Source organism: Hypanus sabinus, chromosome 1 (genome assembly GCF_030144855.1).
Source record: "Hypanus sabinus isolate sHypSab1 chromosome 1, sHypSab1.hap1, whole genome shotgun sequence".
NCBI lineage: Eukaryota > Metazoa > Chordata > Chondrichthyes > Myliobatiformes > Dasyatidae > Hypanus > Hypanus sabinus.
In genome coordinates, this window is record NC_082706.1 from 94091735 (window position 1) to 94235913 (window position 144179).

The 144179-nt window shown below is 40.4% G+C and overlaps 1 protein-coding gene across 1 annotated transcript; it reads right to left on the minus strand.

Moving 5' to 3' along the window:
* Positions 1-26998: 26998 nt before the first annotated feature.
* On the minus strand, positions 26999-85043 carry slc35b3 (solute carrier family 35 member B3). The gene is made up of 9 exons (XM_059972432.1): positions 84160-85043; positions 83882-84003; positions 62934-63088; positions 59794-59901; positions 52717-52814; positions 41801-41893; positions 35144-35255; positions 30092-30161; positions 26999-27520 (listed from the first exon to the last, which is right to left on the minus strand). The coding sequence occupies exons 1-9, from the start codon at positions 84346-84348 to the stop codon at positions 27373-27375; spliced, it is 1095 nt and encodes a 364-aa protein (XP_059828415.1). The 5' UTR covers positions 84349-85043; the 3' UTR covers positions 26999-27372.
* Between the last annotated feature and the right edge of the window lie 59136 nt (positions 85044-144179).

Sequence of the window (144179 nt, forward strand, 5' to 3'; positions counted from 1 at the left end):
GATTCAGCAATTTCGAATCAGAAAAATGTGGAAAATGGTTAGCTTAAGGGTATTAATTAGCTTAATTCTTTGGAACAATGTGTGGTCTAGGATTTAGAGCAGTGCCTCTACTTTCTTAGAAATTTGCTGAGATTTGGCATGTCATCTAAAACCTTGACTACCTTTTATAGATTCACAATTGAGAGTACGCTGACTGGTAGCATCACAGAATGGAGATGGAAAAGCCTACAAAAAGTGCTGGATACAACCCTGTCCATTACAGGAAAAGCCCTACCCACCCATATGCACATCTACAGGGAGCACTGCCACGGGCAAACCGCATAAATCGTCGAGGACCCCCACCACCTCGGCCAGGCTTTCTTCTTGCTGCTGCCATCAGGAAGGAGACGAAGGAGCCCCAGGTCCCACACCACCAGATTTTGTCCTTTGGCCATCAGGCTCTCGAACCAGTGTGGATACGTAACTTCACTCAATAATAACCTGATTCAACAACCTATGAACTCACTTTCAAGGACTCTAAATTCATGTTCTCAATGTTATTTATTTATCCATAGTATTAATTAATTAATTTATTTATTATTGTTTTTTGCTTGTTTTGTATTTGCACAGTTTGTCTTCTTTTGCACATTGAATTGTTTGTCAGGTTTCGTTTATGGGTAAATTTTCATTGATTCTGTTGTACTTCTGTGTTTACCTTTGAATGCCTGTAATTAAATAAACCTCAGAGTAGTATATGGTGACGTATATGTACTTTGATAATAAATTTACTTGGATTTTTGAAGATTACCCCCTTCATGTTCTTACCTAACAACATGTCATGAACTCAAAATGATTGCTTAAGGGTGTCCTTTCTGAAATTTGTTTAGCTGTATTTGTGGACGTAACACTAAGCCACTCTTACAGCAGCACAATCAACTAAAATTTGATACTTGAATGCTTGAAGAATTATTAATATCTTTAGCCAAACATAAATCTATCAATTACAGTTTGGGAACTTTGATTAATCCTAAGCCACAATATCTTTCTTCTGCCTGCATAAAGTTGAAGTTTTACCCTTGATTTTACACTCCTGCAATCAAAAGAAATCCTGTTTTTGTCTGTTTTATTCCTCAGTCATGTTAAGTCTTTAAATTCCATTTTTTAAAATATTATTTATTGTAAGAATACAATAATGTCACCATCTGTCATTAAAGACCCACATCATCCAGGACATGCCCTCTTCTCGTTACTACCATCAGGAAGGATATACAAGAGTCTCAAGACCCACACTCAGTGATTCCAAAACAGCTTCTTCCCCTCCCATGATCAAATTTATGATTAGTCCTTGAATTCATGACAATAACCTCATTATTCCTCTTTTTGCACAATTAGGTTTTGTCATTTACAGTAACTTTATGTCTTACACTGTCCTGTTGCCATAAAGCAACATAGTTTGTGTCATCTAAATTAGTGATACTAAATTTGATTCTGATTCTGAACCACATTGGCTTGAAACTTTGATAGCTTTCTGATCACTGTTTAATCACATTGATGTGTGTTACAGAAAGCAATGGAGCAGCCTGCATTAAAACTTTGGATGGCACCTATGCATGCAGAACTGGTTATATTATTCACAGTACAATGTACGTTTAATGTCACTGCCAGCACATTGGACCGTAAAGGTTCGAGAAAGAAAGAGCGCATGCAATGGGCCGAAAATCAGATTTGATGAGAGGTAAAGGGCCTGACCATATAGATCTTAAAGGGTTATAAAGGCCACCTTACCTACATCTTTGTTTGGCAGTCTGATACAGAGATGAGTCTAATCTGATGGAGCGATGATCCTCACTATCTGGATGATATCTTCCATTTTTTTAGGCAATCGGTCCATAAGCATTTAGCCTGATCTTTGAACATATGCCTCTGCCTTGACCATCTCCAACAGGGCACTGGAGAAACAGATCTCTCGCCTCTCTGGGATCCAGCTTGATTCAGTAGAAAACTGCCTGTCTAAGAGCTCCAGCCAGGAACAAAGAGTCTGCCGGCTCACTGGAAGTTCTCCATTAGCTCATGCCTTCCAAACAGAGGTTGCTATTTGCAGTTATACGATAGTCACTGTGCCATCCACAAAATGCCTTACAGAATTTGCAGTGATTACACAAATTTTTGGGTAGCATGGGACAACATGCACAGTATCCCATTAACCAATTCTTCAATAATGAAGCCAGTGACTTTGATCTAACAAAGGTTCTGCAGTTAAACCACACACTGTTTTATTTTAAAGTAATTTAAACTCATGCACCAAATCTTAATTTCTCCTACAGATATCCACCTTAAACCGTGAAAGGCACACTATGAAGCCCTTGTACCTTATTCTGTGCCAGCACTGGACTTTTTCTGTAACAGTAACACTTTATTCTTCATTCTGCTCTTGCCTTTCCCTTTGTACTGCTGTTTTGAAATGATTGTTATAGATGATGTGCAAAATAAAGTTTTTCACTATATCTCAGAACATGTGATAATAATAAACCAATTACTAATTATACATTTCAATTTACTTACATCTACTGCCTTACTATTATACTATATCTGAGATAAACAAACAGATCTAACTTTCAGATTCTGTTGTCGAAGCATTCCAATATTCTTCGGATTTGTGGTCCCCTGGAAAATTTCAACCTTGCAGTATCTTGACCTTCAAATGGTTAAAATCATACTTGATTGAGGTAATTTGTTGTTTCCCCACATTGCCTGCCCACCCACCATTAGCCCTGCTAGCAATATGCTAATGTGTCACATTAAACAACTTTGGCTCCCTGATGGAGATTTCCTGCTATTGACCAGACTTTGATCTGATGTGAATGAGCACCTCCGCAACAGCAGCAGCAAGCGGTTTGCTGATTAAGGTACCTCACAATGGTCGCTGACAACCTTGAAGCCGTGCAGTTTTACAAGGGCATCGAATTGACACGGAGCAGCTTGTTAAACCAAAAAAAAACCCATGCACGGCACTATCAGTTACCAGTCAGTCTGCAAATTCATGAAACAGGCTGTGCAAGGCAGAGGATGTGAAATATTCCCAGCAAAGCAAAAGGCAGTCAGAGCAGCCCAGTAACATATGGTGAAATAAAATTTGTTCGTTCTTTAAGTACTTGAATGTTAAACCAGAATTTACACAAGTCTAAATTTAACATGAGACACTTCATTTTCTTGCAAATGCATTTATTCAGGGCATAGCATCACTAAGGCTAATGGCCTATATAAGGCCATTCAGACCATCATATCCATGCCAGCCAGGCATTAGTTACCCAAAGTCATCCCATTTGCCAGTTCTTGCTTACTAAATGCTTATCTAGGTACTGCTTAAATGTAATGAGTGTTTCTGCATCTACCAACCTTTCTTTTAGAATTACAGATTTTATACAGCAGGGAAACGGTTTATTTGGCCCACTGTGTCTTACTGACCGTCTGTTTACTCAAACCCTATTTTATTCTTCCCATCTCCATGCGCTTCTCCCAGTTTCTAACTCTCAGCCACATGGTGACGAATTAGCCTACCTACCAGCACGCCTTAGGGAGGTGAGGAGGAACCCATATAGTTCTGTTGCAGGGAGAACATGCAAACTCCACAGGGACAGCCCCGGAAGTCAGCACCAAACTCTGGTCATTGGCAACTCTATAAACCACAGCACTGTGCCACCAGTGGCTTCCAGACCATTGTCACTCTCTGAGTGAAAAAAAAAGACTTAGGCTTTCTTGCAAGCCTTGTATGGATGATGAGTAACCTAGCTGAAGACCTCAGACAATCTGCTGGAAGAATTCAGCATCTGTAGGGGAAGAAAATCGTCAGCGTTTTGGGTCAAAGACTTCAATCTGAAATGTCAGCTGTTCCATCCTTCCCACAGTTGCTGCTTGACCTGCTGAGTTCCTCCAGCAGAACTGCTGCTCTAGATTCCAGCATCTGCAGTCTCTTGTGTCTCTAGCTAAAAACCTCTCTGCCCAGAGAAATATTCACCTCATTTGGGATTCCTAATATCCAATAAAACTCAGTGAGCCCTCTCTCAATGTCCTTTGTGCCAAAGGCAACAACCTCATTTATTCTAAAGTTGTTGCTTTAAAAAAAATCCCTGAAATATTTTACCGGGCTACTTCCTAATTCAATAGGAAATCATGTTCCTGTACTAATTTACTTGACAGGGAAGTTCTGAACGAGCTCTAATTTATTATTCAGGTACCTTGCTGTAGCAGATATGACAGCAATGAGAGCAACATCACAAGGAAAGTAGAACATGTGCCCTAACATTTCAAGCATTTTTTATGGTATAAAACCAATATTAATCCAGTCCCGCTCCTCCACCTCATCAATTTGATGTTTCCCATACCTCTCACCCTTACATTGTAAAGTCCATTTATTAGGTTCTCATATTTAAAGAACACGAGCACAGTGACTAATCCTAAATCACAAAAATAATTTGTATGGATTTATGTGCGCTTTGAGACCAGTAAGACCCCCATTCTGGATGTCCATCCAGACTTACCCTTAAGAGAAAGGTGGTGAATTGCCATTCCAAACTGCGAAAGCTCCCCCACAATGCTGTTGGGAAGGGGCTTGCAGAGTTTTGACTTACTTCTATTGAAGGATTGGTGACAGCTTATCAAGTTAAGAAGGTGCACATCTTTGGGGGAGGGAGGAAGTGGTGGTCTTCAGCTGTGCCCGGAGCCCTTACAATTCTTTGTTTCAGAGGAGTGCATTCAGGAGGTGTTGTTGGAATACTCTACTACCATCTGGATTGTCAGAATCTGTTTTCCAGATTAGACATGTCAGGTACCATTTAAGGCAAGAAGGGGTAAGTTTAAAGGAGATATGCCAGACAAGTATTTTACACGGAGAATGGTAGGTGCCTGGAATGGGCAGAGGTGGCGATGGAAACAGATGCAATAGTGGCATTTAAAAGGCTTTTACATAGGCAGATGGATATGTAGGGAATGTAAGGTTATGAATCATGTGTAGACAGAAGAGGATCAGTTTAATCTGGCATCATGGTCAGCATGAATGTGGTGGGCTGAAGAGCCTGTTCCTGCACTCTTGACAGCATATTTGTTCATTCCCTCACTCAAAGATGAAGAAGACATGCTTTCATTTCAGTTCGGAGGTCACTGATGAAGCCAATGAAGGACCTGCAGTCTCTTCCACAGATAGAGCAGAAGGTGGCTCACTTGGTGAACAGCTTAGTTGTCTCTGAGGTGCTGAATTTCCTTTTCTCAAGAGTTCTTGTGCGTTCCTGATTCATGAAAGCTCCTTCTCAGCGAGCATGGGCCAGAGGTTCTCAGGTTTTGTGGGAATGTTACACTTCTTCATTGTTGCATGCTTAAATCATGTCCTCTATTGACTGAATCATCTCTTCCACATCAGAGTTTGGACGAAAGGTGTCTGTTGTAAACATTGTAGAGCTCCCATGACTGAAAGCAAGGTGTTTGGATGCTTGATAGGTCATTGGGGCATCCCAATAATTAGGACTCAGCCATGCTTGGAGACTGCAGGTGATAGAATCTGGAACAACAACCAAAATGCCGGAGGAACTCAGCAGGTTAGGCAGCATCTGTGGATGCAAATGGACAGTCGATGTTTTGAGTTAAGACCCTACACCAGGACAGAAAGATAAAGAGGAGATAGCAGATATAAAGAGGCTAGGGAAAAGAGTGGAGCAAAAGCTGGCAGGTGATCAGTAGAGAAGGGGTGATAAGCAGATAGACTCACAAAGTGATAGAGCATTGATACAGGCCTTTCGGCTCAACAAGTTCATGCCAACCAGATGGTCCATATCCCCCTAAGTCTTACCTCACCATCAACCTATCTATTACTTCTTAAATTCTAATATTGTACCTGGCTCAACCATTTCTTCTGGCAGCTTACTTCATATACTCACCACTCTTTATGTGGATAAGTTGTTCCTCGGGCGCCTTTTAAATATTCCCTCTCTTGCCCTAAATCTATGCTCCCTACCCTGGGAAAAAGATTGTTGCCATTTTATCTATGCCTTTTATAACTTTATATATTTCTACTTCTATTGCGCCATTGAAGTGATACTGCATCAGATGCCATCACAAATTCCCACCTCTGTACCTCCTTAAGGGTGATGAATCGATAGTTTTTTTTCTAGAAATATTGAAAGGCCATCCACCTGAGGTATTGAGGAAGTAGCTTACCCCGCCTTGTACTCTTAACAGTCAAACAGATGGGTTTACAAAAACAGAGTCCAAGACACTTTGGCCATTATAGCAGTGAATTCTAAATTTGCAAGTTAACACTGTTTTCCAGTATTGTAGATTTGGTGGTGTTTAATGGTGTGGTATGACTGTCTGTTTAACGGTGCATTACAATTTGTGCATTTAACTATGTGTTACGAGATTATGTGTTTAGTAATGGTATGAGCTACTTGGTGTCATTGTCAAATTTCTGATATGTTATAACATAGCACCTTTCCTGGAGTGGTGTAGCATTACGTGTTCCCTGGTATATTGTAACATTTCCTGTTTGCTGTGTGGTATAAAATTGTATGCATCCTGGTGTAGTATAATGTTCTGTGTTTTCTGGTGTGGTACAAATTTGAATGTTTCCCGGTTTTCTTCCTTTCTTCCTGATCCTGCTGTGCTATAACTTTCTGTGTTTACTGGTGCAATTTAACACTGTGTTTCTGGTGTATTATATAATTGCTTGTGTCCTGGTGCAGAAAACCATTGCACCTTTCCTGGTGTGGTATAGCAGTACATGTTTCCTGGTGCCTTCTTCCCCTCCATCATCATATTTCCCAGTGGTCCACGAACCCACAAACGCTACTCTCTCTGTTCATTTTTTGCATTATCTATTTTTTGTAGCACATAGCACTGTGCACTGTGAGGTGAGGGCCTCCGTCGGTCAGATTTGACCATGGATATTGTGTCCCAGTTGTCTCAATACACAAGCCTGGGCAGTGCAATGTGGAGAACAAGCTGTTGCCGGGTAGCAAGCTCCCCCTCTCCACGCAACTGATGAACGCAAAGGAAGGGCACAGACCGATGCAGTTTGGTACCAGCAGCATCGCAGGGGTTGCCAGTCAACATTGAACTCAATGTAGGACTGCCTTAGGAACTCCTTCTCTGGATTTTTCCCTCGGGGTTTACTCCCGAAGCCTTCCCCATGAGTGGGTACAGCCGCAAGGCAGCGGAGGTCTGAGATCTGCGTTCTCCTTCTCCTAGATGAGCTACCAACCACAGCTGACAAGCCCCACCTGCCTGAAGCGACTGGTTTTAAGGCGCCAATATCCCGCCTTTGCCCATTCTCCGGTCAGTAGAAACGGTTCTGCTGGACTTAGTAGCCAAACCAACCATGAAGACCAGGAGCTGGACTTGGTTGTCAGAGGCTGTACTATACTGCTGCCAAAAAATAACGCATCTGATGGCATATGACAGTGGTAACAAACTTGATTCTGATTCTGAAGCAGCTCCGTTATGTCTGTTTCCACCACCAGCTCTGGCAGCAACGTTCCAGGCACTGACCACTCCATTTAAATTTGCCCTACGCATTCTCCTCTCTCTTTAAAGCTATGTCCTCCATCATTTGACATTTCCACTCTGTGAAAAATACACCAACCGTCCACCCCACCTATTACTCTAATAATTTTATAAAGATTTTTCATTTCCTCTACCCTCCTATTTCTATACTTGTTGGCATGCGACACTGGGAGAAACCCTGAGATTACCACACTTGAGGTCTTGCTTTGTAAAGTCCATGCTGCCTGCTGACAGGAATTTGTCATTGCAGCCCTCTCTGCTGGAAAATGTTTTCATGCCCGTTTGGTTGTGTACAGTTGGGCAGTAGCATCAGGCTGCAGAAGTGATTAAAAGAGGCACAGTGATAATTAAAGCTGCTGATGCATCTCCAGCTCAGCATTTTCTTTTCATTAGTCATACACTTTAGAATTTCACTACAGATGTTTTTCATTCGTGAACCTACATACGTTCGTCTTGGCGCATAGATTTGGGATAAAGCAGCTGGTTGATGGAGGCTGTCTGTGTTGCATGGCCAATCAAAAGAGAAATCAAATATTCAAATATAAATAGACTGCGACCCAGAGTTTAACTCCCTGGGCACCATAACAACAATGTTGCATCAACGCTAAAATGGATCAAATCATGAGTTTTACAAGAGTGGCTGGAAGAAGAAAAAGTTGCCAGTTCTGAACTTCCTGACATTTAAACTGAGTAAATATTTGCAGTTTACTACTGATTTACCAGCTAGATCAGCCTATTGTTTTGTTCTGCATTGTTCTATTAATTAATAAGTTCTTATTTTTTAAATTTCTTTCCAGCTGGGCTTCATAAAATCACCCTACTTACACACTTCCTGTTTCAATACTGACACATTACTCTTCAATAAAAGAATAATGTTTGTCAGTAAAGGGTTTTTCTATGATTAAAGCTGTTTCTGAGATACTGGCTCCAACTCTGTTTTGAACAGGAAAACACAGAAAAATAGCAATTTCCTACATTGTGACATTTTGTTACCGTTATAGAAAAGGTGTGGTATGTGTATGTGGCTTATTCGTCGTCCCACATCCGGTCTGGGAGCTCAAGAAGCAGCACCTGACCAACTCTAGAGTGCAAATCAGAATGACGAGAAACATAGCTTTCAGTTAAAGACATTTCAAAACACCATCCACAATGCAGTATTCAGTGGAGCACAGTCAGCTATTGATCTTATGTTACGAACGTTGGAGGAAATGAAAAGTTCTGATTTGAATTCAAGTAGTAGATTATGAAGTCAGAATGTGGCAACAGATTGTGAATTCTGTTCAAGCACATTGTAGATTTCTTCCACTTCAAAATATGACAAATAAACAGATGCAGGGTATGTTTGATCGATGCCTTTTCCTTTATGACATACACGCAAAGAGAAGTCAGTACACTTAATGATGTGGCCTGATAATAATCATAACACATTGCCACTGTGGAAAATCTAGCCCTGTGCTATACACTATTATCATATCTGATTATAATGACGTCTGGTTTAATGGAATAAATGCTGCATTGTCAGACATGCCACTTTTGCCTCTAACTTCATCATGCCCAAATTCCACGATTAAGTGTAAAATGTAGGCTGACTATCACTCTGCATTTCTGCCGGTCAGAGAAAGCCAGGGTGTAAAGTGTGAGAAAGCCAGGGTGTAAAGTGTGAGAAAGCCAGGGTGTAAAGTGTGAGAAAGCCAGGGTGTAAAGTGTGAGAAAGCCAGGGTGTAAAGTGTGAGAAAGCCAGGGTAAATGCTTCTGGCTCTGGTCCTTTCACTTTGCCGCTGTGGATTTTGCTGTTGTGTTTTCCTTATGGTAACAGAAGTGTTTCCTTAGTTGCAGATTAGGACCACTGAAATTATGAAGTTAATAATATTATTGCAAACCTTCCTTTCCTTCCATTACATCCTCGGAATCTGATCCAGAGGGAACTTCTGGAATAACCTTTTCTCCCACAAGGACCCATAAATCTAATATCATTTGTGTTAATCTAATTATCTTTTTAAGATGTTCACATGCAACTACCAAATGTCATGCTTTTCTGTCATCCTGTTTATTTTCAATAGGTAGCAACAGCACCAAAACAGCACAATAACCAAATTAATGCAAATAGGTCAACCAGTGCAGTAGGAAAATCAGGAGATGAAATCTAAGTTTTATGTGTCACTAGTCACTACGTTCATTCCTTTATAATGGCTGTGAACAGTTCACACAGTTCAAACTTCAAACAGTTCACATTGCTCATATGGGCTATACAGGTTAAGCAATTTATCTGACTCGGGAGACCTCCCATTCCTCTGAAAGTGGCTAGTGCTTCCTAGGAGATGGTTTCTCTTGGGAAATATTAAGTGCCTCAAATGATTTTAGACCACAAAAAGTATAACAAACTTTCTGTGAAAATCAGAGAGTCACAGAGCCGTGTAATTATACAGCCTTTGGAATACCTGGTCTGTACTGACCGGAATGTCCATCCAAACTAGTTCCATTTGCCAACATTGGTCTTACGTCCTTTGAAACATTTCCTATCCGTGTGCCCTTCCAAGTGTCTTTTAAACATCGTTAGAAATCAGAGCCTGAGTGCTGAAGATGCATCTACTAAATACTGACTTGAAGGGGGTGAGTAATTAGGCAATCAATTATTTTGCGTTTAATAATTGTAATGAATTTAGACCAATTTGTAGAACTTTGATACTAAAGAGTCTCCTCTGTTGATCAGTGTCAAAAAAAACCAAAGTAAATCCACTGTGATTCAACGCTGTCAAACAATAAAACACAAAAACTTTGGGAGGGGGTGAATACTTTTTATAGGCACTGTACCATTGCAGAAAGATAAAAAATAATCAAAAGCATTATTTCAGTACGGAGAAGTTTGTTTTTACTGTGTCCCTGTCAATATTTATTACTCTGTCCACATCTCTATATGAGAGTGCTGCAACAATATCACATTGATGTTTATGGAAGCTAACTGTGTACTGATCAGTAGCTGTTTACCATAGCATAACAGGAACTACTTTAAAAAAATCCAAGACTACTTTGATATAGAAAACTATTTTTTAGGCTAAGTGGCTACTGTGTATTAATAGTAGCCTCCATACTATTATGAGTTAATCTGTTCTGGAAGACATTGTTGAGACTGCAGCACAAATGGACAATTTGTGGCTTCTGCAGAAGGAAAGCGTGGGGAGCTGGGATGCTATTTGGTATAACTATGAACCATGTAAAGGCAGGGGGATATGGCTGCAAGGAGGAAACAAAATCCCAGTTATAGCTTCGCACAGGCAAAAAAAGTTTAATGATGTCTGCTGGTTACCAAAGATAAGAACTTTATATGAGGGGGGGATTGAAAAGTTTGTGGCCTAAGGTAGAAGGAGTCAATTTTAGAAAACTTAGCACATTTACTTTTCAATATAGTCCTCTGCTACAATTACACACTTCGTCCAGCGGTCATGGAGCAGACGGATCTTGGACCTCCAGTGTCCACAGCAGGGGTGATTGATAAGTTCGTGGCCTAAGGTAGAAGGAGATGAGTTATACAGCTCTCGTTACATGCACATACAGTTCAACTCTTTGAGTGATAATGCAGAAAGTTTGAAGTTAATAACTTATCACCGTCTACCTTAGGCCACGAACTTATCAATTACCCCTGCTGTGGATACCTTCTGGAGGTCCAAGATCCGTATGCTCCATGACCGCTGGACTAAGTGTGTAAATGTAGGAAGGGACTATGTTGAAAAATAAATGTGCTAGGTTTTCTAAAATTGACTCCTTCTACCTTAGGCCACAAACTTATCAATCACCCCTCGTATTAAGACATTATATCAATATTATATTTATTGATAAATACAAACAAATGAAGACAAATATTCTTTTTCTACATCAAGTGATACATTGCTCCTCGACTCATATGATGCCCTGGTTAAGTTTTTACTGTTAACGCTGTAGGGTATTTCATTTCATAGCTTTCTATAGAAGTAGTGTGTCCTGCTGATAGTGTTTGGGCTTCAGTTAAAGTTAAGGGGCTATGATGTTCAACTTAGGAATGTTGTATCAGCCAATCAGGATGGTAGAGTGGGAGAAGGTTCTAAAGAAAGCTGGGCGGAGAGGATTTGTGACTGACTCTGGTGGGGTTTCCTGTCTTTTTGGTGGGAGATGGAGTGAGGAAAAGATCGGGAGATAAAGCTATAAGATTTGATCTAACGGGAAGGCGCAATTCAAAGGAGTCCAAGATGACAAGTTCTACCGGTGATCGGTGACGAGGAGTTGGCACCATGAGTAAGGAACATATCCAGCTTTTGGAAGATATGAGCTCCAACATGTGCCTGTTTAGACTGTTTTAGTTTTAATGGGCTCTTTTTTTTTCTTTCCCCTTGGCTACATATTTTTTTTTCTTTTAATAACCGCTTGATTAAGCTGAATTTAGTAAAAACACCTTCTTTATGATTGTATGTAGTGTATAATCTGTTATTTCTTACAGATGGATAATTGCACGTGGGCAATTACACAGTGTGCACTCAGCTCGAGGAATGGGTGGTTGGAATGTCCCGCACTTTCCGGTTTGGTGGGACCCAAGTCATAGACGTATGGAGTTCAAGAAAGGAGGCTTTCTCACCGCTGAGTTCAGTGGCTGTTAGCAGTGTGGCTAATGAGCCAGGTTTGTGTAGAAGTCCAGTAAAGAGGGAGGGGTTTCATTGTGGGGGCTCATTTGGGGTTGATTTGCTGAATGCTGTATGATTGCTGTAAGAATTGATTAAGTGGTTCTGTGTTTAAACTAGTGTCGGGGAATGTGATTAAGATTCTTGATTATGGATGCCATAGGGATTAAGCTTTGATGCAATTCAAAGTGATTACCTACAACTAATGCTTGTGTTCTGAGCGGGGTGGATATCCGCAACACAGATGAATCGTTGATTATAATTTTAAGTTCATTTCCAGTATTAGGGAAAGTTACACTCATTGAATGGTGGTTTGACCAAACTGTGGGCAAAGATGTCGTTTTAGTTCAGACTAGCAGGGATGTGACTGAGGTTATAAAGCCTGGTACGATTGGGGCACTTGGAAAGGTGAATCTATGGGCTGTCCATACTTTTAGAGAAGGGAGGAATGTAGCCAAGGGTAAAGAATTTGAAGGCAAGTTTCTTGAAACTGAGGGCGTAGACTTTAAAGACAAGTTGCTCTCATTTCTGCAAAGTGAGGGGAAGGAGTTATCTGGTGTGAAAGGCCCAGTAAAGGATGGAGGGCGTTTCACTTAGAAAAAATATCACATGGAGGATTCATTTATAATGTTCCATATGCTTTTATCAGTTACTTCTTCAAGCCTTGAACATTCATATTCTGATCCAGCTTGCATCTGCCAATTAATAGTCTGTATTCTTCTTAATGGAGAAGGCACCACTTAGCTACATGAAGAGAACAGAACAAAAAAAGACTTTTGAGGGCATGTAGAACATGAACTAGTACAGCACAAGAACAGGCCCTTCAGTCCACAATGTTGTGCTGAACCAAATGAATTAGTAATGAAATGGCAAACTGAACTAATCCCTTCTGCCGACACAACGCCCATTTCCTTCTGTTTCCCTCACATTCATGTGCCTATCTAAATGTCTCTGAAAAGTCTCGAGTTTCTGCCTCTACATCACCCCAGACATCCACCACTATCTGTGTAAAAACTTGCTCTCACATCCCTTTGAAATTACCCCCCTCACTTTAAATGCATGCCCTTTGGTATTATTCATTTCAATCACCAGAAAAATATACTGTCCGTCTACTCTAGCTCTGCCTCTCATAATCTTATAAACCTCTATCAGATCTCCCCTCAGCATCCAGCATTCCAAAGAAAACAACCTGTTTGTCCAACCTCTCATTACAGCACATGCCCTCTGATCTAGGCAACAATCTGCTAAACCTCTTCTGCACCCTCTCCAAACTGTATGCAATACTCCAGAGGCTCACTGCCTCGACTAATAAAGGCAAGTATGCCATATTCCTTCTTATCCACCCTATCAACCTGTGTAGCCACTTTCAGGGAGCTAAAGATCCCTCTGCTCATCAACACTGTTAAAGATCTTGCCTTTAACAGTGTACTGTCTCTTTACATTTGACTTACAACACTTCACATTTGGACGGGTTAAACTCCATTTTCCAGTTCTCTGCCCATATCTGCAATTAATCTACATGCCATTGTATTCTTTGCCAGTCTTCCATGCTATTCACAACACCACCAATCTTCATATCATCTGCAAGCTTACAAACCCACCCATCCCCATTTTCTTCTTGACCATGAAAAATATTAGAGTAGGACAAGTGGCAAGATTTTGTAAAGAGAGTTCAGGGAGTTAGGTGCCAAGTTAAAGGACAGAACCTCTAGGGTTGTGATGTCCAGACTGTTACCTGTGTTGTGGTAGTGAGGCCAGAACAAGGCAGATTATATAGTTTAACATGTGTCTAAAGAGTTGTTTAGGAGGGAGGGTATAAGGTTTTTGAATCATTGGGCTCTCATCCAGGAAAGGTGGGACCTGTACAGAAGAGATGGTTTGCACCTGAACTGGAAGGGAACTAATATCCTAGCAGGAAAGTTTGGTAATGCTGCACGGTGGGGTTTAAACTGGAGTTGCGGCAGTGGGGGGGGGGGGTGAACTGGAGGGGGGATAGAATGCAGAATGCCAGAACAGTTAGTGGAGAGGTTGTGGAGACAACTGTTGGTAAGACTGCAGAAAAAGTCAGGAATCAAAAGGTTGAGCATAGTGTGACTAGTGTCCTGAGCTGCATATATTTTGATGCAAGAAATATTGTAGGAAATGTGAATGAGCTCAGTGTATGAATCAACATCTGGAATTATGATAGTGTGGCCATTGGTGAGACTTGGTTGCAGGAGGGGCAGGACTGGCAGCTCAATATTTTGGGGTTCCGTTGTTTTAGATGTCCCAGAGGGGAAGGTATTAAAGGAAGAGTGGTGTCATCACTAGCCAGGAAAAATGTCACGGCAATGCTCATCATGACACACTGGAGAACTTGTCTAATTATGTGTGGAACTGAGTAATAAGGAAGGTATGGCCATGTTAATGGGGTTACATTACACACCACCCAACAGTCTATTGGATTTGGAGGAACAAATTTGTAGAGAGATCACAGACTGTTGCAAGAAACACAAGGTTGTTTTAACTTTCCACATATTGACTGGAACTCCCATACTGTCAAAGGACTAGATGGGATAGAGTTTGTCAAATGTGTTCAGGAAAGTTTCCTTAATCAGTACACAGAAGTGTACTGGGGAAACCTTGCATCTTGTGACTCACAATGTTGTTAGCTTAAATAAGTATGAAAAATGATAGGTTTGGTCAGTGGGTTGAGATTCTAAATTGGAGAAATATGGAAATCTGTGGTCCTGGTACAGATAGATGGGAATAGGCAGTTTACATGGTTTGGCGCAAACTAGGTGGGCCAAAGGGCTTTGTTATTGTGTTGTACTTCTCTGTGATGATTATTCATATATCCCTGTGGAGCACCACTAATCACAGACCTCCAATGAGAGTAAGTCCCATTCAACCACTATCCACTGACTTCTATGAGCAAGCAAGTTCTGAATCCAAATGACCAATTCATTATGGATCCTATGCATCTTAATATTCTGTAAGACCTTCATATGAGGTAACTTATCAAACACTTTACTAAAATCCATGTAGACAACATTCACAGCTCTACCTTCGTCAATTGCCCTCGTCACCTCGTCAAAAGACTCAATCAAGTTATTAACACAATAATTGCCCAGCATAAAGTCATGCTTGCACTCTCTAATTAGGCCATAGTTTTCCAAATGCGAATTAATTCTATCCCTAAGACTTCTCTCCAGTAAGTTCCCTACCACTGAGGTGAGACTTTTGTTCCCCAATGTCTCGTTAGCTATCGGGGGTCTATAGTACAATCCCATCAGAGTCATGGCACCCTTCTTATTTTTGAATTCTGCCCATGTAGACGCAGTGGACGAGCTCTCCATTATGTTCCCTCTGAATGCAGCTGTGATATTGTCCCTGATTAATAGGGTAACTCATCTATCTCTTTTACCTTCCTCCCTATCTTTTCCAACACATCAAAATGCTGGAACGTTAGCATCCATTCCTGTACCTCTCTCAACCAAGTCTCCATAATGACTACAACATTATAGTCAAGTATTGATCCATGCTCTAAGTTCATCACCTTTACCCTTCTAGCATTAAAATGCTCACATTTCAAGCTATCCGTCCTATTGTATCTGTTACTTTGCTTCTGCCAGTTTTTACTGGCCGTGACATTTACCTTCTTCTCCATCTCTCCACTTTCTAACTTGGTGCTCTGATTCTCATCCTCCTATCAGACTCATTTAAACCTCCAGGCCAGGATATTGGCTCCCTTCCAGTTTGAGTGCAACTCGCCTCTCATGTACAGGTTTCCCCTATCCCAGAAGGGGTTCCAATGATCCAAGGTCCTGAAACACTGTCCCCTGCACAAGTTCCTCTGCCTTGACAGGTCCCAATTTATGGAAATTTACCTTTTAAATTAGTTAATGACTCTTTTATTTATTTAGGGATTAAAATCACAAAAAACCATAAAGAATTATTTAGGTTTAATTTTTTACCCTTAATTGATCAGATTAAAGGTTTGTTTACTAAGTGGTCACCATTATCTATATCTCTGATAGGTAGGATTAATGCTATTAAGATGGTTATTTTACCTAAGTTTTTATATATTTTTCAAGTGGTACCAATTTTTATTCCGAAATCTTTTTTTACTAATGTTGATTCAAAAATTTCCTCATATATATGGCAGAATAAAAATCCCAGGTTAGGTAAAATATATTTACAGAAGACAAAGAAGGAAGGTGGGTTAGCATTACCTAATTTCAGATTTTATTATTGGGCAGTTAATATTAGATATTTGTTATGTTGGTTGAAAGATTGGGATGGATCTTTTAGCCCTCATTGGGTGAGTTTGGAAATTAAATCGGTACCAGGTTATGCTCTGGGTTCTATTTTAGGGACTTCTCTCCCTTTTGCTCTTTCTAAATTGCCGAAATGAATTGACAACCCGATAGTTAAACATACTTTACGTATATGGTTCCAATTTTGGAAATTTTTCGGGTTGACTCAATTCGTTTTAAATAGTCCTATTGTATCTAATTGTTTTTTCCACCCTTCCATTATAGATCAAGCTTATTCGGCTTGGAAAACTAAGGGATTACTAGGATTTTCTGATTTATTTTTGGGGGCAATTGTTTTATGTCTTTTGAGCAATTATCTAATAAATATAATTTGCCTAGATTTCATTTTTTTATATATTTACTGGTTAGGCATTTTTTAAGTACTGTACTTCCTACATTTCCAAATTTTGTGTCTTCAGATATTTTGGAGAGTTTGTTTGAATTAAACCCTTTTCAAAAAGGGCTTATATCAAAACTTTATAATATAATTATGAAGATACGTTCAGAGCCCCTTTATAAGACAAAAATGATTGGGAAAGAGAGCTTAATCTTATTATTCCTATTGAGAATTGGGATAGAATTCTTCAATTAGTTAATCCATCTTCTATATGTGCCAAACATTCATTAATACAATTTAAGGTTGTACATAGGGCCCATATGTCCAAGGATAAATTAGCTCATTTCTATTCTTATATAAATCCTACTTGTGATAGATGTCAATTTGAAACTGTGTCTTTAACTCATATGTTTTGGTCATGTCCGCTTTTGAAAAAATATTGGAAAGATATTTTTGATATTATCTCTGCGGTATTGAACATCGATTTACAACCCCATCCTATTACCACAATTTTTGGTTTACCAATGATGGACTTACTGCATTTATCTTCTTCCGCCTGTCGAATGATTGCATTTCTCACTCTGATGGCTAGAAGATCTATTTTGCTGAATTGGAAGGAAATTAATCCTCCCATTAATCATTGGTTTTCTCAAACTATGTTATGTTTAAATTTAGAAAAAATTAGAAGTGGTGTATTTGATACTTCTATTAAATTTGAAAAGATATGGAGACCATTTATTCAATATTTTCATATGACGTAATATGACCCTGTTCCAGGCTTATTTGATTTTCCAGCTTTAATCTTATTTATGTTGAGAGGATCGCTTGGAGTTGATGACACTGATGATTATATATTCTTGTGAGATATTATAGACAGCCCTTTTTTTTCTTTTTCTAGTTTTTCTTTCTTTTTTTTCTTTTTTTGTTTTTTTTCCCTTCTTTATTAGCTATTAGATTAGTAGTTTAGTTATCTTTGCATAATATATTTTTTCTTTTTTCTGTGTTTTTTTTGTAGTATATATTATGAAATACCTAGATTTACCTTGTTCATACATATACTGTATGGTTCATGTTTTGGGAAAACTCATTTATATTGTAATCATTGCTTATGTATTCTTTCATGTGCAATGGGAATTTGTATGTTTGTAATCCCTTTATTAATATATCAATTGTATTTTGTTCATATTATTAATGATAATAAAAAGATTGAAAAAAAAAGTTCCTCTGCCTCTTATTCACCTGCACTATAGTCATATTCCTGCCCTGACCAGCATGAGGCACTGGGAGTAATCCAGAGATTATTACCTTGGAAGTCCTGTAAGCCTCTTCCCTAACTCCCTATACTTACTGTGCAGGACCTCTTTCCCTTTCTACCTAAGCCATTGGTGCCAATGTGCACCATGACCTCTGGCTACTCACCTTTGCACTGGAGAATATTCTGCAGATGCTCTGAGGCATCCTTAACCCAAGCAGCCAGGAGGCAATATACAATTCTGGTGTCTCTCTTGCAGCCACAGAATTTTCTGTATGAACACCTGACTATTGACTCCCATTGCCATCACTCTACCTGACACTGCCCTTCCCTGCTGAGCCTCAGAACTGGTTCAGGTGCCACTGACGGGGCTACTGCTGCTGTGCCCTGATAGGTCATCCCTCCAGCAGTATCAAAAGGGGTATGCTTGTAGCTGAGGAGAATGCACTAAATGCTTACTCCCCTTACTTCTCTTGGTGGTCACTCATCTACTATTTGAAGCCTGCACTCTGGCTGTGACCGCCTCAGTAAAAGTTCCATCTTTGAGGTTTCCAGCTCCTGATAGTCAGGAGTACGTCCAGTTCCAGATCCAGTTCCTTGACACTGTCAGTCAGGAGCTGAAGTTCAACTCACTTCCTGCAGTCCCAGAGCTTACTGGAGGAGCATTTCAACTACCATCCTGTTTACACTTGTTATACCTTTGGCTCTATCTTCTTAAGCTTAAGTTCTACAATCAACTAAATGATTCCAAAAGACTCAGCACCCTTAGCCTCCGCCTGTTCATGCCAAACCTGTTCAGCCAAAGCCTCCCACTCTAACTCTAACCCACTACAACAATTGCTGTTCCTACAATGATCTTACCTCACTTCTTTTTATTGGCTGTTGCTAAGTTACCATTCACCCATCAATCTCTTGCTCCATAGACAAGTCCTGACAGTCTCCAGTTGCTTATAAAACCTGGAGCATAAAGTCCTCAAGGAGCTGTCTCCAACCCATTCTGCAACCTGAAGGAGATGAAATGTTTATAACTGATCACGGTTGAGGATGGATATGTGTAAGTCTCTTCATCTTAAGTAAATTCACGAGATTCTGCAAAATTGCTAAGAATAGTCCAGTAGACTTGTTGATGCCTTCACCATGGATAATGCTCCTCATAAGTTATCTAGCAGCTCATAAAGACAAAATGTTTTACAAGTACAATAATTTAACAGCACTGTTTTACTTCAGTTTACAGTTCTGGATGTAGCTTTCAGTGAAGCAAGAACTTGTGATAATCTATGATGCAGTTCTCAGTCAACAATGGAGCACCCACTGCTGAGAATTAGAGAACAGTATTGAGAAACTCCTGTAGTTGGCAGTCCTATTTTTCAAATGAGACTTCAAAACAAAGCCCTATTTGCTTTCTTAGATGAATATAAAGGATCCTCGGAGTTTTTTGCTTTCAAGTGGTCATCCCTCAGCATCACTTGAATAGATGATCTGACCATTGCTTATTTGTGGGTGTTCGTGTAACCTCTGGAAAGTTCTTCTTTTAGGCTCTAACAACCTGGCAGGAACTTAGCTTATCTTCACGGATGATCTGTGCTTTCGTATTTGCTCAGATATCAGTGAAAATAAAATACGGTCTAGCTAAGTTGCTGGAGCCTAATAGAGGAACATTACAGAGGTTACATGTGTTTGCCAGTGATTTTCCTGTGGTTGAGGGGCTTCAACCTAGGTCGGCACTGCCTGTATTGACGGAAATAGGATTTAGTGGACCATGTCAATTATGCTGATCGACTGAACTTAATGGACAACTTAGCGTCACCATAGAGTCAGCTTTGGACTGATGAAAACCAGTGGCTGGAGATGGTTGAAAAGGCCTTTCAGTCCACACACCTTGAGAGGATGCTTCTGTTTGGAGATTGAGCTGATGTGCCTTATGCAGCACAGTTTTGACCCCGAATGATATCAACTTAGCTTTCAGCTATTTTACACCTGGTTCAAACTTAAAACAATTCTGATCTTAAATCAGATAAAATGGTAAAAAGGGAACAGAGTTTAATCCTGGTTTTGATACTCCACACCTTTCTGGGTGCAATAGGAATGAATGGGGTGTTGTAGATTAATGTGAGGTTAAAGTTTCTTCCAATCTTTCATTATATTATGGTGGCCATACAGAAACTCATGCTGTTGTGTACTAATATTCAGGTATCGATGTGAGCAAATCATAGCATAATGCAGTCAAGATTTCTTGACCCTTCGTAGGTGTTGCCTGACTCCTTGAGTTTCTCCAACCAAATGATTTTTTTTTTACACACAAGGTTCCAGCATCTGCAGTCTGTTGTATCTCCATAATGTAACCTAACTTTGCTGGTTTTAAACGGATTTCATCTGGACATTTAATTGACCGCTGTTGCTAAACCACAGCACAAAGGTGTTTGCTTGTTGGTTGAAATGCAGAGTATAGCTTCAAAGCTAAGCCTCATGGCATCAGGTAACAGGCAGAAACTTAAAGTGCTCAAAGCATCTCTCCTACTTTTTCCATCTACTTCACCAAGGAAGTGCACTTTCTTGATGGTACTGTTCCAATAATCAGAATAGAAGCTGAGTAGGAAGATAGATTTGCTTAGGAAACTCTTATTAACCATAAGAGGTTCGCTAATGTTTATTGTACAGCTTTGCAGACCTGGTGTTGTTTTTACAGGTTGTATAAGCATCCCATTCTGTTGTACAGTTAAAACTTTATAATCATGTAGTGGAGAAATAGGCTCTTTGGCCCATCTGGTCCATGCCAGCCATCAAGAAACTGGCGGAACTAAATCTCATTTTGAAGCATTCAGCCGTTGTCTTCTGTGTTATTGCATTCCCAGTGCCCATCTGAATATTTCTTAAATATCCGGAGGGTGCTTGCCTCCACTACTCTCACAGGCAGTCCACACTAGATATCAAACACCCTTCGGTTGTAAAAGATCTTCTTCAAGTCTTCTCTAAAGCTCTTATGCCTCTCTGCCTTGGATAAATTAAAACCAATCCAAAATATATCTTAAGGTACTCAGTAAAATTTCTGCTTATTGAAGGCAAAGCACATCAGAGACATGTGGGATTCTTTTCACCCTCAAGCATATGGTCTCTGTTATTGGTTGTAACCCTTCAGGCTCAGACTGAAGGGGTTAAGAGAAGGGATCCTGGTGTGGCACTCATTGCTCTGAATGCTCTCTGGCACAATTTTTCATTGTAGAAGTCTGTGTCAGATTTGGAATATCACTGCATCAATGATGCTTGTTTACATCAGAAGCAATACATAATACTTTCTGATGCCATATTGTCCCTTAAATCCACCCTTCCAGGCTTCTGTATTTCTAGTCAAATTAATAGGCAACTGCCACTGATGCGTTAAATTGCTTCTTGTTTTGTAGAAAAGACACAACTGCTAAAGTTATTACTGTAATTATGTTCTCAGAATCATTGGAAAAACCTTCCTACTTTAATTTTTCATATTCAAAATAAATCTAACATATTTTGTCCATAAAATATTGCATGCATTATTTGTAATATTAATTTAGTGTATGACTTTACACCAGGCAGAATTACCTACACAAATTAGACCCTGAGGACTTCTTATAACTACATTGAAAAGAAAGTATTTAACATTTGGAATTTGTCCACAACTGATAATTTATTGGAACTCATCTGTAACAAGCCCTGGCACTGATTTATAAGTTGATTTGAAAAATAAATAAAAGTGATAGAAACCTACATTTGGTTTTAATGATAGACTGTTGCAGCGTGAAAAGTAAGAATATGAAACATTGCGAGGAAATTAGATATTATGCCCTGAAGACAACTACAGCTACTAGGCCATTAATTATTATATATTTATTATTAAAAATTTCTCTTCATGAGTGACTGCAGGATGTTCATGCAACTCAAGCTGTTGAATTCTGACATGAATGAAGTGGATAGAGCTCATTTGCTTCTTCATGCTGACAGAGCGAATGTCCAACAAAGGTTCATCACCTATTCTGGTGGAATATTCAATGCCAGCATAATGATATAGAACAGGTGACTACAGCATTAAGTAATTTGATGTTCATTATCTTTAAGGGATAGTAGTTCAGATTTTTCTACAGTTTTAGGCAAAAACTGGAGGAATTAAACTCATCCACTTTACGTGCATTTAAAGTTGTAAACACCATTGTGCTTAATGGCTTTAGAATGAAATCTGCTGAACTTTGATATGGTAATCACCCTCATGAATTTTCCTATTACACTTAATTTGGCAGTGTGACGAGTCATGGAGGACAGCTTATCCACACTCCAATATGTAAACTCAGTACTTGCTGATGGGACCTGCAAATTCTAAATGTTTAAAAAATGGCTCTCATAAAATGAACTTTGCAGGTTCCATTTCAAGTCCAAGGACAGAGAGAAAAAAAAACCTTTGCCTGAAATAACCAAATAATGAATGGGCTGCCAGTACTCCCTGCTGTGGCAATTTTGAAAGGGCGGCATATTATATACCACCCTATTTGTGGTTGTGATGAGCTTCAGACATCCACCATTATTTATTGCAAGGAACTAGTAAAAAAACATAGGTCACTGATCTAACTGATGCAGTTGACATTAATAAAGGAGAGGGTGGCCTTTGTACAACAACCCTAGTAAACATTCAAGGTAAAGATTTTTTTTAAAATTACACCAAATATATCTAAGCTGAGGTTTTTCTTTGTTTGAAAAACTAATCTCAGACAGATTCAATTTTTGGATGATACAGCTTAGCAGGAAATAGAAAAATGAGCCAGGGGCCAGTGAAAGGACCAAAAAATACCAAAACATTTTGAAAATAGAATTTTAAAATGTATTTTGTAATTGAATACACCAGTGGTTTTCAATGCTACACCAATGCAAAGTGTAGAACATGGAAAAAGAAACAGGGAAAAGGAACGTGTCACTAATTTCTTTCAAATAAATCTTTGCCCTTGACCAGAAACTTATCCGATCCAATTTTATTGCAGTTTGATGTGCCACTATTTCAAAATATTTTGCAGTCTTTATTACATGAAGCTTGGTAACCAAGGGCTCAACTGTATTTCAATAGGTAAGGCATCTTAAAGTCAAAGCTTTATGAAAATTTCTGTAACTGCTGAGATGTGGAATCTAAGCAGTGGGTTAAAAAGGGTGGTTGAAGCATATTCAAATTTATAAAATATAGCTGAAAAAGGAAAAAAAATGCATATGTTATGAAACTGGGCATCAATGTGCACTGCAAAAGCTATAGTGGGATATAAACAGGATAGTGGAATGGGCAGAGGTATGGCAGATGAAGTTAAATTTGGAGGAATGCTAAGTGATGCATTTTTCTGCATAGAATGAAAACAGACTGCAGAATATTGTCTAAAGGTGTGCAGGAACAGAGAAAGTATATATGCACTAGTTATTAGAAGTAGCAGGGAAGGTGATGAAATGGTAAATAAAATATACACAGTTCTCTGCTTTACTTATAGATATAGAATAAAAAAACAATTCAAATATAACAAGAAAGTCATGCTGATCTTTTATCAGAGACTCAACTAGAGCATTGTGTACAATTATGTTTGCCAGATTACTGAAAAGATATGAAGCAATAATATCCAGAAAAAGCATTGAAAGGTTCCTGAAATGAGTCACTGCAGTTCCAAGGTTAGACAGGGCGGGGGGGGGGGGTGTGGGGTGCATAGCCAGGTGTTTGAGAAATTGATGCTTATGCCATCAGATTGGAGACTACCCAGATGAAATATAACATTTTGCTCCTCCAACCTGATTGTGGCCTCATTGTGACAGTAGATGGACTGGCATGTCAGAATGGGAATCGGAAGTGGATTTAAAATGAATGGGCACTGGGAGATTGTGCTTTTTCTGGTGGACAAAGCGTCAGCACTTGGCAAAAGGGTTGGTTGGTAGAACCAGAGGAAATCTTTGGTAAGGAGCTGGTATGGATATGATGGCCAACCATCTTCCTTCCGTACCTGAACTTATTTTATAAAACTGCCAGGGCATAGAATGAAACTATGAAAGCAAGTTATTAGATTTTACTAAGAGTTTGTACAGATACAATTGGCTGAACAATTCTCTACAATCCACCTGTAAAATTCTTCAACTTTTGCTTTGATTAGATGAATATTATGCTCATAAAATACTCCAGTTTATATTACAGCCAAGCATGAAACAGAGCGGCCGGGTGTTTAATACTGTTACCTCACAGCTCACCAAACCTGAATCTGGTCGTGACCTTGAGGGCTGTCTGTGTGGAGTTCGCACCTTCTCCCTGTGATGGAGTGATATTTTCTAACATCTTGGTTAATAGATTACTGTACATTACCTCTGGTAGAATGTATGGCAGGAGAAATGGTGGGTACTGGGAAGTGGCAGGGGAAATGGGATTGGTGTTGTTGGGTGTTTGATGGCCACTGTAAATACCGTGAGCTAAACGGTCTGATTCTGACTAGTCTGACTGTATGGAAAAAAGAAGTCAAAATCTAGCCTAGGTTGATGAGAAATCACTTCATACTGAGCAACTAGGCTATTTATCATTTACCTTTGTAAAAAAAAAACTGTTTTCATCTCCAGAAATGGAATTTACTGTATATCTAGGTTAACTGGAGCAAACAGGGTGTTTTAATAAGATGAATTGGTAGGACATGTCTCACCAGCAGATTTTGGTGGTAGGTAAGAAAACTAGAAATAAAAGCATGACTTCAGTGCTCTTGCAGCCTCTCTAAAGTTGGAGTTGAGGTACCCTAAACATGGAGTGTGAAAAGAGTTTTTAACCCACACCATAGATAAGAAACAAAGATTATTCAAATTCCTTAGCATCAACATCCCATCATATTATGGAATACCAATGTTACCTCCTTGCAACTACCATGAGCAGGAGGTACAGAAGCTTTAAAGTCCCACACCCCCAGGTCCAAGAGCAGCTACCTCCCTTCAACCACTTAGTTCTTAAATTAACTGGCACAACCCTAATCACTACAGTTCAGCAACATAATGGCTCTTTACAGTAAAATGACCTTTTTGTTGTATTTAAAGAGCAAACACGAGGAAATCTGCAGATGCTGGAAATTCAAACAACACACACAAAATGCTGGTGGAACATAGCAGGCCAGGCAGCACCTATAAGAAGAAGCACTGTTGACATTGCGGGCGGAGACCCGTCCTCCTGACCTGTACTGGTGCCTATGATCATAAAGTTTACTTTTTATAAAGGCATTTAACATTGTTCCATCACACATCACACCAATGCAGAAAACTGAACCAGCCTGTGGAACAGAAACGGGGATGTTGAAAGGACATCAGCCTCATTCCAATTCATATTGATTCTGACTGAAATAAAGTGTAAGATTATGGTACTATATTCACATTACTAATAAGCAAATTATTTTTATACTGTTTGAAATTATTTCAGGGTTATTTGTTTTGCTTAATCGTGTTCTTTTTTTTCTTTCAAGGATGTGATTGACTCCAGTAGAATGTCCCAGTGATCACATGCAACCTAAAAATTGTGACCATCTTTTAGGTGAGCAGTAGGAATGGGAAGTGCAAATAACCTTTCACGCGCTATTCAGAGTACAGACTCCTTTGCAAAATTGATCAGTGCATCATATGGGTAAAAAGATAGCATAAATTTATACATGTAGCTTTCTTATAAGGAACAAACACTTTCAAATTATGAAACTTAAAATAGTGCTATAAATATCACTTGAATAGGAATAAATATCAAATAGGTTTATTCATTTTCCCCCAAGTCTTGGTCAAAGAGCCAAAATATTTTTGAAAAGCTGGAAATACAGGTATTGATTTAAATTACTTTGTGTGCAATAAGACATATTTTGGAGTGAATCCAGTGAACTTTCAAACTATCACAGCCAAGGAAAACAAAATGTCTTTACGTCAGTTGTGCAACAATGCCCACACAAATATCTGAATTTATCATTCCCTTGGAATGCATTTTAAAATTTAAAAGTAGATTATTAATGGAAATTATTGGCAAATTACCAGCTAGTGAGAATGCAGGATCGTAACAGAAATAATCCATTGTGTTCATTCACACCCTCATTTAAAATACAGCAATATCCACATAGATAAAATTTGTGTATATTGACAAGTACAATGTTGTCATATTTATGGTTGAAGATCCAATATTTTAAACGGTGATTATCTTGTAAAGTATTAAAAAATATCTGCCATATAAATAGCGATGACTAAATGGATGTCAATTCATCCTACAAATTTAAATAAATCCAAGGAAAATACACTGATTGCAGAAATTAGAAACTTAGTATGATGCTTTACACTATTTCTTTTTGTAATAAAAGGCCTCCAAACTCTGAAATGGTGAAATACAAATTAAAAAATAAACATAAAGGATTAAAAATAACTTGTGCAAAAACAGAATGATATAATGGTCGTAACACAAATTTGGTTTTGGTGTGGGATAGACTAGGGACCAGTGCAATGTCTTTGGACTTTCCTGGTCTTTGACTTCTGCTCTCAATAAAAAGGTAACCAGTTGTCTCAGCTGAGGCACTGTGAAGAACAAAAATGTTTTGGCAATATATGGCAATTATGACAGTCATTTTTATGAACTAATATAAATAAAATACAATAAAGAATTCTTGGTCTAGTTAGAGTCACTATTGAATGAAAGTTTCATGGCATACCTTATTGTAACTATATAATTTAAAGTACATTTTCAAACTGCATGCCCACACTTGCTGTGGATTGATTTAGGAACCCAGAACAAACAAGTTGCATCAAATATATTTGAAGGGCATATATTTTTTTGATAAATAACAATTTTAAATACTACCACACTACAATTATTTCAATTAAATTCTGCACACATATATAATTAAAAACACTAATTTTGTCATAACTGATACATTTGTGATTTCCATTGAATAAAAAGAAAAAGCAGAACACAAATTTGATTTATTTACAAAACTTAAAAAGCACAGACCACTGCTCAGAATTCAAACAAAGACAAAGCACAGAGGGACCAAGTGAAAGTACTGTAATTCAAAAGTCTGGAATTTTATATGCATTATTAGTAAACAATCATTGTGATAGTTATGGAAAACATAGTCCAAGCTTTACATTGTTCCCTTTTACCACATTTGTAAAGTTCATATTTTTCCAGCTTTGATTGATCATGTTTTTCTTATCGTACAACTGGTCATCAGTGGCATTAACAGTAGGCATACAAGTGCACTTATGCAGAATGTCCTGTCAAGGCCAACCAGTGATGGCAATGTCCAATCAAATCAGAAGTGAAAACCAATGTGGACTCTACACCCTCTCTGAAGTAGGTCTCATTTGCCTTTTCCAGATTTTATTCCGAATGTCAGTCAGTGAAGGCAGCCTAATTATGTCCTTGTTTTTGCTGTAAATATTCAGGAAGATACCAATGAGGACCAGAAGACCTGACCAGATATAGCTTGAAGAGAAAAAAATATAATTAATATAGCACTTGCAGTGATCTACAAGTTCAAGCTTTAGTATGCCATATCAATGTTAATAGCACCAGTTTACCTGACAGTAATATTTCTTTATTATCACACTTAAAATTACATCAAAAATGGACTCAGTTAAATATAAATCAGATATCCAAGTAACTGCGATAACTTTTTTGGCTACTGCCAATGCAATTTTTATAAATTTTTTCTGATACTTATTCAATTTAAGTTTCTGTATTGTCCCTTCAATGTCTCCTAATAAAAATAATACTGGACTATGTGGGAGTTGTACTCCAGTAATTTTGTATTCCACTTGAAAAAATCACATACAATCTAAGAAATGAATATATTTTTGAAAATTTGGCTCTCATACCTACAAAAGATAGGATTAAATACATAGGTCCTTTGAAGATAAAATTATAAAGTAATTGGGGAAAGTAAAAATAAATATTAAAATTATTTTGAACTCCGTGGAGCATGTGGGGATCCTCCGATGTCCAGGCAATCTTTCTCTTTTTTTTCTTTCTTTAGATAAGGTTTGGGGGGGGGAGGGTTAATATTATTTTTCTCACTATTTATCATCACATTTATTCTTTGTAATTTTCTAAAATTTAATAAATAAATATTAAAAAATGGACTCAGTTCTATCATTCAGAGCAGCCTTTCAACTTACTGTTTTCAACTACAATAGCAATAAAAAAAAGAAAATATAAATAAATAAGATAGCTTCAGCCCACTGTGAGTCTGTTCAAAATGAATGGGAGTGCGATTGGAGAAAGAAAACAATGTAAAAATAGCAGAAGTAGTATATATTAAGAATAGGAAAAATGTATTCAGTGGTCAAATGTCAATGAGAACGTGACAACTGCTTGCAGTCTACCCCTCTCTGATGATCCAATTAAAACCTGAAGTTGCTGCACAAATGCAGCACTGCTTGTGTTTGTTTTGCTGTCTTTAGAATTATATAGCTGCATAAAAATGATGACAAAATTAATATAGACTAAAGAAAAACACTTTAGTGATAGTTGTATAATATGCCAATTAAAGGAATTCAGAAGTTATTGTGGACTAAATTTACAAATAGAGCACTGCACTTTAACAAGGGACAAAGTACAAATTCTGAAAGGAAGTTTGGCTGCTGTACAAGTTGCTGGTCATTGGACGACGTTTCTTTGATTCCATGCATCAATAATTCCAAATTATCAGAACAAGTTTAGCGTTTTAGAAAGACAAAATGTTGGCAGAACTCAGCAGGCCAAACAGCATCTATGGGAGGAGGTAGTGATGATATTTCGGGCTGAAACCCTTCATCAGGAGTGAAGTAACATGGGATGGTCAAGGGCCTCCCCACTGACCTCCCTCCGGGCACTCATCCCTGCAAATGGAAGAAGTGCTACACCTGCCCCCACACTTCTTCCCTCACCACCATCCCAGGCCCCCAACAGTCCTTTCAGGTGAGGCACCACTTCATCTGCAAGTCTACTGGAGTGATATACTGTATCCGGTGCTCCCGATGTGGCCATTTATACACTGGGGAGACCCGCCACAGACTGGGAGACTGTTTCGCCGGACACCGGCGCTCGGTCCTCCAGCAGTGGCGGGATCTCCCTGTGGCCACACACTTCAATTCCACAGACCACTCCCACTCCGATATGTCAGTCTATGGCCTCCTCTACCGTCAAGATGAGGCCGCGCGCAGGTCGATGGAGCAATACCTCATCTCCCATCTAGGTAGCCTCCTACCTGCCGGCACGAACATCCAACTCACAGACCTCGGTTGATACCCCTGCCCCCCACCTTTACCCCCATCCCTATCTATTATTTTAGTCTGGTTCTCTTTCTCTCTCTTTCTCCCCCCTCACTATAATCTCTCCCCCCAGCCCTACCTTTCTTTCTCTTTTATTTCCCATAATTCTCCAGCTTCCCCCTAGCCCATTTCCCTCCAGCCTATCACTTCCTAGCTCTCTACTTCATCCCTCCCCCCACTTCTTATCCCCCCTCGACCATCCCATGTTACTTCACTCCTGATGAAGGGTTTTGGCCCGAAACGTCGTTATTACCTCCTCCCATAGGTGCTGTCTGGCCTGCTGAGTTCTGCCAGCATTTTGTGTTTTTTATTTATTTCCAGCATCTGCAGATTCACTCGTGTTAGCATTTTAGAAAACACATTTTACAAAACAACCCAGACAAATATAATGAAGAATGTAAATATCACAAGAAAATTTTGAATTTGGAAATTAGCTGCAAATGATGCAACATTTTCATCCTTAAGGCAAACCTGTATAAAGCCTCTGGTGCAGTGCAAGATGTTTTGAAATAGTTTTGAGGGAGAATAAATGCTTCCCTAGAGAGAATGAACTTGCTGAGAGATTTGGGAAAACTGAATAGGCAGAGTTATCTATGAAAACAACTGAACACAATCAGTGCTAGCCATTCCAGTTCCTGCTCTACTGTACATATTTGGCGTTCATGAGCAGTGTGGGGAGAACCTCAGCTTTGATACTGGACTGCATTATATACACATCAGTTTCATACATGAAAGATTTACTTACTGCAAAGTAAAAGGCTTTGAAAAGAAGAGAAATGAAAGACCAATGGTCATTGCTTTTCTTCCCGTGGTTACTACAAAGAAACAAACATAGAGGTCAACTCCATTATGGACATGAAACTTCTTAACCCAATGTTCTGAATGCTTCTCTGACAAGCAAACAGTTAATTAGCAATCTGACACATTTGTGACTCTACAATTAATAACTCTATACATTTTACCAGCAAAGGATTTCTTTTTCTAAAGAAAAACGTGAATATAATTTACAACACCAGATACATAGTAATGGTGCAAACTATTTCAAACTCTCCTTAGCAAAGATTAGTATTAGATTGTAGGAATAAAGAAGCAGAAACATTTAATCAAGAAAACTGGCTTCATGCTCTCTTAAAGGAATTATAAAACATTTACTAATGTATAGTCAATACTGCAAAATTGGAAATATAGCAGCCAATATGCCGTTAACCACAAAGAAGAACATGATTGGCACAGTTACACCATTCTTATGTTATTTATTGAGAGACAAAGACCAGCCCTGACTTACTCTTCTTCAAAAGAGTGCCATGGGACCTTTCATTTCCACTGAGTCAGCAGGATCCGAGTTAACTGTTGCAGGTGAAAGATGACACTTCCAACCCTGCAACCCCCTGCTCAATATTGCATTTGAATGTCAGCTAGATTTTTCAGATCAAGTTTCAGGCGTGGGATCAGCAATCCAGAAACAAAAACACTACCCACTGAATTAGAGTCTGTGCCAACTTAGAGCAAGGGTAGTATTAATGGTTTCAAAACGAAGAGGAAGCAGGAATTGGACATTTGCCCTTTTATGCCTACTCCACCATCTTGGTCGATCTTCTACTTCAGCCAAGTCACTGTTCTGCACAGACCTGACACCCTTTAATATCTATAAGTCTATGATAACATCCTTGAATGTGCACAAGAGGCAGCGCCTAGGATGGAGAAGTTCAGAGATTCACTACTCTCCAGATGAAGAAAATTTTTTTCCCCATCTCTGTGATTATTTCACCTTGAGACTCCTTGTATCACAAACAGTGTCAGGGAAACATCAAATACCTCATCAACCTGAGATTTCTTTTATGAATTTTAATGAGATAATGATTCTACAAATTCTAAAGGAGTATAGACATGGTCTACTGAATCTCTCCTTACATGAACAATTCACACCCCAGATTATCAAAGACAAACCCTCGCTGACCTCCATTTATCACAAGTACCTGTCTCCTCATGTAGCAGAACCAGAGATATACACCTTTTTCTGGATGCAATCTCAGCAGGGCTCTAAATAATTAAAGCAGGATGTCTCTATCCTAAACTCAAAATTCTCTTTCAATAAAAGGCAAATATATCACTCACTTACTAATTTTAATCATTAACATTCAGTGATTTGGGTAGTTTTAGTGGAGGAGATACAGGCCCCTCTCTAAAGACCAACACCTCCCAACCTCTCACCATTTAAAAACAATTTATTTTCCCCAATTTTCTTTTTAACAAATGGCATTTCTTGGCATTTATTCTATCTGCTGTCACCTTGCCCATTCTCTCAGTTTGTTGATATCAATCTGGAAGTCTCTGCATGTATTTAATGCTGTCATCATCAGCAAACATTACATTACACTTGATGCCTTCATCCACCTCACTGACATAGACTGAGTGGGGTGGTGGGGGTGGTGCACTTCAATACAGGCATTCCCTTGGTCATAGTTCCCCACACTGAAAATCAAACATTTACCTCTATTCTACTTTCTTTCCATTAACTAAGTCTTAAAATCATGGAGTCATGTTATTAATAATCTCGTGTAGAATTTATTTTAAGTTTCTCAAAGTCAAAGTACACTATACCTACCAATAAAAATTTCAACAGATTTGTGAAAAACATGATCTTCCATTCATCAAAACACACCGAGTCTGCTCAGTGCTACTATTATTTTCTAATTATGTCCTTAATAATGAATGGCAGCATTAAGTGTACTGACTGATTCCCTGCTTTCTCTCCCCCTCCTTATTTTTAAATACATTTGTCACCTTTCCAAACAGTAGGAACCATTCAAGAGCCAATGTAATTATGAAAAGTGACAACGAGTTAATCGACCAGCTCCAAATTCACCACCTTCATAACCCAAATGTAGGTTATCAGGTCCAAGAGGTTTATTCCCTGTCAGTTTTATTATCATCTTCAATACTGATCTCCAATCCAACATTACTTTATATTATTTACATATGGCCTTGCGATGTCTTATTGTACAACAGGACTTGCAGACTTGGAAACAGGGTAATGTCTGCTCTAAAGTGGAGAAAAAGGTGAATTGTAAAAGCACGGTTGAATTTGGTGCTGTAGTAATTTATACACCAGAATTTTAATCTCTGTGAGTCGAGTTTACCAACACTAATGGGATTAGCTTTTTTATAATGTTCATTGTGAGAATTCTTATGAATAATAATGTATGAAACTTCAATGTAGAGTTTTGTATTTGGAAAAATGAACTAAAATATAAAACTGTTAAACACACTTAGATTGTGATGTGGCAAATAAGAAAGATATCAGTAATGAACAAACTGCAGTTATTTGAGAATAGGAATGATGCACGTTGAGGAGAATTAAACTTCTCTCTGTTGTGTACCTAACTAAAAGTCAAAATCATTTTTTTTGTCATATGCACAAGTACAAGAGGTACAATGAAAAAATTACTTGCAGCAGCATCACAGAAACATAGGACCAGATACACAATATTAGAAAAATGTAAATATTCATCAGCTATGTGTTTGAAAACCAACAAATCTGAGCAGATTGACCTTTATACAGGAGACGTGCTGATATATTCTGTTAAACAAGCATAGCAACATCGAACAAAAATATACCCCAGTTCATCTTTGACATGTTGAGATCTGTTAATACAATTCATATGATTCTTGCGTGTCCACATGATTTAGCAAAAATATAACTATAAACCAAAGAATAGGGTTGTATATGAAATGCACTGCCATATTTTAACACCTCTCCTTTCCCTTTCCAACCACTTGGGCCAACTGTAAAGCTAGCTGACACCAGACTTCCAGATATGAACAATAACAATTTCAAATCTGGATTAAGTGGTTATATGTGTCTGAGCACAAGACTACTGGAGAAAATGCTAATAGGATCTACTTCTCCAGGTGTAAACCACTTATTGTGATAGTTAAATGAGCCGCTTTCTACTATGGCCACATGAGAGAAACTTGAAGTTAACTTTCCTCAATACTTATTTTTCAGGTAGCTATACCTCTGAACAGTTTTACTTTCAGGCAGCATTAGTGTCTTTCTAAGATAGTGAATATGAGGAAGAACAGTCACTTGTGGATGGACATTTCTGTGGTCTTTCAATGGCCTAACTTTTGGTTTTGTCTGTACTTCTATCCCTAAGCAGTAATGAATAACCAGTACAGGTTTATTCCAAGCTACTTGTTAGCCATGAAAGAATATGAAAGACGTCAAGGAGAGTGGAAATAGGAAAACCAAATGTCTTTGTTCTGATCATGTGGTGAAAGGAATGAAAGTCAACATTTTGAGAAACTCAGCAGGCCAGACATCATTGATGGAAAAGAGTAAACAGTCAATGTTTTGGGTGGAGATCCTTCATCAGGACCTGATGAAAGGTCTCGACCTGAAAGGTCAACTATTTACTCTTTTCCATAAAGGATGTCTAGATTGATGAGTTCCTCCAGCAATTTGTGTGTGTTGCTTTGTAACTCCAGCACCTGCAGATTTTCTTATGTCTCTTGATTTTGTGAAACGGTTCTGTGCCGTTCACTTTGTGAACTGGTTTTGCTCAGGAATTGCAAGAACATGCCAATTAAAAAAAAACATAATGATACCCCTACCGATATCTGCTGAACAAAAGACAATTCCCAAATAAGAAGTTATTTGTGAAATGTTCTTTGGTAAAATAGAACATTCAGGTTTCTGAATAGAGCACTCTGGGTCTGTGATTTGAAATAACATTGCTCTAGCAACTGGCTGATATGGCTAAACTGGTTTGAACTAGCCTAAATCAGGGAGGACAAAGGAAGAGACATGAGGTACAGGCCATACTTAGGAGAAGAGCAATAAAGTGATGCTGCCTTGGACCAGAGCCAATGAAAGGCTGACACACACAATAGCCAGATGGGCTAGAGCCAACAAAGTCGAAATACAACAGTCTGAATCGATAAGGAAAGAGAATAAGAATGAGGGGCTCTGGATGCAAGGCAGTGAGAACTCTGGAGTCTATGTTTCAAAAGAAAGAATGCCATACCAGGAGCAGAAAACAAAGGATCAATCATTTAGCCAATAGAAGTCCCCTATTTCAGTGTTATGTGAGTATTGGTACAAAGGGAACAATAGAATTCATGGCTTAAATTGTTAGCCTGAGGTCAATATAATTTATGTTACTAATTGTTTAAAGACAATAAAGTGCAATTTTTGATTGAATTAATTAAGATTCATGTAGTGATTTGGCTAACCTAGGTCGGTTTGTTATAGGTCAACATCAATTTGTATTGAGAAGATATTGAGTATTGAACAGACAGTTAACGATGAACAAGTGTCAGTAAGTGTCAACACAGTAGAAGCCACACATTGTGGGCACATAATGTTTGGCATGATAGGGCCTGAGATGGGAAAGATTGGATTTTATTTTCTGCAAGTTAACAAAATAGATTCATGTTACAAAGAACAGATAAAATTATGAAATTTCCTAAGTATCATTTTCCATCTTAGTCCAAAATAAGCGTAAAGTAAAATTCTATAATTATACATATGACAAGCCAGCATTATATCACTGCCTTATTAGCTCATTGTTATACTCAGAGGTGGTTTGCCTGCTTTCTTGGTGTTTTTGATCTATTATGCCTTTATTTTCAGTTTGCTCTGCATAACTCAGAAAACAGTAAGTGCTGATATTTCAGGTTAGTTAGCTCTTGCTTGAGATTACTACAGGCTGACAGGCTTCAGTCTTAGCTTTAACCAATATACAATTTCAGTAAATCTTAACAGTGGCAACCAAACTGAAGTACATATTACCTGTTACAGCTACTAGTGCACCAAAGAGCTTTATCAAGGCTAGTACAAAGGAAATTCCAAAATATCCTGTCAATGAAAACACAAATGCATATCCATACGTCTGCAGTAGATGCTGCAAAACAAACATGGAAACCAGGTATTATTCCAATGATTCAGAACTCGATTAAGGATTTATTCTATAAAGTCAAACACTGCACATTAAAGTATATTTGAAGCTTGTTAGGCAATAGCTTTTGGAAGAGTAAAATTTCAAGCAAAGTAAATAAACCAATTAGTAGTTATTATTACCATTCACAACGAAATTAGAACAGCTAGCAGTCATATCCAAAAAAAAGATCCACACTAAGTACTCATACAGCTTTCAAAACATTAGCAGATCTGATAAATCAGTAAGTAGTGATAAGTGGTATCAAGTCTCTACCTTTGTACTTGCAAATCAAAGAAGGGAGTTTGAAGTTTAAGAAACCATAGAAGGGTTATTGAATTTAATAATCTCTCTCTCTCTCTCTCTCTCTCTCTCTCTCTCATATATCTATATACACACAATGTCAAAATTACTATTATTTCAGGTGACTGTAATTCCTAACCTCTAAAATATATATTTTCAGATTGTCTAGAGTATCTGAAATTGATTGTGAACATGTAGCAGTGGGCTCTGACTGGTTGTCTTGAGAAGGGGTATGCTTGGCAGGCTGGAGGGCAATCTCACCCTGCAATGCTGGCTCATATTCACTGCTTAAAAAAAACACTGATTCTTGTGGTCTAACATCTCTTTAACTAAAGAGGTTTCTAAGAGACAGAACTATATATACTCTGAAAGAGTAGGTCACTAAGAGGCAAGCAGGATCACTGTGAAATTGAAATAGCTAATCCACCTCCCAACATAACAATCTGCTAGAGGAAAGTAGCCAGTCTAATACCATTTGTGGCTGGAAAGGAATTGTGCACAATTCTCTTCTTGTCGCAGATTGTTTGTGGCTCCAGATTCCAGTACCTACAACCTCTTGTGTCTCCAACTCCTTGAGTAATCTGGACTAAAGTTCAAACAATGAAGGATCACCTCTTAAAGTAAAATCAAGCAACATAGGTGACAATAGGGCTTCACTTCCAAATAAGTTCAATGTTTGCTTTGACTGTCAAAACATGGAGGAACCATCACAAACTCCCACAGACCCCGATGTCCCTGTGATTTCAGTCTTTTGAGGCTGACTTGACAGCACCCTTCAGGAGTGTGAACTCATACAAAGCATCTAGCCCAGATGGGATAGCTGATCAAGTACTAAAGACTTGTGCTGATCAACAGGCTGGAGTGCTCACTGAGATCTTTAACCTCTCACCGGCAGTCTGAGATACCCACCTGCTTTAAACAGGCTTCAATTATACCAGTGGCTAAAACATGGTCACTTGCCTCAATGACTATCGTTCAGTAGCACTTAGATCCACAATGATGAAGTGTTTTGAGAGATTGGTGATGAAACATCAACTCCTGCCCGAAAAGGGATTTGGAACTGCTCCAATTTGCCTAGCGGCACAACAGGTCCACTGCAGATGCCAACTCATTGGCTCTTCACTCAACCCTGGAACATCCGGACAGCAAAGATGCATACAACAGGATGCCCTTTATGACTACGGCTCGGCATTCAATGCTATCATCCATTTAAGACTAATTAACAAGCTTCAAGACAATTTCCTCACTTGCAGACCCCAGACAGTTCGGATTCGCAACAACACGTCCTCCACAATCTCCTTCAGCACAGGTGCACCAGCTCCTGTGTTTAGTCTTCTGCTCTACTCACTTTACACTTATGACTGCGTGGCTAAGCACAGCTCCAATGCCATACTTAAATTTGCTGACGATGCCACTGTCATAGGTCAAATGAAAGATGATGACATATCAGCATATAGGAGAGAGATTGAAAATCTGGCTGAGTGGTGCCACAACAAAAACTTCTTACTCAATGTCAGTAAGACCAAGGAGCTGATTATTAAAGGTCTACGAGCCAGTCCTCATCAGGCAATCAGAGGTGGGGTGAGTCAGCAACTCTAAATTCTTGGTGTTATCATTTCAGAGACCTGTCTTGGGCCCAGCACGTAAGTGCAATTACGAAGAAAGCACAACAGCATCTCTACTTTCTTAGGATATTGTGAAGATTCAGCATAACATCTAAAACTCTGACAAACTTCTATAGATGTGTGGTGGAGAGTGTATTGACTGGCTGCATTGCAGCCTGGTATGGAAACACCAATGCTCTTGAATGGAGTATAATACAAAAAGCAGTGGATAGACCCCAATGCATCATGGGTAAACCCTCCCCACTGATAAGCAGACTTAAATGGAACATTGTCATAGGAAAGCAGCATCCATCATGAAGGACCCACATCACCAAGGAAGACATCTTCTCTTCTCACTGCTGCTATCATGAAGATGGTAAGAGGAGCCCGGGACTCTCACCACCAGGTTCAGGAAGTTATCACACCCTGAACCATCAGGCTCTTGAACCAGTGGGGATAACTTCACTTGACCATCACTGAGATGTTCCCACAGCTATGGATTTACTATCTCATGTTTTTAATATTTATTGCTTATTTATTATTATTTGTTCTTTCTTTTTGTATTAGTACAGTTTGTTGTCTTTTTCACACTGGTTGTAGGCCTAGTTGGTACAATCTTTCATTGTTTCTATTCTAGTTATTGGATTTCTTGAGTATGCTCACAAAAAATAAATCGCATATATGGTGACATATATGTACTTTGATAATAAATTTACTTTGAACTTTGGAGTGCGTTTCATCTTTTTTGCATCTACTGAAACTGGGTCTTGGGTCAACTTTGGGAGTAGTTTAAACGATAACATTTCAATTAACATCTGCAGTTTTGTAATTAACTTGTACTTCTCTCATGCTATTGCCGTTTAGCCATAGGGAAAATGACAACAGTGTGCCAATTGCTTAATGAACCTGTGGAATGCAGACTGATTGATGCTGAAGTCCCCTGAATCATTGTGGAGAAAGTCAACGTCAAATGACTTCAGGCTTAAAGTAATACAGAAAACTCATAGCATTCCTAGAGCTCGACTTGAAGTCACCTTAAAACACTCAGCACAATGTGCTGCTGCAAGAAATTTTTTCATTGCATTTATGCATTAAGTGTACTTGTCCATGTGATGGGGCATCAAAGATTCTGGGGAGGAAGCAGGAGACTGGAGTCAAGGGGTTAGCCATGATGGAGTTTTCTAATTCTGCTCCTATGTTTTATGGCTAAAATAGTCAATTTTGACTCATCCAGGTATCCAAACAAATTAATATTAGACATGTAAAATAAACTGAACACTGTCAGTGGTTAAGGATGTCAAGATAAAGATGTGTATGAAGCCTCTAAGGGTAATGTAACCAATTTTCTTTAAAATCCATAATCCCCTCTCTCTTCAAAGTAACCTAACAGGTGCCAGTGATGCAGAAGTGTAAGACCTGAACTAATCACTAGCTATTGTGCATAACAAGAAAAAATACAAAGGAATAAACAAACTTTTGTACAGCATTAAATAAAAAATTTTTTAAACTGGACCACTACAATCTCTGTCTATAGAATTCACTGCCTCAGTAAAGCAACCAAAGTCCACACCCACCCCATACGTTCTCTCTCCTCCCCACCCTTTGGGTAAAAGACGCAAAAGCCTGAAAGAACATACTGCTAGGCCCAAGGACAGCTTCTATCCCACTGTTATGAGACAAACGAGCTGTTCCTTAGTATCTTACAACATACCTTGCCATTGCAGTGGCACCTAATTGCCTGTCGACAGTGGACTTTCTCTGTAACTGTAACATTTCATTTTGTTATTGTTTACTCTTGAACTACCTCACTGCACTGATGTAATGAAACTCTCTTTTAGGTCATATGCAAAACAAAATATTTCACCATCCCTCAATACCTGTGACAATAATAAACCAATTTACCATGTTCATTAGATTGCATTAAAGTCCTGCGTATCAAAGTTTAAAGCCCTGTGCCAGGAGGCCACTGACATAACAGAAGCAGGATCTGAAAATGTGTCATGATGCTGGAATGGAACAGACCCAAAGTTTCAGTCTACATTTAAAGAAATATGGTTAAATCAAATTTGTGACCAAATGAACATATAACAGCATGGGTCCTTCAGCCCTTGATTTGTGGTAATTCTACAATCAATCTAATCCTTCCTTCCGACGTTCCCTCCTCATAAGACATGTCCTCTAATCCAGGCAACATCCTGGTAAATCTCCTCTGTGCCCTCTAATTCACATCCTTTCTCTAATGAGGCAACCACAAATGAACACAATACTTCAAGCAAGGTCTAGTCAGAGTTTTATAGATCTGCAACATTACCTCATGGCTGTTTAACTCCATTTCCATAACTAATGCAGACCAACACACCTTACACATCTTCTTAACCACCCTATCAACTGGCATGGCAAATTTGAGGGATATATGGACATGGATCCCAAAAATCACTCTGTTCCTCCACACTAAGAGCCCTGCCATTAATTGTGTATTCTGCCTTCAAGTTTAACTTTCCAAAGTGTATCACTTCACACTTGTCCAACTGAACCCCATCTCAGCCCAGCTCAGCATTCTGTCAGTGTTCTATCGTAACCCACTACAACCTTTCACAATGCCACCTTTGTACCATCTGCAAATGTAAAAACCCAGTAAGATTGAAAGAGTACTGATAAAATTTACGAGGATGTTGTTGAAATTTGAGGACCTGAGTTATCGGGTAAGGATGAATAGGTTAGGACTTTATTCCCTGGAACATAGAAGAACGAGGGGAGATTTGATACAGGTGTGCAAAATTATGAGGGGTATAGATAAGAGTAAATGCAAGCAGGCTTCTTCTACTGAAGTTTGCTGATACCAGAATTAGAGGTCATAGGTTAAGGATGAAAGGTGAAATATATAAGCAAAATCTGAGAGGGAACTTCTTCATTCACAAGAATGATGTGAGTATGGAACGATAGAACTGGTGGATGCGGATTTGATTGCAGCACTTAAGAGAAGTTTGTATAGGTACACAGATGGGAGGGGTATGGAGGACTATGGTCCAGGTGTCGGTCAATGGGACTTGCAGAATAACAGTTTGAAAGATATGCCGATGGGTCTGTTTCTGTGCAGTAGTGCTTCCACTTCCTCATCCAAGTCATTTCTAAAATCACAATGACAAGGTCTTAGACCGAACGATAAAAATAATTGTACTGGTATAAATGGAAAATTCTATAAGCAGCTTTGGAACTTCAGCTAGGACTGAATGTTATGTTTTAAACCAATGAGGAACAATAGCAGATTTTGGGCATTCAAAACAATTTCTTTAATACACAAATACAGCTTTAATCTTACTGAATAAGTATTTACTCATCCAATTATTTTCAAATATCTTTCCACAGTCTATTTGTAGCTGTTTAAAAGAGAGCTGTTTAAAGTAACATACTTAATACTCAATATATATTACCCCGTACATCAGAAAATAAGAAAATGGATCAACGTGTCTCCAAAATGCATCCACGTCATTAATGAGAAAATAAATTGTAATTCTGAACTATCAATAAACCATTATATAGAATGTTTTCCCCCAGTTTAAACATCTCAACTTTAAGAACTTACTGATTTGCTATTTAGTTTTATGTTCGCTGACTGCATTTGTAATATGGATTACAAAACACACAGTCTTTTCCTTTGGAACTGTGCGGGGTGAAATAAATATGGGTACATGCAGGTTCACAAACAAAAATAGGGAGTTTTCTGCAGAAAGCTCCATCATAGAGAATTGTGCAGCAAAGAGAAAAATGCTGGAGAGGTCAATGACGAATGAAACACTGCCTGACAGATACTGCACGAACCAGCATTTGTAATATTTTCTTTTTTGGTTGAGTGTGCTCACTGCTTGATCGGAGTTCAAATCTACCTCTCATTAAAATCCAACATTAAATGTTTCATTGCGTGAACAAGTGCTACTAACCTAAGCTTAAACACTGGTGTGGATTCAAAATACATTGTAGAAGAATTCCCTTCAATGAATCAGTATCACATTACCCACTGAGATAAGGAGGCAAGAACAGCTGTTATAATTCCCTGCCTGTACTACACCCGTTCATCTAACAGCAGCTTCATTTCCTGCTCTCATTACTTTCTTAAGGACAAGGACAATCAATGATCAGACGTAACTTTGATGCTTATGATCTAGAATCATTGATTTAATATCATTTTGGCAAAGTCTCCAGAATGTTACCTACCCACCACAGTAATGGTAAGTACATCAGAAGGACATTGAAAGGGAAAGCAATGTAGCTATTGGTGCACTCAAACATTTCACTTTGTTCTGCAAAGTTTTATAGTGGGTCAATTATCATTAGGAGTCTCTACAGACCAATGAAAGGTAAAAATCATAAAATGCACACATAATTAACCAAAGATTATCAGCCATAATCCTGTTCAACAATTATATTGAATACAAGCAAACTAAATATTTAGAAATACAAAGCATTTTAAATGAAACAAGGATGGAGCAGTTCTGCTCATTTAAATCATAAATGTTCAATTGGATGAACATAAACATTGCATTTTCTTTGAACGTCAATTTAAAGGTAAATATTAAGACATATTTACAAACAGTTAAACCTACTTACCCTAGAACAAAAGACAAAAGCAGGGCCCAGTCCACGGGTACAAACCAAACCCATTAATATATATAGAAAACCTATCGAATAGGAATATAAAACCTAGGAACAAGAGCAGACGTGTAGATTAATGATCTTGGACGTGCAGCTGTTCAAAATGAAAGCAGTTACTTATACTGTTATATAAAACAGAGAACAGTGCAAATGATAAATGTGAGGCAACAAAGGTGCCAAAAGGCAAACACCTGGAACTTTTTTTAAATATAAAGTTCGACCTGCATTGCGTTTTAATCAAAACTACAATAAAATATGGTAGTACCACATTAACCAAGGACTACCTAAGAAAAATAATGGTTGATTCTTTGTGTAAAAGTTTGACAAATAAAATAATTCTAATCAGTAGAACACATTTGCATATAGCTGGTGGGTCTCCTATTAAATGATATATGCCTAGATATTCTAGTGTGATGCAACAGTAGGGATCTAATAGCTGTTCCTGTCATTGACCCCTCCTGTGAAAACTTCATTTGCTTAAGAGGCCACAGGCAAATGTTATGTTTCCTGGAACAATTGTGAGGCTCAGTTCTGGGAGTCGGCCTCTAGTGGGCTCATGTTAGGACTTAGCTGATGGTGGGAAAAAAGTGGTGTAAAGCTGCATAATGGAAGCGGGCATTTTGGAAGGTGGCAGCTGAATGGTAACAGTGGGCTAGAGTTTGAGGAAAGATTAAGTGGAAAGTTCAGGGTCACAACCAAAACTCATTTGACATGTATTTTGGGGTTAGGAAAGAAAAAAAATACAATACAATTGGGAAGAACCTTACAGCCCACAGGTATCAATACTGAACTTAATTTCAAATAATTATCTACTTCAGTCTTGGATCTCATATTCCAACCTTCAGTCATCTCTTTCTTCAGATTTCATTTGCTCCCTCCAATTTATTTCTTTATCACCTTCTTTCAGTTATCATCATCACATTTAGTTCGTTCACTCCTGGTCTCCACCCAACATAGTCTTCTTTACCTTCCCTTTCTCTCCAAATTAAACTTCATTTCTTGTCTATTTCTCATGATGCAGGTCAGATTCGGATTCAGATATCACATGTATGTTGAAACATACAGTAAAATGTGTATTTCGCTTCAACGACCAACACAACCTAACAACATGATAGGGACCACCCGCACAATCACCACGCATTCCAGCGTTAACGTAGTACGCCCACAATTCCCTGCAGAGCAACCCAGAACACAAGCAACAACAAAATGAGCTCTGTTCCTTCCTCCCACCCAACGCACACGCACAGTCCTCCAACTCCAATACCAGCCATCTTTGGCCTCCAGCGGACTTGTGGATTCACGGGCACAAAACATCGAATTCCCCAACAGACTCGCAGAGACTTGCAGCCCCAGGTTTCCGCAGACTTTTTGATTTCTGATTAAACATTGGGCATCCATCTTCAGTACTGACCCCAGGACTTGCCAATGATGACAAATGAAAACCCTAGATGGGGACCCCGAATACTAGTCCACAAACTCTGGTTTCGCTGAGTCATGTACCAAGGGGGTTACCGGTATCAGGCAGCTTGCCTCCTGCCTGCACAGAATTCTGATCCTGGAACCTGCCAATAACACGTTGACCTGGGAGGGCCACTAGCCCTCATACTTGCTGGTTTGCAGGCCCGACATTCAACTACTGATGTCCCACGACTGTGTGGCTGGCCTTCGAATCTGGAGCAAAGGCATAGATTCTGGCCTGACCTCTAATTCCCTTACATCCTTTTTGGGATGTGGGCAGAAACTGGAGCGCCTCAAGGAAACCTACACAGACACAGGTAGAATGGAACAAGGTTGGGTTTCACTTGCTCTGCATCCAACATCATGATTCCTGGTAGATAATTATGCCATTTAATTATAATGAAAACTTCTGTTTTCCATTAATTGACTACCGCTCCCACCTCATCCCCTGAAAAAAAAGTTTAACTGAAAATGTGAACTCTGTTCTCAAAGCTGTTTACAATTCTACTCATCTAATATTGCTTCTTATATAAATAGCTCTGTAAGACAATATGTCCAAACAAAATGGACAATTTCATGGTGAACCTCTAATAGGGCAAGGCCTTATTACCAAAGACTCTCCCTAAAGTTTATTTTGCGTGATAACAACAACATGACGCATCTGTGCAAGCAAAATAAATTTCACTCACAAAATGCGTAAAAATATAATTACAATCATGTAAGTCATGCTTCCTGACGTAGCCAGGGCAGCCAAATGATCAGGACAATCTGAATGTGTTTGAGATGTTCAAAACTATAGAAGTTCAGAAATTGTAAAAATGCTAAAATAAAGCAAACTAAGACACTCAAACACTGATGGGTGGCTGGGTTGAGTTGTTTTCCGATCGTGGCAATTTACTTTCATTACCATGCGAGGAGTCATTGCGCGGCAAACTTCACGCATTGTGGTCTAGAGCAAGACTTCAGGATTCAAGGACGTCCATTGAGAACACAGATGCATGAAATTACTTTAGTCGTGCCCTCTTGTCCTAGACTCCCCTATCATGGGAAATAACTTTGCCATATCTCAGGCGTTCTAACATTCAGAATATTTCTATGAGATCCCCCCCTCATTCTCCTGAACTCCAGGGAAAACAGCCCAAGAGCGGCCGAATGTTCCTCATATGGCAACCCTTTCATTTTCATGAATCTTCTCTGAACTCTCTCCAATGTCAGTATATCCTTTCTAAAATAAGGAGCCCAAAACTGCACACAATACTCCACGTGTGGCCTTATAGAACCTCAACATCACATCCCTGCTCTTATATTCTATTCCTCTAGAAATGAATGCCGACATTGCATTCACCTTCTTCACCACAAACTCAATCTGGAGGTTAATCTTTAGGGTATCCTGCACAAGGACTCCCAAGTCCCTTTGCATCTCTGCATTTTGAATTCTCTCCCCATCTAAATAATGGTCTACCCATTTATTTCGTCTACCAAAGTGCATGACCACACACTTTACAACTTTGTATTTCATTTGCCACGTCTTTTCCCATTCCCCTAAACTATCTAAGTCTCTCTGTAGGCTCTTGTTTCCTCAACACTACTCACTCCTCCACCTATCTTTGTAACATTGGCAAATTTAGCCACAAATCCATTAATCCCATAGTCGAAATCATTGACATACATCTTAAAAAGCAGCGGCCCCAAAACCAACCCCTGTAGAACTCCACTGGTAACCACCAACCAGCCAGAATTGGATCCCTTTGTTCTCACTCTGTCTTCTGTCAATCAGCCAATGCTCCACGCATGCTGGTAACTCCTCTGTAATTCCATGGGCTCTTATCTTGCTAAACAGCCTCATGTGTAGCACCTTGTCAAAGGCCTTCTGAAAATCCAAGTACACCACATCTACTGCATCTCCTTCATCCACCCTGCTTGTAATTTCCTCAAAAAATTGCAGTAGGTTAGTCAGGCAAGATTTTCCTTTCAGGAAACCATGCTGGCTTTGGCCCATTTGTCATGGGCCTCCAGGTATTCCATTATCTTTCCAACAACTTCCCAACCACTGATGTCAGACTAACAGGTCTATAAGTTTCCTTTCTGCTGCCTCCCACCCTTCTTCAATAGCAGAGTAACATTTGCAATTTTCCAGTCATCTGGTATAATGCCAGATGATTCTTGAAAGATCATTGTAAATGCCTTTGCAATCTCTCCAGCTACTTCCTTAAGAACCCGATGCTCCAGGAGATTTATCCACCCTCAGACCATTAAGCTTCCTAAGCACCTTCTCAGTCATAATTTTCACTGCACATACTTCAGTTCTCTGACAGTCCTGAATGTTCGGTATACTGCAGATGTCTTCTACTGTGAAGACTGATGCAAAATACTCATTCTGTTCATCTGCCATCTCTGCATCTCTCGTTACAATATCTCCAGCATCATTTTCTATTGGTCCTATATCTACACTCAACTCTTTTACCCTTTATGTACTTAAAAAAGCTTTTAGTATCTTTTCTGATATTAGCTGCCAGCTTCCTTTCGTAATTCACCTTTTCCTTCTTAATGACCTTCTTAGTTTCCTTCTGCAAGTTTTTAAAAAGCTTCCCAATCCTCTATCTTCCCACTAACTTTGGTTTCCTTTTATGCCCTCCCTTTTGCTTTTACTTTGGCTCTGACCTCACTTCTCAGCCATGGTAATGTCCTCTTTCCATTCAAAAATTTCTTCTTATTTGGAATACATCTGACTTGCACTTCCTTCATTTTTCACAGAAACTCTAGCCATTGCTTCTCTGCTATCCTTCCTGCTAGTGTCCCTTTCCAGTCAACCTTGGCCAGTTCCCCTCTCATGCCATTGTAATTTCCTTTATTCCACTGAAATACTGACACATTGGAATTTAGTTTCTCCTTCTAAAATTTCTAAGTGAACTTGATCATATTGTGATCACTGTTCCCTAAGGGTTCCTTAACCTTAAGCTCTCTTATCACCTCCAGATCATTGCACAACACCCAATCTAGCACAGCTGATCCCCTAGTGGGCTCAACAACAAGCTGTTCTAAAAAGTCATCCATTTGCAAGTTTGCAAGTAAATTGCCAAGACTGGAGAGCAACTCAACACAACCACTGATAAAAATATTAAAAGTTTGTGAAAGTACTTGAAAGTGCTCCTTTAAAAATAGTCTCAATTAACAATGAGTCACTAAAAATATACTCATACAGTTCAAAAAAATGCTACAGAAAATTAGGTTAAATCAAAGTAGAGCAAATGATAGGGTACACATTAATGTGGTGCTTCAACATCCATATGGAAATTTGTCTCCACATTTTTAAACAAGTTTTTCATTCTCGTAATATAGTTTCTTTTATATAAATGTCAGAAACAGGAATGGAGCAATCACTATTTCGAGTATTCTATAGACCCTCAATAGTGACAGTGACAATGAGGAACAGATATAGAGGCAGATTTTGGAAAGGTGCAAAAATACCAAGGTTGTTATCATGGATGACCTCAACTTCTCTAATACTGATTTCCATCCCCTTAATGCAAAAGGGTTATATGCAGAATTTGTTAGGTGTGTCCTGACATAATATGTAAACAGGCCAACTTGAGGAGAGGCTCTACTGAATCTGGTGCTAGGCAATAAACCAAGTCAGGTGTCCGATCTACAGGTGGGTGAACATTTCAGTGACCACAACTCCCTGACCTTTACCATAGCCTTGGAGAGGAATGGGAGCAGATGGGATAGTAAAGTATTTAATTCGGGGAAGGAGGAATTATGATGCTATTAGGCAGGATCTTGAGAGCATTAATATAGGTTTATCCCATTGAGGCAGCGAAAGGTGGTAGGCTGAAGGAAACATGGTTTACATAAGATGTGGTACATCTACTCAATAGGAAGAAGATTTAATGTTTTAGGAAGCAAGGATCAGAAAGGGCTTGAAAGAGTTCCAAGGTAGCCAGGAAGAAGCTGTTAGAAAGGGGCATGATAAGGCTTTGGTGAGTGGGATCAAGGAAAACTCTAGGCATTTTAAATATACATGAAAAACAGGAGGATGACTAAAGGTAAAACCAATAAAAGAAGCATGTGCTTGAAGTTGGAAGGGGTAGGGGAGGTCCTTAATAAAAACTTTACTTCAGTGTTCACCAGTGAGAGGCACCTTGACATTTGTGAGGACAGAGTAAAACAGGCTGACTTGTTTGAAGATGTCAAGGTTAAGGAAGAGGATTGCTGGACCTTTTGAAACACACCTGGGCTGGATAGGATATACTCCAGGTTACTATGGGAATCGAGGGAAGAGATTACTGTACTTTTGGTAATAACTTCTGTATCCTCACTGGCAACAGGAGAAGTGGCAGAAGATTAAAGGTTGGTAAATGTTATTCCTTTGTTCAAGAATGGGAGTAGGAATAACCCTGAGAATTTCACACCAGTGAGTATTATTTCAGAGGTGGGCAAGCTATAGGAGAAGATTCTTGGAGATGGTATTTGCGAGAATTTGGAGAAGTATAATTTGATTACAGATAGTCAACATAGTTTTGTGAGGGACAGGTCATGTCCCAAGAGCCTGATTGAATTCTTTGAGGATGCAACAAAGCACAATGAAGATAGAGCAATGGATCCATTTGTTCTGGATTTTAGGAAGGTATTTGATAAGGTACCTTATGGTAAGCTCATTCAGAAAGTCAGGAAACATGGAATACAGGGAAACTTGGCAGTGTGAATTCAGAATTGGCTTCCCCATACACGCAGAAGATGGTTGTTGTAGAAGAAATGCATTCTGTATGGAGGTCAGTGACCAGTAGTATTCTGCAGGGATCTATTCTGGAACCCCTGCTCTTTGTGAATTATATAAATTACTTGGATGAGAAAGTGGAAGGGCGGGTTCGTAAGTTTTCAGATTACATAAAGGTTGGCGATGCTGAGGATAGTGTAGAAGGTTGTAACAGGACATTGACAGGATTCAGAGCTGCACTGAGAAATGGCAGATGGAGTTCAGCCTGGAAAAGTATGAAGTGATTCACATTGGCAGGTCGAATTTGAAGGCAGAATACATCAAAGTCATAAGTACATGGTTAGTGGCAGGATTTTTAGCAGTGTGGAGGAAACAGGGATCCTGGGGTTCGTGTCCACAGATCCCTCAAAGTTGACATGCAAGTTGATAGGGTTGATAAAAGGCAGTATGGTGTGTTGGCATTCATTAGTTGGGAATTCAAGAGTTGTGAAGTAATATTGCAGCTCTACAAAACTCAGGTTAGACCACACTTGGAATATTCTGTTCAGTTTTGGTTACCCAATTATAGGAAGGATGTGAAAACTTCAGACAAAGGGTTCCAACCTTTTTTATGCCGTGGACCAATATTATTAAGCAAGGGGTCCGTGCACCCCAGGTTAGGAACCCCAGTTTTAGAAGGTGCAGAGGAACTGTACTAGGACAGTGCCTGGATTAGAGAGCATGCTTATGTGGATAGGCTGAGTGAGCTAGGGTTTTTTCTCTTTGCAGCGAAGGAGGATGAGAGATGACTTGATAGAGGTGTGCAAGATGATAAGAGGCACAGATTCAGAGGATATCAGAGACCTTTCCCCATAGCAGAAATTGCTATTATGAAGGGCGTGATTTTAACATGATTGGATGAAAGTACAGGGGAGATGTCAAATGATGTTTTTTTTTAAAACACAAAACATACTGCCAGGGGTGGTGGTAAAGGCAGATACTTTAGGGGCGTTTAAAATCTCTTGGGCATGTGTATGCTAGAAACAAATGAAAGGCTATGTAGGACAGAAGGGTTAGATTGATCTCAGAGTAGGTTAACAGGTCAGGACAACATTGTGGGCCAAAGGCCCTGTACTGTGTTTTAACATTCTATTTTAATTCTCGACTACATGGCATTGCAGACAAAAAAACATACAAATGACAAATGTGTCTTTCACTTCACTACTCCCATCAATAGTTCTTATTTACTGACAATAGCAACAGCTTTCAAAAGCTCCATTTGTCCATAATTTAAAGTCTTGTGTGGCCTCCAAACACCTCAAATATAACCTCACCTGTATCTTGACCGTTTTCATCATGTAAGTCAGGGTAATACAATCACTTTCTAGTCTCAGGGTCATTTCAAGTTGCTATCACAGTCTTTTGCCACATCTTTAGATTTACTGATAACCGCTGCCTCCTCCTTGACTTAACACACTTTCCTTTTAAGACCACAGCGAGCACAGGTATTTGGCTGTGTTGCAGGCTGTGATGGCTGCAGGTCATCAGAATTCCCACCATTACAAATCCTCATTGGCAGCTTCCTGTCAGGAGTGCAGCTTGAGGTTGTGGAGGTTAGCCACCAGCAGCATCTGCATCACCTGGATTCCCTTGGTCATTGAGAGCTAAAGCACAGAAATAAGCTCTTCAGCCATGTCCATGGCAATTTTTTGGTTACGTTGGATTAGAATGTAAAATGTTTATTCTTTTTCTAGTTTAACTTCCTCTATGCTTGATTGTAACTTATAATATTATATCCTAAACGTGTATCATTCAGTGAATGTTCAGTAATCATTCCTGGAGCTGATTCTGTATTTTGCTAGAAGCTTCTCTGCAGCCTGTGTCACACAACTGAATCTACTTCATTCTTTTCATTAGAATATCTGTCACCTCTCTAGGCTGGACTAGTTTTTAAAGTATAGAACAATTGGAACTTCTTTGGTGTTTATTTAGAGATACAGCATGGAACAAGTCTTTTTGCTTTCTGGCCCAATGAGCTGCACTGCCCAGCAACACACCTATTTAACCCTAACCTAATCACAGGACAATTTACAACAACCAATTAAACTCCCACCCTGTACGTCTTTGGAATGTGGGACGAAATCAAAACAGCTGGAGGAAACCCATGTGCTCACAAGAGGAACGTACAAACTCCTTACAGATGGCGCCAGAATTAAACTCCGAACTGTAGAATGCCTAGGTTGTAATAAGTGTCATGCTAAATGCTACACTACCTTGGTGTATCTCTTTCCTTCTCCTTTTCTCTCTCTCTCATACATTAGAGCAAGTTGATTACTGTTATTTTTATTGTTTATGAACACCTAATAAATGTACTTCATTCTTGACTTCTGAAGAATCTTCTGGATCAGAACACTAATCCCATTTGCCTGCATTAGGGCCGCATCCTTCTCTACCTGCCTATTTGAGTATTAGTCTTAACTGGACAACCGGGTGACCCGTTGGGCCACCCTTCGAGAGGAAGGTAGTGCAGTCTGATGTGATGTGCTTTGGACATGTTGTCATTTTGGAGACATGCATGCCTCTCCTCCTCTCATCTTTTTTGATCTGACTCTGATCCTGGAGTCGTGGGGCCCTGGCCTCATCCAATTCTTGTTCTCTCCCTCTCCTTGCCGCTTCCTGATGACGATCAGCGTCATCTCTTGACCATAATGTCCCCCTTCTCTTTCCATGTGCCATAATTAGGCTGTCCATAAATTTTTTTACACTGATGCTGGATAGAAGATACAAAGCAGTAACACCAAAGCCGAGGATGCTGATTTTTCTTGATGACGTAGTTGGCGCTTTCCTAACTGGATGCGAGAGCCCTGCCCTTTTGCTGCGGTTGGTGGCGCTGCTGTGAGCATCATGAGGTGCTGCTGAGGCTGGCCATGTGCATGTGTCATGGTGCCACGTCACAGTTTCCACTAAAGCTGGAATCGGCTTGGGTTGTGGAAAGGGGGCCTGTTGATTGACGAGTGAGCAATTTTATACAAATATATAACCCTGAACTTTGCATGCATTCTGTAAGTTAGCGCATTTTAAGTTGATTTAGTAAAAAAAAGTGCCACTGTAATGCACTGTTTGGGCTAATTGGAGGTCGCAAACAGACAAAGAGCATGAGAGTTTTAGTAGTACATAGATGTTTCTTAAAATTGTAGTTGTATCTGATTCCACCAGATCCCTGACAGTGCGTTCCAGATATCAATCACTCCGTAAAATGTTTACTCACAAGATCCTTTTTAAAATCTCTCATGTGTATGTGAGTGTGTTTGTTTATTTTTGTGTGTGTGCGTGTATATACACACACACACAAAGATTTTGATTATCATGATTGATTGTCATGAAAGACACCCACCATCCAGGCCATACCTTCTTCCTATGGCTACCCATCAGTGAAGAGGTACAGAAGCCTGGAGACTTGCATTCAATGTTTTAGGAACAGCTTCTTCCCCTCCAACATCAGATTTCTGAATAGTCCATGAATACTATTCTGCTCTCTTTTTGTATTATTTATTTATATTTTAAATATTTCTTATTTTGACTTATTGTACAGTGACTTTTTAATGTATTGCTGCCACAAAACATTTTATGACATTTAAACACGAGAAAGTCTGCAGATGCCGGAAATCCAAAGCAACACACACAAAATGCTGGAGGAACACAACAGGGTCAGGCAGCATCTATGGAAATGAATAAACAATCAATGTTTCGAGCCGAGAATCTTCTTCAGGACTCTAATGCATCTAATTCTGATTTAAAAGCTTCCCTATAACTTGAAGAGTGGTGCAGGTATTCTGTTATGTCCCTTTTAAGAGTTACCTGCAAAGACATCACCTGCAGCACATCAGCAGGGAACACTGCACTGAAAGCATAATTATCACTTTCAATATGACATTACACAGAGGGAAACAGGCAACATTACTTTGAAAACTATGCTTGTTTAAGAGAAAATTTTCAACGTAATTTAGACTGCTCACATTGTTTTTTTAAAAATATACCATAAGTAGCTGGGAGTAAGTTCCTGACCAAAGTTTATTAAAAAAAAACAAATTAAAGGACATATTTTTTCATTCAAGACCCACTTACATGTCTTTCTATATTACAAACCTTAACCAGAGGATCTCACAGATTTATTTCCATTCAAACCAATGCAGAAATATCAGACGCACTTCTATTCACCTGATTCTTCAGTGTCACAACTGGGTACCTTGATGAGGTTCCCTCTCCATTCACAAATCTATGCAGAGGCTGGTCAAAGCACAGCAGCCTACCTAACAACAAACTGCTGACAGTGAGTTCCTACTGGATGTTGTTATGCTTCATGCAGCCATTGAAAGTTTGCCAACAATTTAATGCAGAACTGGTCTAGTCATTAACTTTCATAGAACCAAACCTGTTCACATTGAACATCAATTATGTATCATGTAAAGATAATCTTTCAACAAGATACTTTTAAATACAAGGCATTATGCAACAATTCAATTTTAAAATTCACAATACTGGGTGGCTTAGCTTTAAAGAACAAAAACACCTTGCTCAAAATAGAAAGTGTAGGGCATGTAGAACAAAGGGCATTTTATAATCTTTCAATAGTTTGAAAGTCATGTACATAGTAATGCCTTTACAAACCTACTGAAATAACAGGACAACTAAATAGTGAGTGATTTAAATTACTTACCATTTCTGAATTTGAACCATTATGCAATTTCATAGCTTTCTCTTGTACATTTCCAATAGCTGCATCTGCACAGAGTGCCATTGATATGAGCGCTATTCCTGAAGGACACAGATTTTCAAAATGACCTTAAGTTAATAAATACAATGTGCATCTTTTAATTTATGTTATTAAAGGATATAAAAGGACTTTCCTGACAAATCTGTAACACAATTTGTAATCAAAGCAGAAAGCTTTAACATCTCGTATAATGGTGCACTTCAGTATCTCCAAAGCAAACTTTATAATATTTATACAACTTTAAATTTCTATATTAAATTTTTTATTTAACACTTGATCAGCTTAAATTGCCCACAAATAGTGAAACAAGATTAGCATCAGTGGCTGTGGGAATAAATGCACAATTAAGATTAAAAAATGATATGGGATTCATAGTCAGCAAAAAAAAATCAGGCATTTATCAGCAATAAACTACTAAATAAATCTGAGGTTATACATGAAATAAAAACAGAAAATTCAGTAGACAGAATTTCAGTAGGTCGGGCAGCATTTATGGAGTGAAATAAATAAACACGTTGTACCAAATCCCTTTATAAATCATAGTGGGGATGGAGAAGGATGCACTGAGGAAACAAAATCAATAGCTTTCTTGGGAGACAAAAGACTGAAAATTAGTTTGTGTTGAAATACTTAACAGTGAAGAATGAAGTGGACATCCTTCTTTCACACCTTTACGCTCATAAATCTCACGTGTACCTCCTCCTAATATCTGGTAAAACTATTATTTCAATGCTTTCCTGCCTTGATTTTATTCATTCTCCCCATGTGCAGCCTTATTTCACCTACAGCCATACTTCTAATGCCACTATCACTTTGATGCTTTCTACTTTCATGGTCCCAACTGGCTCAGCTTCATTCCATCTATCAAATCTCTCCACACCTCGACCTCACACCAGATTAATGTGACAATATTTCATATGGGACAGACCTCCAAACAGTCTCACACTACAAACCACTTCCATTTTCCCAGCAGAACTGGTTCTTACACGTTCTACTACACTCATAAGCCTTGTTTGTCTCTTTGTGAGACAAATGAACTGTCCTGGTTTTTGTCCTCCGTCTTTACTCCTCACCTACTTTCCCAATAGGATGATGGTTGTGTGGATTCTGATGCCTTTATTTAATCAATCTTTACTACTAATTTCTATTCTACTCTCTCTTTACTTTTGTAACTCCACCTCAGAAGATAGGTAGGTAACAAATATCCATGATAATTCCACTATATGTGGACTTAACCTCCCTCCATCCTGCTTTCTACAAGGAAAATTCTATTACCTGTTTCTCCAGTTTCATATCTGCTCTGTTGGTAGACTCACAACATTAGGGCTTCCAAAATATAAACACAAGAGATTCTGCAGATGCTGGAAATCAAGAGTAACACATAAAAATACTGTAGAAATTCAGCAGGCCAGTCAGTGTCTATGGAAAGGAATAAACAGTTGATGTTTTGGGCCAAGACCAGTCAACAGGACTGATGAAGGCACTCAGCCCAAAATGTTCAGAGCTTATTCCTTTCCATAGACTCTGCCTGACCTGTTGAATTCCTCCAGTGTTTTGTACGTCTTACTCTACTTACAAAATGTCTTTCTTCTCGCTTTTCGTGCTGACAAGACTCTCAAACACAAATGGTCCATTTCTTCCACTTGAGTTTTCAGTCACTGTTCTCCCACCTGAGTGAAAGGGAGACTAACTAAATGACAGGGCAGCACAGTGGTATAGTTAGTAGAGTCAGGTCCAGCAGCCTCACTGCACCAGTGACCCAGTACAATTCCAACTTTTGATGATGTCTGTATGATGCTGGCACATTAGCTCTATAACCAAGTAGGCTCCTCCAAGGTCATAAATTGAGTAGCTGATGCAAATTGCCCCTAGTGTGAAGGTCAGCATTAGAATCTGAGCAAAGTTGATGGGAGAATTGCTAACATGTAAAATTCATGGGATAACGGGATTGCTGCATGCGCCCAAAAAATGTGCATTTTTTTCAAAACAGAAGGTGGCTGTTAGGTTCATATGGTCCATGTCAACTAACAGAATCATTTCATCTTGTCCCATTAATTCCCAGTAGATCTCCCCAACTTATTAATTTCTCATATGCCCATCAACACCCCTTTAATTCTTCTGTCATTTACTCAAGATGGAGTTTACAGCAGCCAACTGATCTACCAGCATCTCCTTGGAATACAGAAGATAAGCATTGCATTTGGTGGAAACCCATGCTGAAGGTGCAAAATCCCAAAAAAATTGCACCAGCAATCAGGATCAAACCTGGGTCCCTGGAGCTGTGAGCCACCACGTTGCCTTTTGGTTCCCATTATCCTCACTTTCCGTCCCACATTCAAAGGACTTCCTCCGTAATTCACGCCACTTTCAATGAGCAGCTCACAACAGACACATCTTCTCATCTCAGAGCATTCCGAAAGGACTGTTCTCTCTCTGATTTACAGGTTTTCCTTTCCATCACTGCCAATATCCATTTTTCTTCTCAAGGCACTTCCACACTTAGCTCCAGGATAGTCAACACTTACCCTTCCCTTACCCTCATCCAGGAATCTGAAAGATCCTGCCAGGATGAAAACTGGGTGGCAGGCTTAAAGAACACCTTCATTCAGCCTCACTTGGCTGACCCTAAACTGACTGTTATGTCAGTTTAATCCCCTATTTATAATGTATACTGGCTCATTTCTTAGGTTTTCTAAATTGTTCTAACAAAGTCTACACAAAGTCAGAGAAAAGCAAATCACTTCACTCAAAGGGAAGTGAGAGTGTGGAATGATCTGCCAATACAAGTAGTGAATGCGACCTCGATTTCAATGGTTAAAGGAAGTTTGGATAGTAGAGGCGTGGAGGGGCAGAGTTCTGGCACAGGTCGATGGGAGTAAGCAATTTAAATGGTTGGCACAGACTGGATGGGCCGAAGGGCATGTTGCTGTGCTGTAGTTTTCTATGACTCTATGACTTCTACCTTGATGTGTTGCAGGTTTCCAGACTCGGTGCTGAATTCAACAATTTCAGATGACCCACCATTCCATCTATAAAGATTCACTGGCAGTGTTAATTAATTTCTTCTCTCTACAATGATGTTATGTGATCCACTATGCAGATCCAGCATTCTTTCTCACATTTCCAAATGCTTGTAAATGGTATGTTTTACACCTCATAGTTCCAGCAATGTTCTTTTCCTTTTGGCTCTATCTTTCTTTCAATAAACACACCTCCAGAAAGATAAATCAAGATTAACAAGTCCTCAGCCTTCCCTAACATGGAAATCTAAGTATTTCTGTCACCCTGGTTCGACTGGATTTTATCATGTCACAAATATTCCTATTGTTCTCTTTACCTCAGACAGTTCTCTGTAATTTGAAACATGATTACTTTCTCATTGTTAAGAGTTCTGATGAAAGGGCCTCAACATGAAGCATTAACTATTCTTTTCTTTTCCACAGATACAGACTGAACTGCTGAGTGTCCCAACCACTTACAAATTTATTCCAGATTTACAGATCGTGGGTTTTAGAACATGAAGAAAAGCAAAGAGGAGGAAAAAAGCTTCTTTCTAGAACTACAGTCTGATAAAAACAAAAGACATTTTGTTTATACCCACGTCAGTGAAAGAAGATGGCTAACAGAAAATACACTGCAGATGCTGGGGTCAAAGCAACACGCACAACACGCTGGAGGAACTCAGCAGGTTGGGCAGCATCAGTGGAAAGTATGTATTTTAATGAAGGAAGTAAAGCCATCTGAACATTTACACTATGATTAATTTCAAAGAATACAAACTGCAATTACAACTCTCACAACCAGGATCATGAGTTTCAAAGGTGAGAACAGAGAAGATTTGCATAGATATGCCAACTAGTGGGGTGGTGCCACAGCAACAACCTGGCAGTCAACATCAGTAAGACGAAAGAGCTGATTGCCCACTTCCGGAAGGGTAAGACAAAGAAGCCCATACCAATCCTCACAGAGGGATCAGAAGTGGAGAGAGTGAGCAGTTTCAAGTTCCTGGATGTCAAGATCTCTGAGGATCTAACCTGGTCCTAACATATTGATGCAGTTATAAAGAAGGCAAGACAGCGGCTATACTGAAGAGATTTGAAGAGGTTTGAAGAGATTTGGTACATCAACAAATACACTCAAAAACCTCTATGGATATACCATGGACTGTCTGGTATGGGGGGGGGGGGGGTGCTATAGTACAGGACTAAAAGAAGCTGCAGAGGGTTGTAAATTTAGTCAGCTCCATCTTGGGTTCTAGCCTACAAAGGACCCACAACATTAAAGGGAGTGGTGTTTCAGAAAGGTAGCGTCCATTATTAAGGAGCTCCAGCACCTAGGGCATGCTTTTTTCTTACCATCAGGTAAAAAAGCACACACAACTGATTCAGGAACAGCTTCTTCCCCTCTGCCATCCGATTCCTGAATGGTTACTGAACTCTTGGACACTACCTCACCTTTTTTTTAATATATACTATTTCTGCTTTCGCATGACTTTTAATCTCTTCACTATACGTATGCTGTATAATACTGTATAAAGTATATCGAATAAGATTTACTTATTTATTATTATTTTATTTTTTCTTCTATATTATGTATTGCATTGAACTTCAAGACTGACAGCAGAGTGAAAGAGTAAGTGGCTGATTCTAAAATGCAAGAGACATGGTGCTCTAGAGAAGGGGATAGGGCGAGGAGTACAAGGAAGCAGGAAACGAAGGACTACGTGGGAAGGCATTGGTTATAAGAATGCAGAACAGAATCTATGAGAATAGTGGGCAGCAAAGTCAAAGAGAGGAGGCCATAACATGACTGAGGTGGGGAATGAAACCACAAAGGATGACAAACAAGAGAAAATCTGCAGATGCTGAAAATCCAAGACACACACACACACAAACAAACAAAATGCTGGAGGAACTCAACAGGCCAGACAGCATCTATGAAAAAGAGTTAACAGTCAATGTTTCGGACTGAGACTCTTCATCAGAACTACCTTTTGTTTATTTGCTTTCTCTAAACAGTAAACAAATAAACAAAAGGTAGTTCTGATGAAGAGTCTCAACCTGAAACATCTACTATTTACTCCTTTCTATAGATGCTGTCTGGCCTGATGAGTTCCTCAGCACTTTGTGTGTGTTGCCACGAAGGATGAGGTGGCTCGCATTGGCAGAGGAGAAAGAAACAGGATAGTTTATAAACACATTTACCATTTGACTTGGGGAAATTATGAAAGGAGAAATAGAATTTTAAAAGAGGCAAAATGCATTGAACAAAATAAGCTGTTCAAAAGGAGAGGTGCCAGAGGAGTCAGGGATATAGATCCGTTTGCCTCAGAGTGGAAGTTACAGGTGTCCCCCGTTTTTCCAATGTTGTTTGCGCATGCGTGTACATGCCAATTTTTTTCTCCAAATTGACTTTGGCTCGCTGTCTTCCTGATTTTGATAAGTTTTCACTTGTACACCATACGGTACGTATACACCGTACATACAATATTTCTACTTTATATAGGGTGTATATATATCATATCATTCCTGCTTTTACTATATGTTAGTGTTATTTTAGGTTTTATGTGTTATTTGGTATGATTTGGTAGATTATTTTTTGGGTCTAGGAACGTTCAAAAATTTTTTTCCCCATATAAATTAATGGTAATTGCTTCTTCGCTTTACGACATTTTGGTTTACAAACAGTTTCACAGGAACACTCTACCTTCAGATTACGGGGGATAACCTGTATTCCAAAGCAAACATAATATGGAAGATACAGGGAGCTGTAAAAAATTATAAGTCATGAGCCAAGTATAAATCAGAAACATGATACGAATTATTCCAATGAAAGGTAGCTAAGTAATGACATTGTACACAAAAAACATTCTGGACAGAAATGACGAGTGGGGGAAATAAAACGTCTGTTGAACTTGTGGCACAGCTCACCCAAAGTGATGGTGAGCTGGATGGCCAATATACAAATTGGTCAACAAGATGTGTGCCAAAGGAGTATGTTATTAGGATTTGCTGTTAATTTAAAAAGGTAATGATTTGCCACAATAATCCTGTGTCAGATTTTGAGAGAAGACCTTACTTAGGCTCTTAACCACCTGGTGACTGCAATTCGCTGGCCCATTAGTTAAACCACTATTTATTGCTTGAACTGAATTTTGTCTAGGAGGCTAGTTTTACTTCGTATTTATTTCACTACTGCACTTAGAAGAAAGAATTTTGCTTCTCAAGGCAAAACTGTCCAGTACAAATCCGATTTAGTTGGGATTATACGCACGCCAAGACATCTTACTCCTGCAAGGAAACTGCTGGTCAATGAAAATCCAGGTGCTTCTGTGTTATTTTGTGTGCCCAGAGACACAAAAAATAGTTGCAAATCTATGTCAGGAAAGTAAATTTAGTTGCTGATGTGACTGTCAGTCACTTTATCAGCCCCAAGGCGATTGACCTCATGTGTTTGCTCTGTCTGAAAGTTAATACTCACTGTATCAAAACTGTTTGTATAAATAATATCCAAATTCCAAGGAGCTCGCAGCCAATATCAAATTGGCTTATTTATCTTCAATGAAAAATATATTTATATCTTTTACAAAAAATTTAATTATTCAGTGACCTAACTGAACACCAATTTTATTTTTATAATAATTGAAAACATGCACACATATCCCTGCTTTTAAGTTATATTACATCCCATGTCAAATATCATCACTAATCTAGAAATGCTCTCTCAGTGGTTTATAAATTTATGCAGCAAAGTGCAATTGTATTGGCAGATATGCAAGAATTAGACAGCAAAAGGAATTCAAGATGTTCCACAAATAGTACTAAGTTCAAAAGATGTGACTTTAATCATAAATGCATTGAATTAAATTTACATGCTTTTATACACAAGTTCTCAACTATTAAATATCAAATTCCATAACACAATTACAAGATGGAAAATATACTATATTCAGAAATGATAGAAAGGACAAGAAATAAGTACTTAATGACAGTACTTTTCAACAGTAGTGACATGCCTTACCTGCAAAATTGAAGTTAGGTGCCACTTTGCTATCAGCCAAAGTGAACCAAATTAGGCCAAGGCTCATACAAAGTGCAGCCGAAACATCTACAAAATTGTACCGTTTGCCTGTTAGAATGAAATTATATTAATAAATAGCTAAGAATGTAAGAATAGCTAAGAAGATGTGTTGTTCCATATTATACAACTACAAATCTTTCTAAACACAAAATTTACATCAGCTTTTAGGGATGAATAAAGGGAAAGTGGAGAGTTATGCAAGATTTTAGGAATTAGCAATAACTCAAAGAAAATTGTGTGACAGGATGATTAAAATCAATCTGAAAAATAATTGTGATTAACAATGCCTGTGAATAATAGCAAAAAAAATTTATCCATATCCTTGAAAGTTACTTCCTTATAAAACTTTGTAAAATGTTATCCAGCTTTCAAAAAGGAACAGTATAGATATAACACATGCAAAGTAGTGGAGGAACTCAGCAAGAAATGTATCATCTATGGTGGGAAACAGTTTTGGGCCAAGACTCTTCATCAGAACTGGAAAGGAAGAGGCAGAAGCCAGAGTACGATGATGGGGGGACTGCAAGAGGGAGGCATACAAGCAGGGGGAAGGTGGGCGAGTGGGTGAAGGTAGATGAAAGGGAATGATGTGAGAATCTGAGAGGTGATCGGTGGAAGAGGAAAAGGGCTGAAGAAGGAGGAACTCGATACAAGAGGCCAGTGAACCAAGGAATAAAAAGGATGGACACAGGAAACCAGAAGGTGATGATGGACAGATTTCCAGCATTTGAGGAAGCTTGTGTCTACAAAATATATATAGTACCTCATTGACAGATATAATTCTGAAAAATGGTGCATTTATCCATCCTTTGCACAACTGAGGTTTTATTGGTATCTGCCAGCACACAAGACGCTAAACAATACCACCAAAAAAAATTCTCAAATCATCTGTCTCAATGTTATTTGAAGACCTTGATGCAGAAGTCACACAATGACAACACCTCAACAATATTTTATGGTCCAGGAAGCATTTTGTGAAGGATGCTAGATCATTTCCAAGTTCACTTGCTCTTTTGAACAATCAACTATAGCAACTAGCTAGAACACTACTTCAACCCATTGTTTCTCTTTCCTTCTGCTAACAGGATCTCAACCAAAACATTAACTCAGTTTCTCTCTTCAGAAGCAGCTTGACCAGTTGAATATTTCAGTCACTGGGTTTTTGTAACAAAGTCCACTTAGTTCCAGCACAACATCTTCCCACAGGCCAATAAAATGCTCAGATAAGAACAAGACACCCCTAGGCTCATATTCCTCAACACACTTATCCTGCACTGGCCCATTCATCCAGCAACCCCACTCTCACTTAACCACAACGGATCCTGGCATTTAATACATCAAACATTAAAACAGCTAAGGTATGCCTAGGAGGTATTCAAGTCCATAGAATTTGGATTCCTGACAGTGCCCACACAGATAAATAAGGTGAAGTCTACATATGATATTCTTAACTGCATAGATCAGGGCATGAACTATAAAGGCTATAACATAATGTTACAACTTTACAAAACACTAGTTAGACTGCAGTTTGTGTACTATGTGCAGATCTGGTTGCCACACTATAAGAAGAATGCAGATGTGCTGGATCTAATGAAGAGAAGATTCATCAAGAGGTTGTCTGAATTTTAGTTATGGAGCAAGTTTAGACTGGATGGGTATGTTATTTTTGGAGGGAAGGAGGCTGTGACAAGGCATATAAAATTATAAGAGGAATAGTTTTATAGATTTTTCCTGTCAAAAAATGAGAGTGCAGGGTTTTAAGGTGAGTGGGAGGAGCTTTAAAAAGAACATGAAGGGATTTTTTTTTAAAAACATACTGAAAATGTTTGATATTTGGAACTCACTCCTAGAGATTGTTGTTGAGTCAAGTGCAATCATTACATTTAGGACATATTTAAACAGGAAAGGCATAGAAAGATATAGACCTAACGTGGGCAAATGGGATTCATGTTAATGAGCAAAAGGTTTGGCATGGGTGTAACCCGTGTTCTGGGATTTCTAGGATATCCTTTTGGTTATACTTTTATCACCATGGTTGCTACTTCTGCAGCCTCACAATCATGTGTTCAAGCTTGATATTTTTAAGTTTCCTGACTCTTGCAGCACTTCATCAGAGAATACTTCTTTAGAGAATACTTTCTCTTTAGAATCTATTTCATGAGTCAGCTTTTTGTTTATTCTGTAATCTTTTTAATCAATTAGTCCACTTAGTTATTCTTGACCGTCCACTGAGGAATATTTCTACATTTTAAGATATGAAAGGGCACCAATAAATTCAAAATGTTAAATGTTCAAGGATATTGATGAGCTGTTAAGGATGTACAATTTGAGAAAGACTCAAATAAGACCGAAAAGGTGATAGTTTTGAAGAGCAGTGGTTTTTAAAGGGAATTTATGAGGGAAATGTCTGAACACTGAATCAAGATATGGTCATATTACATTGATCCACAGTCGTTTTGAAGACTTTCTATGCTTACAAGATGCTTGTAGCAATAATATCAGCAAAGCTGCACCAATTCTTTCAGCCACAGCTTGAAAATGATTAGAGTCAGATTGCAAAAGCACCATGCACCACTCATCTATTTAACTAGCAAACTTCAGAGCAAACATAAAAATGAGGTTTCACGATATATTTTGTGTTTTACAACTTACAGTGAGAGGTTGGAAAAGCCAAGAAGAGTGTTCGTGCAGCGGTTAGCTTAAATTGGCAACTAACTGCAGAAATCTGAGAAATACTTGCGTTAATCAACATTTTAATTCAAAGGCTTGCTTGGAATCATTAAATTCTTAAGTCACATTTAAAAAAATTAAGTGTGTAAAAGGAGCAAATTGAAAGCACATTCACGAGAAATTATTCCAATCAGAAACTCAGAAGACAACTTTTCAACTTGATATTGTGATGATAAACTTGTCAAACATATTAGAACAACATTCTGTAATATCATCCACTTAATGCTGTCTATTTACTAACGGAGGTTGAGAAAGAACTGCATACAAAGTTTTATTTTGTAAAATAAAAATTTTCGATGACATTGCACTTTAGAAACTGAATTATTCTATAATTTCCAACTCCTGTGTACCTTGTATGAAGACTCCTCCTATCATTACAGGAATCAACTTGCAGCACTTAAAAATTACTTGAGTTGGATAATTCAGATAACCAAGCGAGGTATTTGATAATCCCATAGTTGCCACTGTTAGAAATGCTATCAGCATATATGTTTTCCAGGGGATTCTGTAAAATAAGGCATAAAGAAGGCTTATAAGTCAAATTAAGTTAACTTTGGTGCTTAATATGCTTTGTTTATAAACCATGGTATGTAGTCTTTGTTTACAATGTTTATATACTGCAGTAAAGAAAAAGCATGTTTCATCAGTGACTGAGTTCATTTAGATTTTTGTCAAAAATGTTTCAACAAATTATTCAAATTTGTAAATACATAAAACACATACCCTGAAGTATTATCTTCTGTTGCACTATATTTAAAGTTCATTTTCAATGGACCAAATTTTTTTGTTTCTTGTCACAATCCCTTTCTACATTAACTTCAATACCAATGTACCCATTTTAGTATACTATGTCCTTACTATTCTCTGACTTGCTATCTGTGGAGCTGCATATTAGTGCACCCAACCCTAGGTATCATTTCAAATTTGTCCTGAAGGCAGCAAAAGAGTAGTAACACGTATCTGACTTTCAAAGAATTTGTTATATCTTTGGAGGAATCACAGCCAGTGGTCTTAGGGTTATCTGTAGTTTTTTGTTATTCACTGAAAATCTGTGCCCTTATCCCATGCGAGAAATGAGGACCAAATGTGAACTATTTTTAAATAGTGACAGAATAGGAAATACTAATACTCAAAGAGGATGATGCATCCTTAGGATAAGCATACAGCAATTAGGAAGGCGAATGGTATATTGTGCAGTCTTGTCTTCTTACCTAATGACTGATAAGTCTGCTATGAAGATTCATTAAACTTCTTCCTGGGATTGTAGGCTTGCCACCTGGTGCAAGATTGAGTCAACTAAGTACGAGTGCTAGAGTTTACTGACAATATCTTTGAAACTAACAAAACTCTTACAGGGTTTAAGACAGAGGCTGCATCTGTCCAGTGAGGAGCCTAAAATCAGCGATTGCAGTCAGAATAAAGGATGCTTATTTAGGACTGACAGGAATAAGAATATTCTCACTCAGAATGGTAATACTTGAAATCTTCCAAACCAGATACTGTGGTGGTTCGCCATCAAGTTCATTCAAAGGCAGATTCAAAGACTCCCAGATGTTAGGGATTCAAAGGAAATTGGGACAGTGCAGGAAAATATATCTGAGGCAGAAAATCAGACATGATCTTAATGTCAGAGAAGGTTCAAAGTCCCAGATGACCAATTCATACTCACAATTCTTGTTACATTTATATTTTGCATTCGATTTAAGCACACTTTTTACTTGCTTCCACCTGCATTCCGAGTCCCAAAAGAGAGGTACTTTCTCAGTCATGGGTGAGCAGGTGGTGCTTGAAAGGACTGGCAGGTGGGTTGAGGTGCTGTACGTTCCTTCTGCTGTTTCTGCACACCCATGCTGGACAGGGCTGAAATATTCAAAGCTTTCTCCCAACATTTTAGGAATTTCACTTAGGTCAAGGAATTTCATTTAGGTTTGTTGAATATCTATTCTAGTTATTTGACAAAAAAAGCTATATCACTGATATTCACAAAGCTAAACCAATTTCATGATGTTTTAAAAGAAACTAAGTGCATGCCTAATGCTAAAATTAGAAGATTAATCATAAATATTTGTAGATTAAGTTTAAACTAAAATACAGTGGATTCTGGTTAATTGCGCCAGCTGCTTATGTGGTACAACTCTTAAAGAACAAAAACTATTCGAGAAATAGCTAGGATTCCCTTTGTTTATTTAGGACACTATGCTGTTTAATTGGGACAGGAGACTGTTACCAAACAGTTTCTAACCATGTGCACTTGTGTGGCCGTTGAGATACTACACATTACTCAATGCAGTTTTAAAATAGCTGAGTTGTGAGTACTTATGTTTAAAAAGCAGTGATTGTTTGTCACTGATGGTTGGCATGAAATAAGCAGGAAGATAATTTATAGCTGTTTTGCTCACTGCAGTTTCAAGTATCCAGGGTTGGAGATGCCAGAAATGGCTGGGAGTGAAAACAAAATGATTTCACTACTCCAAGTTAGGACCTACAAAGGCTTTGAAAGTATTGATGATCATCTTGAATGTTAAAATGAAAATGAAGATTTGGAGGATGCATTGTATGAAGGAAGTCCATTATCCACACTGGGTGTCTGCTTGGATTTTGTTCACTTACAGTCAAAAGTACACACAGCACGAAGTCAATAACTATTGGGAACTGATACAGTTTTATAGTGCTGTAGCAGTATTTCTAGTGTCCTAATTTGTTCTGTATTTTATTTAACCATATAATTTGTTACTCAGTTTGTAATTTTTTTAAAATTACCTTTTTAACTATTTCCATGAAACTTTGGCTAATTGGGACAGCTGCTTAATTGGGCCAAAATGTACTGGTCCTGATCTATCCCAATGAACCGGAATCCACTGTACTACCATTTTTTCCTGGCTTTTCCAACCTCTCCCATAACTAAGAGCCTTTAACTAAAACAACATCCTGCTGAACCACTTCTGTATTCTCTGCAGTGCAACCTTTCATGTCATATGCAAACTTATGAATCATGCCTCCTGCATACACATCCAAGCCTTTGATAAGTATTCAGCGACACTTTATTGTAAACAAGTTAATCAATGCAATTATCTAATTAACTGATCATGTGAGAGTAATTCAGTACATAAAGGCATGCTCAGATCAAACATCAGAACAGGGAAAAAATGTGGTCTGACTTTGACCGTAGAATGATTGTTAGTTGAAGACGGGATAGTGTGAGTATTTCAGAAACTGATGACCTCTTGGAATTTTCAGAGAAAACAGTCTCTAGATTTCACAGAGAATGGTGTGAAAAACAGCAGTTCTTAATGACAGAAGTCAGAGGAGAAAAGTCACACTGGTTCAAGCAGACAGGAAGGTGTCAGTAACTCAAGTAATAACACATCATAACAGTTGTGTGCAGAGAGCATCTCTGAATGCATAACACATCAAATCTACAGCTGCAGAATACCACAAACAATGCACTCATAACCACTTTATCAGGTTTAGGAGGAAATACATTGAGTGGCCTCTGAGTGTATATTACAAACAACAATGATCACAGCATCAACCCCTGTAGTACACCATTGGTAGCAGATCTCAAAATCAGAAAAGCATTGTTTCATCACTATCTTCTGTGCCCTATCACCAGGACATTTTTTTAATCCAATTAGCCACATTGCCATGATCATGGTCTGGAGCTTCTACTAGTCATGCCAGTGTCTAAATCCTTCAATGTTGACCAATCAGTGTAAAAGCTTAAAAACTAGTCCACATCAAGTTGCTACAATCTATTGTGCCACATCACAAGTCTGCTTCTCCTTGCTCTAATAGGGAGGGTGTCAAAAAGTGCATTCACAAGGATAGGCTTTCCTGCTTTACCTTTCATCCCATTTCAATCAAGTGGGTATTGTCCATACTGTAGGCTTCCCCAAAGTACAGACATTTAGAGAACACACATCTTCTTACAGAGACCTCCCAGCAAGCTCCTACAATTGTCCTTGGTTGCAGTTCTAAAAAGCCTCTGTGGTTCTTCTGCACAAAGAATACACCTCTTAAGAAAATAGATGTCAAAAGCAACATATTTATTTGACTACAAATGCAGACACAAGGAACTGCAGATGCTGGGATCTGGAGCAACAAACAAAGTTTTGGAAGAACTCGGCATCATTTGGGGGTTGGGTTGGGATGGTAATGGGGAAGGAATTGCAGACATCTTGAGACAAAACCCTGCATCAGAAAATTGTCAATTCAAATCTTAATGAACACTGCTAGTTTTGGTTAAAACTTTGGCAATTTTAAGAGTACCAAGGCCATAAACCCTATCTGAAACAGTTTTGGACAAAAATTTGACCTTTAAGCAAGGAGTAAGTATCTTGTATGGCAAGTAACATGCCAGCCACTCCTCCTAAATTTTTTGATATATTATTTTTCAGGAAAGCTACAAAGATAAAAAAATAACCTTTATTCCATAATTATAACTAGTTGGCAGAATGACAATAGTTTCTGCATCCCCTATAAATGTTTCTGCAGTAGACAAGAGCCATTTTGTTCAAAAACAAAATAAAGCACCCTGTCAAAAAAAAATCAACATTTCCTGTACTATGGAAAATCTAGAATTAACTATGCTAAGATCTCATGAGAGGACAAATTCTTTCTCATCTCAGTCTTATCTAGTCATGTCCCCAAAAATCTTATATGTTTCAGTAATCCTAATGCTCTTATTCTTCTGGAGCTCAACTTCTTCAAACTTTCAATCCCAAAACAATTGCTCCAGAGCCAGGATCATTTCAGTGAAAGCTTTCTGAACTACCTCCGCATCCAGTACATTACACAGTCCTTCACAACTTCTGCCATCTTCAATGGAATCCTATAGCCAAACATCTTCACCTCACCTGACTCCACATTCCATAGGGATCGTTCTCTCCATGATTCCCTTGTCCATTCATCCTTTCCCACTAATCTCCCTCCTGACACTTATTCCCTGTAAGTGGAAGAAGTGCTACAACTGCCCATTCATCTCCTTCTTGACCTCCATTCAGGGCTCCAGCCCTTCCAGGTGAGGCAACAGTTCATTTGTATCCGGTGCTCCTGATGTGGCCTCCTCTACACTAGTGAGACATAGAAATATAGAAATAGAAAAATAGAAAATCTACAGCACAATACAGGCCCTTCAGTTCACAATGCTGTGCCAAAGATGTACTTTAAAAATTACCTAGGGTTACCCACAGCCCTCATTTTTTCTAAGCTCCATGCACCTATTCAGGAGTCTCTTAAAAGATTCTATCATAACTGCCTCCACTACCATCGCTGGCAGCTCATTCCACGCACTCACCATTCTCTGTGTAAAAAAAACTTTTTAAGAGCTGAGAGGTAACGCTATAGCTACATAGGACCCTGGTCAGACCCCACTAGGAGTACTGCACTCAGTTCTGATTACCTCATTACAGGAAGGATGTGGAAATCATAGAACGGATGTAGAGAATTTACCAGGATGTTGCCTGGATTGGGGAGCATGCTTTATGAGAATAGGTTGAGTGAACTTTGTATTTTCTCCTTGGAGCAATGGAGGATGAGAGGTGACATCTCCTCTGTTCCTACTTCTAAGCACCTTAAAACTGTGCTTTCTGCATTTCATGTACAAAGATCCCCAAACCTTTGTGCTGCCGCTTCTTGCGATCTTTACTGGACAAAATACTGAGCGTACCCAAACCACAAGCCAAGGATGAACCAAGAGATTCATAGTCTGTTGAGGGTGTTCTGATTTGTAGATCTGTAGCATTAAAGAGCGGGTGATCCAGAATTATACAAGATGTTCAGGTATGACCTATAGGAGGCTATTTTAAGAGTGAAGAAACAATTCTGATTGAAGTTAGGGATAGAATCAGATGCACATCAGCTCTGGAAGAGTAAGCAGGCCATTACTTCCTATAAGGCGAAACCTGACATCATGACTGGTTGTGATGCTTCACTCCCAAATGAGCTCAATGTCTTTTATGCACACCATGAAAGGGAGAATAAAACTACATCTGTGTGATCCCTGCAGCATCTGGTGACCCTGTGATCACTGTCTCGGAGGCAGAACCCTTGCAATGCATCAGGTTCGATGCTGTACCTGATAGGGCACTGAAAACCTGTGCCAACCAACCAGTGGGAGTGTTCATGCACATCCTCAATTTCTCACTGTTGCTGTTGGCAGTTCCCACCTGCTTCAAATGGGTGACAATCACACCACCGAGAAGAGCAGGGTGAGCTGCCTTAATGACTATTGCCCATTGGCACTCACATTTACTGTGATGAAGTGCTTTGAGAGGTTGGTCACGGCCAGAATCTACACCTGCCTAAAACCAATCTGGACTTGTCCCAATTTGCCTATCATCACAATAGGTCTACAGCAGATGCAATCTCACTGGCTCTCCACTCGGCCTTGGATTAACAGGACAATAGCAATACCTGTCAGGCTGCAGTTTATAGAACGCTGAGCTACAATCAACACTATCACTCTCAGTTCTAATCAACAAACTCCAAAACCTGGGCCTCTGTACCTCACTCTGCAACTGGATCATTGACTTCCTTACCGGGAGACCATAGTCAGTGTGGATTGGATATCTCCTCCTCACTGGTGCTCCTCAAGGATACGTGCTTAGTCCACTGCTCTACCCTCTCTGCATTCACAAATGTATTGCAAGGCACAGCTCAGACATCATCCATAAGTTTGCCTATGACACAGCTATTGTTGGCAGAATTTCAGATGGTGACGAGGAGGCTTACAGGAGTGAGATAGGTCAGCTGGTTCAGTGGTGTTGCAATAATAACCTTGCACTTAACATCAGTAAGAGCAAGGAACTGACCGTGGACTTCAGGAAGGGGAAGTCAAGGGAACGCACACGAGTCCTCATTGAGGTATCAGCAGTGGAAAGGGTGAGTAGTTTGAAGTTCCCGGGTGTCAACATCTCTGAAGATCTATCCTGGGCTGAGCCTACTGATGCAATTACAAAGTCAACCAGACAGTGACTATATTTCATCAGGAGTATGGGGAGACTTAGTGTATCACTGAGGACTCCCACGGATTTCTACAGAAGTAGCTTGGAGAGCATTCTAATAGGTTGCATCACCATCTGGCATGGAGTGGCCACCATGCAGGATCAGAAAAAGCTGCAGAAACTTGTACACTCAGTCAGCTCCATCATGGGCACCAGCCTCCCCAGCATTGAGGGCACCTTCACAGGTAATGCCTCAAAAAGGTGTCATCCATCATCAAGTACCCCCATCGGTCTGGACATGCCACCTTTTCATTGCTAGCATTAGGTAGCAGGCACAAGAGCTTGAAGACTCCTGTACCTACAGGAGCTGTTTTGGAAACAGCTTCTTCCCGTCCACCACCAGATCTCTGAATGGACAATGAACCCATGAACACTACCTCACGTCACCTTTGATCTCTTTTTGAACTACTTATTTAATTTTTATTTACATTTAGTTTATATTATGTATTATAGTGTACTGCTGCCACAACAAATTTCCTGACTTAAGCAAGTGATATTAAACCCGATTCTCTACTTCTGAATTTTATTATTCTTTCTTCCAAAGTGAACAATACATTTTTGCCATGTACCTATGTTACTTGCTAACTTTTTGTCCACGTCCCTTAACCTACCAATGTCTCTCTCTGTAAACTGGTTTTATCCTCTTGACAGACTGCCTTGTTATTATTATAAATTTGGCTACAGTACTTTCATTTAATTTCAATAAATCATTAAACATATTGCAAACAACCATAATACCAGCACTAACCCCTGTGCCCTGCTAGTTACAGTTTGACAACTTGAAAATGACTTAATTATTCCTTCTTGTGGCTTTCAACTGGTTAGCCAATCCCATTCCATTTTTTAAACTCACATTAAGTCACCTCAAAAAGTAAATCACATTTACATTACTGCATTTAAAAATAAAGCACATCATAAGATATAGAATTAGGCTATTTGGCCTATTGAATCTGCCCTGCCATTTCATCGTGGCTGATCTATTTCCCTCTCAGCCCCAGTCTCCTGCCTTCTCCCGATATTCAGTAAGAATCTATCAAACTCTGCCTTAAATATACCAAATGACTTGGCTGCTAAATTCCAAAGGCTAATTCCACCACTCACTGGCTAAAGAAATTCCTCCTCAGTTCCATTCTAAATGGGCATTCCTCTATCTGAGGGGGTGTCCTCTGGTGTTAAGCTCCAACAGCTTAAGAAATATCCTCTCCACATCTACTCCATTGAGGCCTTTCAACATTTGATAGGTTTCACTGAGATCCCTCCCTCATTTTTTTGAACTTCAGTGAGTACAGGTCCAGAGACAACAAGTGCTCCTCATAAGATAAGCCTTTCAAACTTGGAATCATTTTCACGAACCTTCTTTGAACCCTCTCCAATATCAGCACATCATTTCTTAGATTGCGAGCCCAAAACTACCCACAATACTCCAAGTGAGGCCTCACCAGCCTCAACATTACATCCTTCCTTTTATATTCTAGTCCTCTCAAAATGAATGTGAAAACCACATTTGCCTTCCTCACCACCAACTTAAGCTGCAAATTAACCTTTAGGGAATCCTGCACAAGGACACCCAAATCTCTTTGTATGTCAGATTTTTGATTTTCTCTCCATTTGGAGAATAGACTACACTGTTATTTCTTCCACCAAAGTGCATGACGATACACTTCCCAATGCTGTATTCTATCAGCTACTTCTTTGCCCATTCTCCTAATCTGTTTAAGTCCTGTAGCTTCTTACTTACACAAAACCACCTGCCCCTCTATCTTCACATTGTCTGCAAATTTATCATATTTACAAAGGAAGCACAGTGGTGCAGCTGTCTCACAACACCAGAGGCCCAGGTTTAATCCTTTCTTCAGGTGAAGTTTCTGAAGTTTGCATGTTCTCCTTGTGACTGTGTGGGTCTCCGCCATGTACTCCAGTTTTTTTTCATATTCCAAAGGCTTGTGGGTCAGTGGGTTAATTGGCTGCTTTAAACTGTCCCAGGTGTTTTCTAAAAAGGAAGAATCTGGGGAGTTGAAGAAATGTGGAGAGAATTTTGAAGACTGGTTGCGTGATGGTCAGTGTGATCTCAGTGAGCCAAGGGTCCACTTCTGCACTGTATCTCTCTGCTATTCACTTGTGCCAAGCATGACTCAAAATGCTGATACATGCAATTACAGCCAAAGGATATTTACACAACCGTGGGAAAGAGAAGGGAGTGGACACCTCTGATTGTACAGGTGTGCTTCTGCCCCTTGGTATGAAGCTTGGAACTCAGGACATCGGGATCCTCAAATCCTGACTGAACATGAACTGATCTGAAGCCAGCAGGCTATTGTAGCCCAGGAATTCTGACACTCACATGGTCACCTCCAGATCCCAATCAACAAATAAGGTGGGTTTTAGAGGGTGTTCTTCCAGAGAGGAGCAACTGAAATGGGTTTTGCTACCAAGAAAGATCAAGTCCAGCATATCAGCTACTCTCCCTGGGGGGTAAGTGAATCCCTCATCTTCAGGCTTACTCCAACAAATAAACAAACACACTACAAGCTTAAACGTCTATTATGGAAGCCCTACATCTTAAAGAGAAAACTGTTGTTCAAAGAAATTTCAACATCCAGGGTCAGAGAAGATGCAATCCTCTGCAAGAAATATGGTTTTATATTGCTATATTTCTACACCATTCTTGGTTGGTGCGACTGTAACGAAACCCAATTTCCCTCGGGATCAATAAAGTATGTCTGTCTGTATAAACATGATCAGAAGAAGGTCATAAAAGCCAAATAGAATAGGATCCTCCTTCTGCTACAATGAAGGGTGAAGGGAGCATGCTTCATAAGAAAGGTGGAATATTTAGACAAGAGAAAGTATACTTAAGTATTAGGAAGCAAAGATCGACAGGGCTCTTGAGAGTTAAAAGGTAACCAGAAAGCAGCTTAAGAATGAATACAGGACAGCAAGAAGGGGACATGAGAAGGCCTTGGTGAATAGGATTAGGGTGTTCTACACGTACGTGAAGAATAGGTGAATGACCAGAGTAAGGGTAGAACTGATTAGGGATAATAAAGGAAACTTGCTTGAAGTCAGAGGTGGTAGGAATACTTTGCTTTAGTATTCACCAATGAGAATGATCTTGAGGAATGTGAGGTCAGTGTAGAACAGGCTGATATATTGTAACACATCCACACTAAAAAAGAGGAAGCACTGGAAATTTGGAAAAAAAATCCCATTAAAATGGATAAGCCCCAGGGTTGGACAGGATATACCCCAGGTTACTACAGGAAGCAAGCAAGAGTTTGCTGTGCTGTTGGTGATCACCTTCACATCCTTGGTGGCCACAGGAGTAGTACCAGAAGACTGGAAGAATGCAAATGTTACTCTTTTGATCCAGGGATAATCCTGGAATTATACGCCAGTGAGTCTTACATTAGTGGTGGCTAAACTATTGGGAGATGATTTTTAGAGACTGGATTTATGAACATTTGGAAAAGCATAGTCTTATTAGGGATAGTCTGCGTGGCTTTGTAAAAGGCATATCATGCCTTATGACCCAATTGACTTTTCTGAGGAAGTAACAAAATAAATTAAAGCAGAGCGGAGGATGTGGTGTATAAGGACTTTAGTAAGGTGTTCCACAAGGTTGCCCACGGTAGGCTCATTCAGTAAGTCAGGAGGCATGGGATCTAGGGAAACTTGGCTGCATGGATTTGGAATTGGCTTCCCCACAGAAGGCAGAAGGTGGTAGCAGATGGAGCACATTCTGCCTGGAGGTCGGTGCCTAATGGTGTTCCACAGGGATCTGTTCTGGACTCCTGTTCTTCGTGATTTTTATAAATTACTTGGATGGGGAAGTGGAAGGGTGGGCTAGTAAGCTTGCAGATGACAGCAGGTTAGTGGTGTTGTGGACTCCGTAAAAGGTTCTCATAGGTCATTACAAGACATTGACAGTTTGCAGAGGTGGGCTGAGAAGTGGCATTTGGAATTCAATCCAGAAGTGTGAAATGATTCACTTTGCAAAGTCAAACTTCATGGCAAAGTACAAAATTAATGGCAGGATTCTTAGCAGTTTAAAGGAACAAAGGGGATTGTGATTTCTGAAAGTTGCCACACAAGCTGTTAAGGTGGTTAAGAAGGGTGTGGTGGCTTTTGTTAGTTGAGGAACTTAGTTGAAGAGCTGAGAAGTGATGTTGCAGCTCTATAAAATTCTGGTTATTTCAGAGTATCCTGTTCAGTTCTGGTTGCCTCATCACAGAAAGGAAGTGGAAACCTTTACAGTGTGCAGAGGAGATTTACCAAGATGCTGCCTGGACTGGATAAGATGTTTTATGAAGAAAGGTTGAGCAAGTTCGACCATTTCTCTTTGGAGTGAAAGAGGATGAGAGGAGACTCGATAGACATGTAAAGATGATAAGAGGCATAGATCAAGAAGACAGCTAGTTCATTTTCCCCAGGGTGGGTAATGTAAGAGGACAGGTGACTGGAGAAAAGTACAGGGGTGGATGTCAGAGTCACTATTTTTAAAAACAGAAATAGTGGTAAGTGCATCAAACATATTGCATGGATAGCAGAAGAGGCAGATAGATTCAGGACATTTAAGAAACTCTTAGATTAGCAAAAGAGATTCTGCAAATGCTGGAAATCCAGAGTAACATACAGAAAAAGCTGGAGGAACTTGGCAGTTCAGGCAGCATCTAAAGAGAGGAATAAAGAGTTAGTGTTTTGAGCTGAGACTTTTCATCAGGACTAGGCACATGGATGAAAGTACAGGGCTGATGGTTAGATTAATCTTGGATAGGTTACTAGGTCAGCACAACAGCTACACTGTTCTCTGTTCTCAAATGCTTGAGGAACAGTCTCGTTATATCAAAAGCACTGTTTTGCCAGAGAGGTAAGCATAGAACTTCGCAGCAGCAACCCAATCTATGCATGTCACCTGTTAGATTCCATCTTCCTCTTAAGTGAGAGACTGGAAGCAGACCTTTAGCTTCCATGCTGATAGCTATTGAAATCCACTGCCAAAACCACTGTGATCTCCTTCAGCCTAGTCATTAAACAACAAAGATAACAGAAATGAAGCAATAAAAACAAATCAGATTTATTTATTTCACATACATCGGAACATGCAGTTCCAAAGTACCAAACAATACACCTACAGCTGTGCTGGGGGGAAGTCCACAAATTTCGCCACATATTCTGGCACCGATATAGCATGCACATGATGTCTGGCCAACCGTGCGGTTTCTGGGCCTTTCAAAAGAATAGAAACGCTGCGCCCTGCCATGTATGTCATAAAAGGTGACTAAGGAGGGTTGGGCATATGGTTAGCAGCCCTATCCCGTAAAAATAATCATTGCTACAGAAACATCAGCATCTAAACCAAGCCAGCCAGTCTTGGGAGAGGTAGGGCCTCTTTTGGAGAGCCATATGATGTAGAGAAATGAAAACCAAAAAGAAGCTCCTTCACTGACATACCTACTGTCAATCAAGATGATCTCCAGAATTGGCATCTGGAATGTGAGGACCATGTATGAAGCTGGGAAAAACCCTACAAGTTGCAAAAGAATTTCTGAACAATAACTTAGATATTTTGGGACTCTGAAACTAGATGGACAAATTCAGGGCAAGTACAACTCACCTCAGGGGAAACTATCATCTATTCAGGTCACATGGAAGAGAATGCACCACACACTGACAGTAGGATTAATGTTATCAAAATAAGCACAAGGATTACTTTTGGCTTGGAAAATACGAGGATCTAGGATCATGTTTGCATCCTCCCGCATCAGTAATAGAAGAATAAATCTAAACGTTGTTTAGCCTACACCCCTACAGATGACAAAGACACCATTGTCAAGGAAGATTTCTGCAACTGAAGAGACATCACTACCCTCATGGGAGATTTTAATGCTATAATTGGAAATGACAACCCAAAATTTGAAGAAATAATGGGGCATCATGGATTTGGAGGCAAAAATGAAAACGGAGAGCTATTTGTAGACTTTTGTACATCCCTGAAATGGTAATCGGTGGCAGCATACTCCCTCACAAGCGCATCCACAGGGCAACATGGATTTCACCAGATCATCGAACAGAAAACCAGTTCGACCATATCTGTATCAGTAAGGAGTTCAGAAGATCCATGTAGGATGTCAGAGTCCTTAGAGGTGCGGACATGGCATCAGATCATCTTGTTATTAGTGAGCTTCAGATCCAACTTAAAAGGAATTATGCTGCAACAAGCAAAATGAAAAGCTATGCAACACAATTTCTGAAGGACCAGGGCAAAAGACAACAATTCAACCTAGTATTGCAGTACAGATTTCACGCCTTGGAGAAATTAAAATGAAGAATCAAGTGTGGAGGGGATCTGGGAACAAGCCAAAGATGTCTGGACCAGCACATGTAAAGAAGTTCTAGGTAAGGCAGACAGCCAACACAAAACCATGGATTTCTGCTGAAACACTCAGAAAAATAGAGCTAAGAAAAGCATAAAAAGGATGCACTTAACAAAAGCTAAACAAGAGCATCAAAGACGATTGCACAGATAAACTATATAGAAGCAAATAAGAAAGTGAACGCAAACATCAGAACGGACAAAAGAAACTATATTGAAGACCTAGCAAAAGAAGCAGAGCAGGAAGCATCAAAAGGGAACATGAAAGGACTGTTCGACACAACCAAGAAACTCCCTGGCAAATTTCAACCAGTGGAAAGACCAATTAAGGATAAAGAAGGACAAGTTCTGACAGGAATTGAGGACTAGACCCAAAGATGGGCTGAACACTTTGAACAGCTTCTAAACAGACCATCACCACCAGTCATCCCACAAGCAGAGAACGACCTAGTGACAGACTGTGGCACTCCTACCAAAGAGGAGATCAGAATGGCAATCAAGCTCCTAAAGGATGGTAAAGCTGCAGGACCTCCAGAGGCACTCAAGAGCAGTATAGACATATCTATTGAAATGATGCACATCATAAAAAAGGTCTGGGAAGCAGAAGGAGTACCCAAGAACTGGCGTATAGGACATCTAGTTAAAATTCCTAAGAAAGGAGATCTCCAGGAATGCAAAAACTACAGAGGGATAATGTTACTTTCAGTGCCAGGGAAAATTCTGAGTAGAATCATTTTAGAGAGATTGAAAAATGCAGTGGATGAGAAGATTAGAGATGAACAAGCAGGATTTTGACAAAACAGGTCTTGCATTGATCAGATTGCAACTCTTGGGATCATCACTGAACAGTTGTTGAAATGGAACACATCACTGACACTGCACATTAATTTTGTAGATTATGAAAAAGCATTTGACAGCCTGGACAGAGAGACATTGTGGAAACTAATGAGGCACTTTGGGATTCCAGAGAAGTTAACTAACTTGGTAAAGAAGATCTATGAAGATATGGAATGCAGCGTAATCTATGTAGGTCAGTTATCAGATACTTTCAAGGTGAACACTGGGGTGCAACAGGAACGCTTACTGTCCTCTTTTCTCTTCCTGCGAGCGGTGGACTGGATTATGAAACAAATGACAGATGGCAAGAAGAATGGAATACAGTGGACATTGTTCAGACAGCTGGATGATCTTGACTTTGCTGATGATTTGGCACTACTGTCACACATCCATGCTCAGATGCAAGAGAAAACACATCTTCTAGACTCCACATCGCAGAAAATAGAGCTACACGTCCATGTAGGGAAAACAAAATTACTAAAAGTATATGCAGGAAACAACAGTTACCCTGAGAAATGCTCCTCTAGAAGAAGTTGAGTCATTGGCGGTGCAGGCTCGAAGGGCCGAATGGCCTACTCCTGCACCTATTTTCTAGGTTTCTATTTTCTATGTCTATCTGGAAAGCATTGTCAACAAGAAAGGAGGTACTGATGAGGATGTAAAGACCAGGATCCAAAAAGCCAAAGGAGCCTTTATAATACTACGTCCAGTTTGGATGGCAGAAGAACTAAGGTTAAGCACCAAAATGAGAATCTTTAACTCAAATGTCATATCTGTTCTCCGATATGGCTCTGAAAATTGGAGACTGACATCAGAAGTAATCAGAAAAATCCAGACCTTCATCAACAAATGCCTACGTCAAATTTTGGGGCTAACATGGACAGACCACGTGAACAATACAGAGTTATGGCAAAGGACCAACCAGACACTAATTGGGGCTAAGATCAAGAGGAGGAAGTGTTGCTGGATAGGACACACATTGAGGAAGCCACCAAACAGTATCACCAGACAAGCTCTCACATGGAATCGTCAAGACAAGCAAAATCGAGGTACGCCCAAGTCCACATGGAGGAGGGAAGTGTTAACCAACACCAGGAGAGTGGGAATGACATGGTCACAGCTGGAGAGACATGCACAGGACAAGTTAATCCGGAAAGATGCTGGTGATGGGCTATGCTCACTTGTGAGTTGAAAGGCAGAAGAAGAGGATGGGATGATGTCTGGCAGAACAAAACAGCAACAACAAGCAAAAAAGCGAAACAAGCTCCGTTACTCCTTCCCACCCCCACACACAGACAGTCCAACAACTCCAGAACAGGTCCCCTCCAATCTCCAGGCTTAGGTAGTTGAGCTTCATCTTCCGATTGACCTTCAAGCTCTGGTCTTCAGTATCGACCGATGAAGGGACCACGAATTTCAGGGTTGAACTCTGCTCCTGCCAACACATTGGCCCTTGTGCCTTCTACTTGCACAGCCGTCTGATGCTGGGGACCTGGGACAGCCCAGCATCTATGTTTGCCTTTTAACATACATCCATGTCACTGTCCTTTAAAGCGAAGGCCTGAAGACTAAATCTTTCACATCACTGTCCTGAAACCCTAATATGCCCTCTAACATCTGCATATCAAGATACAAGATTGTTTAATGTCACTTCCAGTACACAAGTGTAAAGGGAACAAAATAATTGTTACCTTGGAACAGATGCAGCACAAAAAAAATGCACGCAACATGATAAAAGAAAATAAAAAAGCACAGTAAGTACAAATACATAAGATAGCTATATATATAAATTGCATATAACGTGACGTCAGGTACAGGAAAGTCTGTCCATTAGGAGAATCAGGCAGGAAACCCTGCTACGTGTCTCTGGTTAAGAGTAAACCTGCAACCTTAAGGACAGTGAGGAAATGGTCGGGGGAGGTTTATGAGGCACTCCAGGGTTGTTTTGGGGTGACAGACTGGCAGGCACTCTGTGAGCCACATGGAGAAGACATTGATGGGCTCACAGAGTGCATCACTGGTTACATCAGCTTCTGTGTGGACTGCAATGTTCCTGCAAGAACTGTCCTTTGTTATTCAAATAACAAGCTATGGGTAACAAAGGACATTAAGAACATCCTGAATGCTCAAAAGAGGGTGTTTAGAGATGGAAATAGGGAGGAGCTGAGGACAATACAGAGGGACCTGAAAGCCAAGATCAGGGAGGCTAAAGACAGGTATAGGAGGAAACTTGAGTGGAAACTCCAGCAGAACAACATGAGAGAGGTCTGGAGTGGGATGAGGACCATCACTGGGTTCCGGCAAATTAGCAACAGAGGAGCTGAAGGCAGTGTGGACAGGGCCAACAAACTGAACCTGTTCTTCAACAGATTTGACACTGTGGCCCCTGCCCATCCCCCAAGATTCATCTGTTGTCGGCCCCCAACCAACACATACTCCACTCTCCCCTCCTACCCCTCCTCACAGCCCCCCACCCTGCTCTCGTGACTACCCCCTCCCCCACCTGAAACCACCACGGTGGGCTTCACAGCTGAACAGGTGAGAAGACAGCTGAAACATCTCCACCCAAGCAAGGCTGCAGGCCTGGATGGTGTCAGCCCCAGGGTGCTCAAAGCCTGTGCCCCGCAGCAAATGTGGAGTACTTCACCACGTCTTCAACCTGAGCCTGAGTCTCCAGAGGGTTCCTGTGCTGTGGAAGACATCCTGCCTCGTCCCTGTACCGAAGACACCGTGCCCCAGTGGCTCCAATGACTACTGACCGGTGGCATTGACTTCCCACATCATGAAGACCCTGGAGAGACTTGTTCTAGAACAGCTCTGGCCTATGGTTAGGCCATACTTAGACCCCCTCCAGTTCGCCTACCTGGCCCGACTAGGAGTTGAGGATGCCATCGTCTACCTGCTGAACCGTGTCTACGCCCACCTGGACAAGCCAGCGAGCACTGTGAGGGTGATGTTTTTTGACTTCTCTAGTGCATTCAACACCATCCGCCCTGTTCTGCTGGGTGAGAAGCTGACAGTGATGCAGGTGGATGCTTCCCTGGTGTCATGGATTATTGATTACCTGACTGGCAGACCACAGTACGTGTGCTTGCAACACTGTGTGTCAGACAGAGTGGTCAGCAGCACTGGGGCTCCACAGGGGACTGTCCTGTCTCCCTTTCTCTTCACCATCTACACCTCGGACTTCAACTACTGCACACAGGCTTGCCATCTTCAGAAGTTTTCTGATGACTCTGCCATAGTTGGACGCATCAGCAAGGGAGATGAGGATGAGTACAGGGCTACGGTGGGAAACTTTGTCACATGGTACGAGCAGAATCATCTGCAGCTTAAAGTGAAAAAGACTAAGGAGCGGATGGTGGACCTAAGGAGGGCTAAGGCACCGGTGACCCCTGTTTCCATCCAAGGGGTCAGTGTGGACACGGTGGAGGATTACAAATACCTGCGGATACGAATTGACAATAAACTGGACTAATCAAAGAACACTGAGGCTGTCTACAAGAAGGGTCAGAGCCATCTCTATTTCCTGAGGAGACTGAGGAGCTTTAACATCTGCCGGACGATGCTGAGGATGTTGTACAAGTCTGTGGTGGCCAGTGCTATCATGTTTGCTGTTGTGTGCTGGGGCAGCAGGCTGAGGGTAACAGACACCAACAGAATCAACAAACTCATTCGTAAGGCCAGTGATGTTGTGGGGGTGGAACTGGACTCTCTAACAGTGGTGTCTGAAAAGAGGATGCTGTCCAAGTTGCATGCCATCTTGGATAATGTCTCCCATCCACTCCATAATGTACTGGTTAGGCACAGGAGTACATTCAGCCAGAGACTCATTCCACCTAGATGTAACACTGAGCGTCATAGGAAGTCATTCCTACCTGTGGCCATCAAACTTTACAACTCCTCCCTTGGAGTGTCAGACACCCTGAGCCAATAGGTGGTCCTGGACTAATTTTCACTTGGGATGGTTAACTTATTATTATTAAATTATTTATGGTTTTATATTGCTATATTTCTACACTATTCTTGGTTGGTGCGACTGTAACAAAACCTAATTTCCCCGGGATCAATAAAGTATGTCTGTCAAATGATAAAGTAATGGTGGTGGAGGGTGGTGTAGTGGGATGGATTAGTGGGTGGTGTGATGAGCCTTACTGCTGGGGGGAAAGCAATTGTTTTTGAGTTTAATGGTCCTGGCACGGATGCTACACAGCCTCTTCCCTGATGGGAGTGGGACAAACAGTCCAAGAGCAGGAAGGATCCTTCATGACATTGTTAGTCCTTTTCCAGCATCTTTCTGCACGCATGTCCTTGATGGCATCCGGCAGATTCGACGACCCACTGGACAGCCTTCCTGTCCGCTGCAGTGCGGCTCCTGTAGCATGCTCAGAACTGCTCATCTGTAGAAGGCTGTGAGCATCGCTGTGCACAGTCCATCTCTCTCCAGCCTGTACAGAAAGTAGAGGTGTCATTCAGCTTTCTAGATTGTGTAGGATGTGTTCTGGAACCACAAGAGGTTGTGTGAGATATGCATTGAAAATGCTTATAGTTTCCACTGCTGTGCTGCCAATGGGAAGAAGGGAACGAGTGGTGCAAGCCCTCCTGAGGTCGACAACCATCTTCTTTCTCTTGATGGCACTGAAGTGGTTATTTGCCTGGCTCTTCTACCTTCTCTCTGTAAGATATCTCATCATACTAATATCATCAACAAACTGTCCCCAAGCTCTAACCTGACCCCTAACCCGACCCCTAACCCCCCCCCTCTATCCCCAAAACTCTCCTTAGAGAACTAGCAATAACAAGTCTTTCTCCACCAGCACCTCACAAGCTTGTATGAGAGCACCCATGAAGAGGTTTTGTCTACCAGAAAACATCAGATAATAATCATGAGCTAATAAAACACAAAATACAAGGTACATCTTACAATCTATTTCTTGAGATCATGGGATCATTCATGCACCTGAAGGGAACAGGAGGTGTTTTGCAGACCAAGGTTCTACAAAAAAAAGCTATGCCCCATAGGCCAGATGGTTGGGGACAGGACATGGAAGACCCGGTAACTAATTCATGACTATGACATGCAGATATTCTTTAGCACTGTCAAGAACACCTAGAGACCAAACACTGAAGGACCCTTATCTCTTCCCAACTAACAGTCAAGAGCCTACTCAAAAACAGACAGGCAATCAGCAGTTGCGGGAAGGAACAGGTCAAGGACCTCTTCAGATGTATCTGCTGCTGACAGATGCAGCCACAAACCGGCCATTCTCTCCTCACCACCACACCAAAATGACAGGAAGTCAAACAATAACATCACAACTGAAAACTAATAAGATCTTGGGGGTGTATTTTATTTACATTTTTAGTGAAAGTCTGTGTATTCTAAAAATAAGTGTGCAGAGATACATTACCATTAGAAAATACACTTTTTCATTATTCTAAATGTAAATATAACCAGAGATCCATGAGCTAGTCCTCATTGGAGGATCAGAGGTAGAGGGGATTAGCAATTTAAATTCCTGGAAGCTGCCATTTTAGAGGATCTGTTCTGGACCCAGCACACAAGTGCAATTGCAAAGGATGCACAGCAGTGCCTCTACTTCCCTAGGAGTCTGTGGAGATTTGCCACGATGTCTAAAGCTTTGACAAACTTCTATAGCTGTGTAGTGGCTGCTTCATGGCCTGGTACAGAAACACCAATGCCTTTGAATGGAAAATCCTACAAAAGGTGATAGATGAGGCCCAGTATATCACTGGTAAAATCCTCCCAACCATTAAGCATATCTACATGAAACACTGTCATAGGAGATTCTCACCACCCATGCCATGCTCTCTTTTTTCTGTTGCCATCAGGTAGAAGGTACAAGAGCCTTGGGACTTACATCACCAGGTTCAGTAAGAGTTAATATCCCTCAATCATCAGGCTCTTGAACAAAACGGGATCACTTGCCTCATCACTGAAATGTTTCCACAACTAATAATCTCAGTTTAAGAACTCTTTATCTCATAGGCTTGTTGGCTATTTATTTATATTTGTATTTGCACAGTTTGTTGTCTTCTGCACTCTGATCTATCTTTCATTAATCCTGACATAGCTGCTATTCTATAGATTTGCTGAGTGTGCCCTCAAGAAAATGAATCTCAGGGTAGTATAGGGTGATAATAAAGTTTACTTTGAATTAGCACAGGTTGAGTACTCCTTATCTGAAATCCAAAAAAAAACCTCAAATCTTTTTTTGTTTGAGCGCGGACATGACATCACAAATGGAAAATTCCACAAGATGCTTGGAAGGTTCTCAGAGATCTGAGAGATGACCCCCAATCATGCACCGTCAGCGTTGGAGTGAACATAAGCCACTAAACGGTATGCTGATCATGAAACGAGCAAAGATCCATCAGGATGAACTGAAAATTTAAGGCAATTGTGAATATTCAGCAGGCTGGTTGCAGAAATTTAAGAAAAGGCACAACATAAAATTCTTAAAGCTTCTGCTGATCTCGAGCACTAGAACAAGTCTACAATGCTAATTTTTTATATCCCTCATAAAAACTAAAACGCAAATACAGTGTACTGAAACCCTTTCATCAAAACGCAGGACGGTAGATGGAGACTGAAAGCCTGTGGTTAGTTGTTGTTGTTGTTCAACAGCTCATTCAGATATTTTCCTGATGCTGCATTTGTTACTCTGTACACATTATAATTTCATTACTCCAATGGTATGCAATATTTTTCTCTGTTTTATTTATATATAAATACAGAAACTTCTGACCCCAAGCATTTCAGATAAGGGGTGCTTAATTTATTATTCAATGCATCATATTAGGATATCATCAAATCACTGAACCTGTAACATGCGTTGCAGAATGGCAACAGGATGGAAAGACATCATTCGGCCTATCAATACTGTGATAGAATTAAAAAATGCTTGACTAAAAACAACGTGAACTATTACATGAATAGTCATATTACACGGTAAGCCAAACCAGTTTAAAACTCAACTTCCGGGTTCAAAATGCGCGTTGTTTTACGTCTGCAGACTAAAATTGCACTGAGGGACTATCATAGTAACAACTGTACAAATACCTCCTTCTCTTGTCCTGCGTGAATTGAAGCTCAACCAGTCCAAACGTGGAATAAAAAGCAAACTGCACCAGAGTTAGGTACCAGCCGAAGGGTTTGAAGCCTTCCAATGAGAAAATGAGCTCCTAGGAATCAAGAGAAGGGGTGTTAAATGCGAATGTAATTGTGTGTAGTGCAGAGCAATGCAATGCAATGAGCACAACCCACCCCGGCCTGTAACAACACGGGGTAGGCTTGAATTGAAGAGTAAGCGGCACTTGTGCATAAAACTTGTCAATGACCTGCAGGTATCCATACACGAGATAGAAGACGAAGACTCCAGTCACACAAATGACGAACTGCATAGACCTGGAACAGTCACCCAGATTGAAGCCGATCACTCGCAGCTGCTCCGCCGACTTGATGTGAGGGGACATGGAATCGGGCGCGTCGGGGACACTGATGGAGATATATTTCCTGGAGCCGTTCATCTTTATCAACCGGTCGGTCCCGCCGCCAGTCGCAGGCCTCAGGCTCAGAGCTGCCGCAAACAAACCGCCGGAGAAGTCAAGTCAATGCCGCAGCCTCACCGCCGCATGGTGAATGAATCCGGCAGTCGTTCTTCGCGCTGACAACACTAGTATAGTAGTAGTACTCGTTATTGTTGCCGGTTCCTTGCTACTTGCCAACACTCAATGGGCAGGGTTACGGCAGCAGCACAGTGCGCATGCGCTGCCGTCCACCTCCACCGGCCGGGGTGAAAGATCCCGGGTGGCCGGCCACTGCGCGTGCGCAGGACCCGGCCGGTGACGGCACCCTGGGTGGCTCTGTCTCGGATTTCCCTGTCCCTCCCTCCTACACGGTCAAACTGCTGGACGATTTAGTGACACGTGTCCTTGAGTGCAGACGTCTTCATTGGCCTGGCGGGTGAAACATGGTGTGTTGGAGTGTGGTGTATTTCATGCTTAGGGACGACTGGGTAGTCTGAACTTCACCATTTGCGGTAGGCCGAAGTATCACCAATTCTGCAGAAGCTGGGTATGCAAACAGGCTGTTGGTTTGCAGGGACACAATGAATGATCTACAGTTCTGTCTGTACAGTTAATCAAAATCGCCCCACCAAGTACAAGGAGCTGGCCTTGCCTTCTTTTGGTGATGCTGGAAATTAGAACAACCTACCTGATGTAGCTAAATAAAAGACCCACAGTACAAGAGCAATTTTGCAGCTAAAAAAATTCCAAGCCTGGTGTTAATCTCAAATCTTCCCCATACTTTCAGTGATTTCCTCTAACCTGACCGGAATTGCAGGTGGTGCTTATACTTTGACATGACAGACATACAATTCTAGTTTATCCTCTCTTGTATTGTGTGTTTTGACCAATAAGAAGCACACACACAGCCATTTTAACAACCTCATCCGTGTAAGCTGAGACTCCTTCCATCGTTTACATTTCTTAACATCTTGCATTTATAGTATCTTCCTTTGACAAGTTTAATATCTTAAAATTCATTCATAATTCTCTTCCAAATTTATGTCCTGAAGTCAAAAACTTTTGTCATCTTAGTCAAACCCAGCCAAATTTATCGTAAGTAAGCTGTTACTTTGCCCCTACCTTTATATTAATTAAGAAAACACAAATGAGGGACAAAACACTGACCCTTGTAGAACCTCATCAGTAACAGCTTTTCAGTCATTAAAAATCACCAGTTATTTCCATTTGCTTTCTGCCTCTGAACTAATCTTTGATCCAATTGGCTACACCATTTTAGATTTCCTTTTATCCCCTTGCACTTTCGTGTGGGAATTCATTGAAACTTGCTGAAATTCATGTCTGATTGGTTCTTAATTTTGTTTTTTAGTGCAACCCATGGAACCACTTTTGATGATCCCTTTAACATTACCCTTCCTAATGTCCTTTTCAGATTTCCCTGCAAATGACTATCTTCAACAGTGGAGAATTTACCATCTCTACCTGATATTTCATGAATCCCATCATTGACATCTTTGTTCATCAAACAGAATTTTAATTATGCCCACCACATTAATAGTTTAAAATTGAGCAGGGAAAAGATTGAGCATTTTTCATGTTCTAATTCCATGAGGGCTTTCCACCAGCAGAAGGCGTATGTCAGGAATGAGATGGAATGCTGTGCACATTGCTAAATGGGGTGCAGCTGTAACCACACACTAAGCTTGATTAACATCCCATAATCACACCAAATAACCAGTACAATGTGGCTGTGGGTTATACCGTTTTAACTTGGAAGAGACACAGTTTAGAGCTGGTGATGTAAAATATCTTGCTTGAAATAATAAGCAAGAATTTTGAAAGATTAATTCTTGGATGAATCCCAAAAGAAGTACACTGAACTCAAATCCATTGAGATTTCATACACCAGCGCAAAGATAACAACAGGTGATTAAATAAGTTTCAACAATGTTTTGGGTCTGGGCAAATGGTGCTACATATTTACAATGGGAGGGCATTTAAACTGACAAAAAAAATTCAAATATCTTTGTTGGGAGGATACCCAACAAGATAACTCTTTAGCTTTGCAGAAAATGGCATTTATTCAAGCAGCTAATTTGTCCTAGGTTGAAGCCTGACTATCATTTGTATTTTCTGGCTACTAGCCCATAACTTCAGAAGGATCCACCTACCTAACAACTCCTAACACACAAAAAAAGCATTGCACTGCATACTAAGGCTTAAACAGCATTCCCCAACTTTTTAGTCTCCATCACTACACAGGCAAGAGCACAAACACTTGAATGAATGAATGAATGAATGAATTGACTTTCTTTCTTACATCCTTCACATACATGAGGATGAAACATCTTTACATCTCCATCTAAATATGCAATGTGCAATTATTGTAAGTTATAATAAATAGAACAATGTAACATAGAAATACATTCAGATCAGCGTGAGTTAATTAGTCTGATGGCCTGGTGGAAGAAGCTGTCCAGGACCTGTTGGTCCTGGCTATTATGCTGTGGTACCGTTTCCCAGATGGTAGCAGCTAGAATAGATTGTGGTTGGGGTGACTCAGGTCACTAATGATCATTCAGGCCCTTTTTTCATACCTGCCTTTGTAAATGTCCTGAATCATGGGAAGTTCACAACTACAGATGCACTAGGCTGTCCGCACTACTCTCTGCAGAATCCAGAGGTACAGTTCACGTACCTGGCAGCGATGCAGCCAGTCAGGATGCTCTCAGTTGTGCTCCTGTAGAAAGTTCTTAGGATTTGGGGTCCAAACTTCCTCAACAGTCTGAGGTGTAAGATGGGCTGTTGCGCCTTTTTCACCACACAGCTGGTTTCTACAGACCACGTGAAGTCCTCAGTGACGTGGATGCCGAGGAATTTAAAGCTGTTTACCCTCTCAACCCCAGATCCATTGATGTCAATAGGGGTTAGCCTGCCTCCATTCCTCCTGTAATCCACAACCAGCTCCATTGCTTTTGAGGCATTGAGGGAGAGATTGTTTTCTTGACACCTCTGTGTCAGAGAGATTACTTCTTCCCTGTAGGCCACCTTGTTATTGTTTGAGATTAGGCCAATCTATGTAGTGTCATCTGCAAATTTAATTAGCAGATTAGAGCTGTGGGTGGCGACACAGTCATGGGTATACAGTAAATAAATGAGGGGATTTAGTACACAGCCCTGAGGGGCTCCTGTATTGAGTCAGAGGGTTGGAGGTGAGGGAGCCCACTCTTACCACCTGCTGGCAATCTGACAGGGAGTCCAGGATCCAGATACACAAAGTAGGGTCAAGGCCGAGGTCTCTGAGCTTCCTGTTGAGCCTGGGTGGAACTATGGTGTTGAATGATGAACTGTAGTCCAAGAACAGCATTCTTACATAACTTGATCCAGACTTTGAAATGTAATTTCTTCATCTGACTTGTTGCATCAGAGCTTGCTATCATTATTTCAATGCACAGGATTGCAAAAATCTCGAAAGAAGTGGACACAGCCTCGCCCATCATGGGCACGTGCTCTCCACCACTGTAAGTATCTACATGAGGCGCTTCGTCAAGAAGGTAGCATCTATTATCAAGGATTCCACCATCTGGGCCATGTCCTCTTCTTATTACAACCATCGGCCAGGAGTTGCAGATGCTAGAAGTCTCACAACATCAGGTTCGAGAACAGCTACATCCCTACACCAACAGTTTCTTGATCTGACCCGCACAACTCTAATCCTACCTCAGCAATGGAACAGCTGTCAGCTTTCCAAAGGACTATAAAATGTGGCAGCAGAATTAAGGCATTTGGCCCATTGAGTCTGCTCTGCCATTTCATCATGGCTGACTTATTTCTTCCTCTCATCCCCAGACTACAGCTTTCTCCCCCAACCCCCTTTCGTATCCCTTCATGCTCTGACCAATCAAGAATCTATCAACCACTGCCTTAAGAATACATAAAGACTTGGCCTCCACAGCTGCCACAGATTTAAATTCCACAAATTCACCACTCTTCAAGTACCATGAACTTACTTCTAATTAAACTGGCCTCAGGCTTCAAAGCGGGTACAGATATAGAATATAACTGATGTTTCAATAATAAACTCTGCTATAAGGAAGTTCAAGTCACAGCTTATGCAGGTCGAAGATGACCTGGGACTCAGGTCAGCTGGTGTTTACTGAATTCCCTGGGAATGCAGAGCAGTGAATATTAGCCAGATATAATGCATTGTGGAAACCCGCATCAAGGAGCACAGGAGGTTCCCTGGAGAAATCGGCGATAGCTGAACACTGCATTAGCAATAGCTTTAGGATTGACTTCAGTGGCACAGAACTACTGTGCCGTGCCAGTGGCTTTTGTATCCATCTGGTTAAGAAAGCCATTTAAATAAAACTGGAGGAAAATAACAAAGATGAAGGCCTCACTCTAAGTAAAAATGTGGAATTCTGTTTTATCAAAGTGGGAGAGCGGAAACCTGATTGGATGAGAACTAAACAATCGGGGGGATGGACCACGGGGCTATAAATACCACCGGACTAGACATGCCCACATATTATCCCTGAAGAAGATGGCAGAGTCTATCACTGAAATGTCAGTTATAATCGATATCTGTACCTGGCTAGAAGCCCAAGAAGAGTTCATTCATCATATATGCTGGAAAAGCACTAGATCTTTTTTATTTCTAATTGCTTTTTTGTACTAATGTTTTGTATACTTTGTTCATTGCCTTGTATAATTTATGGACAATTTATAATGTTCTTTGAGTGTTGTCTGAATCTATATGCCTGTGATGCTTCTGCAAGCAAGTTTTCATTTTGCTTGTACCTCACTGTATTTGTATATATGACAATAAACTCGACTTTGACTTCTTTGCTCAATATATATCTCGGAGGCCCTGTGGGAATATCTTGATTGCCCAATGCTGAGTGTCTCGGGGGGATGTTTATCACTATCAAGGACCATTAGAGATGCACAGTTAGTGCCACTCTTATAAACATCCCCATATCTAGTGAACAAATGAAAAAAAAACCTTTCATCACAATTTTAAGCACTGATCTTCCAATGACACATTAATAGAAATTAGTCTACTGCCAGGATCACATACAAGTAAACCACAGTTTGACATCTGTATAAATCTTTCAGTATAATAATGTCGGCCTGGATTTACAGTATATATTCTAAATCTGGATTTGTTTAAAATACATCATTTATTTACAGTCAAGGTGTACATTAGAGGCAGCTATTAACTTAGTTGGGTTGATGGACAATAGGTAATAATCTGTCAGAAAATAAAGCTTTTCTGATAAGTTTAGATGACATACAGTACAAACATGGTTTACTCAAAAATAAAAGGCTGATCTTCCTCTGTTTTATAGAAGAGTGAACTCCTTAAATCTTCTCCTTAAGTAGTCAAGTTGTTTAATACCTAAGAAATTACTATGGCAATGGGATAAAGGATGTATCATTGCAGGAATTCCAGGAACTTTGCCAACAATGTTTGACTTGAGTCTCCATTCTGAATTTTGTGGATGGATGGTTAAGCACAAAAGTATTGCCACTCTACTTTGGGGAGCATGTTTTCTTGAGACTGGGAAGCTGAAGATCCTTTAAAAAAACAATGATGTAAAACTGGTCATTCCACCAGAGAATTGAAGGGCAGATATTGAATGAAGCAGCCACCTTGGATTCATGACCTTTGCTCCTTTGCATTCTTGTGAAGTCAACAGGAGAAGCAAGGCCTGCTCTGTGGATTTGGATTCAATGAGCAATAAGTTTTCTGGTTTGGTAATTTCCCCAGTGCTTCTAATTTCACTTGAGAAATAGCTGGTTAAGGGTGAGGTGCAACTACTTAGAAAGCTGCAGGAAAACATCAGCTGGGCCAGAATGAAGATCAAACCTAGCAAGTCATGAAGCATCTCCGTAGTCAAGGGAATGCTGAAAGACATAAACTTCTTCACTGGTGATGATTCAGTTCCAAGTGTCTGAACAGCCTGTCAAAAGTAGAAAGTGGAAGAGCTCCTGGAAAAGATTCACATTGACTTGAAAAGGCAGGAACATATTATCATTCCGTCCAAAATCCTGCCAATTCAGCACCTGCCCCCCCCCACCTACCACTTGGATTTTGACCCACCAACATGGAGAGAAGTGGAAAAGACAGCCCAGCAGGCAAGAGTGGCATCTGCTCCCAGGCTTAATGGAGTATCATAGAGGCTTTATAAAACACACTAGACAGCTTACGGTTTATTTGGAGGCTCATGACAGGAATGTGCCAGAGGTTAATAATACCCAAAGCGTGGCGAAGGACTGGCAGTGTCCAGATTCCAAAAGAAAAGGATACAGAAACATCAGTTAGTTTCAACCAATTTGCCTTCTGAATGTCAAAGGGAAAATCTTCACTGAAATAGCACAGAAGCTGGCCAGCTACCTGGAGAGAAACAAGTACATTGATACATCTGTACAGAAAGCAGGAACTCCAGGGTTCTCTGGGTGTTTGGAACATAAAAGCATGATATGGCATCAGATCCAAGCATCTTGGAAGGATGAAAGAAATCACTGTGATCTTCCTGAACCTCCCCAATACATTAGGCTCAATTCCCCATGCATTCCTCAGGGAAGCATTTGACTTCTTCCAAACCAGAGCCCATCACAATGCTGGTGAAGTACACTCAAGACCTGCAATTGTGCTTCATAATAGCAGATTTTACCACAACCTGGCAGAGACTGGAAGCCAGCATTATGGCAAGTTGTGCTATATCATCCCTGGCCTTTACAATGGCAATGGAGATCATTGTCAGGGCTTCAAGATAGGTGGTAGGTGGTGAAAGAACAAGTGCTGGACTTCACCTTCCCCCTATTAGGGCATACATGGACAACATAACAACACTGACCACCACTGCAGAATGCACCAAGCGAATACTTGGAAAGCTGCAGGAAACCATCAAGTGGGCTAGAATGAAAATCAAATCAGCAAGTTATGAAGCATCTCCGTAATTAAGAGAATGCTAAAAGACATAAAGTTCTTCATCGGTGGTGAGGCAATTCCAGCTGCGACTGAACAGCCTGCCAAAAGCCTGGGGTATATGGTACAATGCCAGCTTCACGGACAAAGAGCAGGTGCAGCAACTAAAGCTACACAGCCTGGATAACATTGACAGGACCGTGATTCCTGGAAAACCAAAACTCTGGAGCTTACAGTTTGGACTCCTACCCTGGGTGATGTGGCCATTAGCTGTCTATGAGGTCCCACTAACAACCATGAGGAAGCTCGAGCGAACCATCACATCACAGCTCGGTGTCCCAAGGTGGATCAGTAACATCAGTCTCTATGGTAAAGGAGTCCTTGAACTACCTTTCACTGGCCTGGCAGAGGAAGTCAAGTGTTCTAAGGTATGTCTATAGATGACACTCAAAGACTCTTGTGACAAGACCATCAGTAATGCTGCATGGACCTTATCAACTGGGCAGAAATAGACCCCAGCTGAGGCAGTGCAGCGAGCAACGGCAGCCCTTAGGCATAGAGTAATTGTGGGGCAAGTCCAACAGGGCAGGGGCAGCTTTGGTCTGGCAGCAAGTGGACCCACCTGGCACAAGGCCACAATTCCAGAGTGAAGGTAGATAGTTGTCAAGGAATTGCAGCAACAATGGGAGTCAGACGGAAGTGCAACGGCTGTCTGCCTGGCTACACAGGGGCAATGGATGTGGGAAATGCATTGAGAGGAGGAATATTAGCTGGAAGGACATATGGGAGATGGAAGCAAACAGACTTAGCTTTCTCATCAGAGCTACATATGATGTGCTTCCCTCACAAAAAAATACCTCCACCAGTGAAGACCCAACTTGTTCCCTGTGCCTGATTCGGGCAACCCTCAAGCATATCCTGGCAAGCTACAAAACCAGCCTCACACAAGGCAGATACACATGGCATCACAACCAGGTTGGTAGTCACATCCACCATCAAATAGCTGAAGGAGCTAGGGATCCATGGTCAGACTCTACAGTGGTGGCAGAGTGGAAAAGAACATTCATTGGCTTAAGATCAAGCGAAAAATCTCTCCTGAGCTCCACGATAGCATCAAGAGAGTGGAAAGACACAAAGGGGAATGACTCTGTGATGCCAGGAGTCATCATCGAGCCCTCCGGAGATGTAATGGACTAATCGATGAAACATCGAGGAAGGAGGATGGCCACTTGCAAACCTCTGTGCATCAACCCTATGCCACTCCCAACATCAAGGCAGTCTCAAGCAAGTGCTCATGGCCCATTGGCACGAAGGATATTAACTTCCAGTGTTTTTTGATTTTGTTGCAAGAAGATGCATCAGATTAGGAATTCTTATGAATGGGAAATGCAGCTGAAAAGTAGCAGATACAAATTCCACCTTCACCAACCCCCAAGAATATTAAGCACCAAATATTTCATATATTGCAATAGCTGGCCAGGAAGTTGATGCACCTTTTCTGAAGATGATATTTTATTAGTTATATGAAGAGTCTTGCTTAATCATTAGTCTGCATTTACCATGGTGATGGCATGGCTTTTCTGTTCAAATTTCCAGCACCAATGAATTGTTCTAATCAATCTTCATTAACATTTGATTAAAAAAAATCTCCTGGTGTTTCATGCTTTTGGAAGATACATGGGAGGATAGTTTTTCTTTACCTCATTTAAAGAAGAATGTATATGTGCAAATCAGTTTCATTGAAGTATGTTTTTGTGCAGTGCATTGAACATAAGTGTGTAGCAACCAATAGTAATTAACACAAAAAGAAGGTTGGAATGGATAGCTTGGATGCCATTGCCCTCAGCTTTCAGAATCCTAAGACTTGGAGTTCTAGAGAGATGCTTAAACTGGACTACTTGGCATCCTTCTTTCCCTCTGCTCAAAATCTACCTTTCCGACCAAGGAATGTGCTCGGTTTATTCCTTCAGTGTCTCAGAGTCAGATTTTGCTTGAAGTGGAACATGATCCAAGAGGCTTTGTTATATCAAGGAAGTTCCATAAATATAAGTGGAGTTTCAGAGACTATGGGAATATCAATGCACGTGCAAAGGTCACGCACAATGGAAACGATTTGACAACTGCTTTTAATTACCTCAAATTTGGATCATAAGCTAAGTGGATCCATACAGACATATTCAGATCATGGGAATGACAATAGGCAGGGCATTTTCAGATGTAAATAAAAACAGAAAGTGCTAGAAATAATCAACAGGTCAGGAAGAGAAACCAAATTAATGTTTCATGTTATTAAATACAGGTAATTAAAATTCATATCATAAGTCAGTGATAATAATTTATCAAGTATCTGTCAAGATGCAAGCATCGACTGAGTGCAACTCCAAAGGGAACCATCAACTATTTCTACTGAGGACTAATACAGCTGAAATCCACATTCACAGCCATGGGTTCTTCAGTAAGCAACATAGTTTTAAGACATTTAAAAAATTTATTGATACTCAAAATCAACAGATCCTGGACTGCGAATGCAGTTTTAACCTTTAGGAAAATGGAAGCGTGGAGCCCAAGCCAATCTGCAGGTACGATTGAAACACAGAGGCTTTAAACCCCCACTCGCGATTACCCTGCTGGGGAATGTACAATCTCTGTAAAGTAAAACTGAAGACCTCAGAGCAAGATTGCTGTACAAGAGGGGCATCAGAGACTGCTGTGTACTTTGCTTCTCAGAAACATGGTTATCCCCTGCCATTTCAACCATAACACTGCAGCTTGATGGCTTTACCATTCTCTGGAAAGACAAGGTGGTCAGTCTTACAGACAGAGGAGGTGGAGTATGCATTATGATTAACTCATCTTCATGCACAGATGTGGCTATTCTGTCTCAGTTCTGCTCACCTGACCTGGAACATCTAGCAGTCAAATGTCATCTATTTTATCTCCTGAGGCAGTTTTCCAACATCATCCTGGTTGCAGTGTTCATTCCACCTCAGGACAGCAACAGGCGGGCACCCGAGGAGCGAAGCTTCATAATCAGCAAGCATGAACCTGCATAAGCTGAGGCCTTCCCTATCATTGTAGGGGTTTTCAACCAGGTCAGCTGGAAGAAGTCTGAACAACTACCACCAACATATCACCTGTGGAACCAGAAGTGCCAACACACTTGATGGTTTTATATCACTATCAAGAATAACTACTATGCCATCCCACACCCACACCCCATAATTTGGAAAGTCTGATCACCTGGATGTATTTTTAAATCTATACTCCCAGTGTATAGGCAGATATCAAAGACAGCAGCACCAGTGGTGAGGAACAAGAATGAATGGTCAAGGAGCGGTTAGAGGACTGCTCTGAGTGGGTGGATACCAAATATTCAGGGATTCATCTTTAAATCAGAATGAATACACCACAGTTGTCACCAACGTCATCATGGTCTGTGTACTTTTGAGAATATATCAGACAGATCCAAACCAACAGCTGTGGATGAACCAAAAGATTCATAGTCTGCTGAAGGCTGAATCTGAGGCAGTGAAGACTGGTGATCCAGATTTATACAAGAAGTGCAGGTATGACCTATGGATAGAAGGCTGTTTTAAGAGTAAAAAACATACTGATTGAGGTGAGAGACTAAGCCCGATGCATGTCAGCTGTGGTAGGGTTTGCAGGCCATTACTTCCTATTGGCGCATGGCCTAGTGGATAAGGCATTGGTCTAATGATCTGAAGGTCACTGGTTCGAGCCTCAGCTGAGGCAGCGTGTTGTGTCCTTGAGCAAGGCACTTCACAACACATTGTTCTGCGACAACACTGGTGCCAAGCTGCTTGGGTCCTAGTGCCTTTCCCTTGGACAACATCGGTGGCCTGGAGAGGGGAAGGCTTGCAGCTTGGGCAACTGCCAGTCTCCCATACAAACCTGCCCAGGCCTGCGCCCAGGAAACCTTCTAAGGCACAAATCCATGGTCTCACGAGACTAATGGATGCCTATAAAAACTTTCTACAAAGTGAAACCTAACATGAATGGTTATGATGCTTCATTCCCAGTTGAGCTCAATGTCTTTTATGCATGCTTTGAAAGGGAGGATAAAACTAATCCCAGTAGCAAATGGAGACCCTGTGATCTCTGTTTCGGAGGCTGACATCAGGCCACTTTTCATGAGAGACAGGTGTAGCTGGTAGGGTTCTGAAAACTCATGTCAACCAGCTGGTGAGAGTGTTCAAGGACATCTTCAATCTCTCACTGCTTCAGTCAGAGATTCCCACTTATTTCAAAAGGACAATGATCATACCAGTGTTAAAAAGAGCAGGGTGAGCTTCCTCAGCAGCTATTGCCTGGTGGCACTCATGTGTACTGTAACATAATGCTTTGAAATATTGATCATGGCTAGAAACAACTCCTGCCTAAGCAGGGACCTGAACCAGCTGCAATTTGCCTATCGCCACAATAGGTATACAGCACATGTAATCTCACTGGCTCTCCACTCAGCCTTGAATCACCTGGACAATAGTATTACCCATATTAGGCTGCTGTTTATTGATTACAGCTCAGCATTCATCACAAAAGTACCTTCAGTTCTAATCAACAAGCTCCAAAACCTCCCTCTACATCTAGATCCTTGATTTCATCACAGTTTGTGTGGATTCAAAATAACATCCCTTCACTGATAATGAACTCTGGCACTCCTTAAGGATGGATGCTTAGCCAACTGCTCTACTCTCTGTACATGCATGACTAAGTGGTTAGACACAGCCCAAACGTCATCTATAAATTTGCCGATGACACAACTATTGTTGGCAGAATTTCAGATGGTGATAAGGAGGCGTACAGGAGTGAGATAGAACTGCTGGTTGAGTGGTTTTGCACAAACAACCATGCGGTCAACATCAGTAAGACCAGGGAATTGGTTGTGGACTTCAGGAAGGGGGAGTCAAGGGAACACATACCAGTCCTCATTGAGGGATCAGCAGTGGAAAGTGTGAACAGTTCCAAGTTCCTGAGTTTCAACGTTTCTGAAGATCTATCCTGGACCCAACAGATTGATTCAATTACAAAGAAGGTACAACAGTGGCTATATTTCATTGGGAGTTTGAGGTGTCTTAGTATGTCACCAATGACACTTGTAAATTTCTACAGATGTTCCATGGAGAGCATTCTAACTGGTTGCATCGCCATCTGGTATGGAGGGGCCACTGCACAGGATCAGAAAAAAGACTGAAGAAATTTGAAAACTCAGCCAAGCTTCATCACGGGAAGTAGCCTTCCCAGCAACAAGGATTCCTTCAAAAGGTGATGCCTCAAAAAGGGGGCATCCATCATTAAGGACCCCCATCACCTAGTACATGCCGTCTTCTCATTGCTACCATCAAGCAGGAAGTACAAGAGACTGAAGACCACACTTACTGTTTCCGAAACAGCTTCTTCCCCTCTACCATTAGATTTCTGAATGAACACAACACCACTATTGTTTCCTCTCTTTTTGCACTAATTATTGAATTTATTTTTTTAATATACAGTGGATTCCAGTTAATTGAGAGACGTTAGGACCAGTATATTTTGGCCAATTGAGCGGCTGTCTAAATTAGCCAAAGTTTCAAGGAAATAGTTAAAAGGTATGAACAAGTCATATCCTTTAACTGAGTAACAATTTATATATTTAAATAAACAAACGAGAACACCACTAATACCTCTATAGTCCTATAAAACTGCGTATGGTTCCTAATAGTTATCAATGGAGAAATTGATCTGCTACGTTCTTTTGATTGACTAAATGAACAAAATGGGTACAGACACCTAGTGCAGATAATGGACTGCCTAAATGCTTTAGACAATTGAGTCTTCCCAATCTACGTTTTCTTGTACCATTCAAGATGATTGTTGATACCTTCGTAATTCCTAACTTGTTGAAGTAGTGAAATCATTTCATTTTTCTTCTGGCCATTTCTGGCATCTCCAAACCTGAATGCATGAAACCACAGTGAGCAAATCGGTTCCGGATTGCCTTACTGCTAATTTCTCACCAACTATAATTTGTTTAGTTTTATTTGAGTAATATTGTAAATATATTGTCTGGTTAAGCATACTTTGTGCTTACATAATGCATTGTGGGTTATAAGTAAAAGTGCATAATAATGCGCATGTCTTGTTAAAAGTAAAAACGAAACTAACACAGACGAGTTATCCTGGCTCTGTGTTTTTCTTTTAATTAGTTTAATGTTTTGTGGTTACAAAACATAACACTATCAGTGACAAAAATCACTGCTTTTTGAACACAAACACATGCAAGTGATGCTATTTAAAAACTGATTGCTCTAAGCATGATGGTGTATAACCGGCATGTGAGTGCATGTGACTGATGCCTCCCCCCACCACCCACAATTAAGTAGCATTTGTTCCAAATAAACAAAGGGAATCCCAAATATTTTCTTGATTTAGATTTTCTTCTTTAGGCTCCCTGAGTAACTGAAGGTGCAATTAACTGGAATCCACTGTATGTACTTATTGTAAATTATATATTTACATTATGTATTGTGTGTACTGCTGCTGCAAAACACCAAATTTGACAACATATGCCAGTGATAATAAAACCAGATTCTGATTCTGATTTGATTCTGTGGTCTGTGATCTCTCTTCAGAACTTTCAGCAAACACAGAGCAGCCTTAACTAAGAAGTGGCACTCGTCTTTCTAACAGCTTCCTGATGCCATGGCAACGGTATGATGCACCTTGAGGCATCTGAGAACAAAATCTTACTACTGTAAAATATACATGTAATTTAAATTTAACACATCAGCTCGTGCAAAGTGATCTTTTTATGATAACTTATGTTTGTCATGAATTTCATTACCTTGTGACCTTTCAAATGTAAACTTAACAACTTTGTGATGCATGCCCATATTAGTTTTTTGAAGATGCTTACACATGCATAAATTATTAATAAATCTCTTCAGGGATTACCCAGTAAAAATGAGGCAACTTGTAGATTCTGTGTACTCAAACTCTTACAGAGGTCTGACTGTCAGTAAACTTATAGCAGCAATAAAATGCAAGTATCTTTTAAATGATGAATGATCAGCTTGAATTAATTGTGGTAATTCAAGTAAGGGCAATATAATATTAGCTATTTACTTGATGTCAGAACAAGAGACAGAAATGGGTCTATTATAATCTTAAAGATACAATTGCGACATGAAATATAAATCATTCTGCCAGCTATCCCATTATGTTATGTTGCAAATACCTTATGGTATTTTCTCTGAGCTAGGTGTGATTACTTCCTTACTAAACATGTTATGTTGTGTCTGAGAAGACTCCTTGTATTTATCTGCTTTAATATCAGGTGAATTCACTCTCATGATTGCATCTTTAAATAGCTTTGACAATACCCATGCAGATAACTCCATCTTTTTCTTGTCAGATATGTATCTGTTATACCATGGGCTTGTATTCTTCACAGTGCCTGCAGCATCATTCTGCACTTTATGACACTTTAATGGTTTGGATGGAAATTTCCATTTATTTAGATAATATTGTTAATAACACATTTTATATGGAATCTTTTGTATTCTCAATCCTCTTTACAATTGTGTCACTATTTTGATTGATTTTCTGATAGATAAGGTGAGAGTGCTTCAGCAACTAAAGAATTATTATTTCCTTGATGCAGTCTAGATGAAAGTTCTTTTGAGAATGAGATGCTGTATATTGACCCTCCATTACCTTGCACATATGTTTAATAGAATATTCATCTTATAATTGTGATGGATCCTGTAATTTATCCATCTGTATTCTTAGGATTCAAAATCCCAGGGAAAATCAAAATGATTATTTATCGATCAATTTTGCATTCTGGTTAAATGGTAACACATGATAATTTATTTCAGTGTTAGATCTTGCCAAGCATTTCAGTTAACACTTTTCTCTTTCATAGACAATCTTATTGGTTCTTTCTCGTGTTATTCTGTCCTTAAGTAAAACTTGATTTCATAAGTTTTCAAAAAATATTTAGTTTATATTCCAATAATTGTCCAAAAGAGGCACATTTCCAATCTCCTCTCTAGAGGGTGCTACTTGCTTTCGGGTGGAGATTTTTGGATGCCTGTTGGCACATATTTCAATTGCCATCTCCACTTGCACATTTCCTTGTTGTTAATGCAGAACAGAAGCGGTTGATGTGAACTTGTTTGTCATTTCTCCAGGCGCTGTCTAGTCTTACCCATTTCAAGTGATGCATTTATTCATTTTGGTTAAAAAAAATCTAACCTGCTCATGTACCACACTCTTTGAAAATAAACACAACTAACTTCAGTGGGTTTTCTTTCTGTTTCCTGATTTTTTTTCCTTCACCCCCAGAAAAGTTCATTCTGACAGTTCTGCGTTAGACTGTTTCTTAAAAAACAATTTTGAGTGTCCTGGAGAAATTTTGCCAAATCCGTAAGTTGGTCTAGTGCTAATTTGAAGGAATGAGAAACTTCTCAATGTGTTTCTGGATTTGCTTTTGACATGTTCTGCATAGTTGACCTGAAGGTGAATGAAGAATGGGTAAATGTTTCCAATCATTGATGTGAACATTTCCGATAACATTTGAAAGCAAGGAAGGGTAAGTTAGTGTGTATTAGCTGAACTCTTACATTTTTTTTCTCTTTCTCACAATTGTTTATCGCTTCCAGTGCACAAGAAGCAAATTAGCATTAATTGATCAGACACACTTGATATAGAGTTAAGTTTGTAGAAATAAATTTATGTTCATTTAATTTTAATATTGGAAAATCTGTGTCAATGAATCTGTGATGCCTTAATTAGCAAACCCCATGCCTTACTGAGCAATCAGTCTTTAGAACTGGATCAAACCCATGGAGGATTAGAGCCTACTATTATTGATAGTTTTTCTTTTTTTACATATAAAAATTGATTCAGAGCAAGTTACAATACAACATTTTTGAAGCATGAATATGCAAAGAGTTGAAGGTTTTATGTCCAGAATCAAAGTAAAGTTAGGGTTAAAGATATACGACCAGCATTAATAATGCAGCTTATACACCCTCGGAAAGTGTAGTCACTCATATAATGTAGAAAATGAGCAACTAATTCATGCACAGTAAGCTCCCATAATGTGTACTGCAAAGCAATCGAGGGTCAAAGATAATGAGCAGTTAATTTTTTTGTGATGTTGGCTGAGGGATAATTCCTCTCTTCTCTGAATGGTGCCAAAAGATCTTTCATCTTCAACTGAGAGATAGATAGGAGGTTGGTTGATCTTCTCTGAAAGCTGGCGTAGTATCAACTTCATCCTGCACTATCAGCAAAACAATAGTGATAAGAAAATGTATATTTATTCCTTTCTTTCATTGAAATGAGTGTGTCAACAGATGACATATCCAGAGCGTGCAGTAACTTTCACAATGGAGATAATGTACAGGGCGGTTCATACACAGCAAACTCCCACAGATATTATTGACATAAACAAAATGAACTGTTTTTGTCTTATATATTGAGAGATAAATATCAGGCAGGGTACTGAAGGAACCCCTATGGTTCTTCAAATTACAATAAAGCCATCTAAAAAGAAAGATGAAACTGATTAGAAATTTGAATGAAAGTCAACATCTCCGACCATGCAACATGCATAGAGTGAAATGCTGACATTTAGGCTCAATTAAGTGCTCAAGTCTTTAGAATAGTGCAGTCATGTAATGCTACCACATTAAGGAATGAAAGATCACTTGAAGCGTTGGTGAATTTGAATTATTCTAAATGGATATGATCTCCTAACCTTTGGAAAAGGTCAGAGGGGTGGATATACCTGTACACTAATCAATGGAAACAATTTTAGAAGTAGAGTATAATGGGCTGTTAAATAGCAAACAAGGCAATTTTCTCTTGATGCCTTGACTAACATTCCTCCCAATGAATGCAAACAGTCAGATTAGTTGCTATTTGACAACTAGATGCTTAGGGATTTTGTACTCAACTGGAACAACTGGTTTTAATCTTCAAGTGAACCATAACTGCAATTCAGAATGTAATTCATTGCAAATAATGTGAATTGTTTAAAAATGTGCAAACCATAGATAGAAACACAAGTTTCTTTTTATTTATGTTTTTGTTCATCATTTTGCTACAGGAGCCCAATGTAAATCCAGGCTAAACTGAGTAATCTGTGTCCTTCAGCCACATTGGTAGGCAAGTGTATCCTTTGAGTTATTTTGTTTGCCGTCAGCTTTGTAAGGTCAATTTCTCTTTCAAGGATCAAACAAAATTCTTCTTTAATCCTAGAGTGGAACCTTGAGTGACATTAATAAATACAAAATCAAAAACTGCTAGAAAATAGATAGCAGTATAGGCCTCATCTGTGGGAAGGGAAGGAAAACCGAGTAAATATTTCACGTCGAAGATCTTTCGTCGGCATTGGGATGGAGGCAAACAAAGTTTTTAGACTGCAGGGAGGGTGCGTTAGGGTGGATGTCTCTGAAAGGGTAAAATTGGTGTGACTATGGGTAGCTTCACTTGAACTACTTTAGCATTGGAACCTTGCATATATTCTATCCAGAAAGCATATTCTATGTTTAATCTAAGTGACAGTGATCTCTTTACTTTCCATGCTATGATCTTAATGTGTTTAATTCACTTTTGTATTCTGCACTTCTCTCCAACTCTGAAGAACTGGATCAGAAATCAATTCTGAGACAGTAGTGCGAGGTTGCTTCCTACTTACAGCTATCACCAAATGGAGTCGTAAACTAAGGTTCACATGCTTGTCTCAGGTGAATGTAAAGAATCCATTAGCACTATTTTCAGAAAAGCACCACTTACATGCTGGCTATTTTTTCCCTGATCAGCAGATGATCTGATCAGTATTCCACTGTTTGTGAAGCCTGTTATTTGGTGACTGGCTGCTTTCTTTTTTTTATATTGCAAGAGTGAACACATTTCAGAAGTACTTAATTTTCTATAAAGTGTTTGTAGATGCCCTAAAGTTATGTAAAGTGTTGTATAATTATGGGTTTTCAGAATTAGTATTCATGGAGAAAGTCTGTACCAATGACTGAATGAGCGCAGCTCAACTACACCCAAGAATTTTGAAACCATGTACTCTACTGCCAGCATTCTAATGGTAAACAATTGCTAAAGTGCACCATTTACAAAATACTTTGCAGTAGTTTTCCAAGCCAGTCTGATAATTCAAATCCATTACCTCCCCTGTACCAAGAAGAGCAAGAGGAGCAGACAAATGGGACGACCAACGCAGGTTCCCTTCCTTGTCACACAAAATCCTGTAATAGTAATACTTCAGTCACTCATGGGTCTACATCCTGGAACATACTGCCCAGTGGGACAATCTAGACAGAAAGACTGCAGCTATTTAAGAAGGAAGCTCGCTACCGCCTTCTGGAAGGCAATTAATGATGGTAATAAATAATAGTCTTAGCTGAAACATCCACACTCTGTGAAACAAATATCTAAAAAGTGCTAATACAGCTTTGCAGACAATAGAAAAAAAACTCCATAATAATTGTTAATTTCCATTCCAGGACTGGCAATTTTTAATGTTATATTTTTGGCAATATTGTTATATGGTTCCATACTATTTATGCAGTTATGTAGGACAGTGCACCATATTGCCCTAGATTTATTTAAATGATCCAATTCTCAGAATTTAGAAAATAACTTATCAATTTTAAATAAATGTACTGTAGTGCCTTAGCTGCACATGAAAATCAGATATGTTATTAATTCAGCAAATCATGACATATGCAAAACTAAACTATTTTCGGAAAGGAAGGAAGAAAACACTTAAGTGTTTTAACAGTTTAATTCCAATGACATTTGACTTTTGTGAAGGTTGGAATTGAATTATGACATTACTGTAACTGGTTTTTCAGTCATCATTCACTGTCTGTCACACAAGCTTGCAACTTGAAGTTATTATAAAATTACATATAGTTTAATAATATCCTTACAATACTTTTAAGCATGCTTCTCAAGTCAAAGGGGTTATCCATCTTGTAAATCCATTATTCCATTGTTCGTCTTGATAGCATAGGATTGCTCCTAGCCATGTTTAACCATTAAATAGTGTGTTATTATTTCACATAAATCAAACAGAGATGTGTGAATTCATAAATTTTGCATTTGCACAGCCTGTATTTTAAACTTCAAATCACTAAATGCTCACTTCTTAGGAAATACTGTATATACATTTCAAGATGGAGTGTCAAAAAATAGTAATTGTAATTTATGAACCCTTTCTACCTCTTTCTTCCTAATTAATGAAACTGGGGATGAAAGGGAGATTCTGGAAATCTTCCTGAGAAATATCAAGTCCAGCACAGGGTTTTGTGTGACTACATGTGTTTGTGAGGGTAAGGCAGGATCAAGGAATTTTACAGATATCAAGTAAATGAGCATTTAAGGATGGGGGGATTAAAAGGGAAGTAAAGTGCTTTCTCCACAAGTTGTCTTGGAGAATTGCTGAAAATATTAAATTTGCAGCTAATTATTTCACCTCTTTATGAGATCCTCAAATGATCTGCTCAGACAAGAAGCCTCTTTCATTGCTGTATTGGCATCAAGACCAGCAAAGGGTTCAATCACATTCTAGGCTCCTTATTCAACAAAAACCTTACATCAAATGCCTGCGAGTCTTTATTAGTTGTTCCGGGATCAGAGACTGCAAAAGTGAACCAATCATAATCATGGAGTCATACTGCCCTTTGACCCATGAGTCTACACTGGTAAAGAGAAAGAAGGAAACACATATCGTTTATAGGGAGCTGGGTAAAATGAATCCCTCAGTGAACATAACAAGTCTGAGAGCAGGCTTAAGAGGGAAATCAGGAGGTCAAATGAAGGTATGAGATGGATTTGTCAGGTAGGGTTAGTGATAATCACAAGGTGTTCATCAGCTATGTTAACTGTAAAAGGGTGACCAAGGAGAGACTAGGTCCTCTTGAAAACCATCAGGGCCACCTATGTATGGAGCAGCAAGAGATAGCTGTGATATTTAATGTCTATTTCTCCTCAGTGTTTGCTTATTGGAATGAGGGTAATAAGTAGTGAGCTCTTGGAAGTTATGCATATTTCAAGGAAGGATATATTTGCATCCTTGAAGCAGATAAGGTGGGCAAATCCCCAGGGACTAAACAAGTGCATTGCTTACAAGAAATCACAGAGGATCTTCTGAAGATGATTACTTTAGTGTTAGCCATTGGTGACGTTCCTGAAGACTGGAGGATGGCTACTGTCCTTCCATTGTTTAAGAAGGGTGGCAGGGAAAGGCCAGGGAATGTCAGGCTGGGGAGCCTAGTTCAATTGTAGGGAAGTCACTGGAGGGATGCTGAGGTATAATATCGAGCATTACTTGCATGGTCAGTACCTGATCAGGAATAGTCAGTGTGATTTTCTGTGTTGGAGGTTGGGACACCACAGCTGCATAGTGGTTAATGCAATGCTGTTATAGGTGTTTGAGTTCAGTTCCAGTGTGCACTGTAAGCAAGTTTGTATGTTCCTTTCTGTGTGCACGTGGGTTTCCTCCGGGTGCTCCAGTTTCCCCCCACAGACCAAAAAGGCATGCTGGTTAGTTAGTTAATTGGTCATTGTAAGTTGTCCCTGATTAGGCCAGAGCTAACTTGGTGGGTTGCTGGTTGCATGGCTCGAAGGAATGGAAGAGCCTCTTCTGCACTACCTCTCTAAATATATAAATAAAATACCCAATGAATCTTTTGGAATTTTCAAGGAGATAGCTAAGTGGATAGACGAAAGTATAGCAGTGGTTGTTGCCTTTATGGACTTTGGTAAAGCCCTTAACAAGGTCTCACATGGCAGGCTGATCTGGAAGTTTAGGTGGCATGGGATTAGGGGAACTAGAAAGGTGTTTCAGAATTTGCTTGATGAAAGGAAGCAGAGAGGGATGGCTGACGATCGATTCTCTAACAAGAGGCCTGTGACTAGTATCGTGCCCCAGGGGTCAGTGATGGAACTTATGTTATTTATTATGTATGTAAATGAAGATAACATGAGCAAGTTTGCCGATAGTACTAAATGAAGGGGTCTTGTTGACAGCGAAGCTGGATAAAATAAATTGCAAAAACATCCTGATTTATTAGGGAGAAGGTCTGAGGAAGGACAAATGGATTTTTAATCCATTTGTGTGAGGTGATGCATTTTGGACATTCAAATCAAGGTAGAACCTATAAAGTGAATGGCAGAGCGCTGGTGAATTTTGTGAAACGGAGGGACCTGGGAATACAAGGGCACAGTTTTCTGAATGAGGCCAAGTGATGAAGAAATCATTTAGCATCGATGGCCTGCATCAGTCAAGGTATTGACTTTAAGAGAAGTCTCATTAAGTTGAAGTTATGAAAACTGTTGGTGAGGTTGCACTTGAAGTATTGTGTATAGTTTTGGTTACTCTGTTAAAAGAAAGACAAGTTACTCTGGTGAGGATGAAGAGATGAACAGGGATGCTGCTTGAACTAGAAGACCTGTGTTATAGGGAGACATTGCCTACACCGGATCATTTTTATTCCTTGGAGCTTAGGAGAATGAGAGGTGACCTCATTAATATGGATAGTGTGGACTGCAGGGTTGAAGAATCCATAACTAAAGGGTGCAGATATAGGATATGAAGGGAGACCTGCAAAGTAACTTCTTTACACAGGATAGTGAGCACCTGGAATGAGCTGCCAGAAAAAGTAGTTGAGGCAAGCACAGCTGCAGCATTTAGGAGGCATTTAAATATGTATATGTAGTGGGAGAGCTTGGAGGTTTATGGGCAGAAAGTAAGCAAATGGGACGAGCAGGAAGGTAGCTGTGAACAGCATAGGCTAGTTGTACCGAAGGGTCTGTTTCTGTGCTGTATTACTCTACAACGCACTAACCAATCATTTTAACACTGCTTCAAGAAGGTAGCAAGATGGCTCAAGGGCAATTAGAAATGGACATTAAGTGTTGGCTGTGTTAGTAACAGCCATTTGAGAGAATATTAAACTTATTGTAAAACAGTATCCAAAAATTATTTTTTTTATCTGGATATATCATCTACTGAAAATAAGATACAATACCTATTTACAGGTTGTATCAGCCATGAAAGCAAGTTATTAGGTTCAGCAAGAAAGGAAGATAATCCAATTACGATGGCTGTTATTGTTCTTACATTCTGCAGGGGCCAATGCATCTGTTGTCATTAAGATCATAGCTATCGTTAAAGGAATAATATCTCCGCAAATCTATATTTGTCATATAGAGCTACAATATTACATTCATATAGGACTGATAAACAATAGTTTTGTGAGTGTCTAGTTGGTCCTAATTTCAGTTGAGGGAGTCTATTGTGTTTGGTCAATAATGTCATAGGGTCATCTGTCACATATAAAGTTCCTTGTATAAACAAGTCAGTTTCTTCAGGGACCCATATAAAGCCTTGCAAATAATAGACAAAGTTAGTGCATCTTTCGGTTAAAAGAATGTAAGCTAGCTGTTTTTCACTGGTTAATAAACATTGTATATGACTGAGTAAAAGTAAGCACATTTTGTTGTGACACTGTGAGATTTGTGTTGTGTCTATTTCATTACTCCTTTGTAGACTTTTGCAATTCTTCTGCAAATGTGTGTTGTAATGCTGGGTTCCGTATTTCCCTCCGAATGGCAGATGGTTTGTAGGCAATGGTGGCACAACACCAGAGAAGATTATCAGTGTAAGGAATATCATGAATGGTAATTGCAGCAATCACCCTTACTGCTCGAAAAATAATTCAGAATAAACTTTGCCAGATATCCTTGACATCATTGACAGTATTGGATTGAGCCACAGTTCTGCTTCTCAGTCACTGCATTTAGCACACTAGTACTAGCTATTTCATTTGCTGTGTGAAGATGATTTGTAAAGTTGCACATCTAAGAAGTGATCAAATCCTCTCCTACAATCCATAGCATCCTTTCTCATGGGATTATTTAAACCCACCAGTTTGTGCATGTACATCAATCTGAGTATTTGGAACATGAATATTAGATATGAATTTATCTCAGATGGACATTCCACAATAAAGCCTGTTCAAGAACAGTTAGTATTCTTAATACCCTTCAAGCATTCAGTTCTTGCACCAACCTGCACAATGAAAACCACGCTGTATCAACACTATGACCAATTTAAACAATGATAGACCATAGAGTCATGGAAAAGTACAGCCCAGAACCATGCTCTTCAGCTCATCTAGTCTGTGCCAAATTATTTAAACTATCTAGTCCCATCAATCTGCACCAGCCTTCTGCAGCTGGATCCTAGACTTCTCATCAGATCATCGACAGGTGGTAAGGATGGGCTCCCTCACCTCTGCTCCTCTGCCCCTCGACAAGGTGTTGTGGATAGTGTGGAGGACTGTCAGAGGTTACAGCAGGACATTGATAGGATGCAAAACTGGGCTGAGAAGTGGCAGATGGAGTTCAACCCAGATAAGTGTGTGAAGTGGTTCATTTTGGTAGGTCAAATATGATGGCAGAATATAGTTCTAATGATAAGACTCTTGGCAGTGTGGAAGATCAGAGGGATCTTGGGGTCTGAGTCCATAGGATGCTCAAAGCAGCTGCGCAGGTTGACTCTGTGGTTAAGAAGGCATACGGTGCATTGGCCTTCATCAATCGTGGAATTGTATTTAGGAGCCGAGAGGTAATGTTGCAGTTATATAAGACCCTGGTCAGAACCCACTTGGAGTACTGTGCTCAGTTCTGGTCGCCTCACTACATGACGGATGTGGAAATTATGATGGCTGACGGCTGCAGAGGAGATTTACAAAGATGTTGCTTGGATTGGGGAGCATGCCTTATTAGAATAGGTTGAGTGAACTTGGCCTTTTCTCCTTGGAGCGACGGAGTTTGAGAAGTGACCTGATAGAGGTGTATAAGATGATGAGAGGCATTGATCGTGTGGATAGTCCGGCTTTTTCCCAGGGATAAAATGGTTGTCACAAGAGAATATAGGTTTAAGGTGCTGGGGAGTAGGTACAGAGGATATGTCAGGGGTAGGTTTTTTATGCAGAGAGTGGTGAGTGTGTGGAATGTGCTGCCAGCAATGGTGGTGGAGGCGGATAAGATAGGGTCTTTTAAGAGACTTTTGGATAGGTACATGGAGCTTAGAAAGATAGAGGGCTATGGGTAAGCCTAGTAATTTCTAAGGTTAGTAATGTTCGGCACACCTTTGTGGGCCAAAGAGCCTGTATTGTGCTGTAGGTTTTCTATGTTTCAATGTTTTTTCCGTACGTAACACAGGTGCCCCCCAGGGTTGTGTCCTGAGTCCACTCCTCTACTCCCTTTACACCCATGACTGTGCTGCCACACACAGCTGATCAGATTCGCAGATGACACAACATTGCCTTATTTCCAGCAGTGATGAGACAGCTTGCAGAGGACAGATTAACACCTTGACACAATGATGCCAGGATAACAACCTCTTCCAAAAAAACAAAAGAGCTGATTGTGGATTACAGGAGGAATGGAGACAGACTCGACTGCAGTTGAGAGGGTGAGTAGTTTCAAGTTCCTCACTATACACATCACTGATGATCTCACCCGGACTGTACACACCAGCCTTGTGGCAAAAAAAACACAACAGCATTTCTTCTGCCTCAGGCATGAGTCCCCAAGTCCTCAAGACCTTCTACAGGGGCACCATTGAGAGCATCCTGACTGGCTGTATCACCACCTGGTACGGGAACTGCACCAACCTTGATCGCTGGGCACTGCAGAGAGCGGTACGGGCAGCTCAGCGCATCTGTGGATGTCAACTTCCCTCCACTGAGGACACTTACAACAGCAGGTGTGCAAAGAAGATCTGGAAGATCATCAGGGAGACCAGTCACCCCAATCACAAACTCTTTCAGCTGCTTCCAACTGGCAAACAGTACTGCAGCATTAAAGCCAGGACCAACAAGCTATGGGACAGCTTCTTTCTACAAGCCATTAGACCTATAAATTCAGACGTCTGTACATTGCGATGGAGTCATAACGCAATGATTTTTACTCCCTCACAATGTGGGATGGATGTAAAATTTAATAATTTCAATTCAATTCAATTTAAATTCAATTCAATTCATACCCCTACTATCAATGGACCTATGCAAGTTTCTCTTAAGTGTTGAAACTGAGCGTACATGCACCACTTGTGCAGGCCACTCATTCTACACTCTCGTGATCCTCTGAGTGAAGAAGTTTCTCCTCATGTTCCTCTTAATTTTTCACCTTTCACTTTTAACCCATGACCTCTAGTTGAAATCCCACCCAACCTCAGTGGAAAAAAACCTGCTTGCATTTACCATATCTAACCACACAATTTTGTATACCTCTTTCAAATCTCCCCTCAATCTTCTACGATCCAAGGAATAACGTCCTAACCTATTCAAACTTCCCTTACAACTCAGGTCCTCTAGTCTTGGCAACATCCTGTACTCTGTCAACATTATTTACATCGTTCCTGCAGGTAGGTGATCAAATCTGCACACAATACTCCAAATTAGGTCTCACCAACAACTTATACAACTTCAGAATAACATCCCATGTCCTGTACTAAAAACATTGATTTATGGAGGGCAAAGAGGCAAAAGCTTCCCTTATGACCCTATCTACCTTTGCTGCCACTTTCAATGATCAGTATTGCCAGATCCCTTTGTTCTACCGCACTCCTCAGTGTCCTACCATTCACCATGTAAGACCTGCCCTCGGTCGTCCCACCAAAGTGCAACACCTTGCATTAGTCCTCATTAAATTTTATCCACCATTTTTCAGCCCATTTTACTATCAGCTCTAGATCCCACTGCAAGCTCTGATAGTCTTCCTTGCTGTCCACTACACCCCCAATCACGGTGTCATCTGCAGATTTGCTGATCCTGTTAACCACATTATCATCGAGATCATTGATAACAATGACAAACAACAATGGACCCAGCACAGATCCCTGAAGCGCTCCACTAGTCACAGGTTCCTGTCAGAGAGCCTGCCACCTACTATTACTCTCTGGCTTAGAAACATAGAAAACCTACAGCACAATACAGGCCCTTCAGCCCACAATACTGTGCCAAACATGTACTTACTTTATAAATCACCTAGGGTTACCCATAGTTACCTCTCCTAGAAAGCCAATGACTAATCCAATTTACTACCTCACCTTGAATGCCAAGTGACTGAACTCCCATGCAGAACCTTGTCAAATACCTTGTTAAACTTCATATAAACAATGTTCACAGCCTTACTTTCTTCAACTTTCCTGGTAATTTCCTCGAAAAGCTCTATAATTGATTGGTTAGACACAACCTGCCATACACAAAGCCATGCTGACGATCCCTAATCAGTCCCTGTCAAATGCTCATATACGTCTAAGTTCCTCTCTCTCAGGGTATTTATTCATTCCTCATTTGTTGCAGCATAGTAGATTAGCAAGAGTGGCACCAGGGGCACTGTTTTGTACTCTGTGTGGGATGTGGGAAGTCTGGGAGACGTCCAGTCTCTTAGATAAACACATCTGCTCTAGGTGCACTGACCTGCAGCTCCTGAGAGAACGTATAAAGGAACCAGAACTGCAGCTTGGTGACCTTCAACTCATATGGGACAATGAAGAGATATCAAACAGGAGCTGCAGGGAGGTAGTCACCCCTAAGTTAACTGGGTGACTGTCAGGAGAAAGGGAAATGCACAGCCAGTGCAGAGTACACCTGGGGCTGTTCCCTCAAGAAAAATATGTAACTGCAGATACCATTGAGAGGGACGACCTCCCAGGGAGAGCCATGGTGACCGGATCTGTGATCACAGAATCCGGTGCTGTGGCACAGAAGAGAAGAGAGGCGAAGAGGACTGCGGTGTTGATAGGAGATTCCTTAGTCAGAGGATCAGAGACGAGGTTCTGTGGGCACAATAGAGACACCCAGATGGTACGTTGTTCCCCTGCTACCAGGGTAAAGGATGTCTCAGATGGGGTCCATGACATTCTCAAGGCTGAGGGTGAGCAGCCAGAAGTCTTGAGTGCGCATTGGCACAATAACTTATGTAAAGGGGGTTTCTTCTTTATTCTTTGTTACTGTTGGGAAAGGGTTTCTTTTTGTTAACTAGCAGGAATGCTAATTTACTGGTAACGAGAATGGTATTCCTTTGTAAACCAAATGGGGATTAATGTTCTTTCTTCTGAGTCTGTAAGCTTTTGTTGACGGGGCTTTTGGGGAGATCGGCGCGAGGGGGTCGAGAGAGAGGACGCAATGCTCTAAGCTGGGCGAGGATCAGACCCCAAAGGGGGGTCCGAGGCCGGGAGATTCTCCGAGGAGGGGGGGGGGATGAAGCTAGATGTGCTTGGTTGACCACTCGGAGGGTCCTGAGCTGTTTGGAGAGTCGAGGAGTTCAGAGGGTCCTGAGCTGCGAGTCGAGGAGTTCGGAGGGGATCGAATGGTGGCCAGAAGACTTCAGTAATTGAGCTCCAACGGCTGTGCATGAAGTGGTTTGGACTTTGATAAGTTTGGCGCCTTTTCTTTAATTTTCTCTTCATATATACTGTATCGTTATTAATCACTTAGTTATAGTAAGCTTTATAAATTGTACTCAGTTAATCGCATATGGTGTACTGTCTGTTTGTGGGCAAGGCGGGGACATCACACAGCATCCACACCAGCTGATTACCCAGTTTGGCGGGGCCGAAGGCTGCTCCCCCTAGACAAGAACGAGCTGAGCGAGCCTGAGGCGACCCAGGGAGTTACACTTAGGTAGACATGATGAGGAGGTACTGAAGAGAGATTTTAGGGAGCAAAGTAGAAAGCTGAGAAACAGAACCTCCAGAGTAGAAATCTCTGGATTGCTGCCTGTGCCAGTGCCAGTGAGGGTATGAATAGGGTGATCTGGCAGGTGAATACATGACTGAGAATCTGGTTCATGGGGCAGGGATTCAGAATTATGAATCATTGGGATCTCTTCTGGGGAAGGTATGACCTGTACAAAAGGGACAGATTACCCCTGAACCTGAGGTGGTCCAATATCATTGCAGACAGGTTGGCTGGAGTTTTTAGGGTGGGTTTAAGCTGATTTGGCAGATGGATGGGAACATGAGTGATAGTGCTGAAGATGAGGAAGTTGGTTTACAGATACAGTGTGTAGTGAGACCCCTAGCAAGGAGAAGCTGATGATAGGGCAAAATTACAGTCAACAGGATGAGTCGCAATGTAAAAGGAGGACAAAATCAAAAAAGGTGCAAGCGGGACTAAAAATATTATATTTGAATGCACCCAGTATACAGAATAAGGTTGATTAATTTGTAGTGCAGTTACAAATGGGTAGGCATAATGTTGTAGGCATCACTGGATCATGGCTGAAAGAAGATTATAGCTGGGAGCTTAACGTCCAAGGACACACATTGTATCAAAATGGTAGGCAGGAAGGCAGGGGGGAGGCGTGGCTCTGTTGGTAAAAATCGAAATTAAATTATTAGAAAGAGGTGACATAGGGTCCGAAGCTGAGTAGAGCTAGAGTACTGCAAGGATAAAATGATGCTAATGGGAGTTATATACAGACCCCTAAACAGTAGTAAGGATGTGGTCTACAATTTACAATGGGAGATAGAAAATGCATGCCAAAAGGGCAATGTTACAATAGTCATGGGGGATTTAAATATGCAGATAGTTTGGGAAAATCAGGTTGGAGCTGGATTCCAAGAGGGGGAATTTCTAGAATGCCTCTGAGATGGCTTTTTAGAACAGCTTGTGATTGAGCCCAGTAGGGGATCAGCTATTCTTGACTGGATGTTGTTTAATATACCAGAATTAATCAGAGAGTTTGACGTGTAGAACCCTTAAGGGAAAGTGATCATAATATGATCAAATACATCTTGAAATTTGAGATAGAGAAGCTAAAGTCAGATCTATCTGTATTACAGTGGAGTAAAAGAAATTACAGAGGCATGAGAGAGAAGTTGGCCAGAATTGATCAGAAAAGAACACTGGCAGGGATGATGGCAGAGCAGCAATGGCTGGAATTTCTGGAAGCAATTCAGAAGGCATGGGATATATGCATCCCAAAAAGGAAGAGGTATTCTAAAGGCAAGATGACACAACCATGGCTAACAGAACAAGTCAAAGCCAACATAAAAGCCAAAGAGAGGACATATAATAGAGCAAAAATTAGTGGGAAGTCAGAGGATTAGGAACGTTTTAAAAACCAACAGAAGGCAACTAGAAGAGTCACTAAGAAGTTAAAGATGGAATATGAAAGTAAGCTAGCAAATAATATTAAAGAGGATACTATGTTTCTGCAGCCACATAAGTGTAAAAGAGAGGCATGAGTGGACATCGGACTGCTAGAAAACAATGCTGGAGAGGTAGTAATGGGGGAGAAGGGAATGGCGGATGAACTGAATAAGTATGTTGCATCATTCTTCACTGTGGAATACACTAGTAGTATGGAGGATTATGAAGTGTGTGACATTACCGTTACTAGAGAGAAGGTTCTTGGGAAACTGTAAGGTCTGAAGATAGATAAGTCACTTGGACCAGATGGTGTACTCCCCAGAGTTCTGAAAGAGGTGGCTGAAGAACGTGTGGAGGCATTACTAATGATCTTTCAAGAATCACTAGATTCTGGAATGGTTCTGGAAGAGTGGAGAATTGCAAATGTCACTCCCTTCTTCAAAAAGGGAGAGAGGCAGAAGAAAGGAAACTCTAGTCCAGTTAGTCTGACTTCAGTGGTTGGGAAGATGTTGGGGTCAATTGTTAAGGATCAGGAGTCAGGGTACTTGGAAGAAAATGATAAAATAGGCTTAGTCAACATGGTTTCCTCAAGGGAAAATCTTGCCTAAGAAATCTGTTGGAATTCTTTGAAGAAATAACAAGCAGGATGGACAAAGAAGAATCAGTTGAAGTTGTGTACTTGGATTTTCAGGAGGCCTTTGACAAGGTGCCATGCATGAGGCTGCTTAACAAGCTACAAGCCCATAATATTACAGGGAAGATTCTGGCATGGATAAAGCAGTGGCTGATTGGCAGGAGGCAAAGAGTGGGAATAAAGGGAGCCTGTTCTGCTCAGCTGCTGATGACTAGTGGTGATCTCCAAGGGTCTGTGTTGGGACTGATTCTTTTTACATTATATGTCAATGATTTGGATGAAGGAATTGATGGCTTGTTGCAAAGTTTGCAGACGATTCAAAGATAGGTGGAAGGCAGATAGTTTTGAGGAAACAGGGAGGCTACAGAAGGATTTAGACAGAGTAGGAGAATGGGCAAATAAGTAGCTGAAGGAACGTCTTGCTGGGAAGTGTATGGTCATGCACTTTGGTAGGAGAAATGAAAGGGTTGACTATTTTTTAAATGGAGGGAAAATACAAAAATATAAGGTGCAAAGGGACTAGGGGGTCCTTGTGCAGGATTCCCTAAAAGTTAATTTGCAGGTTGAGTCTGTGGTGAGGAAGGCAAATGCAATGTTCGCATTCATTTGAAGAGGACTAGAATATGAAAGCAAAGGTGTAATGTTGAGACTGTATAAAGCACTGATGAGCCCTCGCATGGAGTATTGTGAGTAGTTTTGGGCCCTTTGGAAAGGATGTGCTGAAACTGGAGAAGGTTTAAAGGAGGTTTACGAAAATGATTCCAGGATTAGGTCTTGAAAGTGGATGTGGAGAGAAGGTTTACTATGGTGGAAGTATCTAAGACTAGAGGATACTGCCTCAAAATGGAGGGACATTCTTTTAGAAAGGAGATGAGGAGGAATTTCTTTAGCCAGAGAGTGGTAAATCTGTGGAATTCATTGCCAGAGGCAGTTGTGGATATTTAAGGCAGAGGCTGCTAGATTCTTGATTGGTCAGGGCATGAAGGGATATGGAATGAAGGCAGGAGATTGGGGCTGAGAGGAAAAATGGATTAGCCATGATGAAATGGTGCAGCAGACTCAATGGGCCAAATGGCCTAAATCTGCTCCTATGTCTTATATATCTTGTCCTTTAGAATGACTTCCAATGACTTTCCCACTACTAATGTCAGGCTCACTGGCCTATAATTTCCTAGTTTAGCTTTAGAGCATTTCTTAAACAGTGGAACAAGATTAGCAAAACTCCAATCCTCTGGTATCTCACCTGTCACTGAAGATGTTTTAAAAATCTCTGCTAAGGACCCTGTAATTTCTGTGCATACCTCTCACTGGATCCTGTGGAACAACTTGTCAGGCCCTAGGGATTTATCCACCTTAATTTGCCTCAAGTTAGCAAACATCTCCTCTTCTATAATCTGCATAGGGTCCATGATCTCACTACTGCTTTGCCTCACTTCTAAATACACTGTGTCCCTCTCCTGAGAAAATACAGATGCAAAAAATCCATTTACGATTTCCCCCCATCTCTTTTGGCTCCACACATTGATTACCATTCTGATTTTCCAGAGGACCAGTTTTGTCCCTTGCAATCCTTTTGCTTTTAACATACCTGTAGAATCCCTTAGGATCCCATTTTGCCTTGTTTGCTAGGGAAACCTCATGCCTTCTTTTAGCCCTCCTAATATCTTTCTTAAGTGTTCTCTTGTATTTCTTTTATTTCATAAGCACCTCATTTTATTCCTACCTGCCTGTACCTGCTATGCACCTCCTTTTTTTTAAAGCAGAGTCTCAAGATCTCTTGAAAATCAGGGTTCCCCAAGCTCATTGTCATTATCTTTTGTTCTGACAGGAACACACAAACTCTGTACTCTTGAACCTTTACTTTTAATGGAATCCCTCTTAACAAGAACGCCTTTGCCAGAAAACATCCACACTTCCACACTTGCCAGATCCTTTCTGATACCATCAAAGTTGGCCTTTCTCCAATCTAGAATTTCAACCTGTGGACCAGACCTATCCTTTTCCTTATTTTCTTTGAACCTAATGGCAGTATGATCACTAGATGCAAAGTGTTCCCCTACACAAACTTCTGTTACCTGCCCCGACTCATTCCCTGGTAGTAACACACACTTGTTGGGACGTCTATGTACTGAGTAAGGAAACTTTCCTGAACACACTTGACAAACTCTATTTCATCTAATCTTTTTACAGTATGGGAGTTCCGGTCAATATGTGGAAAGTTAAAATCACCTACTATAACAACATTATGTTTCTTGCAAAAGTCTGCAATCTCTCTATGAATATGTTCCCCTAAATCCTGTGGACTGTGGGGTTGTCTATAATATAGCCCCATTAATGTAGTCATACGTTTCTTATTCCTCAACTCCACCCATAATGTCTTTAATTAGACAAATTTTCCAGTCTGGCCTGACTGAGCACTATTGTGACCTTTTCCTTGACTAGTAACACCACCCCTCCTCCTTTAATCTTTATCACTCTGTCGCATCTAAATCAACGGAACTCTGGAATATTGAGCTGCCAGTACTATCTCTCCTCGAACCAAGTCTCACAATTAGCTAAAGTATCACAATTCCATGTGTTGATCTTTGTCCTAAGCTCATCTGCCTTTTCTACCATATGCCCTACATTGAAATGTACACAGGTCAGAGCATTAGTCACACCATGTTGAACCGATTGATTCCTGACTTTCTCTGAGGTCTTATCAACGTGCGTCTCCACAAGCTTTCCAATAACTGTTGCACTCCAGCTCCCATCACCCTGCAACTCCAGTTTAACACCCCTCTCCTGCCCCATTGTGCAGCACTAGCAAACATCCCCGCTAGGATATTAGACTCCTTCCAGCTCAGGTGCAAACTGTCTTTCTGTACACATTCCACCTTCCTTGGAAGAGAGCCCAACGATGCAAGAATCTGACACCCTCGCTTCTGCACCAACTCCTTAGCCACATGTTATACTGTATGTTCTTCCTATTTCTGGCCTCACTAGCACGTGAGACAGGTGGCAATACGGAGATCACAACCCTGGAGGTCCTGCCCTTTAACTTAGCATCTGTTGTCTTGATCAAATATATGACTGGCTGTCATCATATGAAAATTCATGGAATTCTTTTTCTTATAATTTTACAATGTGTCACATAGGGACATTTTATCACATTAAAAGCAGTTTTGGAATAGAAGATGTTACTGTTCTGTTCATGAAGCAGTCAGGTTTGAATACCACATGAAATGACCATGGACTGTGTCCTGAAACCATCATTTTGTCCATGTAAGGCAAGAGTATCCTTGGTAAGAATGGCATTTCTTTATTTGCTTGTTTGAAAGAGGAAGAAGAGAAAAAGGATCAAGTGCTTTCCTGGCATATGTGACAAATAAACTCTTCTCAACCTTCCAATGGGTACAGGTAGCGATTACACCCAGTGTTACAATGATAAACTCTACCATCTTCATCGAGGATGAAGAAGAGGATTGCAAGCAAATGAGTTCCCAGTTTGTATACTAGATTAGTTCAATCAAGTCAAGTCACTTTTATTGTCATTTCAACCATAACTGCTGGTACAGTACATAGTAAAAAATGAGATAATGTTTTTCAGGACCATGGTGTTACTAGACTGAACTATGTAAAAAAACAACACAGAGAAAGCTACACTAGACTACAGACCTACACTGGACTGTATAAAGTGCACAAAAACAGTACAGGCATTACAATAAATAATAAACAGGACAATAGGGCAAGGTGTCAGTCCAGGCTCTGGGTATTGAGGAGTCTGATAGCTTGGGGGAAGAAACTGTTACATAGTCTGGTCGTGAGAGCCCGAATGCTTCGGAGCCTTTTCCCAGACAGCAGGAGGGAGAAGAGATTCTATGAGGGGTGCATGGGGTCCTTCATAATTCTGTTTCCTTTGCAGATGCAGCGTGTAGTGTAAATGTCTGTGATGGTGGGACAAGAGCCCCGATGATCTTCTCAGCTGACCTCATTATCTGCTGCAGGGTCTTGCAATCCGAGATGGTGCAATTTCCAAACCAGGCAGTGATGCAGCTGCTCAGGATGCTCTCAATAAATCCTAATACCAGGAGTGGGGTATTCATACACCACTGGTCATACTTATGTGTTGATGCCATTTGATATACAAGGCAGCGATGATGATTTACCAGAATTCAATGGTGATGTGCAGCCTGACCTTGCAACCACTGGGTGTATTAGAGCAGTTATTCAAGATGTGAGGAGGATTATTGCTGCATGTGTTTATGACACTGACTAGCCCAAACTGAAGCAAGAAATTATCAGCATCAATATGCGAATAGAAGAGTACTATTTGCCTAAAGAAATAATTTATTGATTGGATAACCTCTACATATAAGTTAATTCTTCTGAAATCCCGATTGATGACCAACAGACACATTGTTACCAGACTATTTGGTCAACCAAGCTGTGGAACAACTCATAGAACTATCTCAGTTATTACAGCTTATTGTATTGTGAAATCTTTTTATTCTTTGATTCTAGGAGATACATGTATCTCCTTCAAGTATTAGACTGGCCTCATCAGGCTTATTAAGTGCTTAATCAGATATAGCCTGTGGAAAAGAGAGATTAGAGTTAGTATCTAATTTTTTGGCTGAGGTTCTAGCATAGGCATGATACAACAAATGGTGCCCATCAGTCAGGAGTGTAAATCATGTAAGAAAACAAGTGTGTCTGCAAATAGTTAACAAATAGCTGTCGCACTCTGAGGGAGTGACAAGGGTGTTCGTAGTCTGCTGGAAGCTAGATCTGTGGCAATCAAAACCGGTGATCGACAACAATGCAAGAAGTCCAGGTATGACCTACGGAAGGCTATCTGAAGAGCATCAAAACAATTCTGATTGAGGTTAGAGACGAAATTGGTTGTATGTCAGCTCTGGCAGGGTTTGCAGACCATTACTTCCTACAAAGTGAAACAGCGTCATCAATGTCTGTGATGCTTCACTCTCAAATGAGCTCAACGCCTTTTATGCACACTTTGAAAGGGTGAAAAATACTACATCTCTGCAAATCTCTGCAGCATCCGGTGACCCTACGATCTCTGTCTCTGAGGCCGATGTCAGAACATCTTTCAAGAGGGTGAACCCTCACAAGGTATCAGGCCCTAATAGTGTACCTGGTTATGGCTCTGAAAACCTGTGCCAACCAACTGGTGGGAGTGTTTAAGGACATCTTAAATCTCTCACTGCTCCTGTCAGAGGCTCCCAACTGCTTCAAAAGGGTGACAATCATACCAGTGCCCAAGAAGAGCAGGCTGAGCTGCCTCAATAACTATCACCCAGTGGCACTTACATCCAATGTGACAAAGTGCTTTTAGAGATTGATCATGGCGGGAATTAACTCCTGACTAAGCAAGGATCTGTACCAAGCACAATTTGCTTATCACCACAATAGGTTTACTGCAGCAGATGCAATCTCACTGGCTCTCCACTTGGCCTCGAGTCATGTGGGTGTAGGAATACTTACATCAGTCTGCTGGTTTTTGACTACAGTTCAGCATTCAACACAATCATACTCTCATTTCTAATCAACAAACTCCAAAATCTGGATCTCTGTACCTTCCTCTGCAAATGGATCCTTGACATCCTCACCGGAAGACCACAGACTGTAGAGATTGGAAATAACAACTCTTCCACACTGGTACATCTCAAGGGTGCATGCTTAGCCCACTACTCCACTCTCTCTTTGCCCAAACTGTGTGGCTAGGCACAGCTTAAACGCCATCTATAAATTTGCCAATGACGCAACTATTGTTAGCAGAATTTCAGATGGTGACAAGGAGGCACACAGGAGTGAGACAGATCAGCTGGCTGAGTGGTGTCATTGCACTCAATATCATCAAGACCAAGGAATTGTCGGTGGACTTCAGAAAAGGTAAGTCGAGAGAACACACATCAGTCCTCATCAAGATATGCGGTGCAGACTCGAGGGGCCGAATGGTCTACTTCTGCACCTATTGTCTATTGTCTATATCAGAAGTGGAAAGGCTGAACAGTTTCAAGTTCCTGGGCATCAGCATCCCTGAGGATCTATCCTGGGCCCAACATATTGCTATATTAAAAAAAGAAGGCACGGCTGTTGGCTATATTACATTAGGAGTTTGAGGAGATTTGATGTGTCACCAAAAGACATTAGCAAATTTCTACAGATGCACCATAGAGCGCATTCTAACTGGTTGCATCGCAGTCTGGTATAGAGGGGCCGCTACACAGGATCAGAAAAAACTGCAGAAAATTGCAAACTCTGCCAGCAGCATCAGGTGAACTAGCCTCCCCCGTATTCAAGACATCTTCAAAAGGCGATGCCTCAAAAAGTCAGCATCCATTATTAAGGATTCCCATTACCTAGGACATGCCCTTTTCTCATTGGTACCATCTAGAGGGAGGTACAGGGGCCGGAAGGCACACACTTAGTATTTCAGGAACAGCTTTCTCCCCTCCCCATCATACTTCTGAATGGTCAATTAATCCACGAACCCTACCTCACTACTTTTTTCTCTATTTTGCACTAATTATTTAATTTTTTTTTTGTTACAGTACTATGCAAAAGTCTTAGGCACATATATGCTAGGGTGCCACAGACTTTTGCACAGCACTGTATTTGTCAACGTGGAGTGGTGGGCGAGTTTGTAAATCTGGCAGGAGCAAAGGATGTTGGAAATGGCAAGGGTGGAATGCCACTGAAGGGATATGGGATAGGTGGCAGAGAGGGAGTGCCAGGGGCAGGGGTTGGTGCAGGTGTAGATACACAGACACACCCAGCTCTGAGATACCTGGCAAGGACATTTGTTAACACGCTATTGGTTTATTGATCATTATAGAATGTCTCTCTGGTGTTTCCTGCTCCCTCCCCTCTCCCTTCCCCTTTTCCCAACCACGATTCTCCTCTCCTCCTCCTCTTCCCACTCTCAGTCCACAAAAAAGACCCATATCAGAATCTGGTTTATCATCACTCACATAAGTCATGAAATTTGTTTTTTTTTTGCAGCTGCAATACAGTGCAATACATAAAATTACTACAGTACTGTGCAAAAGTCTTAGACACCCAGCTGTATATATGTGCCTAAGACTTTTGCACAGTTCTGTGCATATACTTATTGTAAATTAAAGTTTTTATTATCATGTATTGCAATGTACTGTTGCCACAAATCAACAAGTTTCTCAACATGTGCTGGTGATTTTAAACCTGATTCTGATTCTGAACTTCTGTATAATTGATCATTAAAACAGAAATGTTGCTCAGGCAGCATCTGTGGGAAGAAAAACAGTTAATGCTTGCGGACTGGGACCTCTCATCAGAACTGAGAAAGAAAAAAACTGGTTAATTTAGGTACCAGAGAAGAGCAACAAATAGAATAAAGGAAATGACTATGATAGAGTGTAATGCTTATTGTCCGTTGCGTCTACCAATGACAGAACCTGTGCGAGAGAGTTTTTAAAGAGCTAAGTCCATTGCACTGGGACAGTTCCATTCTCTTGACCTCTGAAGTCCAAGTCCAGTGGTACAAGAAACCATCACAGCCAGGTCTCCCCGGTTGCAGTGGATGACCATAACATCTTCTTTCCCTTTCCGTGCCCTTCGCTCTCCGTGGGATGTGGCAGTTCCACCTTCCTGGCCATTGGATCTCATAGTAGATCTCACCCACCCAGTCCGCCAAAGCTAGGGCAGGCATGTCACTGGCAGAATGTAATAATGTGGAAGTAAGGGGCAGTGAAACTCCTTCGTCTGTGTAATACTCATGTTACAAAGTCTGGGTAATGTTGTATAATCTGGCCTACTGCCACATGTAGATTAGACAAGGCATAGATAGGGTGGACAGGCAGAATCTGTTTCCTGGGGTAGAAATGTCAAGAACAAGAAGACATCTAATGTGAGAGGGAGCGAGGTTAAACAAACTGTGTGGCGGGCTGCTTTTACATGGAGAGTGGAAGGTGCCTGGAACAGGCTACTGGTTGAGTGGGGAGGTGGGTGGAGTGGTAGAAGCTGATTGTGGTGAACTACATATACCTGTCTGGACACGCCCCCTGCTGACTGCTCCTGTGGCTCCTCCCACAGACCCCGGTATAAAGGCGATTGAGGCCTGAGCCCGGCATCTCAGTCTCCAGGATGTAGTATGGTGGTCACTCACTGCTGGTTCCTTCTTTCAGTCAATAAAAGCCGATATCTCGCCTTTACGTCTCAGAGTGAGTTATTGATGGTGCATCACTGATACAATAAAGGCATTGAGGAATCTGTTAGAGAGACCCAGGCACAGACAGAGACTGCAGCAATATGGACTGTGCATGGGGAGAAGAGAATTAATTTATTCTGGCATTGTGTTTGGTGCCGACATCATGGGCTGAAGGTCCTGTTCCTGTGCTGTACTGATCTATGTCCACAAGGCCAGAGGTCACAAATGCAAGAAAAAAAAGAAACCACCACTCCTGATACAAACAGAGGAAGAACAAGTTACCTGAAATTGGAATTGGTTTATTATTGTCACATGTATCAATGTACAGTGAAAAGCTTATCTTGCATACTCTTCATACAGATCAATTTACTACACAGTGAGCTGAGGTTGTACGAGGTAAAACAATAACAGAATGCAGAATAAAATGTAACAGTTGCAGGGAAAGTACAGAGCACAAAGACAATAAGAGTATGTGATATTGATTGCTGAAGACTGCAAGGTGCCCAGAAAATAAAATGTGGTGTTGTTCCTCAAACTTGCACTGGGTCTTGTTATAACAATGCAGAAAGCCACGGTCATATCAGACTGGAACTGTGATGTTCAAATAAAAGTGGCAGGCAGCTGGAAGCTGACGGTCACTTCTGCAGACTGAGTGCAGTTACTACACAAAGCAAGCACTAAGTCTATGTTTGGTTTCTTCAGTGTTAAGGACATTGTGAACAGTGAATGCAGTGCACTAGATTGTCACGAGTACAAGTGAATTGCTGCCTTACATGGAAAGACAGTCAGGGCTGTTGGATGCTGGAAAGGGTAAATTTGAAGGACAGGTATTGGTGTTGTGTTTAATTGATATTTACTTCTTTCTTAGCAAGACACCGGGACAAGATGATGAGTGATAGAACTGACCATAAATGATGCACATGAACACCTGGTGCATTGCCATCATCCTTGTTATTACAACATGGCCAATACAGCGTGATCATACAACCCTGAGTGTGGTTCCATTCGCTGTGAATATGGAGCCTCAGCAGCCACTCTCATCAGCAGAGGTGTTAAATGGAGGTATTGACTGCTATCTCAGACGATGTAAAGGTCTCTTGGCTACGAATTCAAAGAACAGCTGCAGTCACTCGAGGAACATCTCTTATCATACCACTTTGTGTGTGTGGATTATGTGTGGAAAAGTGCCCAAGGTATGAAAGGTGAAGATACATGTAGACCTCTCCCTGCGATATTCAAGTTAGACTTTAAAGTGCAACAGTGATTGTCATACAATGGAAAGTTTAGAATACATATTTAATGTTTTTTTTAAACTTAATTTGCCTTTGGAAAGGCCATAGTAATTTTTTTAACCCTCTCTATGATGTAATCTCTGAAACTGAAGGTTCAATCAAAAGGACGGAACTTCATCCAGCTTCACAATTAGCAAGGGAGTCATAAAGTGTTTATGTTTTGAAAATCTTCAGATAGGAAAGACTAGAATTGAAGCAATTTCTTCACAGTAAACAAATATTAATGCAGTTTTTACAGCCATGGAGCAGAGATAAAAAATTTAAAAAGTAATTACTGAAGTCAAAGTTATAATTTATTATGTTAAGTGACTAAGGAGATCATTGCACAATTTAATGGAGTGTCTGTTTAATTTCCCTTCTATATCTTGCATTTTTCATTGGCATCCTTCAGGCAATATTGGTTCTCAGCTGACGTGGAGCTGACAGGGAATAATTCCTTCTTGTATACATAATTTCTCCTAGCTTGCAGCATCAATGCTTTCAAATTGTGTTGTAGCTCACGTAAGTTTTTTCCCAAGCTGAGTTTACTCACTAAAAACCTCTGAGTGCCTGGTTTTGTCTGCTAAACAACCTGGTTCTTGAACTAAAATAAGTTAACCATAATACACAAAAAAGTCCTTGATTTCCATTGGTTTTACCAGTTTAAATCCTTATGAGATGCGAAGTCCATCATTAACAACATTAGTAATGGACAGAGAATGTACAGTTTGATTAATAATGTATCCATGTAGGCCATTATATTTGCATTAAAATGCATGTCAAGTTGTCTCAAAGCCAAGCAGAACATACCTGAAATCTCCCAGTGTTTTGCAATGTGGATCCAAGATATTTCCTTGTCGTATTTGTTATTAAAATTCAAGTTTTATTTCCTTAGTTTTAACCAAACCAAATATAATGTAAAGAAAATGATACTAGTCCCTACTTATTGCTACTACTATGAGCAAGTATCATTTATTGTGCCAAGATATTGTAAACACACTGGAAATGAACAAATTTAGATTTTCCATACCTGAATTTGGGAAAAAACCTTACCAAACTAACAGTCCCAGCATTATTTTTGGATATAATAAGTAAAAGTTGTGTTAGAATCTGGCACTAAGGAGTATGATGGATGGGTGATCTCAGAGATATGATACGTTGAATGTGATTGAGAGGGTATATTCTGAGACTATTTTTCTCTCAAAGGACAAGAGAGCACAATCTTAAGATTAGAACTTAGCCATTTAGGGCTGTGGTAATGAAAAAGTTCCTCATACAATGGATAGTAAACCTTTGCAACTCTTTCCACAGAAAGCATGTGTAAGTGGAGAATATTTAAGGTGATAATGAAATGACATTTGGATACCAAGGCTATGGAGATCAGTTGGTAAAGTGGACTTGAGAGACTCAGACAGACTTGACCTTAATGGATAAAAATGCAGTCTCAATGAGAGTACTGGTTCTATTCTTTATGTCCTGAGACTGACATCAGAAGTTCTATATGAAAGCAGACATTTTTTTAATGTATCATGAATATGGAAGAAGAATTCATTGATTGTATTTTTATCTGCAGTTCACGCATCCATTTGAAATACAAAGAGATAGAATAAGAATGTCTGACCTTGAAGATGATTCTGTTCCTGGAGAAAAGCTTCCTCGGTGTAATGAAACTCCAAAGGAACAAATTCCCTCAGAGAATGCCAGTGTAGTAAACCCACTGTCCACGCTGACAAATATCCCAATTGCCATTCACCCATACACACCGATTCCGGGTAGTGGAAAATTCTCCCTGATAGCTAGCATGGCATCTTGAACGAATTCTCACCTTTCCCAAAAATACTACACTATACTACCAGTCAGATTATTTGCAAACATAGTGGAGAAGCATAAAGGTCAATTGCAGTTCTTAATAATATTGTTCAGTTGAAATACAATCCTGGAGGATTTGAATTTCTTTTCAAAAGATTCCCACAAATCTAAGCTGTGAAATTTATGAATTGTAGAATTACTTGTTTACAATCAAATATTTCCTCTACATTAAACCATTTCTAATTAGAGTAAACTGGAATTTGCATTACCACAGCTTATTAAAAAATGAAAATTATTTAGAGTGATCTCTTCCAAAAATTAATCCATTCTTGACTTAATTATATTGGCAAGTTGAACTGACTATCAGAAGGGGTGAATCATAACCAGTACTGATGCCACAGTACAGATCCTTCGTAGGATACAAACACCTGACTATGTAGAGCCTGCTTACTGCATAGATGCAAATGAGTGGGAGAATGTCAGGATGAATTTGCCGGCTGCTGTGTAAAGGGTGATTTATACTTGTGTGTTGCACCGATGCTGTAGGTAATGCGTACCCTACGCTGTAGGGTGACCTGCACCTCTCCAGAAAAGTTACTCACGCGCTGCGGCGACGCAGACCGCAACAACTGTGATTGGTCCGCTTGGTAGCATCGCATTTCCTCCTATGCATTTCCGGTTGCTTCTTCTCCACCATGTCTGTAGGCTGTGCGTACACCGATGTGAAATAGATGAACCAAATCATCAAATCTACCTGCCGACATGCAAAAATGTTTGAAATGCATTTCCTCGTCCACATCTCTCACGAAGAAACTCAACACAGTGGCATAGAAACCCCACCGCCAACTAGCGTTTTGGTGCACACCAATGCATGCTCGCTACGGCGTAGAGCGACATAGAAGTGAAAATCAGGGCTACGGCGTAGCCTGTACACACAGGTGCAAATCAGCCTTAAGCGTCCTCTACTGTGTTGGAACTCAGTTCATTGTAATATCCAAATGGTTGAATTGAACACCCTGATTGGGCTTTATTTAATTATACTGCCAGGTGGCCCCATTTCCGACTTGGAACTGTTCAGGTTATGAAAAGTTCTCTGGAACAGCCACTGTCATAACCCAGGAAGCACCTGTACCTGCTTAGTAATAATAACCACTTAATGTCAGGAATCAGGATCTCCTCTCTTGTTATTCTCTAACCACAAACAGAGAGCTGGGCTACGGAGCATCTGTTCAATAAGGATCTGCCATAGTCATCCCTCACTCCTGTTCAGCTCAATAACCGAGTGTTGTGAATGGAGGAGAGAGGAATTCAACCTGAATTCTCTATCGTTTCAGAGGTTATTTTTGAACATGTGGGACAATCTATATAGTCAATGGCAGTTCTTAAAAATATTCTGCAGTTCAAATATGCTGTTCTGGAGGATCTAAATTAGTTCTTCAAAACAATCCCACAGATCTAGGCAGTTGAATTTTTATTTGTGACCATTACATGTTTACAATAAAAGTACTTCCTTTATATCAAACAATCTCTAACTGAAGTATTATAGGTGTGATAAAAATCTAGAAATTATTCAAAATGTTTTCCGTCTCAAACATGCAATTGTCTGCTACGTCTGTATAATATTATAGGACATTATAATTATCTTCTTTTGGTAGGTATATACACTGAGAAAAGTGTTTGTACTTAAAGGTGCAGTGAATAATAAAGAAATTATAACTGGTGAAGGATATCTGGGAATCTGAAAGTGTTAGCAGTGTTTTTTTTTGCTTGGTAAATTATTTAAACAGACTTGGTACTGATAAAACTGTCTGAGGAATCCTCCTAACTATAACCAGCTTATGGGCTTGTTTTACTGATTGAATCCAGACTCCATGAAACATTAATTATGTAATGAGGAGATGGAGAGGGATAAAAAGTTATATTGCATTAAGACTGAATCATTTACATGTTTAAATTAAAACTATAACTAGCAATTTCTACATCAATTAATCACATTTTTGCTTTTGCGTTGGGATATCATATGATAAATTATTGTTCCATCACTAGAGCATAAAAAGATGCTTTCCTTCAACAGAAGAAAAACAAATAGGATTTTAATTTGCATGTAAGTGCATTAAATATATGAGTGCAAGGAATCTAATATTGTGAATTAACTGATGATTTGGTTTCAAGAAGGGACTTTAGCAGAGAGAATTAGAAGCTAGAATACAAAGAAAATCCCTTGCTGAGATATCTAGAAAGTAAAATTGTAAGATTTTGCCTTTGGGGTGAGCATGGGTCAAAGGAGCATAGAACTGAAATTTCCAAGAACCGATGAAAGGCATTGACCAAGTCCATACTTTTTTTAACTGTTAATTTTCTGCATTGCCCAATGACTACTGTATTTAATAGCTTTCTCTTTCTCAAAGAGAGTAACTGTCTAACTGAACACTGCACTGAAATAAATATTCAGTGGTTTTAAAATCAACTTACTCAGTATTTTGTTATCTGAGCATATCCTCTGAAACAATTAGTCTAAAATAGGAAAAAATGATAGTGGAAATGAGACCAAAATGTAATTAATTTTTTGACTATTAATTTGAAAGGAAGAATTCTAATCAGTTGCAGATTTCTTTCTGTTCACTTAGCGTGACCATAACCAATTACTAAGCTGAACTTTCTGCCTCACTCTCACTTCCTGCCTCTGAATGAGGGCAATCTCCATTGGAGAAAAGTTAGACCGGCTGCTCAAACACGGTTAGGTTTTGCACACCAGCTCCTCTCAAATATCAAGGCTGGAAGAATGCATACTGCAGAATATGTTTGCCATGGCTTTGGAGATCTGTGTACGTTCGCAAATGGGACTTACTTAAAATGCTTTTCCAGCTGAATATTATTATCCAAATAACAGCTTTTTTTTTTACATATTTTCCTTTGAATATTTTCCCACCTTGTTTTTCTTTGGCACAGATTAATAGCTACTGTATATTAAGATTCGTGAGGTTCACACTCCGCAGAAACATATTGGAAACCACATTTAGTATCATTATGAAATAGTCTGGGCTTTCATTAACATATGCTGTGCAATATGATTTGAATGTGAAGTTAGTAGCAAGTGGTGTGAGACCAATTTTGGCTTTGCACCAGCTACTATAGCTGTAAGCAGCGTGCAGTGAATTTCAAAAACGTTCTGAAGCAGTTCTAAGAGCTTTTAAGTTTCATTCAGCTTTCTGCCAACTTTAAAATGAACGATTACTGATTCTTTGTTAAAATCCATTTTGTATTGACTCTGACAAAACTCTTTTTTATTTGGTCAAGAGAAAAAGATGATAATAATAAAATTTCGTTTGTGCCAGAGCATAGTTTAACAAATTGTCTATCTCAGGCCAATTACTGTGAATCCTGTGTGTTCCTCTGGATTTCCAGCATCTGCAGAATCTCATGTTTATGATTTCTGTGGATCTCCTTCTTCTGAGGGAGTTTATCGGAACTGGGGTTCAGGATCACGTAGTACTGTCATTATGTGTAGTAAATTAATGCCAGTGCTTATACTCTGAACAAGCCTCTTCACATTTTAATTCAACTAAGTCAAATATTACTGTTACTCCCTTATGCTGTCCTCTAGCTATTGTTTAAATGCATCTGTATGTTTACTTTAGTCCCACCATGTAGCAGCAAGCTCGTGTCCTTACAACTCTAAATAACAAACTTGCTCCTGCTTTCCCTATAGGATTTGTCAACATTTTACTCCACCTTATTATCCCCCAGTTTTGGTTCACTACTGAACAGAAATTAAACTTCTTTACACTCAAAGATACAAGGGACCCCAGATGCTGGAATACAAAGCAACAAACAAATTGCTGGAGGAACGTTGTTTGTTGCTGTGCATTCCAGCATCTGAAAGGAAGGAAATTAATGCTGTTTCAGGTCAAAATCTTTCATCAGGACTGACCTGTTATCAGTTCCTATTTGCTGCTTGACCCACTGAGTTCCTCTGGCAGGTCTCTACACCTACCCTTTCCAATGCCTCCACAATTTTCTGTGCTTCTATCTAGCTACCTGTCAGCCTTCCTTCCTCCTGAGGAATGAGTCCCCCAGAGTGACCAGTTGATTTGCATGTTACATGTTATATGATCAGATCAGAAAGGAGAATTTTGCTTGACCAACCTTATCAAATCCTTCAAGGTAAGAGAAGATCTTCACAAGCAGAATGTAAAATGTGATGCAGCCACAACCCCAGCCAAATGGACTTCCTAAGGAGTTCATGGAAATGTGGAAGGACACTTTGATTAGTTGGACTCTTACAATCAGCATATTGCTTTGTATCTTTATTATATTTTCTCTGGTGTTTCTATATTGACCTATGTAATATCTACAGGAGAAATGTTTACTCAGCTGCCAGGCTTCTGTAGCATAGAATAAGTGCCAGAGCTTTGAATGTTTTATTAATGTGGAATGTGATTTTTATTGATATGTATGTAAAACAGCACAAGATTTACCTCTGCATCTCTCCTAATTTTAAAATCTGATTTTCTGATGTGGAAGGGTTCTGATTCAGCCCTGATGAATGGTCTTGGCCCAAAACATAGCTTGTACTCTTTTCCATAGGTGCTGCCTGACCTGCTGAGTTCCTCCAGCATTTTGTGCGTGTTGCTCGGATTTCCAGCATCTGCCAGTTTTCTCTTGTTTCTGATGAGGAGGTAGCTTTCTCAAGGCACAGCAGGAGCTATATTTCTTTAGGAGTCTGAGGAGAACTGGTATGTCAGCAAAGACACTTGCAGTTTTCTACAGATGTACCATGGACAGCATTCTAACTGGGTGCATCAATATCTGGTATGGAGCCTGAAGACTCACATGCAATATTTTAGGAACATCTTTTGCTGTTACGACACCTGACTGCGCCTGCCCCTGGGGGTTAGACACTAACTCTCAGGAATATGGACAGCCATCACAGCCTCTTTAAGAATTCAGGCCTACACCTCTGATTGGCGGCCATGTTTTTGTGCCAGGATTTTAACATTTAAAGAGCACCTGAACTGATGTTTGGTAGTCGGTCGCCTCCCAACTTCAGATTCTCGCTTAGCACCTAGTTTAGAATTCCATTTTTGTTTAGTCTTCCATTGTGACTCGATTCTAGAGTTGGACACTTGGGTCTCTCATCCTCGCCTAGGTCTCTTGTAACAGTATGATTGAGCCTAACCTAGACCCAGCGGGGCACTGGGGACTCTCAGGCACAGCAAGAGAATTTCAAGACAGAGCTGTGATTCGTATGACCACCAGGTCACCGTAAGCTAACCGTCATGAGGAGGAAGCCAGAATCGCTCGAGGGAAGCTGTCAATCACTCTGTGGAGTCAGTCCATCATCCAACCCTGGAGAGATTTGACTCAGCTTCCTCACTCAGTGTCCATTGCTGTTTGAACTCCAACTATCCCAGTTCCCTGCAGAGTGCAGAAAGGTGGGCTCTCGATCTCTCTCCTGACCAGGAAAGCCCTGGCCTGGGTGCTCAGATTTGGAGGAATACATGGCCACCATGCTGGGAGTTTTCCTTCATCCTGCCAGAGCAAATAGAGCTTCGGACCATCTAGTGAGGGTGCGTCAGGGCAGTCGGTCAGCAGCCGACTATGCTATTGAGTTCTGGACTTTGGCCACAGACAGTGGCTGCAGTGGGGAGTCCTTGGCCACTCTACTACCACAGACTCTGATGCAAACTTAAGAATGCCTTGAGAGAGCTGGCCACGGATCAATCAGTTCATCTCCCTCGATAATCATGTGGCAGAGTGAAAGTGGGACTACCTCAAGAGGTAGAAGAGGGAGAACCTGAGCCCAGCCTCAACACAGCACAGTTCCACTTCCCAACCTCGGGCGATGACCCACTCGTCTCCTGCTCAAGATCCTGTTTAGCCGATGCAAATTGGTTGCACAAGGTCCTCCACCGACGAGAGGTCCTGAAGTCAGAATGGAGGCTGCTGCTATGACTGTGGGGAAGCAGGTCACCTGCGAGCCAAATGACCAAAGCTGCAGACAAAGGGAGAACAGCTAAGGCCATCCAGTGTTGGAAGGACCGTGGTAGTAGCAGCCACTGCTCCCAACCCTACTGATTCTGGATTCACGCTGAAGGTGGAGATCTCTTGGGGAAAGAGCCAGTGAGAGGTGAACTCTGGGACAGCTGGTAATTTCCTGGACTTGGGGACTGCTCGTCAGCTCAACATACCACTGCCCACGCCTGCAACCACCCTGGACGGCCATCTGCTTGGTTCCAGGCAGATCCTGCAGTGACATTGGTTTTGCAGATAAGGATAGCGGAATATGCAGAGCACATTAGTTTCTATATAATCGATTCTCCTCACATACTCCTGATCCTCGGGCACCATTGGCTGTCCCAGAATAACCCATCTGTGAACTGGAAGGAAGGGAGGACCTTTGCATGGTCCGGTCATTGCAGGAGGGTATGTTTTTGACTTGGTGTTCTGATCCCCAGACTCACTTGAGAACAGCGGCTGACGAGGAGGCAGACTTTTGTTCGGGCTAACCTGGAGCCTTCGAGAGGCCTAGCCCCACCTCCAAGAAGACTTCCATCTCCCGTATCACCGAACTCTGACATTGTTTTCTCATGTTATCAACTTCAGAGCTTAGCATGGTAAGTACTTCTGAGACTGGAGGGCACTACAGGGGCTCGAGTGATTTCTATATAGCAATGACCGTATTATAATCTGCAACTGTATATAATATGTTTCATGAAAGAATGTAGCATTGTATTCATGTGAGCTTGTAATCACTTTTGGTAAATGAGAAAAATGGGTGGAAAAAAGATTCACAGCTTTACTTTTCCAATATTTTCTATGTCAGCATTCTGCATCCTATACAGCGTAAAGAGTAAGCCAGTGTCTATCTTTCTTATCCAACTTGTGTCAAAGGTTCAAATTCTTAGTCAGACCCTACATGGAGTAGTGTATTCAGTTCTGGTCACCTCGCTACAGGAAGGATGTGGATACTATAGAGAGAGTGCAGAGGAGATTTACAAGGATGTTGCCTGGATTGGAGGGTGTACCTTATGGGAATAGGTTGAGTGAACTTGGCCTTTTCTCCTTGGTTCAACAGCGGATGAGACGTGACCTCATAGAGGTGTATAAGATTCTAGGCAGTTTCTAGAGTAGGTTACATGGTCAGCACAACATTGTGGGCCGAAGGGCCTGTAATGTGCTGTAAATATCTATGTTCTATGTTCTTGTTCCCTTGCCCAAATTCTGAGTCACTTTAACTTTATAATTCCTTGCTGCCTGTATTAGACTCAATGATTCATTCCTGATTTTGAATACCTTCGTAGGTTAACTAAAGCTTCCCTGGAGCATTGACGAGTCCCAATTTTGATTTGCTCTCTGGTATTCTCAAATCAAGTTTATTGTCATGTTCAAAGTACACAGTGACAAAGGTAAATGTAAAACTTGCTTGCAGCAACATCACAGGTACATAGGTACAGACGGCACACAGAATATAAATTATACATAAATTATACCAGACAGTGAAAAGTGAGAGGAAAAAAGACTGAAATAAAAGATGTTAGTATAAAAGTCAAAGATGCAATCAGAGACAGGTCCATGGTGGTGCAAATGGTGGCCTGGACATTTACACTACATGCTGCACCTGCAAAGGAAACAGCATTATTGAAGGACACCACACACCCCTCATACAAACTCTTCTCCCTCCTGCCGTCTGGGAAAAGGCACCGAAGCATTCGGGCTCTCACAATCAGACTGTGTAACAGTTTCTTCCCCCAAGCTATCAGACTCCTCAATACCCAGAGCCTGGACTTATACCTTGCCCTACTGTCCTGTTTATTATTTATTGTAATGCCTGCACTGTTTTGTGCACTGTATGCAGTACTGGGTAGGTCTGTAGTCTAGTTTTTTTCTGTGTTGTGTTTTACATAGTTCAGTCTAGCTTTTGTACTGTGTCATGTAACACCATGGTCCTGAAAAAACATTGTCTCATTGTTACGATGTACTGTACCAGCAGTTATGGTCGAAATGACAATAGAAGTGACTTGACTTGATAGGCTTATGGTTGTGTAGGTCAGTTGAAGGATTAAGTAGTTGTAGGAAAATACATGTTCTTGAATCTAGTGGTGTGCATCCTCGGGTTTCTGTACCTCTTGCCTGATGGTAGCTGTGAGGAGGAGATGGTGGAGATCTGCCATCTTCTTGAGGTAGTGGTTCCTGCAAATATTGTCAGAGACGGAGAGGTCTGGTCCTGTGCTGGACCAGGCTGGGATTGGATCAGCCATGACATTATTAGATCATGGACTACTCTAGGTGGGTTATCTGGCCTCCCCACAATTTTAATTTCCATTATGTTTCCAATCTAAATGATTTGCCAGTGGTTTCCTGCTTTGTGCTAATGAAGCCCTATACATGGGAAAACAGGACATCATCTTCAGTCTGGGTGTGTTACAGCTTCCAAACTCAATATAAAATTCAACAATTTCAGGTAAATCACTTTTTGTTTGTACCAGAGCCAGCTGGTTCTGCTTTTGGTTATCCATATGTAGTATTAACCCTGTTATGAGTCCCTAACATTGTCTGATCTGTTGGTAATTGCCTACAGTTCTGACCTGACTTTCACAGCTTTTATATATTTTTTGTTCATCTTCACTCTCCAGTTCCCTCATCAACCAGATGCCTTCATCAGCTTATGGCTACTTGTAATGTTGAATCAGGATCAGGGGCTGGGCCAGTGAGGCAGGAAATGCACTGATTTAGAATAGGTATATTAATCATTTATTTACAAACAGTAAAAATTTGACCAAACATTCATGTTCCACAAGTTACAGACACTACAAACCTGAATATTTAACAAACATACTTAGTTAAAGCGCACACAGAGAAAACCTTCCCAATTGTCTTGCCTTAAACAGAGGAAGAAGAGAAGAAGCCCTTTCATGTGTTATTTTATATACCTAGGATATTGAAACTGGACATAGACAGCTATCCAATGGGAAAAGCAGCTGCAGTTTCTAAACTAACCAGTAACAATGGAAGTGATTTCTAACAATCAGAGTAGGGCACACCCCCACAGGAGACAACTCCAGCTTTACTTTGTCTGAGATATTCCCAATTTCCACTCTGTCAAATTCCTGGTTAAAATGGCACTACCGAACATATACGACTGCTTCCTGGTAGTCAAGAAGCTAGGAAATCTGACTAAAATCACTAAAAGTACCTTTTCTGAGGTAAATTGTATTAAATTATAAACCATATAAAAATTACAGCACCGAAACAGACCATCTCGGCCCTTCTAGTCTGTGCTGAACTATTGCTGCAAACGGTGAAGGAGTGAGCGATGGAAAGGGCAGTTCGGAGGGTGAATCGTTGCAGATGGAGTTCCAGTGCCTGTACAGCTGGCCAGGAATGAGGGTAGACCACTCTGGGCGCCGAGCTGATTTGAAGAGCATGAGAGTGGCTTCGGGCTGGGTAATGAAATCGGGCCTAGAGCAGGTCACTAGGCAGCATGGTCTAGGCCCAGGGCCTTTCACAGTAGCAGTCCCTGGGTCCTAGTGCGAGATTCAATGGGCCAGCTCAGAGCTGAGAGACAATTTCAATCACTCTCTGTGATCTTCACTCCTCTCTCCAGGGCACTAGAGCCTTTTGCTGTTCTGTTGTTTGGTCAATTTAAGTACCAGCCCAGATAGACTGAAAAGACAGGGTGTCAGTCGGTGTGAGAGCAGATTTCTCTCACTTGCCATGACGGTCATCTCCATGGCGCTTAGGCTATGCAGACTGCCCCAGCTGCTGTGCTCCATGCTCGCTAGTATGATGACCTGATAAGTGAGGCTTTGGACCTACTCTGGGCAGCACCAGGGTTTGGATCTGAAGACTCAGAAGGTTCGGAATGCTGTTGTTTTCTTCAATTACTCGCATGATTTGTACTTTTTTTTCTTTCTCTTCATCGAATGTTGGTCTTTTACTTTTATTCTTTTTTTTCTTTAATTTTGGTTTTTCAGGTTCCTTGCTTTTTGGCTACCTGTGAGCAAGTAGATTTCAAGGTTGTATAATTTATACATTCTTTGAAAATAAATGTACTTGAATCTTCAATTTCCTATCCATTCATCCCTCCCTCAATTCTGTGCATTTTAAAACTAACTTACTTTCTTTCTTTCCCAGTTTTGATGAAAGGTCTTTGACCTGAAACATAAAGTTTGTTATTTAACCTACAGATGCAGTCTGAGCCACTGAATGTTTCCAGCATGTTTCTATCTCTGTCTCTTACATTCTCCTCGATATTCCACATTTCCCCCACCCCCCATTTCCTCCTTTGTGTTTCCACAGCTTAGATAATTGGATATATTTTGTAGGTAATGATCTCACTTAATTGCCAGCCTTTCTGGAAAGAAATATTTCTTTCTCTTCTGAACAATGTCTCCTGGTACTTTCTGATAGAGTACATCCATGTCTTGCTGTATATCTACACTTGGAAGCACAGGTAATTAGTTCAAAACTTCACAGACTATAGTGGGAATCAGATCTACTGAATATTTCAGCATATCCTTTCCCCTAGGACAATGGTAGGACCAGAACCTCCTTTCCTCTTATCTACTGGTATGGGACATTGTTACTGTCTCTTGCACCTGTTTATTGACTTACAAAAGAAATCAAACATAGACATATCAGACCTGAGCCTCTACCCTTGTGCATGATTCAGGCTGCATAAAATACTATTAAAAGACATAGGTTCTCACAATCCTGTTGAGTTAAAATCTTGATTTTTTTTTTGTATTAACTCAGGACCAGCCGCTGGCTAATTCTCATCTTGATTTCACCAACAATATCCTATTGAGATAGTAATGAGAAAGGATGAATTACTGTTAAGGGTTAAGTCACAGTGACATGTGGCAGCACATAAACAGAAAGTAGTCCCACTGATAGAAGAAAAAAAAGCAGGTCTTCTGTGAGATCATTGGTGTGCTCTCCAGCACTTTCACCCATGTGTTTTACCACAGATCAAATTCAGATTAGTGTATTATCATATAAACTAGGGTGCAATGAAATTCATTGCTCTTATGAAGCTCCTAGAATAAACAGTTCAGATGGTTACAATCAATACAGCATTAAATCAGCGACAAGCACACAAACAATGCAATGGTGCAAGCTGAAGTGACAATAATGGCTACACTGGGGGATAGGTACTGGAGAGTCAGCTGATTCCAATTCCTGGGCATAAACACATCAGATGACCTATCCTGGGCCCAGCACATATACTGTGTACGCTCATGAGGAAGGTGTGTCAGCATCTTTACTTTGAGGAGGTTACTCAGCTTGTCACTGAACACCATCAAGCTTCGACAGATGCACTATTCAAGTATCCTGACAGGTTGCATCATGGTCTGGTGTGAGAGTAGAGGACACTGCCTAATACGTCACAGTCCCATTGCTTTCTACCATTGGTAGTATCTATAGCAGGTATTCCGTGAAGAAGGCAATATCCATCATCAAAGATCCTCACCATCTTTTTGTAGCTACCGTCAGGCAGGATGTACAGAAGCTTGAAGTCCCTCACCACTAGGTTCAAGCACAACTAATTCTGTTCTTGAACCCACTGGTAAAACCATCATCACCCACACTTTATAAACATTATGACAACTTTGATCACTTTGCATTGAACTAGGCTATCTTTTAGTTCTGAGTGTGTTCTTTCTTGTAAATATTACGTGTAATTTATGTTTACTTCCTGTTTTTCTTGTGAATATTGTTTAAATGTTGCTATGTCCTGTGATGCTACTCTCAGTAAATTTTTCATTACACCTGTGATACATGTTCTCGTGCATATGACAATAAACTCAATTTTGACTTATTTCCTCTTTATTTTGCCCGAGTTTCACCTTGCTTCTATACCTTGGACTCAGCATCTACTAGTCTTACAACAAGCAGGTGAGGTACCTGTTGTTAGCTGTTTCTGAACGTTGCTGGGCCATCACGTAAAGCTGTATCTCTCAAAACAACTTTTCCCCACAGTGATAATGCTTTTTAAAAATAGTTCTTTAAGATGTGCTTTAAAAGTGTGGGCCTGGAGGCTTTTCAAACCTCTGCATATGGAATCCATGGAATTCCCAGGAAAAATTGCAAAAGCCTGATGTAAACTAGGATATCATCGATTACCTTGGGATTCTTCTGGTGTCCTGCCAGATTTAATTTGAGAAACTGGGAAGTCATCTGTGAAACTCCAGAACCTAGCCACAATTTTGAAAATGGAGCAGGAGTAATGGAGAGGTTGGATGTGGGAGAAATGAGGCTGTGGGCATTGATATACAAAACAGCTCAAATATTAATGAACACAAGAGATTTGGCAAATGGACGCAGCTGGTTGTGATTTTCTCAAGCTTATAAATAATGAATGCTGACTTGTGGTATAGTGACATCAGTGCTGGCGAGAGGTTCAGAGTTCGAATCCGGCCGGCTCCCTTGCACGCTCTCCATCTGCGCTTGGGTTGAGTGTTGAGCTAGCAACTCGACCTCGTAAAAAAAAACCTGGAGGATGGGCTCTGCCAGGTTTCAGATGCCCAAGAAATCATACTGAGACCATGAGTTGTAGAGTCCTTGAAAGTGAGTTTATAATTTGAGGTGAGTGAAAGTATCCATTCTGCTTCAGGAGCCTGGTGATTGAAGGGTAGCAACTTTATCTGAACCTAGTGGTGTGGGACCTATTGCTCCTGCACCTCTTTCCCAATGCAATCACCAAAAATATCGGTGCAAAAAGCTCGTCATAACTGCGCCCTGACTCCTCCACCAGGAGACACAGACACAGACACAAACTCAGATTATTCTAAAGCACTTTCTGGTCACTTTACAAATGTCATGAATGCAATTTCCATCTAGCACACTCAGAAGCTGACATGATAACAGTTATATGTTCTGATTTTAGATGATAGATCTTACCTAATTTACGGTAATTTCTGTTCTCCTTCATGATATAAATATTTTTCATGTACAGTACATAAGACCATAAGACATAGGAGCAGAATTAGGCCATTTGGCCCATCGAGTGTGCCTTTTCATCATGGCTGATCTAATTTTCCTCTCAGCTCCAATCTCCTGCCTTCTCCCCATATCCCTTCATGCCCTGATCAATCAAAAATCTATTAGCCTCTGCCTTAAATATACATAAAGATTTGGCTTCCACAGCTGCTTGTGTCAAAGAATTCCAAAGGTTCACCATTCTATGACTAAAGAAATTCCTCTTTATTACCATTCTAAAAGGATGCCCCCTCTATTCTGAGACTGTGTCCTCTGGTCTTGCACTCTCCCACCACAGGAAACATCCTCTCCATATCCACACTATCAATGCCTTTCACCATTCGATAGGTGTCAAAGAGGTCACCCCTCATTCTCTGAATTCTAGTGAACACAGGCCTAGAACCATCAAACGGTTTTCATATGGCAAGCCATTCAGTCCTGAAATAATTTTTGTGAATCATCTTTGAACCCTCACCAGTTTCAGCACATCCTTTCTAAGGGGCCCAAACATCCTCACAATATGCCAAATGAGGCCTCAGCAGTGTTTTATAAAGTTTCAACATTACATCCTTGCTTTTATATTCTAGCCGTCTATCCTCCATCAGTACTGTACTGCAATATCAAAAAAGAGATCAGCCAAATTCAAAGTACAAAGTACTTATGTCACCATATTCTACCCTGAGATTCTTTTTCTTGTCGGCATTCACAGTAGAACAAAGAAATACACCAGAATCTTTGAAAATCTACACACAAAAACTGACAATGTGTGAAAGATGATAAACTGTACAAGTACAAAATAATAATAATAAATAAGTAAACAAATAATACTGAGACCATGAGTTGTAGAGTCCTTGAAAGTGAGTTTATAATTTGAGGTGAGTGAAAGTATCCATTCTGCTTCAGGAGCCTGGTGAAGGGTAGCAACTGTATCTGAACCTAGTGGTGTGGGACCTATTGCTCCTGCACCTCTTTCCCAATGGCAACAGCAAGAAGAGAGCATGGCCAGAATGGCAGGGGTCCTTGATAATTGATGCTGCTTTCTTGTGGCAGCACCCCTTGAGGATGTGCTCAAAGGAGGGGAGGGCTTTTTTGTGTGATGGACTGGGTTGTATCCACCACTTTTTGTAGGCTCTCCTCAGACTTATTGGTGAGAACATGACCATCTCAGCCACAAATGAAAGTGCATTGTGGTGTGTTTATTGTTTTCATGTGATAGATTGCATCAAAGGAAAAAGTGATAACATCTCAGCTAGATCACATCTGTATGTTCAGCTCAAAGCTTACAGTGGGGCAGGTGATAATGGGACTAGTTTTCGTTCATCTGCGAGATAGTACGACTAATGAGCAGGTGACCTCCTGTGTCATTATAGGATAAATTAATGATTTTTATTAAGCAGTGTTTAATGCAAATAGTAAGTATTGAAATACTCAGAAAGTTAGGCAGCATCTGGAGAGTGAAACTTTGATAATATTTCAGGTTGATGACCCTTTAATTGATCACTGATCTGCAATTTTTTTTCCCTGTAAAAGCTAATGAAAGTTTACTGACATGTAACAATAGCTCTCTCTCTACTGAGGCTGCCTTATCTGCTGAATATTTCACCTTATTCCACCTTTTCCTCTGTTCGCCTGCTGCATCATTGGAGTAGTCCTTTGACTAGGTACATCTTTTATGGTTAATAAAATGCGGTTTTAGTATTTAATAGTATGGCGTTTAAAATATTGTGACTTATCCATGCCCCAAGTATTGCACAACTTAAGAAACACTTTGTTTGTCCCAATACTATTAAAATTGTGGCCTCTAATGACAGAGTTAGACACCAGCTTTTCTTTACCCTTGAGTATCTTGTTTAATATGATTTAGGACATACTCTAATGAAACTGCACCGTTACCCAAACAGAACCTGTGTTCCTTTTGTGGCTTTTGTATGACCTTCTCAATTCTGCCGGGAGGTTGACTAATTAACACTTCAGTGAGAAAAGGCTGCTTGCAAATGATTAATATGCTACACTTTCACAGTCAATAAAAGGAGGACATCTTGGGTTTGTAAAGCCTCTTTCGTGGTCTTTAGTAAGAAACAACCAGCCTAATTTGTCTACAACAAGCTTCCAGAAATATCAAGGTGATAATGACCAGATAATTTTTTTTTTGTCACAAACAAGAGAAAATCTGCAGATGCTGGGAATCCGAGGCAAAATACATAATATGCCGGAGGAACTCAGCAGGCCAGGCAGCAATATTATCTGGGACAAATAATAGGGATTCATAGGGATGAATATATAATATCATTTATATCACCTTGCTGTTTGTGGGAGCCTGCTCCACATGAGTAAGGCTACATTGGGATCAGAAAGATGTTTCAGATGTGGGAAGGATCACAGAGGTTAGGTCAGAATTGGTGTCAAATGTGGTTGAGTTGAGTGCCTTTGTAACCATGAGTCAGAAAGTTATTGGTTTAAGTCCTGATCTTGCAAAAGCATCATCTCTCACTGGAGGAGAGTGCTGCACTGTTGGAGGCGCCTTTTGAAATAATGTTAAATCTAGCCCCTTTCTGCTCAGTCTGGTATTTTATAAAAGGTCTAAGGCACCATTTCCAAGACAAATTGTCCTGAGTGTCCTGACCACACTGATCCCCAACTCATTATTAGCTTGAAACAGAAATTCTGGCTTTCTTTATTGATGTTGTGGGAACTTGTTTTGTGAATATTCCGCTGTGTTTCCTACACAACAGCAGTGCAGATTGTGAACTGCTTTGGGATGGGATGAAAGAAGCCAAATGGTTATTAGTCCTGCTTTAATATTTTGACACTGCAACGTGGCACCATTAAAATTTATAATTAATGTTATTAATAAATAATTTTAAAGGGCAAAGTTACTGCTGAGCTTTCTGTTTCAAAGTCCTCTTTTAGACGTTCTATCTCATTTGAATATGATGTCTACACTAAAATATCTGAATGTGTCTAGATAATCCAGCATGGTGTTCATCCCTTCCACATTGCCCAGATGAAATCTTATTACAGTGGCGTCCTCTGTGCTCTCAGCTTTTGGAGTGCCATGTTAAGAGATATCAACCGAATAATTTGTGACCATACCTCTGATCTTTATTTATCCTTGACATTGAAAATGTCTCTTTTGGTCCACTGAGTCCAGGCTGACCCATTTACACTCATCTTATATTAATCATGCATGATAAAGGAAGCCCCGAACACAGTCAAGACCAAGTCCAAGACCAAAACCAAAATTGCTTTTTGGAATACATGAACCATGCACAACACTGGCAAGCTAGCACAAATAACTTCACAAATGCATTGTTACAACCTACATGCAGTGCCTATAAAAAGTATTTGTTCCCCCCCCCAGAAGTTTTCATGTTTTATTGTTGTACAACATTGAATCACAATGGATTTAATTAGGCTTTTGTTTGGGACACTAATCAACAGAGAAAAAAAGACTTTTGTGTGAAAGTGAAAACAGATCTCTACAAAGAGATCTGAATTAATTACAAATATAAAAACATGCAATCAATTATTTTGTAAGTATTCACCCCTCCCCCCCTTTAATATGACACACCAAATCATCATGGCTGCAGCCAATTGGTTTTAGAAGTCACATAATTAGTTAAATGGAGATCACTGTGTGCAGTCAAGGTGTTTAAATTCACTGTAGTACAAATAAACCTGTAACTGGGAGGTCCAACTACTGGTGAGTCAGTATCCTGGCAAAAATGACACCATGATGACACAAGAATGCTCCAAGCAACACTGTGAAAAGGTTATTGAAAAATACAAGTCAGGAGATGGATACAAGAACATTCCCAAGTCACTGAATATCCCTTGAAGTACAGTTCAGTCAATCATCAAGAAATGGAAAGAAATTGGCGCAGCTGTACATCTGCCTAGAGCCAGCTGTCCTCAAAGACTGAGTGACCGTGCTTGAAGGGGGTAGTGAGGGAGGCCACCAAGAGACCTGTGACAACTCTGGAGGTGTTACAAGCTTCAGTGACTGAGATGGCGAGACTGCACCTACATCAACTGTTGCCCGGGTGCTTCACCAATCGCAGCTCTATGAGAGAATGGCAAAGAGAAAGCCACTATTGAAAAAAAAACAGCTCACGTTGAATCTTGGCTAGAGTTTGCCAGAAGGCATGTGGGAGACTCTGAATTCAGCTGGAAGAAGTTTTCAATGGTCTATGGTCATAATTGAACTTTCTGGCCGTCAGAGTAAATGCTATGCTTTGTGTAAGCCAAACACTGTGCATTAGTGGTTGCCAACCTGTCGATCGCGATCAACTGGTGGATCTTTGAAACTTTCCCAACAGTTTCTGAAAAAAAAACACAAATACTGTTGAGAGATTGCTTCCGGGTTGCAGGGTTTTAGTTCCGTTCTTTCTGCCCAGTGCGCATGCGTGTAGCTCCCCCGCACTACACAGTGTACTTCAGTGGTCCCCAACCACCGGGCCGCGAGGAAACAATATGATTTGTTGAACTTGAACGCACGCGAGATCATCAATTGCCTAACCGCAATGACACCCTCGCGCCAGGGATCACTGTTTGGCCTCGGGTAACTGGCCGGCGAGAAGTGCTATTGCTACTGGCCTGGAGCGCAGACAAATGGGCGCTGCCTCTGAACCTGTTTAGCACACCGAATGTTCGTGGGGAACCCGGTGCTGAAATATTCGCAGACAACCTAATTCGGACTCAGGGTTCTGTAAGTAGCAGAGCAGCTACCTCACTGCGATCTACTGAAACAAACTTCTGTCGGCCGATAGATCCTACAAGGCAGGCGTCCTGTTGCATTCCTCACTTGGTCGGTCTCTCTGGACTGCAACTGCTGTGGCCCCGGTATGCGGACCACCGGCCCTTATCTTGTCCTCTCACCCCACCCACGACCAGCCACACCTGGCCATGGTGGCAGGAGGCTGGAGTTTGGGCCTGGAGGCTGGCTAATGAGGAAATGAAAACTGCTTCGGTACCTTGAGTCCAAGCACCCTGCACTTAAAGACGAACCCACTGAGATTTTTCAGCAGAAAAAACGTGAGCAAGCGGGACAGAAGCTAAGTGCTGAGAGCCATGTAAACTAAATTGCGGAATAGACTGGACATAAGGAACCTGCTTCGAGTATCACTGTATTCCGGTTGCGTTTAATACCAGCCCCCCCCTCCCCCTGTCAGCAGGTCCACAAGAATATTGTCAATATTAAACTGGTCCGTGGTGCAAAACAGGGTGGTGTTCCCTGGTGGACATATATTATTTCTACTTCCAGGTTGCAGGGTTTTACTTCTGGTCTTTTCTGCCTGGTGAGCTTGCGTGTGACTAAATGATATAGTAGGGTCGATCTTGCCTTTCACTAAGGCCGAGGTAAGGGATCTTGGGCTTAAAAAGGTTGGTGACCACTACTGCACTTCATCAAAAACACGCCATCCCTACTGAGAAGCATGGTGGTGGCTGCATCATGCTGTGGAGTTGCTTCACTGCGGCAGACCCTGGAAGGCTTGTGAAGGTAGAGGGTGAAATGAATGCAGCAAAATACAGGGAAATCCTGGAGCAAAACCTGATGCAGTCTGCAAGAGAACTGCGAATAGGGAGATTTGTTTTCCAGCAAGACAATGACCCCAAGCATAAAGCCAAAGCTACACAGGAATGGCTTAAAAACAAAGTTAGTGTTCTGGAGTGGGCAAGTCAGAATCCAGACTTCAATCCAATTGAGATTTGGTGGCTGGACTTGAGAAGACTGTTCAGTCATGATCCCCATGCAATCTGACAGAGCTTGAGCAGTTTTGTAAAGAAGAATGGGGAGAAATTGCAG

What these genes read in the sequence shown, in the direction of transcription:
- slc35b3 (XM_059972432.1), bottom strand. Translation starts at nt 84,348, where the DNA reads ATGAACGGCTCCAGGAAATATATCTCCATCAGTGTCCCCGACGCGCCC. An exon ending in ACGCAGGACAAGAGAAGGAG is followed by an intron (nt 63,089 to 83,881) that starts GTATTTGTACAG and finishes CTTATTTTACAG; the next exon opens with AATCCCCTGGAAAACATATA. An exon ending in TCAAAGCCTTTTACTTTGCA is followed by an intron (nt 27,521 to 30,091) that starts GTAAGTAAATCT and finishes TTTCTCTTCAAG; the next exon opens with CTATATCTGGTCAGGTCTTC.